Genomic DNA, 108,753 nt, shown 5'->3' with positions numbered 1-108,753 from the left:
CCCATTTTATAGTAGTCCCATCTAGATTGCATTTTCCTAATTTATTAATGAGGTTATGCGAGACTGTATCAAAAGCTTTACTAAAGTCTAGGAACACCACATCCACCATTGCCCTTTACCCAAAAGGCTTGGTTAGCCTATCAAAACAGCTATCAGGTCGGTGTGACATGATTTGTTCTTTATAAGTCCATGCTGTTACTCATCTTATTATCTTCCAGCTGTTTGCAAATTAATTAATTGCTCCATTATCTTTCCTGGTACAGAAGTTCTACACTTTTGAAACAAATTTTTGACTGCATACAAAATCTATTTCAGCTCACGTCTGATCACAAACTAATCCTTTGACAAAAGGGAATATTTTTGAGAAGGGGAGTCTAATGAGAAAAACATTGTGAAACTAAAGGACATACAATGAATGTGCTGTGACTGATACAAATTCTGGACTGTTTTTTTAATTAGCTTAACTGTATTTTATTCAAACTAACACATCCTACATCCTTCCTTGAGCCTATTTACTCAGCTGGATATCCACAGGGTCCAATTTTCCCTCCAATTGCCCTTGTATGCTAATATAATTGCTGCTTATATGGGTAATTGGTCAGCTTAGAACAGTTTTTGCATACATTTGTTCATGTGTATTATCTGGTAACCACAGAAACAATTTACAGCTTCAAAGTATTATTGACTACTTTGTTTCATTCCATTCATAAAAGGACTAGATATATCTAGAAATCTTTCAAAAAGCGTTATGCATTCCAAATATTGCAGCATATAAATTTTTTAAATAGGAAAGTGGCAAGGTCTCAGTTTCCACACATCAGAAATGAAAGAAACATAATTCATTTGTTTCTATTTTTATAAAATACTAAAATGAATAAAGTAGTAGAGATCAACCAGATTTGAAATAATTATATGAGGATACAGTTCCGTAAACTCCAGAAATGAAAAACTGACATTGCTGGCAATAAGTAGCATTTTTTTCCTGGATAATTCAAACAATATACAATTTTACCAGGTGGTTTTATGCTTTTGTGGAAGGATCATTATAAAACTGATTATTTATTTATTAGTAGTAGTATTATTAATAATAAAACAATAGTTTTTTTTAAAACAGAACAAGCTAGTCTTGTGCTATGAAACATCAAGTAATAAGCTAGTGCTCAGAAAATACCACAACTCAGCTATTTTAAAAGCATGACAGTCTTGAAAGTATGATAGTTACCCTTTTTTCTTTTGCTCATGATTTTGGTTGTAGAACCATCCCAGGAGTTGGAACGAGCAATTTCTCCACTGCCATTTCCATTATGCATGCATCTTCTGCTAAATCTTGTTTGTCTCAAGACTGAATTTTCTCCCACCCATATTTTACTTAACTTTTTCCCTCCCCCTCCTTTCCCCTAATGACCTTGTGTAGCCACCACCTTATCTCACCTCTAACCTGAAAAATGGATCAGTTGCTGTTCCCATCAAATAGAAAACACACTAATCAAAATGGTGTCATTTTGTATACCAGAGTGAGTTGTCTTCATGAATTATGCTGGATTGTACAGGCCCACAGTTCCTTACCTATGGTAAGTCTCATATTTATGGACTTTTAGCCCTTACAATACTTCCATTTTCCAATAGAACAAAATTTGCAACTGCTTTATAGCCAGTACTCTATGACAACAGTGCAAATTATGCATAGAGTGTGCCTGCAAAAATCAGGTCCATTTAAGCAGTAGAAAACAAAATTCTAGGAGTGGTACTCCTTTTCAAGACCTTGCTATTGCAAGAAAGAGGGTTGTGAGAGTGGGAACAAGGTTACATATACTCAAGACTAAATAAAGCAAATTTAGTCATAGTGGAAACAATAAGATACTAGAATACCTCAAACTTTTGCTACTCTTGTTCATTTTTGATCATACCAACATAAAAACATGTTTTAGATGCAGAATTATTAAAGCACGCAAATATGATACAAATCTGAAAAAGACTGAGAAAATATTAGCAAGGTATTTACAGAAAATTAACTAATGCAGTAATTTCAACTCTAATCTGATTTTTAAATGATGGCCAGAGGAGGAAGGTGATGGATTTTTTTTTTATTTTTATTTAAAAAATAAAATGTCTAAAAATACAGTACATAATACACATCAATAGAAGTAAAAATATCCACAATTTAACTTAAATCATTCTGGAAAGAAAAATAGAAATGAAACAGTCAACAAAAGAAATACAAATAATTGTTTATAATGTGGATACACATTTCATATCTGGATTTTAATAAAAAGAATACAACATCAAGTGACCCTGTTTTGGTACCATTCTCCCATTCACCACAGTCATCATGCACTGATTATTTATGTACCTCTTTTGCTAAATTTCAGCACTAGTCATTCTGAACAATACTAATGTAAACAGTATTAAAGTATCATTTGGAAACAATCAAGAGAGAAATAATACAAACCAACAACACTTAGAAAGTGAACTGCAAAATTCAGAAAACCTAATTTACAAAATTTGATAGTTTGCTACAGAATATATTTTATTGTGGCACTTAGGTTGAAAACTGTTAAGACGACAGAGTATGCATATAATCTTTAGTATTCCAGAACTGTGAAAGTCAATTTTATGTAGTCACAAAAATATTAATTTTTCCCACAAATGTACACATATCATGAAACCTGCATCAAATTTCCTGTATTACTTGAGAAGAGTATATTCTAGCGTAGGTCCAAATAATGCTCAGAGGAACTCAGGTGGAAATCTACGGAAGCAACAGAGCAGATCTGGAACGTTAGGTTCTAGTTTAACATGTTTCAAGACAGCCACAAGTTTAAATATCTGGCAAATCAGGCTTTCATTGTCTGAAATGCTCAGCTACGCTGTACAAGTTTTTAGGAGTATTTTGGAAGATGATGATTTTTTAAAATATGCAGTATGGGATAAAGGCGTAACAGAACAAAATGACTTATCTGGGATTTAAAGGTGCCTCCTAACTCTGTGAACCAGCACTCTCCACAACAAAAGACCTTAAAAATATATAAACAGCAGCATCCTATGACCCCCAAAAGGTTTTTAGATGCCATTTTGACCAGCCCAGATTATAATTAGCTAATTCATGAGAAATGACTATTTTCCCTCTTTATAAAAGCAATTAACAACTGCCAGTTATGTATTCTGCATGCTTAACTATCTTCAACCTGCACAACTATAATAAAATAAAACATAAGGTATACTAGCATGACAATACTATTTTGATATAAACAATATACAGATCAAGCATCTATTACATTTCATTTTCAAATATCTTTGAACAGTACTGAAATTATCTCTAGTAAATAATGTATTTTCAGACAGATTAGTTTGCCAATTTGATTATTTCAATCTCTGAAGTTAAATGTAGTTTCAATGTTGTATTTTTTCAGTTAAAAATGTTTTTATTATAATTTCAAAGCCTAATATTTTATCTATATTCAGCAGTGAAATGCATACATTTAAGTGGTTTGATTTTGAACAAGTTTAAACAAGTTTTGCTTTGATAGCCTTCCAGATGTCTTTCTGAACATGCATTTGTTACTGCCTACTAATATTCCTTACTAGTTCAGAACTGCCCGTTTTAACACTATGTATGGCTTTTCCTCATTTTTCGATTAATTTCTAAAAAGAGATAAGACCTCTGTTTTATTGGTGAAGAGGGAGGAAATAGTGGACAGTGTAAGAAACATAGATTAAAGTTACACAGATGGCAATTTAATCTACCTATCTGTAATTTTTTTTTGGGGGGGGGGGGGGGTTAAACTTTCAAAAAGTTTGCAGAAGCCAATATAAGCAGTCTGTGTGTTTTACAAAATTATAGTCCTTTAGCAATCAGTTCCTCTTCTGCTTCTATCCCAATCCACTCCAAAACCCTTGCTGAGATGAGGTGGAATGCTAGAATAACGTGTGCCGGTGTGACATGGATGAGAGAAATCTATTACATTGTGCATTAGGAAGATCTTAAGTGACTGAGCTCAGTGCCACCTAACTTGATCTCAAAACTCTGGTTTGTTGAATGACCCTGAGAATTAACTGAATTGTTTTAGAATAATTCAGTTAAATGGCAAAAAATACTTCAGTATCTGGCATTATTACAAAACCATCCTTAATGAACAATTTAAAACAACTATGCCAATAAAGTCTGGATACTCAGTTCTGTTAAACAGACCCGTTCTGCCTGAGGTTAAATCTAATTCTATAAAACGTGTATGTGAGAACAGAAGTCTGCCAAGTGGACCAAACCATAAACATTATTCTTCAGTGCAACAGTCAAGATCTCCCGTTACTCAATGCTACTTTAGTAGCAGTGGGACAGTAAATATAGTACTTTTTGTCAGGAAATGCAGACTTCAAGCACCCACAGGTTAAAAATGATGTGAATATTATATGCATGTCAAAAACAGTGCTGATGATGTACACTGAGTTCCTGCTGTGTTTTACTACATCATGAAAAAGGAACATTAGCTCAGAATCTACAAAAGAGTATGACAGCTTTTCTGCATGTTTGCTTACACAGAATCAACAGGGGATTATATCTCTCAGGATTTTAAGTAATTAAACCGCTTGCTCCCAATCCTAGAAGACACATTAATATGTGTTTACAGCTGCACTATAACAGAATAAAAGAAATGTAACTAGAGACATTGACATCCAAAAATAAAAATATACACTGCCCCTTCAGTGACTTTTCCTGTTAGCAAAGAGAACCTGACATGCCTACAGCTAGTCAGTGATGATGTTTACGTGACTGGGGGACTGCAACCAAGGTGCTCTCCTCCCCAGAGTGCTTGAGAGCAGAAGGACTGAGGTGAACCAGTCTATACCAGCAAAATTACTACCCTATAGAATAACGTTATAAAAGAGTATGGTTTTATCTGCGCAGACAGGACCAAACTATGGTACAATCAGGTGAGCCCCCAAAGCTCAGATCCTCCATTGTCTGATTTTAAGTTAATTCCTCTAATAGAACTTCAAACCTAGTGAACTTAAGCATTCTGTGCAAGAGTTTTCATTTTTGTACCACACTCATCCTTCATTATGCACACTTAACACTGAGCTGCAATATGCTGTTTAAATGTAAAAGTGGCTGGACAGGACAACAGATGTACAGCAGAACTGCAACACAATGAAGCTGATTTGTTGATTTTCATCTGCAGCTTCCACTGACCTCAACTGGAGATGTGGGCACTCATAACTTCTGAAAACTCATGTGTTGTATGCGAGTTGTGTTTAGAAACAGCTGCTCGTTCCCAAATAAAAAATTTACATGATTTGTCATTAATGCTATCAAACATTTCAACTAAGCTAATTTATTCAGCTATACAAAGTTGCCCAAAATCAGGGGTGGACTTGCATCAAAATCTGGGCCCCACGGTCTCAGGAGGCTTCCATATTATCTTTTGATGAGCACTGGCCACCAGGAAGCTTTGTTGCTGTCAGGCTGGCACATGTGGAATCTGAAGGTAGCAAAGGGACAGATGCAGGAGCAGTGGGTCAATGTGGTGAAGCAAGTTTACTGTGCTCTTCTAAAATCATCCTGGCTCCTGACTACTAACCTGATGCACATGGGGATAGTGACCTGAGGCCTAGCAGAATACAGCAGTGTGTACAAGAGAATCACTGCAGAAGCTAAGATGGGAGTCACAATAGCAGCCTCGTGTTACTAACAGCTATTTGGACATAGAAGGAGAAGAAAAATCCAGATGACTGGCTGAGTTGAAGAGCCAACCCCCCCGAGAAGTTTGCAGGTCTGGCGAATGTCTGTCTCAACTTACCCTGCAGTACATCTGTCACCAAGAGCTTGTGAATAGAAGGAGAGCTTAGTCAAGATGCTTATTAGAAGCAAATTCTTAGCTACAGAATGTAGCTAGCTACAGGTATGATGGCCTGCTGATTTAAAAAGACCACTACTGACTGGTTTGAAAGACATATGCAGAACAGTAATTTTGGTTATCAGAAAACGAAATCCACATTTCTGTTCTGTCAATGGCAGAATTATGGGTGAAACTGGAACTTGTTATAAGCCTTGGTAAAGCAAGGTGTGAGGTGGGATCAATTAACATCCATATTGCTTCAAGCTTCTCTTGTCTCTTTCAGTATTGAATGTCACTGAGATGCACTTGTGTGTTAATTTTACAATACAGGCAGTCCCCGGGTTACGTACAAGATAGGGACTGTAGGTTTGTTCTTAAGTCGGAACTGGCATCCAGATTCAGCCACTGCTGAAACTGACCAGCGGCTGACTTCAGGAAGCCCGAGGCAGAGTTGCTCTGCTCCGGGCTTCCTGGAATCAGCTGCTGATCAGTTTCAACAGGCTGAATCTGGACGCCAGTTCTTACATACAGATTCAACTTAAGAACCTCAGGCGTCCCCAAGTCAGCTGCTGCTGAAACTGATCAGCGGCTATTCCAGGAAGCCCGGGGCAGAGCAACAGCGGCTGACTTGGGGACGCCTGGGGCAGAGCAGCTGGGGTGCTGCTGGGTTGCTCCAGTAGCGCTGCTCCTCGGCAGTGACTGAATCAGGACGCCTGGAGCAGAGCAGCTGGGGTGCTGCCGGGTTGGTCCAGTAGTGCCCCAGCTGCTCTACCACAGGCGTCCGGAGAAAAGCAGACCAGACCAGCAGACCAGCGAGACACGGAGCAAAGCCGCGGAGCACGCGGGCAGTGGGACAGCCGCGGCGCGTCTGGGCTGTCCCGCTGCCCACGTGCTCCGTGGCTTTGCTCCGCGTCTCCCTGGTCTGCTGGGGGGGACTCCCCCCCCAGCAGACCAGGGAGACGCGGAGCAGCTTTTCTCGCCCCGGAGGACGTGGGCATCTGGGTGTCCCGCCGCTCCCATCCTCGGGGGCGAGAAAAACCCCGTTCGTAACTGCGGATCCGACATAAGTCGGATCCGCGTAACTCGGGGACTGCCTGTAGTTAAAATTGTAGCTATTTTACTGAAGATTAAGTAATATTATTTATCCACAGTGGGGTACGAGACATAGCCCTTAAGCCTCATATGTGCAGAAGTGACTCAGATCAAGACTCCACCAGATTTGGAATAAAACATTTAGTTTTTTTCAATAGAGGGATGTAACATCCACTTAAAATACTGGATATAGGACTAATTATAAGTACTGTTATCTTAGTCTTGTAATACAGTTGATTAGTTCAACAAAGCTACAGTCTCATTATTTGTGGTTAGCAGTAAAATCAAGTTTTGGGGAAAAAGGAATGGTATACAAAACATAGCTATGTTAAATGATTTGATGCATCATCTACATGACAAAAAAGTCAGCTAGGAGTAATGTATTGAAGCTAGCAGATATACATGCAGTTTATAAAAAACCATAATATTTTGTTGTGAACTAATGCTTAAATGGGATCACTAATTTAAAAGCAACGAGTGTTTCGCTGACTTATTACACAAAATTCTCTCTAGCAATGATGGGCAGATACCATCTTCATGATCAAGGCTACATACATTGATAAATAGAGGTTTGCTACAATACAAACGTCAACATCTATTTGTTCATTACTGAAGAAAAATATTATTTGAATATTCTTATTCATATATATTAGCTACCTTTTTTTTTAGTGAAATTCAAACCTAATTATAAGTGATACCCCAAATTGAAAAGAGAATCTCTCTGCTAGCCAGAATTGTTCTTAGTAAAACTTACTCATTTAACTGTCCAGTATCATAGATACCAAATTTTAACTAGAAATCTTTCTTCCATTTAGTTTCAAAATGCCCATACTAGTAGTTTTATGTGTAATCAGAAATCACTAGTTCACAGCAAAAGATATTAATGTTTGAAATGCTTAACTGTCCAGACTCTGACCAACTATTCTGACTCAATATGTCTAGTACATCACAACATCCCCTTGCTGAAAAGAAAACAAAATGTTTCCAGAACATTCTCAGAGGATTTTCCATTTGTGTACTACAGTAAATATATTAGCTATGAGATAATAATAGCCATCTGTACAACAGCTCATATTGTACTTATTAATAGGCAATTCTTTAGTATTGTTCATATTCACAAGAGGTTTATGAACTTTAAGACTTGTTTATATGAGGAATTATTCTGGAATAGCTATTCCTGAGTAACCTCCTGTGTGGACACATTAAAGAATTCACACAGGGAGCGAATCAAATTACTCCATGTAATATTAATAAAACCCTACTTTAATATGAATTAAGTTCCCTATGCCTAACTTCAGACACATTAATGAGGCCTGATTTTCCAAAGATGGATACACAACACTTTTTGAAAATCAAGCCCCATAAAAAGATCTCAAATTAGGCCCTCAAAATTTGAAAGAAAAAAAAGAAATGCAAAATTGGGTAGAAATTGAAGCAGATCACTCATTATTGTCTTAGTATTATCATTCTGTATAGTTTAATATTACAGTTGCTATGGGCAAAATGTGGAAATGGGATTCAGAGGCTGAAAGGGGAGCGGTCTAAAAGAAAGTCCATCACTATGAAAAAGTTTGAGAATCCACACACTTTGGCATTATCGCTCTCACACAACAGTCAAACAGACAAATTGTATCATGTAATAGGAGAATGAGTATGATATTTCAGCTACATTAATGCTGATGATTTATTTTTAAACTTTAACAAACAAAAGTAAAGTCAGAATTTTGCTTTACTTGATAAAAAGAGCATAGTGATATAAATCACAGACCTATTCTGAGGATTGAAATAGGTCTGACATGTTTCATTTTTAACTGAGACAGTAAAAGTGCTTTTATATTTAGGACATATGATAGAATCACAAGAATATAGATTCCTGTAAATCACATTCTCTGGATGTATTTTTTTTCTCCATTCTCCACAACACTTACTGCTCCAAATCTCACCAAGCAATAAAATCATAACAGGACATCATCTCTTCTCTGGTGTAAGAGCTAATGTCATTGCATAACTTGGCCAAAAGAGGGCACTTTGGGAACAAGAGATGAAAAGCTCTCTCTAATAACACTTGAGTATTCGTAAAGTCAGCTTCATCACTGGCCAAGAGGCCAGAGTCCTAAATCAGTATATACTAGGTAAACAGACCTACTTATCAACCAAACTGGACTCCTTTTATTCTGCATGTATGTATTTTCTTCTCCGGTCATCTGAAGAAGTGGGCTGTGCCCACGAAAGCTCATGATACCATCTACATGTTTTCTTAGTCTTTAAAGTGCTACTAAGTGTTATTATTTATTTATTACTTTATTTATTACAGTGTTATTTCCTTTTATTTTAAGATACTGGAATGTATTTACAGAATATTAGATTTAGACTAATTGCTACTTTTTATCTCCGTAAAGATTTCATGCGCCCTAATTTCAGATATAGGTACAGTTTACCACTGTTTATAATTTGTGGTCCGATACTGCAAGAATTTATGCACTGCAAATGTGCTTTTCCCAAAGTTAAGTAGCCGAAAGGAAGATGTAGGAAACACAGAAGGAATAAATATACATCCCACAATGAGTGAATCAAGGACATTACATTCATTTATCTTTCTTTAATGTTTTGGTGCTTTAAATCAGTGTTTCTCAAGCTTTTGATACCAAGGACCAACTTGCTGCCTTCCTAAAATGCATCATGCTGATCTCAGGGACTGGGATCATTTCACAGACTGGTAGTTGAGAAACACTGATTTAAATGATACAACCTGAAAACTATGATTAATCAGTAGCAGGACAAGTAAGTAACAAATACACCCAAAGCTATATCTACATACACATGTGCTTTGAAAAACATGTTTGATGTATATACAGTACAATGAAAACAAAAATTTCCCAGACAGAGCTATATCAGAGGATATAGCAGACTATAAGCCTTTTCTTAAAGGAGAGGCAGCAGTTACTTTATGCAGCGGCCATTTGTAAATTTCAAAGGCCACATCAACATTTTAATTATCTCTAGGACATTTTGAACTTTGGTTTAAATATCAGCCATAAGACTGTTCTATAGAGAAATTAACAGTGAAAGAGACAGTGAAAGGAAGTTTCTCTAAGAATACTAGAAATCCCAAATAGCTTGAATAAATAATTTTCAGTTTATGTCTCATTTGCTTTGATCATTCTCTATTTGTTATTCATGTGGTATTGTAGTCACCTAAAATGCATACTATTGTTTCTGCTCTTAGACATGATTATACTTTTTATGCAGAATAGTGAGATAACACAAACTACGAAGTTTCCCTTTGTGGGAATTCATTCAACTTTCAAGAGTCACAAATACCTGACAACTGCTGAGACATACATGAATGACAACACAATGCTCCAAATCACAGCAAAAGAAAGGCAATACTTCTATTTATGAATCAGTTTACTATTTGACCAGCTCTAATCTTCTAACCATTTCTTGTTAACTACTTCTAAGTAGAGGTGACCCTCAAATACCACAAGAGCAAAAAGGTTCTCTGCCTACAATATACACAGAACAGGAAGGTAGTGCAGTTCTCAATGACCCTGTTGTACACAGAAATTAGTGCTTATCTATACCATCAATATTTACATATAAAGTACTTAAAATATTTTCATACACATTGCCCATTATACATAAACACCTGAAAAGTAATCCAAATTCTAGTTCTAGTAGTGACTAACCAAAACAAAATGTAAAGCATAACTTTAGTGACAATGCCCTACTTTGTATACTTCATGTTAACTTATTAAACCTGCATTTTTAAATCTATCCACTCTAATATTTGTGCCATATTGATTATACGTGGAATTATTGCAAGTTACAAGGAAATCCTTTTAGAGAAAAGGGAAAAACATGCTTTATAGCTGCATAGTTTGCCCTATGGTGTTTGCTCTCATAGCTTTTATTTATACAAGAACAATGATATCTCTTTTAACAAGATTACATTTTTACAAAACTGGCAGTCCCCGGGTTACGTACAAGATAGGGACTGTAGGTTTGTTCTTAAGTCGGAACTGGCATCCAGATTCAGCCACTGCTGAAACTGACCAGCGGCTGACTTCAGGAAGCCCGAGGCAGAGTTGCAAGATCTCCCTTTATATAAAAAAACACTTCTGGAAAAAGTGTAGGAAAAAATCTGCTTCTGTTAAAATATCACCTTTTTCTAGTGCTGTACTGCATGATTATCATAATAAATCATAAATAAAAGAAGGCATTAGGGAATTTTTAAACACAATAAGAAGAAAAAGACCTGTATATAATCTAAATAAATCTACTCATAAAAACACTAACAAAATTAAATGCAGAATGAGACATTGTTTGAAATCTATTAATCTATGTAAACTTCAGTGTTTCCTTTAAAAAGATCAACATATCTAGTATCAAAACAAAAATGGATTAACATTGTATTCCAATTATCTATGTTTTTTGTTACTTCTCAAACACTCAAGAAATCCCTTTGGAAAATTAACTTGAAAGTAAATATGGCTTAAACCTAAACCTAGAACTTGTACTAATCCCAGAACAGAATCAAGATAACTATTAAAATAAAGCCCGGGGCACATTATGATGTCTACGATTGGTGGGTGGATTTTAATTGACTTGATGACTGTCATAGTTCTATTATCATAAAACCTGTAACACATTTCCAGCATGGAGGACCCATCTGTGCCCAACATCCATCTGTTTAGACGTGATTGGCAAAGTGGTAGGGAATTCGCAGTGGTTGCCTTTGCCTGAAAGGGATAAACCACAGGATCTTCCAGCGAGTGCCAAAAACTTCTGAGAAGGTCTGCTGCCATGGCTTTCGGGGCCTCGATCTACAGAAGACAGCCTTATTAGTGAAAGACAGCACTCCCATGGTGCACTTCAGTCAGCTAGAACAATACAGGTTGGCTGGGGATCCATTACTGGACTCTGATGAATTGTGTCCCAGCATCACAAATACAGCTTTTCTTTCATTATGACATTCAGCTGAGATTTAACTTTGGATAGCAGAAACGGAATCTGTTTTGTCAATCAACTAAAGGCAACTTCTGAAGGGGAGGAAATTCTCGGGAGCAATTAAATGCATGTCAACAACACAATAGCAAATGTCTTTTGATCTATGCTTTAGACACAAAAATATAATTTTGCTTCCTTTAGGTAGGCAGAAAAGAAGAATACTCTGTAGCTATTTTATAAAAACAAGTATAAAAATAGTGAACCACTGCTACAGAAGAGAAACAAAGCATGCAAAAACTATTAAGGCTGCCTTTAGTTTCCTTTCACACACAGTTTTAAGCTTTACTAGTTTTTTATATTACTGTATACTTACATTTCTTCACAACAGTTTGACATTTTTTCTATAGTTGTCATATCCTGTTGTAGGAAAGAAAATACTATTAGAAAATATTTTCTCACATTCCTAAATTACAAAAATGTTATATTTAACATATGTAAACAGAGAAGGAACTGGACAGATTCTTTGGGAGAATATCTAGTAGGATTACATAGACCTATACTCCATACTAATATCAACCATTGTAAAATTTTATGCAGAGCAGGTTTACTCAGTCTGACAAACTACAGGCAGTCCCCGAGTTACGCGGATCCGACTTATGTTGGATCCGCAGTTACGAACGGGGCTTTTCTCGCCCCGGAGGACAGGAGAGGCGGGACACCCAGATGCGCCGCAGTCCGCCGCCCCTGTCCTCTGGGGCGAGAAAAGCTGCTCCCTGTCTCCCTGGTCTGCAGAGAGACGGGGAGCAAAGCCTTGGAGCACGCCCGCAGCGGGACAGCCCGGGCGCGCTTGGGCTGTCCCGCTGCGGGCGTGCTCCGCGGCTTTGCTCCCCGTCTCCCTGGTCTGACCAGCAGACCAGGGAGATGGGGAGCAAAGCCTCGGAGCACGCCAGCAGTGGGACAGCCACGGCGCGCCCGGACTGTCCCACTGCCCGCGTGCTCTGCGGCTTTGCTCCGTGTCTCCCAGGTCAGCAGACCAGGGAGACGGAGCAAAGCCGTGGAGGACTTGGGCGGTCCCGCCACCCCCGTCTTCCTGGTCTGCTGGGAGGCCCCCCCAGCAGACCAGGCTTTTCTTGCCTATGCCTGGGGTAGAGCAGCTGGGGGCTGCTGGGTTGGTCCCGCAGCGCCGCTCTGGACCAACCCGGCAGCACCCCAGCTGCTCTGCCCCAGGCGTCCTGATTCAGCTGCTGCTGGTTAGTTTCAGCAGCGGCTGAATCAGGACGCCTGGGGCAGAGCAGCTAGGGGTGCTGCTGGGTTGCTCTAGTAGTGCCGAGGAGCAGCGCTACTGGAGCAACCCAGCAGCACCCCAGCTGCTCTGCCCCAGGCGTCCCCAATCAGCCGCTGCTGAAACTCACCAGCGGCTGACTACAGGAAGCCCGAGGCAGAGTTGCTCTGCCCCAGACTTCCTGGAATCAGCCGCTGATCAGTTTCAGCAGCAGCTGACTTGAGGACACCTGGGTTTCTTAAGTTGAATCTGTATGTAAGTCAGAACTGGCGTCCAGATTCAGCCGCGGTTGAAATTGATCAGTTTCAGCAACTTCTGATGCCAGTTCCGACTTACATACAGATTCAACTTAAGAACAAACCTACAGTCCCTATCTTGTACGTAACCCGGGGACTGCCTGTATCAGGCTTAGAAAACATATTCTGTGTAGATTTTTAAGATGCAGCGCACTATGGAATGCTAATAAAAAGATTAAGATTTTTCTAAAATTTATCAAAATATTATTTATGCATAGGACGTTTTAAAATACTACACACAAAGAACAAAAGCACACTTTTCTCATACTTTTCATAGGCATGTAAAGGACAAATGTGGCATCATATAACAGATTACGACAGGGACAAAATGAATTTCCATCACAATTTATTGAAATGTGACTACCAACAGAAGTTCTTCAAAAAGCAGATGCTATTAAGAAGTTTTATAATATTTACTTTCACAAATATTGCAATGTGAACAGTGCCACCAAGAGTACAAGAGAGTGATCTCTAGGTAACTGCTGCAGATAAAAGGTGATTTTGTTAACATTAAAGGGAATAAAATTAAAGAACATCTTAATTGTTTTGAAAGGGAAGATGAACTATAACAGAACCATAATTAACTTTCAAAATCAATAGGGTTTGATTCATTTGACATGAAGTGCTTTAATGGGATAAGCCATTTCCTTTAGCTGACAGCATTTCCAAATACATCTTTAAATGATTGCAAAGATTTTACTTTATGGGTATAATAAATGGAAGCCATTATTTTGCAAGTGAGTGGTACTTTAGTTTTGAACTCAAGCATCGTAGTACTTTTGAAGAGATAAACATGGTTTATGTCATCCTAGAATAATTCAGACCTTTAAGTCCAAAATGTAAAAACTAAAAAAATAATTAATTTTCAAGGTAGTTTGATAAATATCACTCTGTTAATGATTAATTTAGGCAGGTATAGAATGTATCTATCAGATCATATACCAGTTTTTGGATGAATCAAAGGGCTTGTCTATTGCATAGCCACGGAAGAGCCCATTATGTTGAACAGTGGTTTTGTCCATCTCTATCTTTAGTTAGAATTCCATCTTCTATTATAGTTTAGTAAGGAGTCTGAGAACTTTCAAATAAGAGGGCATCAAATTCACATTGCTACCATATGATGTTCCAGTAAGTTCATATGAATATGTCCATTTTAAATTATAGCTCTCTCTGTAGTTACAAGGATTGCTTCAGTTCCAGAACTCATCCTACTGAGTTTTTAAAACTAGCGACTAATTAGGCAATTTCAGAATAGATGTTGCTGCTGTGGGACAGACTGGTAGTGCAAATCTCTCCCACCCTTTCACCTCATATAATCAATTCTTATTTATTCAAGCTTTGAAGCTTTATCTAAAAATATAAACTTGCTAGCACTTTTGTTAGCAAAAATAACATTCCAAATGTATATTAGTATAATGTAGCTTTGTAGTATGTTCTTTCACATTGTCTACCCATTAACATTTTTGTACTCATCTGAAAGTCACAGTATTTGTAACTCTGGATACTACTGACGGTCAAAACCAAAATTTGTACTGAGCTGTTGTGGTTTTTAACTGAATCTATAGTCTGCCAGGGCTTTTTCCACTGAAATTACAGCAGCAGTACCTATGGAAGGATAATCTAAACAGTCTCTCTCATAACCCATTACACACTTCATGTAAGTGGAAGAACAGCTTCCACTCATTTAAAGAGTCAAGATTTTATCTGGAAAGGCAGTTAAAGCAGGTGGCCATCTCTCTCCCCATAATGAAAAATTCTGAAATCCACCTGCTAATGTTTTTAATTTACATCAGCTGAATTGGGAGCTCGGAATGCTTTGTTTGTGGGGTACCTTTTCAGAATTTAAAGCAGCTCAACCACTTCTGAAGAGCTGTGAGCTAGGCAGAAGGTACTGGGAGTAAAGGAGCATTCCCCTTTGAAGTTCAGCTCCTTGAGAAGGATTGGTTGCTGAACTTAAGAAACCACCTCTCCTCTGCTGATTCACTGCCCCAGCATGGCTGCCAAGCAGCTGGACCAATTTGAAAATTAGTTTCACTTGGAAGTGAACCAATTTAAAACTTCACAGCAATCTATGAAACTCAGCAGCTAGGCTTTGGAGGTACGGGGGACAAAATGGGAATTGTTTCAGTTAGCATTTTTCAGTCAGCTAAACATAAATATCCTCCTTCCTCCTCACAACTGATCGTTCAGATTCAAACCAATGATTCATGGGTGAAAGTATGCAAATCCTGTTAATAATATCCTGGAACATCAGGAAGAAATACCATACTTCAGGAAGGAATGCTATTTTACAAAGTATAAATTCAGTCCTGCTGGAAGGAAAGGCAAAGCTCCCACAATATAAAACCTTTAATGCCAGACCTGCACATTGGAATAAAACAAAATTAGAGTCTTTTTGCCAACATTTTCTGTAATCTGTTTGAAATTAATTCTAATGTGTGATGGAATAATCTGGTTCTTATTCACATCCCAGTTTTCTATTTTGTTTCAACCTTCAATTAAGTAAAAAAATGTTCTGGACTCCATCTTTTGCTACAGAAATGAATGGGCTAGCAAAAACTTCACTACTATGATTTCAGTACAGAACCAATCAAGGAAGAAGGAAGACCTTATATAGACACCAATATGAATGATATCATATTCACATAACATCTTTCATCTAGGTAGAAACCAAAGCACTTGACAAGGTTTACCAATTGTACAACTGCTTCAAAGTAACCATTTTACCTATCTCTTGGGGTGAAATATGGCAACAGTTTAAAAGTAACAGCAATAATGCATACAAGTTTATTTAGGGCAGAAAGAAGAGAGTAATATTTTAAATGAAAATGCAGGAGAGAAGCATAGGAAGGCAGAATGTAATTTCCCCGAGTTACAATATGACCAGGTGTCAGGCCAAGTCTATATTAGACCTGGAAGGCTGAGTTAAGGTACGCAACTCAGCTATTTAAAATATGTAGCTGGAATCTGCTTACCTTAAGCCAAGCTGGGTGTTGTCTTAACAGAAGGAAACCGACGGGAGCAAAAGCTCTCATTGGCTTCCCTTACTCCTCACAACTGCGAAGAGTACCAGTGCTGACTGGAGCCACTCTCAGGCTGTGTCTAGACTACATGCCTCTGTCGGCAGAGGCATGTAGATTAGACACATAGGCAAAGGCAAATGAAGCCGCGATATAAATGATCACGGCTTCATTTACATTTACATGGCTGCCGCGCTGAGCCAACAAACAGCTGATCAGCTGTTTCTCGGCTCGCGCGCTAGTCTGGACGCTCCCCTGCCGACATCAAAGCCCTTTGTCGGCAGCCCCGTTATTCCTCGTGGAATGAGGTTTACCGGGGCTGCCGACAAAAGGCTTTGATGTCGACAGGGGGAACGTCCAGACTAGCGCGCGAGCCGACAAACAGCTGATCAGCTGTTTGTCGGCTCAGCACGGCAGCCATGTAAATGTAAATGAAGCCGCGATCATTTAAATTGCGGCTTCATTTGCCTTTGCCAAAACAACAAATCTACATGGCTCCGTCGACGGAGCCATGTAGTTTATACGTACCCTCAGTGTTCAATTTAGCGGGTCTTCACTAGACCTATTAAATGGAACCCCAGAATATTAATCTCCAGCTCAGCAAGTAGAGACATGTGCTTACTGCACCAAAAAGAGTCGGGGGAACTGTAATTACCACATTTGGCAGGACTTGCTATGTCTAAGTCTCATCTTAAATAAGACACCTCCAGCAACATAAAGGCCTTTAATATCACATTAATTTATTGCGTTGCTCAGAAGAAAGAGTGCCATCTACTGAATAACCAGTGCTACTTCCCGCTGTTTCTAAGTTCGCAGTAGTCTCCTGTGCAACTGCTGACTCTGGCATTTTGTGTTTAGCTCTTTGTATTTGAGATCACAGCTTGGGGTGGTACGGCTCTTCAATAAACAAAAAATATAGTTGACAAAGTGATGAACCATGAAAGATAATGAGTGTCTGACTAATTTAAACTGGACTTTTTTTTTTTGCTGAAGTGGGGTGGAAGTGGGACAGAAGACACTTGTTTTAAAATTTTTACCAGGATAAATTTTGATGTTAGAAAAATAATTCCCAAGTCTTATTGAACTAGTGATTTTTTATTTCTCTATAAACCATGGATATAGCTATCAGGTTCCATGAAATCAAATCAAGAAACCATAAGTTGGACAATACACTTAGTAAGATAATTGGACCTATTCATCGGGCACTTACCATTTCTTCCCAGATACCAAGCAGAAGCACTATTTCTAATGCTCTTTTCATCTGATTTCCCCACCTCCATCCCTCAAACAACAAATCAAACAAAAAAGTAAAAGTGAATTAAAATGTATTTTCAAAGTTAGGCCTCCAAGGCCATGTCTACATTAGGAAACTATTTCAAAATTAGTAAATTCAACTTAGCTCCCGATTTAACAAATTCAAACTAGGGTGTCCACACAACAGGGAAACTTCAAAATTAGTCCAAGGCAGGCTCTGTTAATGTGGATGTGCTACCTTGGATTTAGAGCCCCAGGAAGCACTGAGGAATAATTACTTCTAATTACTTTGGGGAGTAATTATTTCAAAATAGTGGCAACAAAGCATTCACACTACCGTTATTTTAAAATAGCTATTTTAGAAAAAGTATTACTCCTGATGAAAAGCAGGCACACTGATTTCTAATTTAGCATGATTTAGCTAGCCAGATGTCCACTTATGGGGTGTGGCTAAGTTTCACGGGGTCCCATAACATTTGTTTATAGCCTCCAGTCTTGCTTCTCTGTGTTCTCTGCTGTTATTTAGCTCTAATTTACCCCTAAATGTCTTCTAAGAGCCCAGTAAATAGTGGAAGTGTTGGTAATGCTGCTAGATTAGTACTGATCTCCCATGATCTGGCAAATTCTCTGGTTCGGCATTGGTCACGTCCCCATGGTGCCAGACTAGAGAGTTTCAACCTGTATACTTAAGAGGTACATTTCATACTGATTTTCAGCTAAATATGATGTTTAAAGACTTTGAGAGTATTTAATTGCAGTGTAAACGTATAGGCTTTGGCTGGAGACTGTGCTCTAGGATTCTGCAAGGTGAGAAGTTCTTACAACTTGGGCTCCAGCCTGAGCTCTAATGTCTATACCACAAATGAACTATCCCACACCCTGAGCCTTACAAACCAAATCAGTTGGCATAGGCTTGCCATGGCTGTCTCATTGCAGTGTACACATACCCCATGTTTTTACTCAGTAGACTAAATAAGTGAATTCATTTTCAAGGGCTGACCTCTCAATAGCTCCCACTAATGTCAATGCCCTCATCAAAGAACAGTAGGTCAGAATACGGTCATTCTATTTATTATGCTTCTAATGCAAAACTTTGGTTTGTTCAATATTAATATCCTGTTCAACCTAAGAAGCTTCGGTTATCTGTATGGATGATCAGCTTTGAGTACAGGAAATATTTTAAGAGGTACTTTTGATACTGATTTCTAGCTAATTCTAATATTTAAAGCCTTTGAGAGTTTTTAATGTGCAAATATCTTTAAAAGTAGCACAAGTGTGGCATAATTAATAGTCTTGTTAACTTCAAGAAACACACTAAAGTTACAACTGCACACAGGAAAACATGACTGATCAGCAACTGACCAGCTCAGCAATCTAGTCTTCCACATTCCAAAACCACCTATCCTCATTGGAATTAAACGTATTCTTCCATTAGTATGCATGTGGTTATTCAGAAACAGAAGAATTATAAGGATCGCTAAACCAAGCAAAATAATTCAAGATTAGATTAGCGAGAAATGCCAAAATATCTTGAGAAATAATTACAATTATAAAATAACTGTTGCTTTTCTAAGAGCTGCAGCAAGGGATGCAGCACAGGTGTAGCATTCAGTCTCTGGTGGTGGGTGCTGAGTGTCTTCTTATTTTGGCAACAAGTCTGCAAGAACAGCTTGCCTGCTCTCTCCAAGGAAAATAAGGTGCTCCAGTTACTAGGGTGATTACGATAGGGAAGAAGAGATATAACTGAGACCTGACTGAATCCTGCAAACCAACTTAAAGAAGCAATAGAAAAATGAACTCACCGCGGTGAAGACCTACTAAGTGGAATACATCTTTCATAAAGCGACTTATTTATTAATGTAACGGACTACTTGAAGAAAATAATTAAATATAAAATGCAACAGGCAACTGTGCAATAAGATGGAATCATCATGAATTGATTTATGATGGAACAAACATACTGAAGGAACATTTTTCCTTTGCCTAGATTATAGATTTGAGCCTTCCAATGGACAAGCACCAATTTGTAATTCACTGTACTAACTCTGAAGCATGGAGCAGAAATCTCTCACTCATTTACTCTCATGTGGGTTAAGAGAAGTGAAGTCTAATCACTACAGCACTACTTAATACCTGAATTATAATGAACACAAGCATATTGTCCTATCTGCACAGTACATCGTTTCCAACTCTTGAATGCATTGCAATGTAGAAAGAGAGAGCAATTAAGAAGAAAGAGGAAAAAATCCATAGTGCCTCTTCTGAACCTGCAGCCATAGCTGATATCTCAGAATATAAGGGAGCATACTGAATACCTTAGTACTTGAACAAAACATCAGTCTTTTATTTCTTTCATCTGTCTACCATCCTTTCACTGTGCAAACGGAAGTGACAGGTGAGCCCTTGTGAAGTATCAAATACCAATATGTCATAAGGAATGCTAACTTTTTAAAAATTAATGTTTCTTTTTACTGTTTACATAGACCACAAGGCTGGGCAGTTGTATATAGGCTATTAGTCTGATTCTCTTTTTACTTTTGGCCAACTTTTTTTAAAGCTCTTTTTAGTCTAGAATTTTGATATGATTATATGTATGTGATTAAGGTTTTTTGTCTATTTGTTTGTAAACCTAGCCAGACAATTATTTGAATAATCTACGTTCAGTTTAGTTGTTCTTTTCTCTACTCCACCCCCATTTTCTTTGATTAAATATTTTTGTGTGTGAGATGATAAAGAAAGTTTCATTATGCTGCTCTGGGGAAATAAATCCATTCTCCTCAGTGCCTTAATGAATTTGGCTACGCAGACTTTTTGACAGATTTTGTATTTCCTGCCCAATTTGTCAGATACCTAAAAAATGATGTGATGAAAAGAAAGCATCTGACGACAAATTTGGGAACTCCTGATAAATGGAGACAGAATGATGTGAAAAGTTCAAGAGCAATTATCCAATCTATTTCCAAGTTTGTGGAATTTAGAAGAAGGCATATGCATATTTACATGACACTATACAATTTACCATTTCCCTTAATCCTCATCACTACTACTTCAAGGAACATCTAGAGAAATAGTTTAGAAAAGAAAATCAGACTACTCTCCTTTCTCCCAAAAAGCTGCCATCTAAATGATCTGATGTATAGATTTGATGGAAAAACAAAAATTCCAAGCTTTGTAAGAGGCCACACTTTGTTTTATTATTATGGTTGCTTATTTTAATGTCTCAGTTTTACTTATTCTTCTGTTCAGAAAAGCATTTAAGTATCTGAGATACAAAAATGATTTCTTACTGCAAATTGTCGAACAGAAGATTTTAATTTTATTTCCATTAAGAGGATAAGAAGTTTTCTACAACATTCTATTCAGCAGAATTTGTTACAACTGCAAATTATACTCTCAAAAATAATGCCATAAATTTCATTTAGTAATGCGGTATGTTACTCAAATAAAAAATATTTATGACTCATTCTGAAGTTTAGGTTGGGCCAAACAAAAATTATACCCTGGTGAGATAGATGGGGTTCTGATTATTTTTCATAATTAAATTTATGAAGATACAGGATATAAACCAAATTTACTTCTTATGTGCTAGATTACATCATAAAAGAGACTGGATGATTTAAACAATTTTTAAATGAATTTGTATTTTTTTAATATTACTTGGAAGACAAAATAGTTCAGATATAATAGGATGCTAAATATCTGAAATATATATAGACCACATTTGTAGAAAAAAATACAACAACGGGGTTAGCAGATAACAGAATAATAATTTAGAAATGAAAAAGGCCTCTTACATTATATGGTTTATTAACTTCCATTCATGAACTGTGTATGATTGCTTTCTACAGTTTAATTTCCAGGGTTTTATGCAGCTTTCTAAAGGTAGATTTACCTATATTTGGAGGGGGATAGAGAAGGCAGAAAAGGGGACAGGAAAGGATAAAAGTAACAGAGATACAGATGGACAGAATGTTGCCCGAATACATTTTCTAATAAAGGTTGCACCTCCCTTAACCAGGACTCTGGCCCAGCAACATCTGTAGTCATAAAGGACCATGGATGTTCTTGGATGAGAAAGCCCCGGGGCAGGAGGGCCAGCAGCTGGGAGCCTGGCAGGGCTGGGAGCCCCGACAACTGGTGGTAGTGGGACCGGAGCCACTGCAGCCCAACCGAGGCCACAGAAGTGGGACCAGTGCAACCTAGCAGAGGAAGGTTGGCCGTGGCCAAGGCTACTACAGCCCTCCAGGGGCTCAGACTGTGGGTCGCTTGAGTGGTATGGGCCTGGGGCTGCAGCAACCCGGCATTAGAACTGTGAGCCCATGGCAGCTCAGGAAGCAGTGGGGCCCAAGCTGCCTGCCGCCCAGGAGCTGGGCTAGCACCATGGCAGCCCAGCCAGCAGCGGGGACAGAGTGCGGCAGCCCTGCTGGGGCTGGAGACTGTCAGCAGGCAGCCCGTTTGGGAAGGAATGAGCCTGTGGCAGGGGCTGCAGGCTGAGGGGCCATGGCAGGGGACCTCTCCTGGTCAGGCAAATTCCTTCCTTCGGGACCTATCAAATCCAAAAGGTGCTGGACCCGGGAGGTCCAACCTATAATTTCATTTTTTATTTTATTCTATCCAGGTATAGGAGAAGTTTTAAAATAGCAATTTCTAACTCTGGTCCCGATTGTTCCTTTGCTAAACTTAATTACAAGGATTTAAAGTCCTTTGATTACATTTCTCTTGTGTTTGAAAAACAGGTAAATCCTCATTATTTGACTAATCAAAACAGTACTTAATAGATTATCTGATTAAGCATAGGATTGCAAATATTTTCAGTTGTAAGATGATTAATAGTTGAGACAAAAAGCATTTTGGGCCAGAGTTGTATAATTTGTATATTGATGACTTTATAAAAAAAAATGTGCGGTGTATATTAAAATGTAATGGATTAAAATTGTAAAGTGGGGAAAGAATAGTAAAACTGCAAATATTCTGAGTTTATGTATTCCTTATTTACATAATAGTTTTAATTAAGTAAATACAGTATACTTTATATGCTTCATTATAGGGAACAATTATCTGAGTTGCTGTTTATAAAACAAAAAAAGGGCTAGGATTTTATCTGCTGATGTAAATTTTTTCTTGTTTTTTATCTGTTGTTTATTTTTCAGTTTCCATTTTTCAATTAGCATGGAAAGTTAAATAAAATATTACCCTCCAAACTAAAAGTATAATCCCCAAAGAGTAAAAGAACATTACACAAAATTTATTTGGCTAAATTAAACTTTTTTTTTCATTTCTCTAAGGAAGGAGAATTAAAACAATCAAACAAAAACAGTGACAAGTGTTGGTTAAAAGTGGTTGAATACTTATATTTAAGAATTTACAAGTTATTTTCAGCAGGTGCTGAAAGCCATTTTCCACTTCGCAATGAAAAGGACATGTACTGTAACAATACACAATTCATGATCACATTAAAATGCTTATAAAGGACAAGAGGTTAGATGGACGGTCAAGGCATCACAAGGTATAACAGAACAAGCTGCTCAATACCAGCTGCTAAACTATTTTCTCTTCCAGCCTTTCCCAGAGTAAATAAAGAGAAAACATCGCTACGAGATCCACACAGTATTCATATACAATGATACTGGCATATCACTGTACACTGTACAAAGAATTAATTAACAAGAAAGCCTGGCAGCATTAATCAAATTACTAAATTCACTGTCCACTCAACTTATATAAGCATCAACATTTAGCAGAAATGATAGAGTATTTATCAGAACTATGGTAACCTATCTAGTATATAGCTCAATGACTACAGAAACATAAATGAAATCATAAATAGCTAGCATTGAAAACACAACATATCATCTGTGTAATATAGATATATTATGTAATACAGAAAGACATGACAATGCTGGGCTGCACCGAAAAATTGAACAAAAATCCTTTAATTCTATATTAATCATCTGTAAGAACATACGGAAAAATGAAAACACATCCCATTTAGCATTTTAAATAAAAACAATCAAAGGTAATCCTTTAAAATTAGGGTTCAGATTAGTCTCCGCAAAGGATGCAGTTCAATTGAAACATCTGGTAGTGTTATGTTGCGAGACAAACCTTTTTTTTAAACTCTGGAAATGAGATTAGTAGATCTGTTATGTGTAAGTGTCCAAGTAATTTCTAATTATTTTATCTGGGTCAGAGATAATCCGCTTTTACTGGTCTCCTACTATGACATCAGAGGATCACTGCTGAAGCGATTATCCTGTTACCTTCCACCAACCATGGGAATATGGGATTTTGTGCGTGTGTGTGTGTGTGTGTGTGTGTGGTTTTTATATCTACATCTCAAAATAAAAGAAAGAGAAGAGGCCGATCATTAAACCCCACATATCTAAAAAATAACAGCCTTAAAAAAAAAGTTAGGAGACTGAATCCCTTAGAGTTCCAAGCAATTTAAAAACAATGAAAAAGAGAATAAAAATTAAAAACAAACTAAAATATGATTTTAAATAGCATCCCATATTATTCGGTATTTGTATTTTTTTATTTTATTTTCACATAAAAGTGCAAAGTCACAAGTAAAGGTGGACATGAAATTAGTAGTAGTGCAAAAAAGTTCAAAATAAGTGCAGTTTAAAAAATGCCCAGATTACATGAAAAAAACCTGCATTACACTTAATTTTTTACTTTATACAGTATAGGGATGAGAAAGGTTAACATGTTAACAGCACCCTTAATGGGTAATATTTACCGGTTCTGGTTAAGCGCTCCAGCCCCCTGGAGCTCACTGCAGACAGGGGCTGCTCTGGCCAGCCGGCCGGACCAGCCCCTGTCCATGGCAGGCCTGGCTTGGCCCTTCCACTGCAGGTTACATGCTGGCTGCTCAGGAGCAGGCCAGCAGGAAATTCTGGCCCTGCTCCTGGGGAGGCAGCTTTGCTGTGGCAGAGAAGCCTCCTCTCCTGGAGCAGGACCAGCATGCCCTGCTGGACCCACTCCTAGGAAGTGACTTTGCTGCAGCAGTGAAGCCTCCTCCACAGAAGCAGGGCCAGCAGCTCTTGCTGGCTCCCTGTAGCCAGACACAAAACCCCATCTTGTTTTTCCACGAGCCCCATCTTGTTTCCCCCCCCCCCCCCCCAGAGAGCAAGAGAAAGGCAGTCAGCCTTTGATGCCCTGGGAACACAGGTTTGCTGCCTGTCCCTGACTCTACCATAAACAGAAACCAGACAGTAAATGGGCTAGCTGACGACCCGGGGCCTCCCGTTGCCCTGATGGCTAGTACCAGTAATTGACACGCCTGCACTGTCCCAGAGAGGAATCTTCGCCCATCACATACCAGAGGTGCCCATTGTCTGCATTTTCCCAGGTGTGAATTATGCTTTGCACCCTTCGTGGGAAACTTGGCATTCAAAGCCATTTTTCCTAATTGGCCACTTGAGCCCAGGAAGAAGCCTACATGACCCAAGGGGTATAAAAGAGGTTCAGCAGCCCACCCCATTTGAGCTCCAATCATCTATACCTGCTGGCAGGTATTGATTGTCTCCCGAGGTCTGTGGGACGCCCAACCTCGCCCTACTTCTTCCCGAGGGATTGAGAGAAAGACGCTGGCCACGCCAAGTCTGGAACGCAGGGGTGAGAATATATACCTGCTATGTGTCTATTTTGCATGCATTTAATAAGAGCTCAGAGAACCAAAGGGTTTCATGGTACCTGTAAGTAACTTATTAGTGTAATTTCTGTCCTGTCCTTTGTAGTGTCTGTGTTATCTGTAACACAGAAGTAGCATTTAACAACTAAGTTTACCCTGTAACAATAAATAGTAACTGTTTAAGCTTTAACCTGACTCCTTCAGTTGCTGTAACAGAACCAAGCACAATTTAAAAGAACTTCAGCCGGTCATAAGGGACTCACTGCCCTGACCGTCGGCTGACAGAATTGGCGTAGTCGGCAGGATTGTGCTACTGGTTCACATACAGCAACAAGAAGCCTGTCATGATAGACATGGATTTTAGTGGTATAGAGAAAGGGTTTGCCCAGGAAGGTTGGGGCAACCCAAAATTGGATAGAGAAATGTTAGAAGAGGATTGGGGAAATCCTGAGGATTTGTGGGTGCAGTTCTGTAAGTATAGAACTGCCTGTAAGCTAAAGAATGGGACAAAGCCTGAGTCTGTGGAAAGGAGCCACTTTCCATTTAGCAAGAAAAACAGGATCAGGCCCAGGCAAGCAGGCAGGTAACAGATAAGATTGAAAGCCTTGTGGAGAACTGAGAAAAAGGCTGTAAGTACTGGAAATCTAAATCCTTAAGCATACTTACAAGAGTAATATCTGAAACAAGGCCAGTTTTTATTTTAGAGATAAGAAAGTGTTTTAAGAAAAGAGAAACAGAGAATTTAAACTCTGAAGAGAATGGAGAGAATTGAGCAGTTGTGCAAATGCTAAAATGGTGTAGATAGAAAATTGTGGTTTCTTTGCAGCCATTCTGAAGGAAAAATGGGCCCTTTTTCCAAAGGAATGTCTGTAAATAATCCAGGCAAATTTGACTCAAATTCGTACATTTGATTAGAGAGACTGCTAAAAGAACTCTAAAGGGAGGGGGTTCTATTGGAACTGAACTACCCCAATGAATAAAAAGGGAATGTAATTGTTGTACAGCTATGTAGAAATAGTGTAAGAAAGGTTCAGAGAGAATGTATGTGTATCTGTGTGTAGATATATATATATATAGTGTAAATAATATGAAGTTTTCAAGGTCCAGTAATCTTGTTTGTAGGTTTAAAACAAATTGGTTTGGTAAGACCATTTTAGTCCAAGTTGTTTAATGAAGGTACAGGAAAACTGTAAGCATAAAGAAAGAGTTACACTATATGCAAAGTTTAATGTGGCTAAGTAGTGTTGTAAACAAAGATTGCACATTTTCCTGTAAACTATAGAATGAATAAAAACTGCAAACAGACTAAAACGCTGTGAAAGCTCCAGGAGCCACACCAGGTTGTGATTTCCTTTGTGGTGCAAATGCCCTAGCTGGCAGCACAAAGAAGCTTTGCAGGTAATAGCTAAGTTTGATTAGCAAACTACCTGCGACCAGAAAGTTCAAATTGTAGCCCTCCAGAAAGAAAGAAAGAAATAGGAGGTTGGGTATACTAGGAAAAGTTTAAATGTAAGCAGTCTTTTGAGAAGGCAGAGAGAAGACTGAGAAATTGGCATTTGTAAAGATGTTACCCGTTTTGAACAAAATCTTGCAAAGGTTCGAGCATAGCCCTTGGTCTGATCAAGTGTTAATTGCTATCCATACAATTTCAGACCTAGAAGACAAATTGACTAACTTTGTGGATATGTAAACCCTCAACTTCAAAGGAGAGGGAAACAGCTGCAGCTTTTGTCTTCTATGGAAAACCTGTAATGAGGTGTTCTTCAAAACTGACTGAATAAGAATGCAAACATGAAACTGGAAAAATGTAAAAGCCTCTGCTGCAGAAGTGGAGAGGTAGAAATGCATGTCCCTCAGTACCCAGACAGAGCAAGATTCCCTTAAGGATGGGTGCTGAGAGTTAAAGCAACTCTCAGATGTATTTATTTTTCTTCCCTCAGGAATATGCTTAAGAAAAGGACCAGGAGGTATGAGGCTTAGGGAACAAGCTCACCCTCCCTTACCAAATTAATAGTAGACAAACATGTGTCATTGTAAAAAGTCATTTAGCAGGAATTAGGATGGACCATAAGAAGGGGAAGGCAAAAAGTTTGGAGCCCTATAGGCATAGTTGAAGGAATAAGGAAAGTAGAGCAAACATTGGAAAGTTACTAGGAATGAGAAACGTTTTTCTTTGAAAGGACAAAGCAAGTGATTTGAGGGAATGTAAAGATAAAAGGTGGACTCCATGGGAGTGTGGAAGGAATTAAGTGATGGTTGTAATATGTGAAGGGAAATCTTGTTTTAAAAATGACACCTTGTTTCTTTGCAGCCTCTTCCTTAAGCACTGTGCAAACGATCTATGCAAAGAAACAATCAAATGTAAACATTTTGTCTATGGACACCTTTGTTAAATCTGCAAAGGAAAATTAAGGATTCTACTAAAACTTAATTGGTTAACTGCATAAAGGAATGAGCTCTATATATTGTAACTCTATTTTGTGGATTTCAAATTAACTAGTTTTATTTTGTTTTGGATAATGTCCTCTTGCTTAAAATTGCAAACAAACAAGGCACAAATTGGTTAGTGCTTCTGTTGGGCATTCAACTCTTAAGGACATTTAACTTTCTAGAAACCAAATTATTAGTTTAGAAATTCAAGCTTTGAAACTTAACTGTCTTTTTCAAGGCTGAGTTGATAACACTTTTGGCTTGCTTTTAAATTCAACATTATATGTAAATACAGGCTGCCTGGTTATTTCAAAGGAAAGTGGACAGGGAAGGCTGTTGCTGTTTCAGCAGACACATCCACTGCACCCCTGTCCACAAACATAGAAGGAACAGCTCAGCTTGCAGAGCTGGCAGCAATCGATTAGCTTGTGAGGCAGGGACCAGTACCATCTACACTAACTCCTATGCTGTATGGGCTGGAGCCACCCAGTGGATAAATAACTGGGAAATAGGAAAGCCTGTTTGGAGATTGGAATATTGGAAATTGATATACCAGCATGCAACCTCACATGCCTTAAGCATAAGTCATGTGTCCAAAAGAAATAATACTCTAGCTGCACAGCTAAATAACCTAGCAGATGCAGCAGTACAAATTTTTGCTGCCCAGGTGGATTGGGAACGCCTGTACATTTGGCTACATGAAACCTTGGGACACACAGAAAGCGATGAGCTAGTGCGGCAGGCACATGCCAGGGGGTGGCCTATCACCCACAAACAAGCCAGAGATCTGGTACAAGCTTGCACCCTATGTGCTGAACTCAGGAAACATAACAGAAAGGCAATGATTTGCCAGGCTAAGAGATGGAAAAAAAAATACTATGGGCAACCTGGCAAGTAAATTATATTGGTACACTACCCACCAGTAAGCAAGGGTGGAAGTATGTTTTAACTGGAGTGGAAATTGTTTCAGGAATTGGTTTTGCTTACTCAACCCCAGTGGCAACAGGGTTGTTTACAGTCATGGGACTAAACCACTTAATAGCCCTGGTCCCAACACCCCAGTTTGGGAACACAAACCCATTTACTGCACTCCTACAATGGAAAGGGAGTCTGGGCTAACACCAATAACCATTACTGAGGCTTGGATTGTATCCAAGACCGGCAAACCTTATGTTTTCTTACAGGAAACTGAGGCAATAGCCCTAAACAGTGCTCCAGTGGGACGGATCCCTCCCAATGCTGGTGTGGATCCGGGAAACCACCATGAACTTTTTGTATATATACATCGCTTGCTGTTGTAGCGCTTGCAACCACTGTTGTTAGTTACAGACTATTGAAATGAGACATGGTACTCCAACTCGCCATGGTCTTCTTCCTCATCCCAACTGCTACTGCTGTACCAGAACACCTTACTTGACTCCTCTACTGGACTGGGAATCGAGTTTGTCCCTCTCAGCCCAAATGACTGGTGAAACAAAGTGACATCTTCCGATGGGGACTGGTATGGTTCGATGACAGCGACTACCGCAATCCTCTAAATAACTCTGGGGGGAGGTCAAGGGGGGAGGCAAGGGAAGTGGCAACAAACGGTATGGGCTAAGACATGCTGTAACTAAAAATGTAAAGCCTCATGGCTAGATTGTCTAGCCCAACACCTAGGACTTTCGTTAACTCCCTTCCTTCACTCTATTGTAAATACTATATTAACCATTTTACTTGTTGTAATTGCTTGCTGCATGCTTCTATGTATTGTTAGGCGTTTTGTGTACACTGCTACCTCCTCTGCACAAATCTGGTATATGGCATTGGGAAGCGATCCTAATCAATCCCTTGATCCAAATTATCTGATCAGACCCTGCTGATAGGGCGATTTTAGCTTCCTCCAAGGAGGGCAAAGGGTGCTGGCATCACCGCCATCTTGCGTTCTGGGACATAGTGAGGCGTGTCAAGGGGGTGGAATGTAGCCAGACACAAAACCCCATCTTGTTTTTCCACGAGCCCCATCTTGTTTCCCCCCCCCCCCCCCAGAGAGCAAGAGAAAGGCAGTCAGCCTTTGATGCCCTGGGAACACAGGTTTGCTGCCTGTCCCTGACTCTACCATAAACAGAAACCAGACAGTAAATGGGCTAGCTGACGACCCGGGGCCTCCCGTTGCCCTGATGGCTAGTACCAGTAATTGACACGCCTGCACTGTCCCAGAGAGGAATCTTCGCCCATCACATACCAGAGGTGCCCATTGTCTGCATTTTCCCAGGTGTGAATTATGCTTTGCACCCTTCGTGGGAAACTTGGCATTCAAAGCCATTTTTCCTAATTGGCCACTTGAGCCCAGGAAGAAGCCTACATGACCCAAGGGGTATAAAAGAGGTTCAGCAGCCCACCCCATTTGAGCTCCAATCATCTATACCTGCTGGCAGGTATTGATTGTCTCCCGAGGTCTGTGGGACGCCCAACCTCGCCCTACTTCTTCCCGAGGGATTGAGAGAAAGACGCTGGCCACGCCAAGTCTGGAACGCAGGGGTGAGAATATATACCTGCTATGTGTCTATTTTGCATGCATTTAATAAGAGCTCAGAGAACCAAAGGGTTTCATGGTACCTGTAAGTAACTTATTAGTGTAATTTCTGTCCTGTCCTTTGTAGTGTCTGTGTTATCTGTAACACAGAAGTAGCATTTAACAACTAAGTTTACCCTGTAACAATAAATAGTAACTGTTTAAGCTTTAACCTGACTCCTTCAGTTGCTGTAACAGAACCAAGCACAATTTAAAAGAACTTCAGCCGGTCATAAGGGACTCACTGCCCTGACCGTCGGCTGACACTCCCGCTCCCAGTGAAGAAGCTTCACTGTGGGCCCGCAGCGTGTGTCACTATATAACCGCTAAGATTTTTAGTGGTTACGCAATTACCTTTTTACATGAATTTTTACATTTCTAGTACTGTACTGTATTTGCTTCCTTACTTCAGGTTCAATAATAATGACTGCGGGGATGCCAGGTATCCAGTATTGACTTGGACAGTCCGGTATTTTCGCCTCCTGTCCGGTAAAAAAATTTAGATAATACCGGATACCTAAAATGTCCAATATTTTCTGATTTTTTTCCTGGCCAGGAGACGAAAATATCGGACACCTGGCAACCCTACGACACAGTCGGCAACTGGGCCGACCCCTGGCCTCTTGACCCCCCCAGGCTCCCGACCCCCTGCTTACCTGGTTCTGCAGGGAAGCTGCATTCTGGCTTGATCAAGAAAACAAAAAGCGTAAAGACCAAGGGGAAGCAATGCCTTCCCTGGGTCTTAGTGCTCAACCTCTCCCTATTCCTATACCTAATCTGACTCTGCATGCACTCTGAAAGGGGCCATGCTGTTTTAATGCTGTTTTTTTATTATTACTATTATTATTTTGCTTAATAACTCTAAGAGTCTTTTTTGCTCAACAACTTTGGTCTCCCCCCCTCCTTTTTTCCCCCCTCAACAGAACTGTTTCCCCAGTGTTTAGGGGGGGGGAGGGGAGAAGGGGTATTCAGTATTTTTGGTTAAACCATCTGGCAACCCTAACAATGAGAGATACAGTACAGGCAGTCCCTGAGTTATGCGGATACAAACGGGGCTTTTCTCGCCCCGGAGGACTGGAGCGGCGGGACGCTCAGATGCACTGCAGCAGACCAGGGAGACGGAGCAAAGCCATGGAGGACGCGGGCGGTCACGCCACCTGCGTCTCCCTGGTCTGCTGGGGGGGGGGTGTGTGTGCAGCTAGTGCCCCCCGTCTCTCCCCCCAGGAGACCAGGCTTTTCTTGCCTACGCCTGGGGTAGAGCAGCTGGGGCGCTGCCGGGTTGGTCCCGCAGGGCCGCTCCTCGGCGCTACTGTACCAATCCGGCAGCACCCCAGCTGCTCTGCCCCAGGCGTCTTGATTCAGCCGCTGCTGGTCAGTTTCAGCAGCGGCTGAATCAGGACGCCTGGGGCAGAGCAGCTGGGGTGCTTCTGGGTTGCTCCAGTAGCGCCGAGGAGCCGCGCTACTGGAGCAACCCAGCAGCACCCCAGCTGCTCTGCCCCAGGCGTCCCCAAGTCAGCTGCTGCTGAAACTGACCAGGGGCTGACTACAGGAAGCCCGAGGCAGAGTTGCTCTGCCCCAGGCTTCCTGGAATCAGCCGCTGATCAGTTTCAGCAGCAGCTGACTTGGGGACACCTGGGTTCTTAAGTTGAATCCGTATGTAAGTCAGAACTGGCGTCCAGATTCAGCCGCTGTTGAAACTGATCAGTTTCAGCAGCGGCTGACGCCAGTTCCGACTTACATACAGATTCAACTTAGGGACTGTAGGTTTGTTCTTATCTTGTACGTAACCCGGGGACTGCCTGTAATATACAAGTAGTAAATAAAAAACTCGGATATCTATTTACTTCTTGTTAATCCTTGTACCTCTAAATCTAGGTCTTTTCTAAGTTCTGAGACCCTCTACTTTTGATATATTGGCATTGGAAAAGGTTCGGAAAAGGGCAACAAAATGATTAGGGGATTGGAATGGGTCCCATATGAAGAGAGATTAACAAGACTTGTACTTTTCAGCTTAGAAAAGGGGAAACTAAGGGGGGGATATGATAGAGGTGTATAAAATCATGACTGGTATGGAAAAAGTGAATACGAAAAATTCCTACAATATAAGAGTTAGGGGTCACCAAATGAAAGTTATAGGCAGCAGGTTTAAAACAAACAAAGAGAAGTTTTTCTTCACTCAGCACACAATCAACTTGTGGAACTCCTTGCCAGAGGATTTGTGGTGAAGGCTAGGACTTTAACAGGGTTCAAAAAAGAGCTAGATAGATTCATGGAGATTAGGTCCATCAATGGCTATTAGCCAGGATGGGTAGGAATGGTGTCCCAATCCTCTGTTTCTCTGGAAGTGGGTGACAGGAGAGGTATCATAGGAGGATTACCTGTTGTGATCCCTCCCTCTGGAGCGATCCCTCCCTCTGGAGCATCTGGTATTGGCCACGGATAGCAGACAGAATACTGGGCTAGATAGACCGTTGGTCTGACCCAGCATGGCCATTGTTATGTTGTAGCCCAAGACCAAATATCTATACAGAATATTTTAGACCAGCAGCCCCAGCCCTGCAATCTTAAATCAGCTGAGCATGACGATGACATGGGCTATTATCCCATGCAGATGTACCTAACGTTCCCTCCAGAATACTATGACATTTTTAGCATCCAGGTCTTAAACTCCTCTGACCTTCCAGTAGGGTGTAAAGTTATGAAACTAAAAGAATGCACAGCATGGTCTAAAATGGAAAATTTTTTTTACAAAAATTGGCTCATACTACAGAAAATTAAATCAAAGAGAGATTTAGAAGCTTAGAAACCATATTATTAAAGCAGTTTTTAGAAATGAAGTGTACAGGCATACAGCTGTTTCTTTAAATATGGTCTAAAAGATTATAGTAATATGAGCAGATGGACTGAGGGCTTGTCTACACACAGAAATTGTGCCACCTTAATTATATACCACTATATTTAAAACAGTATAATCCCCTAATGTAGGTGCAGTTAAAGTGGTATAAAAGTGCTTATACCAATGCAGCTTATTCCCCTAAGCAATAATTCACATTACAAAAAGAGGCTCTTTATAATGATATTTACAGGCACACAAGAAGTTGTACCAATTTCAGTATTCTGATTTAAAATCAACCAAAATAGTTCAGTCTCAGAGAGAAGAACAAAAATGAGAATGTACATTTTGAGACTGCAGGCAATTGGAAAGATAAGCTAAGTGATATGCTTTTTGTTTAGTTTAAAAAACCATTAAATATCAGAGGTCTGAGAGAGTTGAATGAAAAATTTAATTCACTATAAAAACCTCAGGCATTTCAACTATGTATTGAAGACAGAGCATGGTCAGAATAGAGTTCTGGCAATCTTGGACTACTACTATTCTAACTTGCATTAAGAGCTGAACAACCAGCCCCTAGCTAACTCCAGGATTTTGAGGGCGGATACCAAGGAGGAGGCAGAAAGCCACTTCTGTCCCCATCCACTTCCCTTCTTCAGGTATTCAGAAGTGATACCCAATAGCATGTGAAGATGAAATACAATAGGCAGTAATGTCTTGTAATTGTCTCTTAGGACAGAAGCTGTTAATTTTTAAAATTTTTGTAAAATCCACCTAATTTTACAATATCAATTTTCTTAATTGTGAATTGTTTAGTGCATTTTCAACAAGCTCTAGTTCAGATATTCATTTAACTCAATCCACAATGAAGGGCGGTATAAAGAGGTGCCATTTCATTCATCTACCCATTGTTAAGGACTAGTCGACTAATCGACTATCTGATAAGCAAATGCTTCCCCCCTTGCTGCCTCTATCAGAGAGGCACTGGGGCTCTTTTACATTTCAAAGGAGGAATGTGGAAGTGCCTATTGACTAGTTGAGTAGTTGATGGAAATTCCATTAACTGCTCGACTAGTAAATTAATCGATATTTAACATCCCATTGTATTCCAAGTTTTTTTTCCTGTGTGGACTAACAAAAATAATCTTTTAGCTGCTTTTAGTTGCCCTTTAAGGATGTTAAAATGTGGTTATCGGGCTAATCATATAGTCAATATAAATTGTTAGTCGATAGGACTCCTCTGCAGAGCCACATCAGGGGTACATTCAGGACCTGGCTCAAGTTGAGACTGAGCAGTCCTGGCTTGTGCTAGCTTTGGAAGCCACTGGTGCTGCGGCTCTGCATTTTAAATGTCAGCTCCTCCTAGCACTGGCTCCTGCTGTATGACAGAGGCAGCAAGAAGGGGAGGGGAAGCAACTAGTTGCTTACATCCCTTCTCCTGGTAGCTTTAAAGAACTAGCATAGCTAGGAGGGCTACAGATTATATTTCATTTGTGACTCTGTTTATTAAATTTCAATCACTTACACTGGTGAAAAAAGAATGCAATTAAAGAGAGTGTAATTGCACTGAACCACTGAACTGCACTGAATATGGGAGTTAACTATAAAGACAATGAAGTTGCAGGGATTTAGTTTGAGGCCCCGATTCTTTCATTTTTGGTGTTCATAAACAAGTAAGAAAAAATACTGCTGCACTTCAGATCCCATATTGAGTTTGGAGGGTTGGCAGAAAAAATTAATGAGCATATTTAATATGGAAATCAATGAAAGCAACTGAGAACCTTCTAAAGCTTTTAAAAAAATTCTGTATACTGAATCTAAGGGTACGTCTAGACTACATGCCTCTGTCGGCAGAGGCATGTAGATTAGGCTACCAGACATAGTAAAATGAAGCGGCGATTTAAATATTCGCCGCTTCATTTAAATTTACATGGCTGCCGCGCTGAGCCGACAAACAGCTGATCATCTGTTTGTCGGCTCAGCGCGATAGTCTGGACGCACGGGTTTCGACATCAAAGGTATTTGTCGACCACCCAGGTAAGCCTCGCCGCTTCATTTTACTATGTCTGGTAGCCTAACCTACATGCCTCTGGTGACAGAGGCATGTAGTCTAGACGTACCCTTACTTAGATTAAGTTAACATTATTTCAGCATACTTACATTATCCCTTCTCCATAACCAACATGAACTATTGGCTTTGGTTTCTATAAAGTTAAATAATAAGCCTTTTTTTTTTTTAACAGATTGTATTATTCAGAGGTGGTAGTCAGTTTGGATTATAGAGCAGGTCAGCACTACTGAAGTTTGTAGTTTGGGGTTCTTTAATTTTAAGCCAGATTGCAGCATCACTTCTAACATAAGGAAAATAAGTGTAAAATGTTAATTTGCTGAATTCATTTAGTCACAATTTGAACAGAGGGTCTAATTTTAGGTTATATGAATTTCAGACTAAAAGTTGGTGTTTTAAATAATACAGCCACAATTATCTGAGAGCTACACAGCCAATTGCGGTTTGATGACAGCATCAAAGAAATACTGTGAGCTAGATGGGAGCCAGGGAGAAGAAGCTACTCACCCTTCACATTTCTGGCACAGAGCATTGGAAAAAGAGCAGGAATGCTGCCTGTTCTGCTGAACTACTCTCCAAAGGCTTCTGACTTGCCAATCCCACTTGCATCCACTCCTCAGCATCTTTGTAAATCACGAGAGCTCTGCTGGAGCAGATGCTAATTTAGTATAAATACCTTAAACTGTGACTTCCCATACTTTCAGAAGTTTGGGTTTCTTTTAAAATTAGCATTACCTCTGAATTCCCTGGCTTAATGATTGCCTCTTGCTAACTACAATACTCTTATGAAGTCTTTTACCTTTAGTTTATTACAACAGAATTTAAAAGATAAGTTTGTGTTTTATTGATTCCATATCAAATTTGCTCATCTTACAAATATTTATTATTCTACAACAGGGCTACTCAACACATGGCCCTTGGCCCGTTTGTTTGCAGCCCACGGTGCGGTTTGGGTTTATATGGGGCTCAACACATAGCCCGTGGGTGGAATCCTTTGAACATGGCCTCCATTGGGAACACGCTCCACAATGGGAAGTCAATATAATGGTCTTCTGTTAATATGCATTTTAGTAGTTAAATTCCTAGACTGTCATTGCTCATTAAAAGTGCTGTCATATGGGTGGAAATTGGGTAAATATTACATTTAATTAATATAATCAGAACTAACTTAAATGGGGACTGTGTGTTGTGTAGTCTTGCCTTAATCTTTGTATTCATGCCCATCAGTGTGAAAGAAGCTATTTGGATATATTTTTGCATGTATATGCAACCACATTTAAGTTGCGCCCTTGGCATGTGCTGTATCATTGTGGCCCCTGGGGCATGTTAGGTGCGTCACAATACACACCAACTTTTTACTCAAAAGAACTTACAATCTGATTTCAGTCAGTGGTGGAAGAAATGGGGCAAACTAAACAAAAAAGTAGACTTGGATGAGAAAAAACAAGATACAGAAAAAGATTATCTGGTTACTTAGTAAAGTCACATGTAGCATGGCGAAGTATGTTTTTTTAATGTATAATATTAGTTGACATCTTGGTTTCCCAACAGAAATAAGAGGTATTTGAATGAGAAATAAAACGATGGTTTTTCCAAGTACAACTTCTGCAAACTTATTCTGGGATCTAAATGTCTGGCTAAGCTTTTTCCATCTTGTACATCAGTGGTGGGCAACCTGTGGCTCACTGGAGTTCTATGGGTGGCCCACAAGACATTTTGTTTACTGTTGCCCAAACGATGGGTTGCTAGATTCCACTGGTTTCCATCCACATAGTTTATTTTCCTACCATTATTACTAAAATGACACGCATGTACGGGGCTCGACAAATTATGGAAAACCCTACTCACCAGACAAAAAAGGGACTCGCCACACCCCCCCAAGTGTTTTTTTTAATGGCATAAATTCCTAATAAGAATAAGAACAGTAATTACTAATAAGTTAAATATCACCCAAGTTATTAATAAATATCTTATAAACCTCTACCTTTTCCCTCTGCTGCCATGTCTCCTCCCTTTGCTCCATCAGCTCCCCTGGTGCCTGCTGCTCCCAAACCCCTCACCCTCCTCTGCTGTCCTGACTCCTGCCCTTCTCACTGCCCTCAGCCTTCCTGAAACCAGCCCCCTCCACCAGCCCTTCTCTCCCCCCTGTGCCCACTCCTCCAGTAGCCCCACTCTGATCATGTGAGCTACTTCTCCTCATCCCCTCTCCTAACACCTCCCTCTACACACCTGCCCTGCCTCTCTCCTCTGGTGCTGGTCCCTCCCCTGCAGGTGTCTGCCCTTCTGCTTCACCCCCAGAATCCCCTAGCACCTGCACCCTCCTGGTGCCTCCTCCTTCCCTCACTGCCCCTGCCCCCTTTGCCCTCTTTTTCCCTGATACCTACCCCCTCACCACCCTCATGGCCCTGTGCCCTCGCACATGCCTGGCCCCATCCCCGCCTTCCTCATGCCCACCCCTTCTTTCAAGCCTTCTCCCAGCACCTCCCCCCTCTAGCCCCCAATGCCCTTACCCTCTCCTCTCCCAGCATCACCCTGTCCCCCTCCCACTGACAGCTCCGCTCCTACCCTTTTCCTTATTGTCTGCACTTGGTCCCCTGGCATTTGTCTCTCCTTCACCCCCTGTCCCTTGGCGCCTTCCCCTTTCTTCTTCTTCTCCTCTTGACTTACTGCCCTCCCCTTCCCTCTCCTCAGCCCCTTCCCCATATTTTTCCCCTTCCTTTTTCTTCCCTTCCCTCCGCACAGCACAAGCCCCTTCCCTCTCCTCTCCTCTCCTCTCCTCTCCTCTCCTCTCCTCTCCTCTCCTCTCCTCTCCTCCCCTCCACTTTGCGGGGTTGCTGGAGCCTTTTTTAATCTGGCGGTCGCCGGCCGTGACGTCAGGACGCCATGTCATGCCAGCGTCCTGGCGTCTGCCGGGGTCCCGCCCTCTGGCTCACGCCCCGCCTCCTCATGCCCACAGGCAGCCCAGTGCTGAAAATCGCTGCACTTCCCCCTTCCCAGCGGCGTTCTGCTCCTCCACCGGCCAGCGGATCAGATGGGGCCGCGCTGCCCATAGTGCGGACTTCAGTCAGTCCGTCACAACAGCCCACTGGGCCAGTCCACCCCTGCACTCGCCAGCTGGTAAAATCTACTCGCCACAGGCGAGCGGGCGAGTGTATTTGTCGAGCCCTGCACATGTAAACCAAGTGCACATGAAGTGAAGTGCAAGCTGATTGCACACAATATTGACTGTGACAGCCCTGCGCTTCATTGCATCCAAAGCGCTGCTATGGTTCAATTGGCACACCTTGCAATTCTAGATATGTAAGCAGAGTTAGCAAAACTACCCTATCCCAGAAGATTGTCTCAGTTATGACTATCTAGAGGCCCACTGAGATGAAAGAGGGACACTCATTGTGGCCCTCTCACTAGCCTTGGATGCCCATTGCTGCTGAACATCATTACCAGTAATAAATTTTGCAAGACAAATGATACATTTCGGTACATAAGCACAAACTTTCTAATATTTTCTTTTTATCTGAGCACTGGAACTTCAGAAACTTATAGTTTAGTCTTTATAAAGACTAAAAGGTTTCCTCTGCAACTATTAAGTTCTAACAGAAGGAGAACCATGTTATAGCAACCAAAGTTTTATTTCTTATTATAAAGTAGATATTACGTGTTCATGGTCATTCCAGTTGGAAAGCTTCCTTCCAGAGGTTGGCTATTTACTGATTTTCCAGATATTTAAATATTAAACTAATTTATCTTGAAACTCTTGCAATTCTGCAAACTTAACAGAAAACTTAAAACTGTATGCTTTAATTGAATATTTATTAAAAGGTTCTTCTACCCAGCATGTATAATTAACTCAAGGCTTCATTGCCGCAAGTTATATATATACACATTTATATATATTTTATTGCATTGTAGAGTCACAGTTACACTATATAAGAAAAAATAATTATAAAACCCTTATCATCAGGACAAAAGCCATTCGCTTACTGATGGAATTTAGGAATATATTTCCCCTATTGGTAAGTTATTCCATAACTGTTCCTCTCTGGGAAAAACTACATTTTTTTGCCCTTTCCTCCCCTACAGTGCACTGAAAGACTACTTATACAGCAATTTGTCTGTTTATTTATATATATATATATAAATATATAATATATATATATAATATATAAATATATATAAATACATTCAATACTGCCTGATAGTATATACATATATAATTGAGTTGTGATACTCTGATAAACTATCTAAAAAAAAATAATCAAACACCGCAATACTTACAGTGAAAATACCCATTAGCTGAGTGTAAAAGAGCCCACTTATTCCACCTAACATTATTATGCCCATGAAGGTCGATATTCTTAGCAGGGCAAGTTCATGTCTAAATACAAAGAGATCCTATGAACAAAGAAAAAGAGAAAAGATTGTTTAGTTTTTAAAAATTACATGAAGAAAATGATTCCTGAACAAAGCAATAACATTAGATAACTAATTCATGACATTTATGGCTAAAAGCAATGCACTTATATGAGCTAGGTAGTATTTTTTCACTGCATAAAGCCTAAAAGCTCAGTACCTGTAAAAATATATATTTTATTTACACATTCAGACATATAAAAAGTTATTTGCTAGACTGACAAATAACTCAATCCACTATTTAAGGTTTGGGAGAAAGCACTGCTATTTATTGCTGACTTTTCCTCAGCAAAGCATGCCACATGCTATTTTCTATACACTTGTCTTCCCAAGAAAATATCCAACTAAACTTTCTCTGCTATCTTGGCTCTAGCCATAGTCAATTTCATTTTTGATAACACCTTTTAAAAAAAATAACACTTAGAACTTGACTCAAAGATGGTACTCTAGTAAAATGAAAATATACAGTACTTGGTTTATGTTAAAGAAATACCAACTACCATCCTAATTTTAGGCTACTTAAATCCTCATATGAACTTGCATATTAATCCAACAGGATTTGTTGCTCACATATGAATATATTAAATAGAATCTATGATCTCAAAAATATGCCTCCAATGCACACATGTGGTTTAAGACTTTCTACTCAGAAAAGATGGATCGCGACATGAAACTATGACCAACATAAAAGTAACACAAACAAAAAATGAATGCTGTTGTTAATGTCTAGCATTTACTTCAAAATTTTTATGTTGTGGCTTGCCCAGAAGTTTAACTTTTAATAAGGACTGGAATGTGATAAATAGGATGAATAAGTAATTTTTAAAGAGCCATTAAAATAGGATTTTGATTTTATAGTTGTTTTTTAAAAAGTATCTTTAAAAATAATGTGACAAATAAATATTAAAGAAGTTATGTTTTCTGCTAAAATGTTAAAGTGCAACCACTAAACTGTCTATGTTCTTGGAAAAGACAGTTACAGAGCATCTTCGCTATAAGTCGCCCCAGTATACACCCGTTCTGCACTACAGTCGTTAATGCTTCTATGAACTGATGCGTTATAAGTCCTCCCATTCCCCAATCTTAAGTTGCACAACCCCCCCTCCCACCCCGCCAACCCCCACCTCAATTTGCGCAAATGGAAGTCAGCCATGGGGAAAAAATTCCGCACTTTAAGTTGTTTCACTATAAGTACAAGTTTTTTGGACGGGCCTGTACCTGTTCTGTAACTGGTGTTCTTTGAGATGTATTGCTCATGTCTATTCAACATAGGTATATGTGCCTACCACATGTACTGGTGCTGGAAGTTTTTCCTTAAGCAGTACCCATAGGGGCTGGAGTCCTCAGTGCTCCCTGGAGTGGCGCACACATATTGCACTATATAGGGTGCCCCTGGCCCCTCCCTTCTCAGTTCCTTCTTGCTGGAACTCTGACAGAGGGGAGAAGGGTGGGAGGTTGAATGGACATGAGCAACACATCTCGAAGAACACTAGTTACAGAACAGGTAACTGTCTTTTCTTCAAGTGCTTGCTCATGCCCATTCAACACAGGTGTCTGTAAGCAGTGTCTGCAGAGGTGGGTAAGAGTTATGAGAACGCAGACTGCAGTACAACTCTTCCAAACACAGCATCTTCCCTGGCCTGCATTGTGATGGCATAATGAGATGTGAACATATGTACCAACAACCACGTCGCTGGATTGGGACATGTGCAAAGTAAGCGTGCGAGGAAGCCTGAGCCCTGGTGGAGTGGGCCCTAATCAACTCTAGTGGCTAGGCCTCTGCCAACTCATAGTAAATGTGCAGATGCACATGTGCTCCATTTGGACAGCTGCTGGGAGGAAATCGGGGAACCCCTCCCATGCTCTGCATATGCCATGAACAGCTGTGTGGAGCTGCGAAATGCACGTATCCTTTCCAGGTAAAAGGCCAGTGCCCAATGCATATCCAGTTTGTGAAGGCACCTACACCCACACATAAGGCTTGGGGTAGAAATCGGGCAGAAAAATGTCCTGGTCCAACATGGAAGGTGTAAACCACCTTGGGGGGAAAGGCTGGATGAGACCGCAGCTGGACCTTATCCTTGAAGAACCGGGTATATGGTGGTTCTGATATCAGTGCTTGGAGCTCCAATACCCGTCTAGCCAAAGCAATGGTGATCAGGAAGGCTACCTTGAATCAGAGCAGCAACAAGTGACATGTGGCCAAGGGCTTGAACAGAGGGCCCCCCCATGAGCTATGCCAAGACCAGGTTCAGGTCCCACTGCAGGAGAGAATCTCTGACCTGAGGATATAGGCATTCTAGGCCTCTCAGGAACTGAGAATACTGAATGACCTTGCATGGGCGGATGAAACACAGAAATGGCCTCCAGGTGGATTCTAATGGTGGGCAGAACAAGGCCTTGTCGTTTCAGGTGCAGCAAGTAGTCCAAGATTTCCTGGAAGGAAGCTTTGGCTGGGATGACCTGCCACTGCTGCGCCCATACAGACAAATTAATCCATTTGGCAGCATAGGCGGACTGCGTTGAGGGCTTTTGACTCTTGAGAAGAACCCACTGATCATCACCCGCACCCGCTAGCTTCTGGGAGTTTAACCACAGATAAACCCTGACATCAGGTGGAGTACCCTTGGTCCTGGGAGAGCAAGTCCAGTCTCAGGGCAGCTGTCTGGGCATACGAGACACCAGATTCATCAATGCCCTGAGGTCAGGTTGGTGCAATGAAGATCACTGTCACCTTGTCCCTGTGACATGCACTTGATGAAAACCAAAGGGCAGGACAGTGAATTGGTAGTGGTTCCTCCCCACCATGCACTTCAGGAAGCGCTTGTGACCTTTGAAGATGGTGATATCGAAGTAAACATCCTCGAGGTCAAGGGTGGCATGATAGTCCCTGGGATCTAGGTTGGGAATGACAATGCTCAGGGAGACCATATGGAACTTGAGGCTGACCAAATATTTGTTGAGGCCCTGCAAGTCCAATATAGGCATAGGCCCCCTTTTGCCATAGGGTTCAAAAAGTAGTTGAAATAGAAACCTTTGTTCTCAAACTTTGGCGGCACCCTCTCCACTGCTCTCACCTGGAGCAACAGGGATAGCTCCTGTCTGAGAAGCTGCTTGTGAGAAAGGTCCCTGAAGAAGGATGGGGGAAGAGGGTAGGAAGATGGTATGGAGGAGAGCTGGAGGGTGTAGCCACGCTGGATAGTGGCTAAGACCCAAAGGTCTGATGTAATATCCCTTCATGTTGAGAAGAAGGGATGGAGCCTGAAGGAGAACAGGTGGGCAGGTTCCTGGGATCCGGTATGTCGTCCCTAGGTGCACCCTCAAAAGGAATGCTTGCTCTGGATTTTCGCCTGGCTAATCTATTGTTGGCCACACAGAGGATGGCGGCCCTGTTTCTGCTTGGAGGGCTTCGGGCATGAAGGGGCTCTCTCCTGCTGGGGATACTGGCCCTTTTGTTGAGAGAACTGGGGCTTTAACCTTCTTCCTCTCAGATCCCGGGATGTAGAGGCCTAGGATTTTCAAGGTTCTTGAGCCCGAGCAACTTGGTGTCTATCTGTTCTGTGAACAGTGCCCCTGTGTCAAAAGGCAGGTCCTGAATGGAGTTCTGTGCACCTAGAGACAGGCCTGAGAGAAGAAACCAGGCCACATGCCTAATGGAGATGGCAAACGTAAAAGACTGTGCCCCCGAGTCTGTGGCATCAGACGAACCTGCAAGGTTGCTGGCACCACGGAGGACCCTTCTTCAATCAGCGCCTTTTAGTCCTTGCAGGAGGCCCTGCTTGACTAAGGACCCCGAACAACAAGTACGAGGTCTCTTGCACTTCCTCAGCCTAGAGGCCGAAGGCATTAGCCACCCCTCTCAGGAGGTCCTGGTGGGCTTGAGTCCTCCTGGGGCACCGCTGGAGGAGAAGCCACAATCGCCTCTTCCAGAGATGAAGAGGAGGCATCTAGGGACAGCTGGCCTTCTTCACGAAGCAGGCAGCTGGCCACTCGCTCTAGCCATCTGTTGGGGGGGAAGGGGGAAATCTGGTGTCCCTGCACCCTCTTGAGGCCTCCCTGATGCCCACGAGAGCCTGGCAGTACCAAAGGAGCCTGGGACGCTTTGGCGACCGAGTGGCTGGGGCTGTACCAGGAAGCCTCAGTGAGCCCATGGGCACCCTTGCACCTGCCACTGAGACAGTGGCCACGGTGTGCTCTGGGATGGCAATGGCGATGTTGATGGCACCAAGGTTTTTGCTGACTGCAGTGCAGGTGGGATGGAGGCCACCCCCGAACCCATGCTGTTGGAGCAGATGCCTGCTGACACTCATGACAAGGAGCAGGAAGAGCAGCCTTTCTGGTGCTGAGGCTCCGCTACTGACAGACCTTGGAGACCCAGAATGCCAGACTGTCTGCAGGAGCTATGACAGCCTGAAGAGCCGCTCAAGTCTGTAGAACAGTTCCGGAGAAAAGTTCTACGGTACCAGAACGGAGACCAGGAAAAATGGCATGCACCTCTGCGGCCAGAAAGACTCAGTGCCAGCGAGTACCTATGGCATGGCGAATGGTACCGGTGCTGTGTAGAGGAATCCCAGCATTGGTGTGGTGAAGAGGGAGAATCACTATCCTTTTGACTCCTCTGATGTTGGAGGGTTCATGCCTGAACAGGTCTATGTAACAACTCCAGCGATGCGGGAGATTGCGCATCATGCCCCAGTCTCTCATGTGCAGACCTATGAGAACTTCAGAGAGCTCTCCTCTTGGACACTGCTGGAGAGCGTGATTGGACTGTGCTAGGAGATCGGGGACCGAATGGTGGTTTATCCCTGTGCTGGGGCCACATCAACATCAGGGACAGTACTGGCATGGCACTTATGTGCTGTGCAGCCTGGAAGACCTTCAGTGTGGAGGGAAAACAGACTTCCAGCACTGATGAAGGTAACCTGGATGCTGTGCTTGGTGCCTTCTGGGGCTGTTCTGGCCTATCCATAGACTGGTCACTCTTCTTCCCCTTATCCTTACATGGGGACTTGTCTCTGCCCAGCTTCCTAGCAGGCCTAACTGGGGCCATGGGTGAGGACCAGCACCAAGCTGTTGAGGCTCTAAGATAAATGCTTAACTCTTTAATTGCTCTGGGATGGAAAGACCTGCAAATGCGACACTTGTCCAAGACATGTCTTTCCCCCAGGCAACGCAGGCAGTCAGTATGCAGGTCGCTGACAGACATGGGCCTGTGGCATGCTGTGCAGACTTTGAAGCCAGGGGAGTGCAGATAGAGTCTCTTCAAAGGAAATTCGAAATCCAACAATTTACAGGTACTTAGCAAAAACTTAAAAAACAATAAATAGTCTTGCAGCACCTTAAAGACTAACAAAACATGTAGATGGTATCATGAGCTTTCGTGGGCACAACCCACTTCTTTCTTTAAGGTGATGCAAGACTATTTGTTGTTTTTAAAGTTTTGACAGTTACAGACTAACTTGGCTACCCCTCTGAAGCTTTTGAATATGCAAGGTATTTACAAGTTCATTGAGAACTACCAACAACGCAAAGGGAGTGCTTCCTACAGCCAAGGCTGGAGCCTGCTGTTTCAAGCATGATCCAGGTGGTGAGAAGGAACTGAGGAACGAGGGGCTGTGGGGGCACCCTATATTGTGCAGCATGTGTGTGTCACTCCAGGGGGTCCTGGGGACCCTGGCCCTTACGGGTACTGCTTAGGGAAAAACTTGCAGCACCAGTGCATGTGGCAGGCACACACACCTATGTTGAATGGACATGAGCAAGCACAATAAGAACCAAAGTTTGTTAAAGTGTTAAACCAACTTTTGACAGAGAGAACATATTTGTTCAGTTTACTCAACTAGTTCAGTTCAATGATGAAGGCCTGGTGTTTACTAAAAAGTTAGGCTGACCCAGCTGCATCGCTCAGGAGTGTGGAATACACACACATCCACCCACAATGAATAGCATAGTTAAAGCAAAATGCAAGACAATGTAGCACTTTAAAGACTAACAAGATGGTTTATTAGATGATGAGCTTTCGTGGGCCAGACCCACTTCCTCAGATCAAATAGTGGAAGAAAATAGTCACAACCATATATACCAAAGGTATGACCTGAGGAAGTGGGTCTGGCCCACGAAAGCTCATCATCTAATAAACCATCTTGTTAGTCTTTAAAGTGCTACATTGTCCTGCATTTTGCTTCAGCTACCCCAGACTAACACGGCTACATTTCTATCACTATTAGCATAGTTAAGTCTACCTAACCCCAGTGTAGATAACATTACACTGAGGGCACATCTACATAGCAGGGCTAAAGCCAAAATAAGCTATGAAACTTGAGCTATGTCAATTGTATAGCTTAAGTCAAAACAGCTTATTTTTGCTTTCTTCGATTTCAAAGTTAACTAGTTTTTGCTTTGGTGCTGTCTACACAGCAGGAAGTCTGAGAAAGAGCACTCTTACTCCAACTTCCCTTGCTCCTCATAAAATCTGGGTTACAGGAGTCAGAGTAAGCAGTCCTCCAGCTTGACTTTATGTCAAAATAACTGCTTGTAGTGTAGATGCGGATGATGTTATTTCGGAATAATGTCAGTTATTCCAAACTAACGCTGCTGCATAGACATAGTCTGATGGAAGAATTCTTCCATCAACCTAAGAAGGTGGATTATCTATGCCATACAGCCCATTGGGGTTGTGTGTGTCCCACGAGATACTATGCCCACATAGTAAAATAGAAAACTTAAAAATATACACTTTTATTAAACATTTAATAAAAACTTATTCCACCCAGCATTTATAATTAATTCATGGCCTCACCGCCTCAAACTATAAAAGCTTTTTCTCCCCAGCACGTATAATGGGTTGCCAGATTCTGCTAGTTTTCCTTTGCATAGTTTTTTCCCTACCAGTATTACAGAAGAGACACTCACTTAAAGCAAGGGGAGGTAAAATAAGGTATGTGCCGACTGCACACAACAGTGTGAGAGCTGTGCATTCCCTCAACATCCAATCAAAGCACTGCTATGGTTCAATCAGCACACCCCGCAAATTCTAGGTATGCAATTAGCAAAACTACCCTTTTCTGGGTGACCGTCTGGTTATGACTCATACGGCCCACTCACTAGCCTAGATTGCCCCTCACCGATCTATGCTGAGGAGAGAACTCCATATCAGCATAGGCAGCGTCTCCAGAGGTGCTACCGCAGGGCAACTATGCCTCTAATATTCCAACTGTAGACAAGCACTAATTCAAAGCTGCCTGGGAGCTCAAAAAGCTGCAAGGGTTGCAAGTCTAAGTTCTATTAGTTTTATAATATTGAAGGACATGGTGATCAGAAACAACAAACACACACTTTTTCTCTTATGTATCTAGCATATTTGAGCTAGTTTTATTTAACAATTTTAAACTGATTTTTTTTTCATTTTTCACTGAATTCCAATTTCCATTCAAATACACTTTGATACATATAAAAAATAAAAAATTAATCTACCAAGCTATAAATGTGTCATTTACTATTTTCTATCATAAAAATGTAAATATGAGCAAGCTGAATAAATGTATGATAAGCTACATAACTGCTTAAATACATATAGATATAGTGTATCCTTGTGTTTAGAAAAAACTGGCACCAAATTTAGTGGAAAGTTAATCTTTAGTCGCAAACTACATGTTTTAATTGAAATACCGGTACTGAAAATCAATCTTTGTGACAATAATTAAAAAGTACAGATAAAAAAGCAGGATTATTTAAATCAATATTTCCTGATTGCTAATTTAAATCACAATTAAAATTGGTGATTTAAATCAAGCTAAACATAATTTCAAGTTTATTTCCTAATTCTGAAACTTAAAGAGAGCCATGTTCTTCCAGGATTTGTAATTAAAGAATTCCACTGATAATTGTGAGATTAAGAGCTAGAAAGAGCTTTTCATTATTTGTATTGCACTAATATCAAACAATGGTGACAAGATCACAAACTAAATGGTGGGACTGAGACTGGACATTACATACTCCTGGAAAATATTTCTGATCCCACACATACAAAATAATTTCTCAGCCCAAATAAAATGCATCAATTAAATAAACTGGGAATTCCCTCTCTGCCGTATATTCTCCCACTGCCAACAGCACCTCTTCACTGTAACTCCTCCCATTGCTCCACTACAGCTGAAAATAAGTAGGCAACTGCCTTCACTCTGTTCCGTACAGACCAACCTTCCTTATCTAGTGACAAGCTCCCGATTTCACACACTGCTCATATGACCTCCCCCCCCCCCCCCCCATCTCCCTTACCAGGTCACTAGCTTCTTACTCCTCCTTTTCTCATTGTTCACAGACTCCTACCCTCTCCCTCTCAATCACAACCTGTTCTTCACTCTTTCTTCATCAGAGCATATCTACACAGCAAAGTGTGCAGCTGGCTCAGGTTCCATGCACCAGCTGTTTCAGTGCTATGCAGACTTCCAGACTTGGGTTGGACCACGGGCTCTGGGACTCTTCCATCCCTCAGGCCTCATAATCAGTAGGAAAAAGGCATGCTTTTAAGATGTGCTTAGTGAATGTGGTTAAAATCCTAGTGAAGACAAGGCAGTCTGCATTTGTGTGTTAGTTCCTCCAATGGCTAAGAGTGCTAAAACTTCAAAATGTCTGGTTTAAACTTATGTTAATTACTCTGTATTAGCTAAAATGTGGTTAACCCCCCCCCCCCCGACTTTTTTTCTTTACTGAAGACAAGACCTATGATATACCATAGAAAAGGGTAGAATCTTCCCAACTTTCCTCCCCTTGCTACTACTGTTGCTGCTAAAGAGAAAGGAAGGTATCTGCTACAAAGCAGAGTGGATTAACCCTACTGGCTTCTTTTTGCCAACAACCACTGTTTTCAAGAGATGCAATCAAGACACGTCATTCTAGGTGCAGTGTAATTGATAGAAATCAATTTGGGGCCTTAAATTTACAAAAGGATCCACATGGGCACAAGGGACCCATGTCCCTTCACAAACCCTACTTGTGTCTGCCAACATGGATCCTTTTGCAAATCTTACTTTAACAGTAAAAATGACAATTTATTTTCTCTGCCCTTCCTGGAAAAAGAAAATTAACGACAAAGGGGAAAAAGGAAATCTGCACTTGAAATTTCAGTTTAAATACCTTAAGGCAGTGGTTTTCAAACTGATGGAACAACAGGCATTGGTTCTCACTGCCACAGGGTAATCAGAATCAGGTGACCAGTGGGGGCACTAAGGCAGGCTACCTGCCTGTTCTGGCACAACAGACTGTGCTGCACCCCGGAGGTGGCCAGCAACAGACCTGCTGCTAGGCGGGGAGGGGAAGAGTGCACAGAACTCCATGCACTGCCCCTGCCCTGAGCTCTCCAGGCAAATGCCCTATCCCCTAAGCCACTCCAGAACCCACTCCACCTCCCTTCCTCCAGGTTCCTTATCCTGCCTTCCTAATGCGGAAGCCAGCACCACCCTGGGGCAGCCTGTGTCCGCACTCCCATTGGCTGGGAGCCTGCTGCTTCATTTCACGAGGAGTAACGGTAGTTCGAACTAGGAAGCCTAGTTCGAACTACCTAGTTCGTGCCCCGTGTAGCCGCGCTGCACGGGGTTCGAACCAGCGGGGTTTTAAAAATGGCGGCTCCCCGCTTATGCAAATGAAGCCCGGGAAATTCAAATCCCGGGCTTCATTTGCAAGTGCGGTATGCCTACATTACCCCGCTAGTTCGAACTAGCGGGGTAGTGTAGACATACCCTAAGGTATTAATAATATAGTTAAGATTTGAGATACATAGGTCCCCCAATTGGTATTATTACGTTCAAGTATGAAGAAGCAATTTTTCCAAACAAAACTAACCAAGATTACAAGATCACCAATTTAAATCTATTCAGAAATAAAACTAGGCAATCCCGCTTACAATAAAGTGTCATCCATTTTGGCCACATCTTCACCTCATGCAAGTAATGGTCAGGACTCTCCCTACTTCTTATGCAATATGAGTGCCACTCAACCACAACTGGTCCTAAAGGCTCGCTTACCCCATCATGTTCCATAACACGACTCAAGGACAATGCTTCACAAATACTGTAGATCATGGAGTTTGCATAGCTTGTATGTCATGATCATAAACACAATGATTCCCCAAAAGTCTGTTCCTCCCCATTGCACTGCATTCCTTGTGCAAAAGTGTAGACAAACAAGGGCAGGAATGGCAAGAAATTTGGGCTGAAATAGTCAAACAGAACAAATTTCTACAGGCCTATGCTAAAACAAATTACGGGCCAAGAGATCGTTGCTCTCCATCTTAACAGCCATTGCCAAAGACATTCTGAAAAGAACGGTTCAAGGTGGTGAACAGCTTCAAACAATAATGTTTGAAATCCATAGCAGAATCAAGTACCATTCACTGCAAAACAATTTTAATCTTTTTTCCCCAAAGATCATTCACATCTGGAAGATGCAGGTGTTTGGAAATTGTAAGATTTCAACTGGCAACAATATTCACTGAATACAATTCTGTCATTCACAACCTACTATACCTTCATCGTCTTCCAATTATCCCAGCATCTAGGCAAGTTCAGTACACTAATGAGGAAAAACTGGATGAATAAACAGTTTATTAGACAGATTATGCTGATCTACACACACGAGGACATTCTGCAGTTTGGGGTTACTTTTAGACTCCATGGCTTAAAATTGGAGTCTCAACTAGCTGCATCTGTAGCAAATGAATTCTATCATCTTTTTTGATTGTCTAAGAGTCAGCGTCCCATCCTTGTAGATGATAACTCTGAAAAAAAACTACCAAGTCCAGAATGCCAGAACATGCCTCCTCAGGGCAGGTTAAGTTGACCCAAGTTACTGAAATCCATCTGTGTAAATAATATAGCTGGAGTCAAAATAGCTTAGGTCCACTTACTACGGTGTCTACCCTGCGCTGGGTCGATGGCAGAAACTCTCCTCTCAACTTCTCTTAAGCTTCTTGTTCTGGTGGAGTGCCAGAATCAACAAAATGATCTGAAGTGAATTTAGCATGTCTTTACTAGACCTGCGAAATCAACCCCCAGTGGATCATTTGCTGCAGCATCAATCCTCAGTTGTAGAGACATGCTTTAAGATTACAAGCAGGATGGTCCCTTAATGGCCAGACAAGCTTACAGGGTCAAGACATTAAGGCAGCGGGTTAAATGGCAAGTAGCCAAAGGTCTCTCATGAAAGGACAGCATGGATGAGAAGCAGGCCTCTTTTTACTTTACCTTTTGTACAACCCTACCTTCCATTTCCATGAGAATGACTGTTTCATGGGGCATCTATTTTTTTTATTATCCTGTCTGTATGGAGCTGCTTATGGTTAACTGTGATAAGGCAAAGTGCTACAGTCATAGCTCATGAAAATGCAGCACCTCAAAACTTGAAAGCAATTGCATAAGAACTTGTTATTGGCGAACACTTGCCATTGCACAGCACACTTAAATTTGCTGATGATTTTTATGATTACAATTTGAAGTTGACCCTAGCACCATGGATCAGATTCCCCTTCATAGAGAGAAAAAATGAATGGTAAATAGTGCTCTCAACCCTACAAAGATCAGGTATTAGAATAATGCCTTTTCTGTGCAAATTACAAATTCAAAGTGGATGCTGAATGAGGGCCTGATGGTTGCTACATGCAATTGGTTAATTGCATAGCACTGATCAGGTATTAGAAAAATGCAGACTTCATAAAACTAGATATGGCAATGATGATCATGAGTTGGGCACAGGTGGGAAAACTGGAAACAGTTCAAAGCAGCTGTTTCAAGGCAAGCTGCCTCTGGGAGATATCTTTTCAAAATTAAAGGTTCAATAAAGTTGCAGCCATGTATCCAAAAGATTTTTAATTTTTGTTTTGTCTGAACCATTTTGTCACTGTCATTCACAGTTTAGGTCCTGGTTTTCAAGGTTTTATATGCTCTGGGTTGCGGATTCCTAAAAAAAATAAACCTTGTCCTGTGGGGATCATAACTACCCTTAACTACTCTAATCATACTTTCAGTATCATGTGCGGGAGATAGAGCTTTTAGAGGGACTGGACCAACCCTAAGAGATTCACTCACCTAGGTATTTAAAATGAGAACCAGCCTGACAAATTTGCAATCAAAATGGAATCTTACTTCTTCAATATCACTTTCCTGATTAACGCAATATATATATATAAAAGTGAATATGCCAACAAAAAGGTAAAACACATACACATGACTTTTCCCTCTGGGGAGGGATGGAGGAAACCTCACATGACACTGTTAGTCTGCTTGTTTATTTTCAATTCTGGAGTCTCTCAGATAGCATGGTGATGAGCTCAATATAATAACCTGGATAGAAGAAGATAGGATAGGATAGAGAACAAAACCATAGACACAGTCAGATAAATAAACCAGATATCTCTAACAGAAAAAAAAAGTTTACCAACGAGTAATATAATATGTCACTCTTAGCATAAAAATGAAAACACAAATGACTATAAATATATCTGTTTTACTTTTTACCAGACAGCATCCTTTCAATGTGTACTTCCCCCAAAATACTGTTATTATCGCATATTTGGTCTTCTTTCATAGGTTATTCAGGATTCCTGTATAGTGCTTACAGTTATATTGAGGAGAGGGTTCAGAACACTTACATCCTATAAATTCTAATTATGACCTTAGAAAAACCACTTTCCTAGAATACTCAGGGTAAAATCTATCATCTCATTTTTCAAAATAGTGTGACAGTCTTAGAAATGAATAATTAACAGAAGTAAAATGTTATTTATCCTATTAAAGGGGTTTTATTGAAACACTTCTTTGATATCCTAATGGTGTTGGGTAATTTCATGTCCTTTTCATTGATGGGAAAAACTGAGGCCTAGGTAGGTCAGATGATAATTAGCTTGCTCTTATGTAGTGTTTTTCCCATCAGCTGATATTAAGGCACTTCATAAATGATGTTAGTAGCATTATCCATGTTTTACAGATGGAGAAACTGAGGCACAAAGAAGTGAAGTGACTTGCCCAAGCCACCCAAGCTGGTCAGTGCAGTCAGGAACAGAAATGAGTCCCAGTCCACTACTGTATTCACTAAATCAAACAGAGCTTTTCTGATAGAGAGTTAGTGCACAACAAGCTGGGATGTAAATCTACAGCTCATTAATGTACCACACATTACACCCTGCTTACCATGTGCTAAAAATTCTATAGCGCACACTGACCTTATTCTCGTTTCAAAGTGGAGTAGATCAAAGTGCACTAGGGAACTTTTAGTTTATGGCAGGGGTCTCCAACATTTTTAAACACAAGATCACTTTTTTAATTTAAGTGCAATCCAGGATCTACCTCAATCCAAATACCCTTGCCCTGCTTCCTTCGTGCCCCTCTCCGAGGACCTGCCCCTGCTCACTCCATCCTCCCATTCTCCCTCCCTTTCACCAGGCAGGGGCAGAGGGTTGGGGCACAGGCTCTGGTCTTTGGCTAAGGGATCTGGAGTGTGAGGGGGCTCTGAGATGAGCATGGGGCAGGGAGTTGAGGTGTAGGAGGGAGTTCAGGCTCTGTAAGGGAGTTTGGGTGTGGGGGGCTCAGGGCTAGGGCAGGGGTTTAGGGTGTAGAGAGGGGGTACATGACTGGGGCAGGGATTCAGAGCTGGCTCCAGCTGGACACTGCTTACTACAGGTGGCTCTTGGGTGGTGGTGCAGTGGGGCTAAGGCAGGCTCACCCTGTCCTGGCCCTGCACCATTCTCAAAAGCAGCCAGCAAACTCCTTCCATCCCAGGCCCTGTTGTCCCCCTCTCCCCATTCTGTGGAGACCGAATACAGGATGGAAGAAGGGACACCCTGATATCAGCACCCCTCCTCTCCCTTCTCTGCTCTGTACCACAAGCAGGAGCCTCCCCGGGGTGGGGGGAAACTCTTAAGCAAAGGGCAGGAGGCGCGCAGCAGTTGGTGGGAGGGACAGCTGAAGTACAGGCACTTGATAGCCTCTTGGCCAAACCAGTCACTATCACCTGTCAGAGGCTCAAAGATCTACCAGAAGATCCCGATCTACTGGTTGGTGACCACTGGTTTATGGTAACAGGCTCCACAAGGTCTGTTAATTGCATAGCATCTTAGCATGCTGTAAATTCACAGTGCTGTTTTCCACATATTAATTCTCCATATAGACTAACCTAGAACTGCTTAAGAGCACACAAAAAAATCAATACCTGGGAATAGAATCCAGGTTTCTAAATCCCCACTACTGCCTTTTACCACAAAACTATGCTCTCTTTCTTGCATGTGGGTTCTGAATCTTGTCTTTTACATCTAAAAAGATTTGTATTTTATGTAAATGATGTTGTTTATTTTTCCTCTTTGGAAGCTACAGCTTAGATAGCTGAAATGTCAGGCAGATCCTACTACACCACTATCAAACTCTTCTCTAAACCCTGCAGGAGGCAGAATGGAGGAGAGACAAGAAGAGGTAACAACAGGAGAGGTTTTTAAGATAAAAACATTTTTCTCCAGTACAAGTTCAACTGGAAAGCATTTACTGAGAAGTATGGTTTACATTCCTCTCTTCATTTGAGGCTTAAATCTTATTTAAAGAAGATACTAATCTAGAAAGATCAGAGCCTTCTATCTTATGCAAATCATCAGAACTAACTGAGGAATTTGATAGCTGTCTTATTTGAATTACATGATGCTTCTTGCTAGGGTCCTGCACACAAGTCAATATTCATTTATTTCCTACATGCAGTTCTTCAGTTGCAGCAGTAATAGTACTCCTCCTACTGGACAAACAGAAGCAATAATTGCAATCAATCATTTAAACACCATCCCGGCTATGAAGAGCTAAACATGCTACATAATAAACTAACCATGTACTTAAAGGAGACTTTGGTGGTATCACACTGCAATTTCATGTATTCAAGTAGGTGACTTTAACTATTTTCCAACTATTGCCCAGCTTAATAAAATGAAATGAAATCTGGTTTTGGTTTGGTTTCTAAAATCATAAAAATAAAAATGGAAGTCATGCATTGGACACAAAGTTTAAAAATATAGTGCGGTTGATATGTATACAAAGTGCTGAAATATACATTGAACATATTTTCATATTATCCAAACAAAATACTACATGATATTGTGTTCTATACTACTAAAATGGCTTTATTTTCATCCCAATCTTATGGGTTTTGTACTAAGTATACCAAAGAAAAAAATAAAACAAAGTGAAGACATGCAGCCAAAAATTTCACAAGTATTCTTAATGAGACAGGAGAAAACCCTAACTCCAGATGGCCAACTTTTCAAAATGTATTCAGTTTTTGGATTTCATGGTGAATACATGCTCTTATAGATTAATGAAATGAAACCTCTTAATTAAAGCCAGAATTTCCACAAAGAATGCCACTCATGAGAAAGGTAGAAATGCATGCACATCTCTGGGTTGCTGCCATATTAATTTGTATGGAAAGCTTAAAATAATTTTGCAAGTGGTTTGCTTAAAATCTTAATTATGACCAAGTCCTCTTGTGGTTCTTCTGTTACCCAAATGGACGGACATATGATTATGTGACACGTGTGATATGAAATGCTCAGCAATACTATCAGTAGAACCCTACCAAAGTCATGGCCATAAAAACATGTAATGGATCTTGAAATCTGGTCTTCTGTGTACTTTTAGCCTATACAGTACTATACAAACTTCATTCAGAGGCCAGCATGTCTCAAAATGGGGCTCTCTATTCAAAAGAGGTTTGGATAGGATCACAAGTTTATTGTATGGGGGTCATGGTATTACCACCCTTTCTTCTGAGCTTCTGCCTTCTGAGATGAGTCAGGACCCTTAAAGTTACGACACTCTGAAATTTCAGATTTAAATATCTGAAACCATGAAATGTATGACTTTTAAAATCCTATGACGATGAGATTGACCAAATGGATCATGAATTGGTAGGTCCCTAATTATGAGAAATCCACTCCAGTGTCATCTCTCAAGCTGAAATATTGTCTGGACTCTCAAACAAATTATATTTATTTTTTCTTTCATTAATTTCAGCCACCAATCCTGCAGGTGAAAACCAAAAAAGAGCCAAATTCTATCAGCTCGGTATTAGCTTTGTGAAAGCAAATCTGAAACAATAGTAACAGGCTATACATGCGGTCTCTACTAAACAATTGTACACAAAATGTTAACTTGTTTATTTTGTTCGGTTGACATATGGGGTATCAAGGATTAAATTTTAAAAAGTATATGCCTCAATACACATCTGGGCAGTTTATTCGATGCACAAGTGAGTAAAAACATGCTTTTCTGAGACCCTGTGATGACTTAAAACCCCAAACTTGGGATCTGAATGTGCTATTTAGGCAATTAAACTAGACTATGATTATTGTATAATCTGTCTATATGTGTATGCCTCCTAATCTGCCACATTTATTGTATGTACATGCCTAAATATTAAGGATAAACAGTTTTCTAGTCGTGCAGAAAAAACAAAATTTATAAATACATTTAATATACTGAACTATACACACACACACACTTGATATTATTTTTAGAAAACTAAAAGAAAGAGATATGTAAACATTTCAAGATAGTTAATTCTTAAAAAATATTGTGTCAATTTTGGAAGGCCTGAACATGACAAAAATTACATGATTTCCCTCTATTCTGCCTCTTCTCCAAAAATCAAATAGTTTTCCTTTAAAAAAGGAAAGCTGAAAACCTAAGACTTGAGTAAATCAACTAAATGGAATGCAAATACTTAAATGAAAATAACTAAATTATAAATATTCTGTTGATAGTATTTAAAAGGCTCCTATACAAAAGGAGGAAATACTCAAAAGCCATTAAAATACATTGCCAGACACATTTCAACTGTAAATTGTTGGCACCAGTCAAAGATTTTTACCTTAGAAAAATAAATTTGCTTTACTACATTGTAAAGTGTCAATTCTGAAGTTCATATGCATATCCTCTGCAGCCAATGGGAATTCTATTTGTAGGAGGCCTTAAGTGAGTATGCATTTAATGGGCATTATAGATTGCTGTACAAATTATAACTGCATTTGCAATATAAAATAAGTGGAATCTATGTTATAACACCCTTCAGTAATTTAAAACTCAAATTCTTAAAACCAGTGTACTATTCCTAGTTTTTTTTTCTTAACGGTTTGCATCATAGCAAACTGTTCATATGTTTGCTGATGATACTAAACTGTTGTAGATTATACTAACTATCTGCTCAAGATAGTTAAGACCAAAGCAAATTGTGAAGAGCTTCAAAAGAATCTCATAACACTAGATGACTGGGCAACAAAATGGCAGACGAATTTTCATGTTGATAAATTCAAAGTAATGCATATTGGAAAACATAATCCCAGTTATATGTATAAAATTATGGGGACGGAATTATCTATTACCACTCAAGAGAAAGATCTTGAGATCATTGTGGATAGTTCTCTGAAAACATCCACTCAATGTGCAGGAGCAGTTAAAAAAGCAAACAGAAAATTAGGAATCATTAAAAAAAGGGATAGAGAATAAGAAAGAGAATATCTTATTGCCTCTATATAAATCTACGATACGCCCACATTTTGAATACTGCATGAAGATGTGGTTACCTCATCTCAAAAAAGGATATCTTGGCACTGGAAAAAGTTCAGAAAAGGACAACAAAAATGATTGGGGATTTGGAATGACTGCCATATGAGGAAATATTAAAAAGACTGGGACTTTTCATCTTAGAAAAGAGGAGACTAAGAGAGGATATGAGAGAGGTTGTTAAAATCATGACTAGTGTTGAGAAAGTAAAGTTATTTACTTTTTCCCATAACACAAGTAGTAGGGGTCATCAAATGAAAATAACAGGTAGCAGGTTTAAAAACAAACAAAATGAAGTATTTCTTCACACAATGCATAGTCAACCTGTGGAACTCCTTGCAAGAGGACATTGTGAAGTCCAGAACTTTAAGAGGGTTAAAAAAAGAACTAATTAAATTCATGGAGGATAGCTCCATCAATAGCTATTAGCCAAGAAGTTTAGGAATGAGGTTCCTAGTCTCTGTTTGTCAGAAGCTGGGAATGAGCAACAGGGGATGGAGCACTTGGTGATGACCTGTTCCCTCTGGGGCACCTGTCATTGGCACTGTCGGAGGACAGGATACTGGGATAGATGGACCTTTGGTCTGACCCAGTATGGCCATTCTTATGTGAGCAGTATAAAATACTTTACATAAAATAGGGGCACATCTACAGTTTATGTTAAGTTATCCATGCTCTTTCGACTTCAATAGAATTACAGCAATTTACTCCAACTGAGGCCAAGACAACATCTGTTTCAGACAGCTAAGCATTAAACCTATTTTACAGGTAATGAAGTGACCCAGTAAAACTAAAACTGCTTATTCTCTAAGCAGTCTATATTTTAGGGAATTTGTTCTCTTCGTTTTATTGACTTTAAAAAGCATATACTATCAAAAAAACAAGGCTATATAAGCAAAGGAGACAAATAACTAGCTGCATATAAGCACTGAGACCTTAAGAATTTTAAAGCATATGAACTTAGATATATTCACATTTGTGATAGAAAACCCAATTTTTGATTAATTTAGTTTAAGATTGAAAATCTATTTTGAGAGAACATCCATCATTATATTATAAATAAGGCAAAATATTTTCAAAGTGATCTACAAAACCCCCCAAATTTCACTAGGAAGTACTCACCAGCAGTAAGATGGGTATTTCAACATGTTAATACATGTTGTCTTACGCTTAGCACATTTTACCCCTTCTTGCATGCCCAAAGAGTATAGGTTCCCTAATCTGCCAGTTCATATCTGATGCTTCACCTCTGCCAGTACTTCACTAAGGACATCACATTATCACAGATCAACATGGAAGAATAGAGGATGCTTATAAAGGTAAGCTCTAGTCTTTTCCAATACTGTGCCTCTTGAAGAAAATTTAATATTCTTACATTTTATCATTTAGGATACAAAATAAGATAACTTTTAAGTTTCCATTAGGGATGTTAATCTGCAGGGTTTTTTGGTAAACATGTAACAGCTGAAATTTTCAGTGGTTACATGTTTACACATGTGGACAGTGCTTTTTTTGTGACAGTACTGCCCAGTACTCAGTACTGGCATCTCCAGATTCAGTACCAACACCTCCAATCAGAGCTCAACAACTTTTCCCCCGGAGTACTGGCACCATTTTTAATTTTTTTTTAAAAAAAGCACTGCATGAGGAAGGGGAAGGTGGTTCTGGGGAAGCTAGCTCCACAGGAACTGGTATGCATGTGTAGCCAGCTTAAAAGCTGACTCCCAACGAGAACCAGCTCCTGCCTATTTCCCCTCCTCCCGCTAAGTGCTGCCACCTCTGTTACTGCTGCGGGGGGAGGGGGGAGGAAGAGGCGGGCAGAACCTTGTGAAGGTTAATCGATGAGCCCAGACTCATTGGTTAACCGTTTAAACATATGCACTAACACATCCTTAGTTTCCATACCTCATTATATGTACCTTTTTCATCCAAAGTAAGTAAATTATTTTATGCCTGGGCTCCCCCATATAGTAAATGTAGGAGAAGCTTTTCAAGAAACTCAGAAGTTATTTGGAGGGAAAAAATCTAACATTTGTAGATCACTTTTAAAGAAGATTAATTGTTTTTGTCCCTATTTTACAAGGTTTGTCACAAAAGGGAGTTTCTGACCTCGTGCAGTAATGAGCGTTCTTCGAGATGTGTGTCCCCGTGGGTGCTCCACTCTAGGTGAAGGGTCGCCCTGAGCCGCAGATCGGAGCTTTGTACAGCAGTTTCTCCTGTTGAGCCACGCATGCCCAGGAGGCGTCTCGAGCCCGTCCCGCCTTCTGAGGAACGCGGCTCAACCCCCTCCCTTTCAGTTCCTCGTCTCCGCCCGAGTAATTTCGACTCCGAGGAGAGGAGAGGTAGGGAGGGTCGTGGACCACCCACGGGGACACACACCTCGAAGAACACTCGTTACTGCACGAGGTGAGTAACTCCCTTTTCTTCTTCAAGTAGTGTCCCCGGGGGTGCTCCACTCTAGGTGACTACAAAGCAGTATTCAATGTATGGCTGGAGGGAGCCAGAGTCATTGTTTGGCAGTGGTAGAGAGCACTGCTGTGGCAACTGCTGAATCACTCTTGAGTTGTGGAAGAATAGCGTAGTGTTTCGCAAAAGTATGGTCTGAAGACCATGTTGCTGCCTGGTAAATTTCTCTTAAGGGGACATTGCCCAGAAAGGCTGTAGAGGCAGCCGTGGCCCGGGTGGAATGCGCTTGTGGTGCATGCTGTAACGGTCTATTGCCCAGAGAGTGGCATTTGATTATACATGCTGATATCCACTTTGAGATTCGTTGCAATGATATTGGTGTCCCTTTGGATCGTTCAGTGATGGAAATAAAATGTCTTTCAGATTTACGAAATGGTTTTGTTCTTTCTAGGAAGAAGGCCAGAGCCCTCCGGATGTCCAGAGTATGTAGGGTGGCATCTCTCTGTGAAGAATGCGGTTTCGGGAAAAAGGTAGGTAATACGATCGGTTTGTTGATGTGGAATTCCGTACAGACCTTAGGCAGGAACGTCGGGGGGGAGAGGGGGGAGTCTAAGTATGACCCTATCCTTTGTGAAAACTGTGTAAGGAAGTTCCGACATTAGTGCTGCAAGCTCACTCACCCTTCTGATGGAGGTGATGGCTAAGAGGAAGCAGACTTTCATAAAAAGGAAGGGCAGTGGTATTGTTGCCAATGGTTCAAAAGGAGGTCTGGTGAGGTAGTCCAAAATGAGATTTAGGTCTCACAAGGGAGGTGGGGGACTTATATGGTGGGTTCACATTTTGAAGTCCCTTGAGGAACCTCTTCGTGATAGGATGGTTAAAAATGGAGAAGCCATCCACCGAGGTATGAAATGCTGCTATCGCAGAGAGATGTACTCATGGAACGAAGTGTACCGGTAGTTCGGAATAGGAAGCCTAATCTGAACTACCTAGTTCATGCCGCGTGTAGCCGTGGGCACGGAGTCTGAACTAGCGGACATTTAAAAATGGCGGCGCCCGGCAATATGCAAATGAAACCTGGGAAATTCAAATCCCGGGCTTCATTTGCAACTCCGGTTGCCTACATTAACCACCCTAGTTCAAACTAGGGTGGTAGTGTAGACATACCCTTAGAGAAGAAATTGACAGTCCTGATGCTTTAAGGTCCATAATGTAGTCTAGGATGGTATTCAGGGGAGAGACACGGGGTTCCACTTTGGCTCATTGACACCAGTGAGAGAATCGTACCCATTTCTGCTGGTAGGTTTTTCAAGTGGATTGCCTCCTGCTATGGAGGAGGATGTCTTTTACTTGCTGCGAGCAGCGGTCTTCTATCTCTGAGAACCAGAAAGAAGCCACGCCTGAAGATGCAGGGTATGGAGTTGTGGATGTAGTATCATGCCATTGTCCTGAGATAGTAGGTCTATCTGGTATGGTAGTGGATGGGGAGGCTGGACCGCTAGCTTGTGAAGGTATGGGTACCAGGTTTGGCAAGACCATGATGGGGTAATCAGGATGACTAGGGCTTTGTCTCTCAGGATTTTGCGTAGGACTCTTGGGATCAGAGGTATGGGGGGGGGAGGGAGGTGTAATGTAGGGGGGCTGCCCATTTGATTAGGAAGGCATCCCCCAGAGAGTGCTTGCCAAGTCCCGCACGTGAGCAGAATTGGGGACATTTGATATTCTGGGCCGAAGCGAAGAGGTCTATAGATGGCCATCCCCACTGGTGGAAAACTGAGTTTGTGACCTCCGTATGTAATTCCCATTCATGGTCTAAGGTGAAGTTTCGACTGAGGGAGTCCACTCTGGTATTGTTCACCTCTGGCAGGTAGGATGCTATTAGAGTGACCTGGTTGTGGATGCACGAATTCCAGAGGCAAATAGCCTCCGTGCATAGGGAGCGGGAGCGGGAGCGGGCTCCGCCCTGTCTGTTTATGTAGGACATCATGCAAATATTGTCTATTAGGATGCGAACTGTGTGATTGGCGATGTCAGAAGCAAAGTGTGCGCAAGTATTCCTTACTGCTCATAATTTGAGAAGATTGATGTGCAGGAGTGTCTCGTTTGGGGACCACGTGCCCTGAACTTCACGGCTGTCCATATGTGCACCCCAGCCGAGGAGGGAAGCATCCGTGGTGATTTGGATAGTGGGTTCGGTTTGTTGGAATGGGACCCCCGCCAGAAGATTGTTTGGCGCAGTCCACCATCGTAGGAATGCAAGCACGTTTGGTGGGATAGTAACCCTTTTGCTTCGAGGATATCGTGGTGGGATGTAAACGATCGCCTTGCAGGCCCTCGACCAAATGTTCAAATTTGCTGCTTAGACGGTTGAGTAGCTGATGGGCAGGCTTGGTTGGGTCGCCTTCTGGGACCTCACTATCTTGGTCTGGTGTCTTCATAAGGCCTCTGTGGTCGATTGTATTGCCCATATTGGTATCGATTATATGAATTATATGGGGTGTATCACCTGCGTTTATAGGGTGGTGTGTATACGCCTAACGTGCGAAGTGTGGACTTAGAATTTTTGCTGTTGTGGAGCATTTCATCTGTAGTGGCTGCAAATAACTTTTGCTTGTCAAATGGCAAGTCTTCCACTTTGGGCTGGAGTTCGCGGGGAACTCCAGACGACTGGAGCCAAGAAGCTCTATGCATCACCACCGCTGTAGCTGTAACTTGGGCTGTAGTGTCAGCTACATCCATTGCCGTATGGAGAGCAGTGCGGGCGATCATATGGCCCTCATGAACTATTGATTTCAAGATGGGTCTTTTGGAGTGGGGGAGGTGTGGCATTAGTTCTCCCAGTTTTGAGTAGTTGTCAAAGTCGTGATTTGCTAAGAGAGCAGAGTAATTTTGATATTCTGAGTTGTAGAGTGGAAAAGGAGTATATTTTCTTGCTAAAGGAGTCCAACTTTTTGTGGTCCTTGTCTGCATTGCCCGTCCTACATTGTAGAAGCTTCGCTCGTTGTTGTGCTGAGTCCACGACTAGTGAGTTAGGTTGTGGGTGAGTGAAGAGAAAGTCGTTGTCTTTTGAGGGGACAAAGTACTTTCTGTCAATTTTCTTATTAGTTGGTTGAATGGATGCAGGTGTCTTCCACAGGTCTTCTGAGGTCTCCATTATTGCCTCGTCTATGGGCAGGGCAATCTTGCCATGTAGGGTGATGTAGCGGGCTTCCCGCTCCACCACAGCGCCCCTGCCGTCTGTTCGGGGAATTAGATCTGCCGGCAGGTGGCGTGGTCTTTTCAGGACACTGCCCTTTGGCAATGTCCACACTAGCCTGAGCTTTTCCCCCCTTCCGGGGGACGGTTGGTTGTAGGTCGGCAGGCCTTTGGAAGGCGGTTCCTCCGCCCCTGATACAATGGGTGGCTAGTCCGCCCTATGGCCCTACCGTGCCTTAAAATAGTCTGTGTCTATGAGTCTATTTCCGGCCTTATTTCAGGTCGGGGTGAGAGACAATAGTTCAGGTGCCCGGCCTTGCTTCAGGCCCGGGCCACTGGGGAAGAAATTCTCTGTATATTCAAGTCTCTTAACTCAGTTATGAGGACAGCAGTCCTAGTCCTGGCCCTTTTAAAGGTCCGGTCCGGATCCTGGCCGGGTACCAAAACACCATACGGAAGCCCAGGCCCTCAAGCAGGGCAGGGCAGCGGAGCACCGTGTGCAAGACCGGGCCCTCAAGCAGGGCGGGGTGGCAAAACACAGTAAGCTGAGCCCAGGCCCTTGGTACAGGGCGGGGCAGCTAATTAACAATGGCGGCCAGGACCTAGTGCAAGGCGTGGCCGCAAACAAACACACAGGTTTGTAGAAGCTCCTAGTTCAGGAGCCGGGCAGGTAGTGCACCTGCAGCGGTGGCGAGGGGAGGAGACTGCCACCCGATTAGTGGGTGGTGGGGATGGGGGCGGCGCAGGCCCACCCACTCCACTGCACCCCGGCCCAGGGCCCTGATTGCAGCAGTGCAGCTGCTACTGGCTCAGCAGGGGCTCCAGCCCGCAACTTGCTGGACTAGGGCTGCTCTCAGCCCGTGCTACCCCCTGGGCCACTTCTTGTCTCCCCCTTCGCTGGTACCTGTACCTCCAGCAGGTCTGTCAGGGAGGCGAAGCGCTGTCGTCCCAGCAGTATCCGATCGGCCCAATCCAGGGGGTCAAGGGGTTGGAACTCTGCAGCGTCCCGCGGGTTTGCTTGGCCCCGGCGTTCCAGTACCCATCGGGATTCCAGCTGGTCCAGCGGCTCGGGCCAGTCCTCGGGGTCCACAGGAGGTTCGGCTGGCTGGCTTGGCCAGGCCTCCGTAGCCCTGGCAGGGAAGCCTTGGCTGGCCTCCGGGGAGGCCGCTAAGGGCGGTCTAGGCCCGGTCTTAGCCTCCCCCGGCAGGAGCTCTGGACAGGCCTCCGTCTCCTTCAGAGGCTGGCCTATGACTGAGCTCCCCGGCGGCCTTCTTATACTCCTAGCCCCGCCCTTTGACTTCCGGTCAGGTGAGGGGGCGGGGCTAGGCTGGGCCCAAAATGGCTCCCCGAGGGGTTTCTCCGCCTCTGGCTCAGTGGGTGGCCACTCTACCCCACTACACTTGGGATGTAGATTCTTTAGCAATTGGTACTGTTTCTTCTGCACCTCTTGCAGGGAGACATTCTGGCTTGTCGCTACTCTCTTGAATAGTTCTTGGAACTGTTTTAGATTGTCAATTGTTCCAGTGTCTGATGGTACTACGGCATCATCTGGTTGTGCATCAAGGGCATCAGAGTGTGTGACGTTTACTGACTGAGCATCTAAGTCATTGTCTGAGATTCGTTCCGCCTCGTCCTCCGAAAGACTTGCTGGAGGTAGGCGCTGTGGCCGAGGTAAGCTTCCCCGGGATGCGGTGGAGCGAAGTGGGGAGCGGTGTCCATATGGCTCCCAGTGTTCCCACGGTCCCCATTGCGGTGGATAAGGTGGAGGTGGGTAAGGCCAGTATGGGTGCCATGGGCTATGTTGTGGTGGAGCCCTATAATGGTGGGAGTGAGACTTCCCAGGTGATGGATGTCGTGAGGAATAGACAGTGTGGAGGTCATCATCAGGAAGGGGAGCGTCCTGAAGAGATAACGGTGATATCGACCTGGGAGGGGATTGCCTTGATGGAGACCTCCCAGGAGAGTAAGAAGTAGAGAGCAGGCAGGGATATTGATGCCTGCTGTGTGGATCAGTCTCTCGCTGGGGCTGATCCCCAGCAGTCTCATTTGGCTGCTTGTCTGGCTGTGGCAGGACCAGCGGAGCATCAGCTGGTGCCAGCGGCTTTGGAGGCTGCCCATCCTTTTGCTGCGGTGCCGTGACTTTAATCGGCGCCGCAGCTTTAAGCCGTGCTATAGCTTTTGGCGCTGCAGAGGCTTGAAGCGGCGCCAGGACTGGAAGCAGTGACGCGGTTTGAAGCGGCACCGCCGTTTGAAGTGGTGCCGGCTTTTCCTGCCGTGCCGGCTGCTTAGAGCGCTCCCGGGGCCACTCAGCTGTTGCACACCCCGATGCCGGCACGGAGTGGGAGGATCGCCCTGAAGCCATAGTGGCAGGGGTCTTCCCAGCCTGGTGTGCCTCTCCTCTACGTTTGGGAGAGGAAGAGGCTGGAAGGGAGCAGGATGGTGAGGCTCTCGCTCTCACTTCATTCCTGGAAGTCAGGGGAGGCTCTTGTCGCGCTGTAGGTTGTAAAGCTTTTCAAATAGAATCATTCCGAGGCGGAGCTCTCAATCTTTTCTGGCTCTTGCCGTCAGGGAATTACAATGGGTACAGTTGTGGGGAGAGTGAGTCTCCCCCAGACAGCGTATGCAGTTTGAGTGACCATCTGAAGCCAGCATCGGGTCCCGGCACTGACCGCATTTTTTAAAGCCTGAGGAGCCACACACGACGAACTCTCTCCTCCTTCAGCTTATTGTATTTATCTTTTATACTGTTATTTTAGTATGTCTTTGTGTGTGGGTTTTTTTTTCCGGTTTCCTTTTTTAATGTCTTTATGTGTCTCTTGCTTTGACAGCCAGGAGAACGCTGGTTCACCGGAGTCCCGGTTTGAGGTGAATTCAAGCCCCCCCGAGGGGGGATTTAATGAAGTCTATTTTTCCTATTTCTAGTTTTTTTGGGTTTTTTTTGAAAGAAACAAGGAGAGACTAACATGGATTAGAACAGGAGAAAATAACTATGCTAAATAAATAAAGGTAAAGTAGTCAGATAGTCTGACAGGAAGCTCCTGTTTGCTCCATCCGCTGAGGAGGGCGGTTAAAGAGGACCTGAAAGGGAGGGGGTTGAGCCGCGCTCCTCAGGAGGTGGGAAGGGCTCGAGACGCCTCCAGGGCATGCGTGGCTCAACAGGGGAAACTGTTGTACAAAGCTCCGATCTGCGGCTCAGGGCGACCCTTCACCTAGAGTGGAGCACTACTTGAAGAAGAACCAATGTTCCCTGTGAACTGTGAGCTTAGGCGGCCATACATGAGAGATTCAAATGACACTGAGCTGATCAGCAGAGCATCTATCGCCAGCAGCATTTGTTTATGTGTTTCTACTGATGGTGCAAATCTGAACATGCCTGAGCACATGTAACAAAATTTATTATGCACATGAATGTAACAAATTAGAGGGAACATACGTTACAACTAAAATCTTGTTTATATGAAGCAGAAAATCTGCTCCTCTGTACAATGGTTACTCCTTTACCTACCAGGAGAGTATTTGTCAATTTGTCGATCTCAGCCTTGATTTTGCCTACTCTAGCATTTATCGGTAGAATTTTTGGATTTGGATATCAGAATAAATTACATGACAATTGCAATATTATCCATTTACCGTATTTTATGTAAGGATAAGATTCTTACCCAGTTAACTTTTTTCAGAGGGAGAAAATAGTAGTAGTGGCAAAAATCAAGTATCAACGTATAGGAACTAAGAAGTTGAGTGTAGAAGCATAGCTGCAGAAACAACCAATGATTGTCTTCACCAACACAATTGTTAATCCTGCAGCAAAAATAAAGCAAATATACGTATCTTTTAAAATGTTATAGTTAGGCATGATGAATTCCAAAGACAAAACAACTTCACTTATTTATAAATGCACTGCTAGGTAGGGTAATGTACAGGCCATGTGCAACTACTACTCAATACCCACAGCATCTATTATACAAAAAGATGTGGCTTCTCCATTAAAGCAATTGCAATGTCCCTGTAGTTAGAAATTTGCTTGCATTTTCATTTGGCATAGAGGGTGTAAGACAGGAATTTCTATTTGATAAAATAAACATTTAAAGGTAAGCTTTTAAGACCAGGAAACATGTTTCCCTTTCTACTTGCACAAGGAGGCCCTGATTTTCATCAGGATTTAAAAGCATTACAAACATATTAAAAAAACAAAAAAACACACACGGTTTTGGTTGTTTTTCAAAAGTACAGAACTATATTAGTTGATTATATCCATATTTGAAGATGCTCCATATACTAATAATGTAGAATGGTATATGCTTCTACTGAAGATACTAAAAATGAAAAAAAATCACTTTTTGCCTTCAACACCAAAGGTAATGATGCAATTTTTTAAATATTTCAAAATTATAAAAACAGCCTGCAAAATGCCACAGCAATTCATACTTTTCTACAGCTTAGTAACTAGATTACAATCTAAAGTGATACAAAATTGACTTTTGTTCTATATAAATTTACATATATTCAATTTAGAGAGAGAAAAATTGGTAATGCAAATATTATACACAATGATAAATGCTGAGACTGGTTTAAGTGCCTCGTGGTCAAGAAGCAGTCTGCTGACAGAAACCCTCCCCCCAAATCTCAAATATGCAGGAGAAATTGGAAAACTGAGAAGGTGAGGCACCCAACAAAACAAGATCACCCTCTCTCCAACTTTCTTATCAAAACAATGTAAAAAATTCCTGACAGTTCAACTTTCCTAATTAACACTTTTGGAAATCTAGGTCTAGCCTATGTTACAAAAGTTTTACTGATAGAACTACATTACTTAGGATGTGATTTGTTTTTTTAATTACACTGGGATATGGCCAACTATAGATATATAAGGTACCATATGGCTTACTTTACTTCCCAGACCAGGAAAAATTAAAGTACTTTTCTACCGGTCTAATTGCATCCTCAGTAGAGTAAGTAAGGGAGGAGGTGTTGCTGCTTTAACTATACTGATACACTTAGAGAGAGAAACTTTCTAGTGCTCAGCTTCTAAGGAAAGATTTACACCAAAAAGTTAGGCTGGCACATCTAGGTTGCAAAGGAGTGTGAAAAAGCCACACATTTAAGCAATATAGTCAAACACACCTAACACCCAGGATAGACAGCATCAGATTGACAAAAGAATACTGCCTTTTGGGAAGGTGAATTAAGTAGACTGACAGGAAACTCATAGTAATATATGGATAAGGGGTGTCCACACTGAAGTGCTGCAACATTTCTAGTGAAGGCATAGCCTAATCCATATACTCACCCTAATGAAATTTGGAGCAAGCCAATAGTTAGCTAGAAAAATTAACTACTGCCACCAAAAAGGCAAACTGTTTTGGTTATTTTTTAAGCCCATTACTTTAAACTTTTTGGCTACGTCTAGACTATATCCCTTTTTCGTAAAAGGGATTAAATTAGACGTATCGCAATTGCTAATGAAGCGAGGATTTAAATCTCCCCCGCTTCATTAGCATAAAAACGGCTGCCGCTTTTTTCGGCATGGAGCTTTGCCGGAGAAAAGCGCCAGTCTAGAAGCTGATCTTGCGGAAAATAAAGCCTTTCCGAAAGATACCTTATCTCTTATTTCAAGAGGGATAAGGGATCTTTCAGAAAAGGCTTTATTTTCCGCAAGATCAGCATCTAGACTGGAGCTTTTCTCCGGCAAAACTCCATGCCGAAAAAAAGCAGCAGCCATTTTATGCTAATGAAGCAGGGGAGATTTAAATCCTCGCTTCATTAGCAATTGCGAGACATCTAATTTACATCCCTTTTACGAAAAAGGGATGTAGTCTAGACGTAGCCACTATGATGAAGTATTACTGTTAGAAGGAGAATCCTGCAATAAGAATTATACTGAAAGAAAAGTATCCTGGAACAATAAAAAAAAACCTGCAATGTAAACAAACAGTAAAAACAAGAAAAATTTGTATGCAGCAAGAACTTGCTGAATCAATGGATCTTGGCCTTACCATGGACAATGGTGATCCATTCTCCTAACGCAGTGTCCACAGCGACTACAGTGATGGGATCGCTTTGGTCTCATCATATTACATTTATTACAGAGCTCCCAAAATTCTTGTTCTAGAGAGAAAATTGGAACAAGGTTATATAAAAATGAATGCTTGCTGAAGTGCCACTAGTTTTTAGATCTCAACAGATACACATATTTGAGCTCCTGGAAAACATTCTTCCTATGGAAATCAGCATGCAAGAACCTATCTCTTCTCTTGTCAACTGCTCTAGGAGGATGACTGGTACACCTCTACCACTCTGGGCTGCTTTTTACTCCTAATCCCCATCTCTCCTTCCTATTTTTTTAAGAGTCACTAATACAATATGAAACTCTTGGCTAGAAACAAGGCAAAAACTGGGAAATAAAGAATTTTTCTCTTTTTAAAACTATTCTCAATTCCACTTGGATTGTTTTTTTCTAGCACACATCATCAACTCTAAAGCTCAGAGTATCAAATCCTATGGCCATCCTCAGATCAATCCAAAAAAGTTGACCAGTACAATAATAAAAATACAGTATAGACTTCTAAAATGTCTTCTTCCTCAAGATCTCAAGACTTTTAATATTAAACAAACATCATAACACTCAAGAAGTAGGAATTTTAAAGATGAGGGACCAGTAGGCTGGTACTCTGACCACCAAGTCTGGAAACTGAACTTGAGATAATTAGGAACTGTCATTCAGATGTACCCAGCACTCACAACTCCAGCTGAATGTACAGGAGCTAACATTGCTGGGGAGTATATGAAAATAAAAGTCTTATTTGCCTCAAATTGGGTATCTAAAATCAGTGGACACATTTGAAAATACAGGCGTTCATAAAGGAGCAGAAAGACCACTGCCTGGCACAGCAGGTTTTAAAGAAAAATTGGGGGTTCAGCTAGCCCACCCCATTATAGCTGCATCGAATGCCAGGCCTGAGGGAAGAGTTAAGAAAGAAACCTGGCTCAATCAGGATTCGACTGGCAAGAGCTCTCTGTTAGCCTGCCTGAAGGCACAGATGGACAATTTGCCAGCTAAGCTGCCACTGGAGACGAATAAGTCTTCCCTGGCAAAGGGGAACTTGCAGATAAGCACCAACTGCATGGAAACTGGAGTAGTGTGGCCACACCTTAAACTAAATAGGACCTGAATAGGAAGCAGCCCAGGAAAACTGGTCTTGAACCTCCCCTCACGGCTGGGAGCACATGCCAAATCCTGGTGGCAGCAGGAAGCAAAGTGACATGGCTGTGTGTGGGGGGGAAGGGGGGAGTGCGAAGTGAGCTACAGTCCCTACTCTTCCCTCAAGCCTCCTCCCCTGAGTGATGAGACCCAGGGGATTAGTGAGGTTCCTGGCACCAGGAGCAGGGGTCAGGCCTCCTGGCTCATAGCCACTTCACTCCTCTTCCAGCCACCGTGCAGGGGAAAGTCCCACCCCTTCCCCAAAGACTCTGCCCTGAGTAATGCAGCTGTGGGGAGCAGTGCAGGCTGGGGCCAGGTGTTATGTCATGGGGAGTTTCAGAGTATAGGAAGAAATCAGTGGAAAGGCAGAGAGCTGGAGTAGGTGCAAGTGTCCATTTTATTGCATAGCACAGAACTCACCAGAACAAGCCCAGACTAGCTGGGCTGACCCCAGTGACCTACTCAGTTACCATAACAACAAGATCTATATCTACAACCCAATATACAACGTATTCCTCCCCCCTTAATAAAAACGTCCCTTTAAGAAAACAAAAACTAACTATGAAATGAGGGTAGAACGCCTCAAGTTCCCAGCTAACCCTGGAGATTATTTTGCACCATCTGTGAGTTAATCTCAACTAAAGGTCCAGCCGTTGAGGAGGCCTCCTTTCTCTAGGTGGATTACGGCGGACATCCGGCGTTCTCGCACCTGAAGATGTTATGGGTGCAGGCCTGACACTGGGCTGGGAACTTGAAGTGTGAACAGGTGAGGCTGTTGGATCAGCCTGCTCAGGGAGGAGGTTATTGTTCGCCGCTGGTGGTGATGGAGGAGGAGAGTCAGGAGCAGGTGATTCTTGACACGGTAGCTCACCAGCAGTGGGAAGGTCAGGCAACTCAACTGGAGATGTGCCTCGGGGGCAGGAATAACCTGTCAATAACTGATCTACATGCCGCCGCCAGATGAGATCTTTCACAGTCCGGACAGTATAGGAAACAGGTCCTGTTTGAGCAATAATAGTGGCAGAGACCCATTTAGCTCCAGGAACATAGTTCCGAGCCAAAACTGTCTGTCCAGGACTAAAGGTTCGGTCTTTTGCTCTGGATGCACGCCTGATGACTTGACCTTCCTGCTGATGTTGCAAAATTTCTCATGGTTCTGAAGGTTTCAGCAAATCAAAGCACGTGCGTAGCTGACGTCCCATCATTAGAAAAGCCGGGGACACTTTGGTTGTAGCGTGAGGAGTGGTTCTGTAGGATAGTAAGAAGGTGTCCAGACTCTTTTGTACGAGTGAATGTTCTCTAACTGATTTCAAAGCTTGTTTCATTGTCTGGACAAACATTTCAGCCAATCCATTTGTGGCCGGGTGATATGGTGCTGAAGTGATGTGATGGATCCCGTTTGCTTTCATAAAATTTCCAAACTCCTGAGACACAAACTGTGGACCGTTGTCACTCACAAGTTGTTCAGGAATACCCAAATGACAGAAGATTCCCCGTAATTTTTGGATAGTACTTTCAGCAGTAGTGGAAGGCATTATACAGACTTCTGGCCATTTGGAATGAGCATCTACCACCACCAAAAACATGTTACCTTCAAATGGGCCAGCAAAATCAACATGAATACGTTGCCATGGTTTTTCAGGCCAGTCCCATGGGTGCAGAGGTGCCAATTGAGATGCATTCCTCACACCCTGGCAAGAAATACAAGCTCTTGCCTTCTTTTCAATGTCACTGTCCAAACCAGGCCACCAAAAATAGCTTCGTGCAATTTCTTTCATGCGCACCATTCCACAGTGACCTGAATGCAGTTGCTCTAACATCTGTTGTCTCAGTATTTTTGGAATAATGACACGCATTCCCCACAACAAGCACCCCGAATGGGTTGATAACTCCCTTCTCCTGGACATGTAAGGGACAAGGTCAGATGAGACCTGAGAGTTCCGTAAAGATGTTCCACGCATCACTAGTTCTATTACTTGGGAGAGTACTGGGTCAACACGAGTTGCTCTCTTAACTTGTGCAGCAGTGATGGGCCTGTTCTCTACCTGCTCAAATTAAAAGATTTCCTTCTGGCCACTATCTTGATGTTTGACTGGCAAAGGCAGCCTAGAGAGACCATCTGCATTTCCATGTAGAGTGGCTTTCCGATATCTGATCTCATACGTGTGTCCTGAAAGCCACAATGCCCATCGCTGCATACGACTAGCAGCCATTGGTGGAATACCTGAGTGTGGACCAAAAATTGCCGTCAGAGGTCGATGGTCAGTGAGAAGTGTAAACTTCCGTCCAAACAGGTACTGGTGAAATTTCCGAATTCCAAAAACGATTCCCAATGCTTCACGTTCAATTTGTGCATAGTTAGTTTCAGCTGTGCTTAAGGTGCGTGAAGCAAAAGCAATTGGTTTCTCCTCTCCTGGGGGCATAACATGTGACAAGACCGCTCCCACTCCATATGGGGAGGCATCATAAGCCAACTGTAAAGGTAAGGATGGATCAAAATGCGTCAGAACCTCTGCATTTAGCAATGCACATTTAGCCTTGTTAAATGCAACATCACAGGCGTCAGTCCACTTCCAGACCTTGTTCTGGCCAAGGAGCTCGTGAAGTGGTTTTAATAGTGTGGCTAGCTGTGAAATAAACCTTCCATAATAGTTCAATAGTCCTAGAAATGAGCGAAGTTGACTAACATTTTGAGGGGGTGGAGCTTCCACAATAGCCTTAACTTTTGAAGGGGACTTATGAAGACCAGTAGCATCAATGATGTGTCCCAAATATTCAACAGAGGGCTGAAAGAATGCACACTTATCTTTACGGACTCGTAGGCCATACTCTTCCAGTCTTTGTAGGGTAGCCTCTAAGTTCTTAAGTTGATCCTCCTCATTCCCACCCATGACCAGGATGTCGTCAAGATAGCACTTAACTCCTGGCAAGCCACACAAGATCTGGTCCATAGCTCTCTGGAACAAGGCTGGAGCAGAAGTTATTCCAAAGGGTAAGCGACAGTAACGATAAAGCCCTTTATGAGTCACAATAGTCAACAGCTCTTGGGATTCCTCCTCAACTTGCATCTGTAAATATGCTTGACTCAGATCAATCTTGCTGAACCTTTGTCCCCCAGCCAGGCCCGCAAAGATGTCATCGATGCGAGGAAGGGGGTATTGCTCTGCACATAAAACAGGGTTAACAGTGACCTTAAAATCCCCACAAATCCGAATAGAACCATCTTTCTTCAATATTGGAACTATTGGAGTTGCCCATGGACTATGGGTAACTGGTATTAGGACTCCATTTTTGACTAGGCGCTCCAGGTCTGCTTCAACTTTTGGTCTGATAGCACAGTTCTGGCCTTCAGATATTTTGGTTGGCTACCAGGTTTAATGTTCAGTTTCACGGTGATTCCCCTCATACTTCCCAGATCCTCTCCAAAAACAGCAGCATGTCTCTTTAATATATCAGTCAGACCTGTTTCTTCTTTAGTCATCTGGTGCACTTCTGCCCAGTCCAGTGGGATCTTCCTAAGCCATGATCTCCCCATTAAGGCTGGGTAATGGCCTTTCACCACAAACAGTGGTAATTCTGCACTCCGTCCATTTAGTTCCACCTTAACATCAGTAGTGCCCAATAGGGGTACTGCTTCTCCTGTATATGTCTTCAGAATGATCTTTGTTGCCTTAAGTGGAAGATGCTTCAACTTTTCCTTATACTCAGTCTGAGACCAATGAAACTGCTGCACCAGTGTCCACTTCCATGCGTACTGGTTTGCCATCCAACAGTGGGGTTACCCAGTATTCATGGGAGCCCCCCTTCAAAGACAAAACATAGCAGGGCACTTCTTCTTCAGACAAGGTGTCGCTTTGATCATCAGGCATCTGCTCGATGGTATGCAGATTTTCCCTTTTGTTCTGCCAGGCCACAGGCCTCTTTTTCTTTTGTTTACAGGCACGCTCAATGTGTCCTTTTTTTCCACACTGTTGACACACTAGGTTCTTACACCAGCATTCTGCGGCATGGTGACCTGTCTTACCACAGCGGTAACATTCCTGGCTCCCCACTGTTTTGTGAGTAGGTTCTTGGGACATTTTATGCACCACAGGGGGTGCACTAAGGTATTGTGCCTCCTGTGTGGCCAGTTCCAGGGAGACCGCAATATCAATGGCCTTCTGTAAGGTGAGCTGAGCTTCTGTTAACAGACGCCTCCGTATAGCTTCACCGTGCAGGCCACACACTAACCTGTCACATATGGCATCATTTAACATCTCCTTAAATTCACAGTGTTCAGCAAGCTTTTTCAAATTGGCTACAAATTGTACAATGGTTTCACTTTCTTTTTGGTCTCTGCTATGGAACCTGTACCTTTCTGCAATTACCAGTGGTTTTGGAGCATAATGTGACCCCAGGATTTCCACAATGTCACTAAGATTTGGTCTCTGGCTTAACAGGGAGCAGCAAACTGCGTAGCAGAGAATAGGTATTAGCCCCTACAACACTTAAAAATATTGGCACCTTCTTCTCTTCTTTAACGTCATTTGCAATAACAAAAAGTTCAAAACGCTCAGTATATATGTGCCATTGCTCTACAGTCTCCTCAAAAGGTCCCAGTGGCCCTGTAAGTGTAGCCATGGCTGCTGCACTCCCCCCCCCTTTTTTTTTCTTTTCCAGTCTCTGGGCTCCTTGATCTTAGTTTCAGTTTGCACAGGGTAGCAGTCAGTTCTTACCCCCACCTTCCAGAACAGCCAGAAAGAGTTTGTTTTCTTACACTGACTTCTACTTCTTTTGTTGCTGGAGGCAGCACAGGTATCCCACCCTCGTCGCCACTTTGTTATGTCGTGGGGAGTTTCAGAATATAGGAAGAAATCAGTGGAAAGGCAGAGAGCTGGAGTAGGTGCAAGTGTCCATTTTATTGCATAGCACAGAACTCACCAGAACAAGCCCAGACTAGCTGGGCTGACCCCAGTGACCTACTCAGTTACCATAACAACAAGATCTATATCTACAACCCAATATACAACACCAGGCTGTTCCACTTCCTGTCACCAGTGAGTGTAAGGTGGAGTCGACCCCTACTGCCTGGTGCCAAATCTCTTGCTAATCTCCCAGACCATGGCACTTGAAGAAGGGGACTTGGAGGAAAAGTATGGAACCACTCCCCCCCACTCAGGAAGTGAAGTGATGGACTTGGAAGCCAGCTGAACAGAATGAGTGGGGGGTGGGTTGCTCCACTTCCTGCCATTGCCGTAGTATGTGGAGGTGGGCCAGGTGCCCTGCTGCCAGTACCAGTTTACTTCTCCCACTAATACCCTGGACTGTGTTGCTCAAGAGAGGGTACTTGGGGAAAGCAGTAGAATGGAGGAAAGAAGGCAGCAGAACAGGGGTATGAAGAGATGGGAAGGGGGTTGGCTTTAGGGCAGAATGAAGGATGGCTTTTTTGGACCCTGCATCCCATTAGGGACAGCCCAGGCTGCAAGAAAAATCCATCTTCACTGCTTAGGAGTTTCAATGACACAAGACCCTGGGCCAGGACCGGAGGAAGGAGGAGCGGTCAGGTCCCCCTACAATTTCCCCTAACCAATGATCTAGCCACTAGGTTGTCCAGCTCCTTAAGGTACTATAAAAAATGGTGGCAAACGCAGGCATCAGGCTAAAGTGTGTGCACAGAGATATGCGGGCCCACTCCCATACAAAAATAACTTTACAGTGGGGAGATAAGAAGAGTCCCTGATAGGAAGGTGTCTCTCAGACCAACTCTGCCATTACTTTAGGCAGCAACTAATTTGCAGAATTGTTAGCTGAGCTGATGCAACCTCCTTGCAATGGCTGAGGGCCTCTACCTCAGCCACAGAGCTGACCTGAAGCTACATAGGTGTGGGGGAAGGTTGCAGGCCCTGGTAAAGGGACATTCCAGTCTTTAGTATCAACTCTGCCAGACTACACCCCCTCCCAGCTGCAAGTCCTACCTGCTGCCCAAACTGGAGATTCTGACAGTGTTGTTACTGCTCACCTTGGAGTTGAAGCTCCTAGCCCACTGACAAGAGCCTTATGAGGTGTTCCAATGTGTAGAACTAGTTAACTTTGAAATCAAACAACCCAACAAATGTAATATACAACAAGTCTACCATGTGAACCTTTTAATACTATGGAATACTCAGGATGGTTTATTAATAGTTTTACCCACCAGAGTCTTAACTAGGCATGCAGGTTGCAGAGACTTCAACACCAGGAGGGTTCAAGATGGGGAACAATCTTATCCCAGAGGAGAAAAGTTAGGCACTGCAATTAATCACTGTCTTCTCCTCCTCTCCCTGCTCCTCCTTCCCCCTGCTATTTTAACCTGATCTGGACAGATTCAGCTGATAACGCATCATATTCAGATGGAACCAGGAGTTAACATCAGGGAAAATACTTAGCCCCTTTTCCAGGAATTAACAGAGACCATGAAACAGCAGATGATAGCATTAAGGATGATTCAATGACTGGAAATGCCGTACGGTACTAATCCCTAAACTATGGAAGTACCCAATTTTGCATCATCTTCCTGAAGGTCACCACAGTACCAAAGTTCAATTCACATCCGATACTGCATTTTGATGACCTGCTATACTGACTAGGAGTGGTGGAGTACATCACCACTCTGGACTTAACAAAGAGATATAGGCAGATCCCACTCATACCTGAATCCAAAGAAAAGACAGCTTTCTCCACCCATTCAGGCTTTTCAAGTTCCAGACCACACCTTTTGGTTTGCATAGAGCCACTGACACATTTCAGTGACTAATGGATAATATTCCTCACCCCCATAGCCACTATGCAGCTGCCTACCCAGATGATGTGGTAATTAATAGTCGCGACTGGCGGAACCTCTTAAATCACGTAACCAGAGTTCTACAATCCTTCAAGGAACCTGGCCTATGGCAACCCCACTAAACATCAGACCATCTAGCTTAGGTACACATTGGGAAAAGGCACAGTTCAAACCTTAGCTTTCCAAGTTTAGGTCCTCCAGCTATACCCCATTCCTTCCTCAAAAAAGCAAGTACACCCGTTTCTAGGACTGGCAGGTTACTACACCACTATCCTAGTGTTCCTCATCCAAACTCCTCAAGAACAAAAGTCCTAAAAGAATCCAGTAGATCAGAGCCTGTGAGGAGACTTTTCAAACTCTAAATGTCCCTTGAACGTCAGCCTAGGAACTGTTCTATTTCAGGTAGTGGAAATGATGAATGTCCCATCCTATACATTAGGAAGAAAGCTGTTCCAGAGGGAGAAGGCCTACTCCTTAATCGAGAAAGTAGCACCGGCAGTAAAATGAGCTGTGGACTCACTCGGTTATCTTGTGGGTACTCTAGTCACAACCATGGCCCTCTCTGTTGGCTGCATGCCATGAAAGACATATACCCCAGAATCAAATCCTCTTCCTTTTGCATCCAGCACTAGGCCGTGAGAACACACCTGAATGTAGCCTTCTTTTCACAGGTTGTGGAGAGCTATGTGGGGCAGGGGCAGACACCAGATGGAGTCATAGGGTGTGTCTAGACTACATGCCTCCTTCGACGGAGGCATGTAGATTAGCCAGATCGGAAGAGGGAAATGAAGCCGCGATTAAAATAATCGCGGCTTCATTTAAATTTAAATGGCTGCCCCGATCTGCCGATCAGCTGTTTGTCGGCAGATCGGGGGAGTCTGGACGCGATGCCCCGACAAAGAAGCCTTTCTTCATCGACACAGGTAAGCCTCGTGAAACCAGGCTTACCTGTGTCGATGAAGAAAGGCTTCTTTGTCGGGGCATCGCGTCCAGACTCCCCCGATCTGCCGACAAACAGCTGATCGGCAGATCGGGGCAGCCATTTAAATTTAAATGAAGCCGCGATTATTTTAATCGCGGCTTCATTTCCCTCTTCCGATCTGGCTAATCTACATGCCTCCGTCGAAGGAGGCATGTAGTCTAGACACACCCATAGGGTGGGGGAAATGTAACAGACTGGCAATCTCCTAGCCACTGGAGACAAGTGAGTCTTCCACCTTCTAAGGGGAGCCTGCAGATAGGCCCCAACTGGGGGGAAACTGAACTAATAGTGCCTCAGCTCAAACTAAAAGGACTTATATAAGGAACAAACTAAGAACACAGGTCCTGAACCCCTCCAGAAATAAAAAAAGAGAAGAAACAAAACGGGGAAGGAAATGGACACACTGGCGGAGGTGAGATCTCAAGGTCTCACATCCTATGTGGTATTCCAGATTTAGCTGCAGGTGGTGATATCGCCTGACTACCTGTCTCTGGCCTGGCCAGGTCAGGACATATTTTAGGATTAGTTAGAAATTTCTGGGGTCTTGGAGACGATGAGGGTGGCAGGCAATGATACTGAAGCTCACTTTTTCCATTTCTCTGCCCGAGGGTTCTATTGTTGATGGTCCTGGCTTTGCTGTCCCTGGCTAGTAGGAGCTGCCCCTTCTTCTCCAGGTGTAGGTTCTCCTTGTTGTCAGAGGACTTGTCATTGTCTTGTTAGTGGGATCGTTGCTAAATAAATTCTCATGGAATGAATAAGTAGTCTACCTGGCACTGGACTCTTTGTTTTTTTTAGTATGTTTGCTTTAAGCCTTAGCCTTTCTGCTGCCATTGAGCTTTATACCTCTAAAGGCCAATGCCAGGCTAGTTTCCCAGTTGAGCCTGTACCACTAACAGAAATTGTTTGCTCAGGGACAGGAAGGTGTAGTTGTTTTTAGCCTGGGCAGCATGCTGAGTCATGTAGACATTTCCATTGACTAAGAGGGTGGTTCATTCTCCATGCCTTATTCATTTAGTGAGCTCTGCAGATACTGCTGACAACTAGGCAATTAGGGATAAATGTGACAATGTTCTTGCATCTAGTTCTATTAGTGACAGTACTGAGACAAAAAAATATCGTAGTTATGTATTGAGTAAGCTCTGTAGAGCTGAGCAGATTGATACAGTGAGACATTTTTTGTGTGGTATAACTAATATTTGAAAACTAGCTTTGGGTATTTCTGAACCTCCTGTTAACAACAGTTGTCTTATTAAAGAGTGAAATCTTTATGACACTGGCTTTATGGGAACAGATTGTAAATCAGTTTCCATCTGGCATTATTACTAGTTTAGTGAGCTTGGGTACTGGGCTTCTGTATTACCAGTGTGCAACTGTCATTTTTCAGCAAAATGGAAAAGATGGAAGCTGCCAGCAGGCGGCTCAAAAAGTGCCAAACTGAATTTTAAAATTTGTTCCATACATCATTTCTATACAGTATGAAGTGTTTCCCTATGTAAACTTTCAGAATGAATTTCAATGAAAACTGGTGTAGTTTTTCTATGTTTTTTTTCAGATTTAAAATAAAAAAGATGAAGGCACTTGTTAAAAATAGAAATCATAGACTAATGATTTTGGATTTATTCCATACCATCTTTACTATGCTAATATGACAGCCTTATTCAATACTTTAGCAGTTTGTCCTTTTTCTGTATCTTTAATAAAAGGTTAAAAAGGATTTTTGAGTTTGCCATGGTACTAAACAGACAGAGGTCTCTGCATACCAAAACCCAAACTATGTTTAAAACTACTTAATGTTAGATAATTTCTGGGTCAAGTTAACACCTTAACTCTTTGGGGCCATATATTCCACCCACATCAATAGTGCAACAGCCTGTCATATTACTAGAGAGAAGAGTAATGCTTTGGCTTCTGGGGAAAACAGTTAAGTTTTAAATAAATCTTCACATATACTTTTCCAAACCAACTCATGTTGATGTCCAAAAATCTCCCATGGTGATTCACTAAGGCCTACATCACAGGACATAGTATCCCTTCCTACTAATGGGCTATGCGGATTGGTAGAGTAGTACAGAGAGGTACTTGGATTATTCCGGTACTGTTTAGGAACCTTAACTTCTCAAAGCAGCCAATGATATCCAGCACAGAGGCCATCTCGATCACACAACCTCACTCATCTCTATCATAACAGCATCAACACTAGATTTATCAAATCCTGTCTGGCTTTCAAAGAAGTGGTTGCAAACAAGAGTATTCAACAGCTATTAAAACTAATATTACAGATTATTTAAAGCAACCAATAATGTATTATTTAGAAACATTTTGCAATATAGTACCTGTAAGGGGTATCTTTGGCCTTTCAGGTAGTTTTCCTGGATCAGCAATGGAGGCTCTCAATAACGAAACTATACAAAACAATGAGACTAAATAATAGCCTGAAAAACAAATACATAAATATGCAGAATATTACATCAAGTATATCTTTGGCAAAAGACTGCATGGCTTAATGTTTCACATTTACATCAGTTCCAGCTAGGGATGTTAAAGGGTTAATTGGTTATCTGGTAAGCATCACTTTCATGGGTGATACTTACCAGGTAACGGTAAACTGGTATGTGGGGAACAGCCCCTCCTCCCAAACTCTGCACAGGGTTGCCAGCTCCCAGCCCACGCCCACTGAGAGCCAACAGACCCACAAGGGGTTGGGTACCAGCAGCCCCATGCAGGACTGGAAGCAGCTGGACTGGAGCAGAACCTCTCCACAGGCGTTGGGGGGAGCACTCCAACCCAGCTGAGCTAGAGTGGCCCCCCACCATTCCCATTTAATCAGTTAATGTTTAACTGGTTAACTAATTAAACGGGATTTTACATCTTTAGTTCCAGCACACCAAAAGAGTACTTTATAGGAATGAGGCAAGACAACAGAATAGTGCAAAAAAATAAAAAGAAGCTGCAATAATTGGTAGATTTGAAAAGTAAATCTGATTTAAACAAACGCAACTTAATTAACATGTAAAGCATAATTGTATTTATGCATATAAATACTGCATATATACATCACTCACCACACAAAACCTTTAAAGGAACATTTAAGATTTAAAGCTTCAGAGGGGTACCCAAGTTAGTCTGTAACAGGAAAAACTAAAAAAAAAACCAAATAGTCTGGTAGCACTTTAAAGACTAGCAAAATACGTAGATTGTATCATGAGCTTTCATGGGCACAGCCCACTTCTTCAGATGACCGGAGTCATACACATATATTAAGACTGCAAAGTCAAAGACACAAAAGTTATAAAAATAACAAAATTAAAGTTGCCTACGCAAATTTAACTGGGCTCTTTGTACAACTGCATTACGGTAGTCTTTAATTTCATGATTGCTTTATATTTTTTCCACAGAACTGCTGCCTCATCCAGCACACAAAATGGACAGTGCTCACTGAATGAGCAGGTGATTAATATTTGTTTTCTTCTCATTGTTCATTTACTACACACCATTCAAACACTGCTATGAAGACCAAATTAATTAGTTTTGTCATGAGTTTTTCTAACCAAGGGGTTTCGTTCGAACTAACACGTCCTGGTGCGCACTTTCACTTTGGAAACAGCTGGCCTCTGGAGTAACGTGCCGGTGAGATCATGCTAATGAAGCGCGGGATATTTAAATCTCCGCTTCACTGACTATTTCGAATGCCTGCATTTGCATCCCTAGTTCGAACTAGGGTGCAAGTGTAGACATACCCTAACAGCGTTTAAAAAAGAGCTAGATAAATTCATGGAGGTTAGGTCCATAAAAGGTTATTAGCCAGGGGGTAAGGAATGGTGCCCCTGACCTCTGTTAGTCAAAGGCTGGAGAAGGATGGCAGGAGACAAATCGCTTCATCATTGTCTTCAGTCCACCTCCTCTGGGGCACCTGGCACTGGCCACTGTCGGCAGACAGGATACTGGGCTAGATGGACTTTTGATCTGACCCAGTATGGCCGTTCTTATGTTATTTTATTTAAAAAATGAGGAGGAACTTGGATTTTTAAGAGTTGTCATGAAGATGGATTTTTGTTGGATTGCTCCCTTCCTTTGGAATTCTGGAACTTGACATTGCGTAGATCAGAGTAGGTGCTATTGCCCACAGATACCATTTTTTAAAAACTCAATACAAGAGAGAGACTGGACTCAATGCAACTTACACAATATTGGAGCAGCTGAAGTATGTCCTTCTTCATAGTGAGGAAAGAGGATAATTTGGGGAATGAAGAGTGTGTTGTACAGCCAGACAAAGATAATCATGCCCATGCAGCACCACCCTTGTGGATCAAACACAAAATGAATTTGTAGCCCCATTGTACATGATCTGAAGACAGCTTGCCACGTTCAGGGAGGAAACGATGATCCTAAAAAACAAACAAAAGCAAAACCACCCAGTAAGTCAAAATAGTAACATGAAAGCTTCATTCCTGGCTATCATAAAGTTAATAAATACTCATAAAATGTTCCCTGTACATCCAGAAGCATAACTGTCTTTGGTTCATGCACAGGTTTGGTGTGCATCGGATGCAAGCTTCTAAATGTTTCAAAGCTTCGTGCCCAGAGTTCATGCACTACCACGGATTATACAATCTCGGTTTCTTTTTTATTGTAAACATTTCATTGTCTATTACTTAACTTGTACCATGAAGGTAAGTGAAGGCACAAAGGATATAAAACCTGAAGAGGACTGCCAATCGAAAATAGGTGCATTTTCAAAGATAATCATCTAGCCCAGGGGTGAGCAAGATACGGCCCGCAGACAAGATCCAGCTTGCCAAGTGGTTTGATCCAACCCATAGCCTGCCCCGCCGTGCCCCCGCTTCCAGGCCAATTGAGACCAGAGGGGGAGGAGGGAGCCCACAAAGTCTCCTCCCCCGACCAGGGGTGCACAGCACCACAGGGAACTGCTAGCTGTTCAAAATGGCTGTCTCGTCCATCTTGGAGTCATGTGCCCCACTAGGGCGGGGGAGGGAGACTTTGCATACTCCCCCGACCCCCGAGGGAATCGGGGTAAAGGAGTGTGCGAAGTTTCCTCCCCCCACCAGGGGTGTGCGGCACCAGAGAGAACCACCAGCTGTGCAAAATGGCCACTAGTTCCCTCTGGGTGCAGCACACCCTGCATGAGATGGGAGAGGGGAAAGAAACCTACGGGGGAGCGTGCAAAGTTTCCTCCCCCATGCACGTAATGCTTAGAGGGGACCGCTCCTTGTGCCTGAGGCCCCGCCCTTCTGCTTAGGCCCCACCCCATCACCTAAATCCCCGCCACCACTACCAACATCGGTGAAGTGGTCCCTCTTCAAAAATTATTGCCCACCCCAATCTAGCCAATGATTTTAGGAAAACTCAGTAGTTCTGAGTGTAAATCTGTCAGTAGGATAGCATATAGGTTGGTTATCATAAAAAAGAATCTCTTTCTCTCTTTTTAAACTAAGCCAAACAGATGGATGTGGGACTACCATATGTCTCATTCCATCCTGCTGTGCCACCCAAATTGTGAAAGATTATTTATATTTAATCTCTTTAAAAATTAAATCCTCACATACTTCTGTAAGAATTTGCTGTTAAATCTCTTCATTGATCATATCCTCTTTCATTCCTTTTTAAATGCTGAAAGCAGAAGGAATTGCACTTTCATAAACATTTTTCCCCTAAAAGGCAATATGGCAAAAAGTATTTATAAGGTAAATAGGTCAGTCACAATTTGATCTCTTAGCCCTTTTGCTCACCCTTAATTTCCATCATATCGATGATTTACAATATAACCACATAACCTTTATGAAATCATGCCACAGGCCCTCTTCTGCCTGCCCCCTGCTAAATCGATCCTCCTCTACACCAAGTGACTGCAGATATTCCATTTCTTTATTTATGGTGGAAAAGCAGCTAATGTGGAAAGAAGCACAAAAGTTCCTTCCCTTCCTCCCTATCTTTACTGCAAAGCTTTTAAAATCTAAGGCTATGTCTACACTGCAGGCTTCTTGCGCAAGAACTGTTTTGCGGAAGAGTTCTTGTGCAAAAGGTCTTCCACAAGAGCGCGTCCACACTGCCATGTGCTTTTGCACAAGAGATGTGCTTCTGGGGAAGAGCGTCCATGGCAGTGTGGATGCTCTCTTGCGCAAGGAAGCTCTGATGACCATTTTAGCCATAGAGGTTTCGTGTGCAAGAAATTCATGTTGCCTGTCTACACTGCCTTCTTGTGGAAGAGCTCTTGCGCAAGAGGGCTTATTCCTCATGGGGAGAAGAATAACTATTCCGGAAGAAGCCATTTTCCGACGTTGTACTGTAAATTTACTTGCACAAGAATGCACATGCAGTATAGACGCTCTGCAAGTTTTTCCGTAAGAACAGTTGTTCTTGCACAAAAAGCCTGCAGTGTAGACGTAGCCTAAAAGAGACTCCCTCCTTCTAGATTTTACTCCTGTGTCAGTTGGGCAAAATCGTCTGATTTATGAAATGCCCTGAGAGCTGTCCTTTTATTCCAACTTCTTTTTCATGGAGATAGTGGGATGAAGAAATGAGATTATATTGTACCTTATAGGGAGATGAGAGACAAAAGAATTTGTAAATCATTTATTTTATACATAGCAGAACACAGCTGTAATCTAAAGTGGATTGGATGGTCTCTTTTTCTATCTAGTTATTAATACAAGATTGTTACCTATCATCCATTTCTGAGTGGCTTTTTGTAGTCTAATTTTAAAATCCCAAGTGAATGGACTTTAAGCACTCAAGAGCCCAATACATTTCCCTATCACAACATTTTTGCTGATATTCACAGATTTCTTCAATTTCTATTCCTCCTGCAAGATATTTAAGTATTTTTATTTTGTTAAGTCTCTCAGACAAACTATACATATTTGAAATTTTAATTTTTCATAAGCTCACGTTCATTTTTTTTTCTTTTTCTTGAAAGAAATTCAGTAATGAAAACAAAATTTTAGATGTGGTTGCATGAAAGCTATGTAGAGAAGAATTATTACCTCTATGTTCTCTGAGGAGATGCCACTGAACAAGCCGCTTAATATTGCAACAGACTTCATTGCCATCACATCGCTCTACAATCATGTCCAATTTGTTGTCCATAATCATTAGTACATCAGCATTAGTGTTTACTAGGTTTACCAGCTCTGCACAAGCGTGTTTCAGATTTCCCTCAACATCTATCAATTTCCATTTTTTCCAACACCTGTTGCATTTTGTTGTTTTCTACCATGTCTCCAACATCTTTACATCTAGGCTCTTTTCTATTGTTTGACTTGTCCTTGCTTGTAGTTACAACTCCTCAATTTCATTAGCATTTTTTTCTTCTTTTTCCCAGATAATTAATCAAGGCTAGACCTAAACAAGCTGCTTGACACATTCCTATCCCTAGTCTGTGTGCTGCCATTTATCATAGCCATTTGTTTATTGTTTTATAGCACTTTCCAATTCTCAATAGCATTCACATCCAAGGTACTTGGAGTTACATTTTTAGGTAAGATGGAAATTATTGGATTCATTTTATTTTATTTTATTTTATTTTAAATAAAGCAATTAGGTGTGTCTGGCAATATTTATGTTTTAGAAAGCTATGTTTCCAATGGTCTATAAATGTTTACTAATTTGATGGTAAGCTTGTTTTTGAAAAAAAAATCTGTTTTACTTTTTCCCCCGATCTTCTGGATCTTCTCAATTAGCCTAAGGTTTTAAAAATAATCTGCATATTTGATAGCTAATACATAAAACAGGATTTCATATCTATTATCAGGACCATTTAGTTATTGAACATTCAGTTTTTCCATTCTCTTTTCTGCTCTTTGACATGGAGGTTTTTGTTTGTTTTAAATGTAATGTTCTTTCTTCAATGATGGTTCAAATTCTTCTACAATACTTTTCTTTATAGTGTGCACATTTTATCAAGGAGCTCAGTATTTCATTGATGTACATCATAGAACATAGGGTCAGAAGAGACCTCTGGAGCATAGTTCCTGCTAAGGTGCATGCCTGTGCAGCCACACACAAAAAATTCTTCCCCCGCCCATCTCCTCTGGAGAACCGCACAGCAGTAGTCACAGGCTCCGGTGAGTAGGGCCTGCTAAGACGGGGTGGTGAGGGAGCCACTAGGGAAGGGGCCCGGACCTGCCACAGCCACATGGTGGGGGTGAGCGGATGCCTGCTCCGGTGACCAGGGCTGCCATGTGGGGGGGGGGGGGGGGAGAGGGAGGGCAGGGCCTGTTCCGGTGGTTGGGGCCGGGAACTGGACTTGCCGCATGGCGGGTTGGGGGGGAGTGGGAAATGTGCTCCAGCAGCTGGGAACAAGGCATGCTGCATGGCAGGGGAGGGAGGAGTTTCTGCTCTGGTGGCCGTCTGTGTTAATAAATTGGGTGCCATCGTGGCACACATCCAAAACAGTACACGTGACCTCAATATTGGTGCACAAGTCAAAACTCACACTGCTCTGGAGGTCACCAAGTCCAAAACACTGCCCAAAGCAGGACCAACCCTAATTAAATCATTCCAGGCAGGGCTTTATCATGCTGGCACTTAAAAACCTCTAGGGATGGAGATTCCACCACCTACCTAGGTAACCCATTCCAGTGCTTCACTACCCTCCCCGTAAAATAGTTTTTCTTAATATCCAACCTAGTCCTCCCCCACTGCAACTTAAGACCATTGTTCCTCTTTCTGTCATCTGTCACTACTGAGAACAGCCTCTCTCCATCCTCTTTGGAACCTCCCTTCAGGTAGCTGAAGGCTGTTATCAAATCCCCCCTCCATTCTTCTCTTCTGTATAACAGGCCCAAATCCCTCAGCCTCTTCTCAGAAGTCATGTTTTCCAGCCTCCTAATAGTTTTTATTGCCCTTTGCTGGACTTTCTCCAATGCATCCACCATCCTTTCTGTAATGGGCCCAGAACTGGACGCGATACTCCAGATGTGGCCTCACCAGTGCTGAATAAAGGGGAATAATCACTTCTCTAGATCTGCTGGCAATGCTGCTCCTAAGGCACGCTAATATGCCATTTGCCTTCTCGGCTACAGGGACACAGTGTTGACAATTACACCATTATCATTCTCTTACTTGTTTGCCAATGAATATTTGTTCTCCTTCCAATAAAAAAAATCATTTGTCAGTTGCAAGAATTTTTTCTAGAGGAGTAACCACTATGTAAGCCATCAGATGCCCCAAAAATAGGCCCTCATTTAAAAAAAAATAAGTTAGCAGTCCTTATACTTGTGAATCTTCTAAACAAACTGATGGGCTATGTCTACACTCGCGGCTTCTTGCGCGATAAATATGCAAATGAGGCTAAGCGTGGAATATTGCCAACCCTCATTTGCATATCTAATGAGCTGCCATTTTTGCAGAAGAGGCTCTTGCGCCAGAAGGAGCTATCTACACTGCCTCTTCTTGCGCAAGAAATACCCTCTTGCGCAATGCCGTTACACCAATTATTTTCAGGAATAACCGCATTGCGCAAGAGGGGGCAGTGTAGACAGCTCCTTCTGGCGCAAGAGCCGCTTCTGCAAAAAAATGGAGGCTCATTAGGTATGCAAATGAGGCTCGGCAATATTCCATGCTTAGCCTCATTTGCATATTTCTCGTGCAAGAAGCCGCGAATGTAGACATAGCCATGTAGTGCTTTGTTCCTAAATCTATAAACAGCTTCAGAGTTACTGTTACAACTCAGCTCTCAAAAGTAGCAGTACAGGAATGAAAATGTAATTTCTGCTCAGTTTAATTGCTGTTATTCCTAACTTTGTGAGCAAGTGTGAAACTGACAAGAAGCAAGCTAGTTTTAGTAGGCTGCTGTTTGGGAAGAGCAAAAGAAGAACTAAAACTACCCAAAGGAGGAAAAGGATCCTGATGTCCAATAAAATAGAGTTTGGAAGGAAGTGAGAAGGATTCAGCATCAGAAACCTCTATGCCATAAGACAAGTACTGGACAGTGTTACCCCAAAAATATTCTCACTGGAGACCACCCAGGATTACACTAGTATGGGTTAATTTGCACTAGGTAATACTAAAGAGGAGCGAGCAGCCACCAAAGGTTTAAATTAAAGAAGATACAGATCTCTCTCTCACACACACACTCACACTCACTCCTGTGCTCAGGCACTCACACAGGCATATGGGTTGCAGAAGAAGCCAAGGCATGTAGATTCTGGAGGGTCTGTCTGGGAAAGCTAGTAAGGAGGAGAGACACTGGAGAGGAGTTTCTTAGGAGCAAGGGAAGAAAGAGAGAGTCTCACATATGCTCCCTCTCCTTATATTGTGTCTGAATTGCCCCTGTGACTCATTCACCTCCTTCTCAAGGGAGCATGTCCAGATTGTGATGACTCACTTCCATGTGGTCCATTGTTCCCAGTCTTCTTCAAACACATCCCCATTCACTCAGGGGAGAATGCAGCTTAGAGAAAGTTACAAGAGAGTTACAAAGATTACAAAGTTTGAGAAAGATCACAATGAGTTGCAGTTTAAAACCTTAGACCTTACAGTTTAGTGTAGTTTCAGAAAATCCATGTATATAATCATAGAATACTAGGACTGGAAGGGACCTTGAGACGTCATCAAGTCCAGTCCCCTGCCCTCATGGCAGGACCAAATACTGTCTAGACCATCCCCGATAGACATTTATCTAACATACTCTTAAATATCTCCAGAGATGGAGATTCCATAACCTCCCTGGGCAATTTATTCCAGTGTTTGACTACCCTGACAGTTAGGAACTTTTCCCTAATGTCCAACCTAAACCTCCCTTGCTGCAGTTTAAGCCCATTGCTTCTTGTTCTATCCTCAGAGGCCAAGATGAACAAGTTTTCTCCCTCCTCCTTATGACACCCTTTTAGATACCTGAAAACAGCTATCCTGTCCCCCCTCAATCTTCTCTTTTCTAAACTAAACAAACCTAATTCTTTCAGCCTTCCTTCACAGGTCATGTTCTCCAGAACTTTAATCATTCTTGTTGCTCTTCTCTGGACCTTCTCCAGTTTCTCCACATCTTTCTTGAAATGTGGTGCTCAGAACTGGACACAATACTCCAAGGTTATGTCTACACTGGCATGATTTTCCGGAAATGCTTTTAAAGGAAAAGTTTTCCCTTAAAAGCATTTTCGGAAAAGCGCGTCTAGATTGGCAGGACGCTTTTCCGCAAAAGCACTTTTTGTGGAAGAGCGTCCGTGGCCAATCTAGACGCGCTTTTCCGCAAAAAAGCCCCGATCGCCACTTTCACAATCGGGGCTTTTTTGCGGAAAACAAATCTCTGCTGTCTACACTGGCCCTTTTGCGCAAAAGTTTTTCGGAAACAGACTTTTGCTCGAATGGGAGCAGCATAGTATTTCCGCAAAAGCACTGACAAACTTACATGAGATCGTCAGTGCTTTTGCGGAAATTCAAGCGGCCAAGTGTAGACAGCTGGCGAATCAAGTGGTGCCTTGGCCAGTGCCAGTCCAAAGAAGGGGAGTGCCTCATCACAGCAGGCTTCCCTCACAAGGACAACTGCCTGGTCAATGCTGGAGGCTTAAAGACAACTGCCCAAGGTGGTGGTACAGTTAATTCAATTAAGTCTCTGATAGCCCCAAAAGTATTAGGCATTGCAGGCTCGATCAACTCCACCTCTACGTGATCAGTGAGGGAGCTTATGTTTGGGGCTGCCACATGCGTGGGGCTGTGCAGGCTTCTGCTGCAGTCTCCATCACCCCACTCCCTACTCCTCCCCTTCCTCCCATGCAGGATCCTGCTTAATTGGTAGGTTAACTGATTAACCAAAATTTTATATTTCCAGCAGTGTATATAACAAAATAGTATTTTTCATTTCACCTAATACAAAAACACTAGCGCAGTCATGAAAGTTGATCTTACAAATGTAGCATTATGTAGGAAAAAAAAGCACATAAAAAAAAACCATGTAAAGCTTTAGAGCCTATAAGTCCACGCAGTCCTACTTCTTGCTCAGCCAATTGCTGAGACAAACACGTTTTACATTTGCAGGAGATAATGCTGCCCATTTTTTGTTTACGATGTCACCTAAAAGTGAGAACAGGTATTCACATGGTACTGTTGTAACCAGTTTCACAAAATATGTATGTGCCAGATGTGGTACGGCTACATATGTCTTTTCGTGCTTCAACCACCATTACTGGGGACATGCAACCACGCTGATGACAAGTTCTGCTCAATGATGTCCAAAGCAGGCCAACATATGCTCCTTTTATTATCTGAGTCACATGCCACCAGCAGAAGGTTGATTTTCTTTTTTGGTGTTTCAGGGTCTGTAGTTTACGCTTTCGAGTGTTACTCTTTCAAGACTTCTGAAATAATGCTCCACCATTCCTCTGAAGATTTTGAAAGGCATGTCAGATACTTAAACCTTGGGTCAAGTGCTCTAGCTATCTTTAGAAATCTCACATTTGTACCTTCTTTGTGTTTTGGGTGCCACGGTAAGGTGGTGCTCAAGAGACTGGGTGGTAATCAGTGATCCACGGGCCAGAATCGGTTTGCCAGGGTTAGCCTCTGGTGGGCCACCAAACACTTTATTTACCTGAGCATCTACAGGTACGGCCACTCGCAACTCCCACTGGCCACGGTTCGCTTTTCCCAGTGAATGGGAGCTATGGGAAGCTGTGCAGGCTGGGCCACCAGGTAGTGGCCACCTCAACCAACTTACATGTAGGACTCGCGGGGCCCAGGACAGCCTCTGGGAGTATATGGGGGGGTGGAGGGGCCTGGTGCAAGATGGTGGCAGGCGTCAGGCCCCTTCACATTCACTGAGGCTGGAATCGGAGCAAGCCTACTTTGCTCCTTTGCCCATCTCCCAGTGCACTGTGCTTCGCTTCATTGTGGCAGAGGGAAGAGGAGCATCCTAACCCTGGCCCACTCTGCTCCCATGAGCAATGCAGGGCTCAGGGGAGCAAATAGGAACAGGCTAGGGCCAGACGCTCTGCTTCCCGCCACCGTGGTAAAGCAAACCACAGCAGGCTAGAAAATGGGTAGGGGAGTGGAGCAGGCTGCTAAAGGGGTCCAGCTCCTACTGCCGCAGTGAGTGAAGGGGGCTTAAACCCTGCTGCCATCCTACCAGGTCCCCAATGTAATCCCCTGGCTGTTCTAGTTACCCCTTTCACTAAATCCTGTACTCCACTTAAAATGTAATCAAGAATTTTCTCTGCTCTCGTGGGTTCCAGAACTAGCTGCTCTAAGAAGCAGTCATTAATGCATCTAGTCTCTGCATCCAATCCTGAGGTGACATGTAGCAACTCAATATGGGTCCATATGTACAGTGAAACCTTTGGCTGTGTCCAGACTCAGGGGTTTTTTCGAAAAAAGTAGCCTTTTTTCGAAAAAAACTTCACCTGCGTCTAGACTGCAGCCACGTTCTTTCGAAATTAAATTGAAAGAATGCGGCTTTTCTTTCGACGGTGGTAAACCTAATTCCACGAGGAAGAACGCCTTCTTTCGAAAGTGCTCTTTCGAAAGTGCTCTTTCGAAAGAAGGCGTTCTTGACAGCAAACAGGCTTTTTAGAAAGAGAGCATCCAGACTCACTGGGTGCTTTCTTTTGAAAAAGCGGCTTGCTTTTTCGAAATTCCGCGTGCAGTCTAGACGCGCTCTTTCGAAAGAGGCTCTTTCGAAAGTATCTTTCGAAAGAGCCTCTTTCGAAAGAGGCTTGCAGTCTAGACATAGCCTTTGTTATCCGGCATTCTGTTAACCAGAAAACTTTGTTAACTGGCATTGCTCCCAGCCACAATACTGTCACATCTTCAGGCGCACAGACCTGGCTTGGTTTACCATGAGTGGCTTAACAATTTTTTATTTAAAAAGTACTTTAACTCAAAATAGAAATGGGAGACCAACTGCCTCACACTACAAAACTACCAATATTAAAAACTTGAGTTTTACTATTATTGTCCATTGGTTTTTCCTAGGTTGCTGGGACCCTCAGATAATCGGAATGCTCCAATCCCCCAGCATACCAGATAACACAGGTTTTACTGTACTATGCATACTTATTATCCCTTATCAGAAGAGTAATCATGAAAGAAATTTTGTACTTGAATGTAACAATTTAATAGCCCTTTAATTATATTATTTTCAAAAGCTACTTGATTGAAGAGTAATAAAAACATAAGGCTAGCTAAGCTGTTCATTTTTTCAGTTTAGCGAAACTGTTATTTCTATCAATAATATTTCCCTTGCCATGGTAATCAAATGACATAAGTACCTGCATTTTTTGCCATGAGTAAAAACTCATGGAATGGATTTTGCAAATATTTAGACAAGTGACTGTATTCAAGAGAGACATCCCACTGAACTGAGCTGAAACAGATATTGATTTCAACACTTAATGTGTCTGCAATATTGCCCTAGTTATCAACAAATACAAGTCATGGTCTTTCCACTTCCAAAACACTGACCAAAGACCTGATCTTGGGCTGATCCATGTGAGTCAAGTTATTTAAATACAGAAGAATTTGCAGGATCGGGATGTTCAATCCCAGTGAAGTGAAGAAATCTTATTTCACATTTCCAGTCATTAAGGTTGCAATGGAAACATGACTAGGTCTGCCATTAACATTTCTTCCACTGGCAGAACAACAATGATGACAACAAATGCCAGTCATTTAACAAGTCATTGATTTAGGACAAGAGCATGGGAAACGACTAATCACACTGAAAAAGAACAGAGAGCTTCTTCATAGCTATTCAGAGTTACACAACCATTGCTGAGGTGTTCGAAGGCCTTGTAAATACTAACAAAATCTGATTCCTATTTATTAGCTACAGAAATACTCGAAAGCTAATAAAAAGTTTATTTCCATCTACGAACGAACATACTGCGCAGTTTAAAAAACAACATGTAACTGAGGTGAAATGTGCAAGACCGAAAGCCCCCAAGTCACACACTCTCTCCACACTTGCACACCACTCCCCTGGCCAGGCCCCCAACTCACACATCCCCCCCATACACACACTCCTGTAGACACACACACACACACTCTCTTCTATACAGACACACACACATAATCCTCTATACAGGCACACACACTCTTCTATACACACACACACACACACACACTCCTCTATACAGACACATATACTCCCCTACACGTGCGCGCACACACACACTCCTCTACACACACACGCTCACACATTCCTCTAAACACACAGACACACAGACACTTCTATACACACACACTCCCCTACACGCGCGCACACACATTTCTATACACACACTCCTCTATATACACACACACACACTCCTACATGCGCGCACACACACACACACTCCTCTACACACACACACAGACACACACGCTCTTCTATACACACACACACTCCCCTACACGCGCACACACACATTTCTATACACACACTCCTCTATATACACACACACACACACCCCTACACGCGCACACACACACCACACTCCTCTATACACACACAGAGACACACACACAGACACACACGCTCTTCTATACACACACACACGTTCCCCTACACGCCCGGGCGCGCACACACACACTTCTATGCAGACACACACACTCCCACATCCCGACACGCTCCCGCCCGCCAGCCAGGTCCCCTTTCCCTCAGCCCTTGCCCCTCTTCCTGGCGCCCCCGCCCACCGCCTCGTCCCCGCGGGGATCCCCACAGCGCCCCCTCCCCGCCCAAGGCAGAACTGACCGGTACGAGGGGGCTGCCCCGCCCCAGAAGGAGCCACTCGGACCGCTCGCGCGCGCCGAACCAACCGCAACCTCTGCCTCCTCCACCGGCGTCCACCAGCTTCCGCTTCCGCGGTGCTGCCCGCATGCGCGCGCGCGGAGGGTGGCGGGGCCCGGCCCAGGCTCGGCGAGAGAGGGGGGCGGGGCGGGCGCTGAGCCGGGACGGTCTTTGCGCGGCTGCGGCGGGGCGCGTTCCAGGCCCGCCCGCCCTTTCCTGTGGCTCAGCCGGCCGCGCCCGGCGGGAGTGGCAGCGGGGGCCGGGCCGGAGCCATGGTCGGGGCGAACCCCGGTGATAAACCTCGGAGTCAGACTTTCGACGCCCAGTAGGTTGCCACCCCCGAGTGCCCCAAACGCGCGTGGCCTCGGGCATCCCTAAGGTAATGGATCAGGCTTTAAAAAAATCACAGGATCAAGAAAAAACAGGAGGATGCAGCACTGTAAAGACTAACAACCTGGTTTATTAGGTGATGAGCTTTGCCAGTTTTGTGCACCTATTCACTCTGCTGATACCATCATTGGACCTAACCAATGATCAACCATATGAAGAAACTCGCACAGATACAGACAGACTAACACGGCTACATTTCTATCACTGGACCTAACCAAGTGAGTTATAAGATCAAGAACCCATATTCCTGCTCCTCCAGCAATATAATTTATGCCATCGTGTGCTGAAAGTGTCCATCTGCTATGTACATTGGACAAAGGTCTCAGACACTTCGCCAAAGGATCAATGCCCACAAAACAGATATTAGACAGGCTCACAAAGAAAAAACAGTTTCTTGCCATTTCAACCAGAAAGGACACTGTCTCAACGACTTAATTACCTGCATCCTGCTTCAAAGACCTTTTAACACCCGACTTGAAAGAGAATCCTCTGAACTGTCATTCATGCTTAAATTTCACACTTTATGCCTAGATCTTAACAAAGACACTAATTACCTTACCCATTACAAAAAAGAACTTCCCCAATTATCACTTCTAATATCATTATCTCACCGACATTTACCTCCCCCCCCCCAATCCTCCTTCTGTTCTGAAATTTGATTTGTCCTTTTCATTTTTTTGATTGTATCCTTTGGTATATATGGTCATGCCAATTTTCTTCCACTATTTGATCTGAGGAAGTGGGTCTGGCCCACAAACGCTCATCACCTAATAAACCATCTTGTTAGTCTTTAAATTGCTACATAGTCCTGGTTTTGGTTTCAGCTAGACCAGACTAACACTGCTAGATTTCTATCAGGATTAAGAAAAGTTTGAGTTTCTTTCGTATGTGCTCAGTCCTTTCTCTGCCATGGTGAGCGTGCCACCCTAGCCAGTTTGAACTAAAAGCTGGACTGTTCATGTAATCACTTGGCTCCTGGAGCTGGGGCTTCCAGAAGGACACCAAACAATGTGAGTCTGTGCCAATCATGAGGAGCAGGACCAAGTCCCATGGTCCACTTGCAATACTGTACATACAAAGTCACAAAAGCTATGGCTCCAGAAACCATAGCTTATACTCATCATGTTCCTCTTGTGGGAGGAGAGGAGAAATTTGATTATTCATGGACAACAAGAAATATTTTTTAATTGTCATGGTGGACACTGATAGACCCATTACAAATGTGATTGATAAAGAAGAGCTGCAGGAGGAAAAAAAGTATCAACCAACAGCTGAATTAATACTTAACTTTGGCACCAATTCACGCTAATGATTCTATATTTCTCTTCTCCCTGGCTTCCATATTAAGTTTGCTCAGGTCAAAAGATTAATAGTCCAACTACAAGCACTGCATTCTTAATATGGAAAACAAGTTTATTGTTGTTGTTTATGTAATGCAATAAACATGCATTCATGTAACAAACAAGAAGTGAGACATAGTTCCTGATTGGAAAAGCATATAGTTTAAGGTTGATTTCAGTGCAGACCCCAGTTGAAGACATCAGGGCTCTGGGCTGGCAGAAGGATCAACAGAGCAATCAGAGAAGGAACTGAACCTAATTCATTTAACTGCACAGTACAAGATATGTTCCATGTGTTGTACTGGCCTCTTATATCAGCAGCAGTAATAATGATTCTGATTTAAAAAGCTGATGGTCTTTATGGTGCATAAGAAAGAACATGCTGTAACTTACTCTTCAATAGTTATGTTGCTTCTGCTGTGCAAACAGGCACAAAACATTTTTTATTAGTAAGAAAAGCAAATATGGCTGAAAACACACACACAACTGAGGCTATGTCTCGACTGCATTGCTTTTTTGGGATACTTCTGGTATCCCGAAAAAGTGATGCCATGTCCAAGGAACATGTCTGCTTCTTTGAAAAAAATTTCTAAATGGACGCGCTCTTTTGCCATCCCTGTAAACCTCATTCTACAAGACATAAGGGATGGTTCAAAAGAGCACTTTTTTCCGAATTTTGGAGCCATGTAGATGTACTTAATTTTGAAATAGCCTCTTTCTAAAGTAAATCAGAAAAAGATATGCAATTTGCAGTATCTTTTTCCAATTTAACTGTGCAGTCTAGATGTAGCCATAGTAAGACATTTTTATATTGCCACTTTTTTGATTGCTTTAGAATGGACTTTACTCACAGAATTGGAGCAAAGAGGGAATTAGGAAAAACCTGAAGAGACCTCTTTAGTCCAGAGTTTGCTGAAATGTGATTTCTCCAGTACTGATTTAAATCTTAAATTGATCCTTCTCCCAACACATTAAAATTCAGTGCTACTCTGCAATGTGTAAAATACAAGCTAAGTCTGCATCTCTCCTTTTGCCTCCACAAATTCACCCTCTGTGATTTTACAGTAAGATGATGACCCCATGGATAAACTCAGTGTCTCCCTCAATCTGTATCCCTGGGCAGCATATTGGGCTTGATGAATTGAACAAAGGATTCCCTTATGAGACTGTAGGAGGAAATTTTTATTTTTAAAAGTTAATTCTGCCCAAAGATGGATTAGTGATGGCTAATTGCCATAGGCAGCTCATAATGGACAGCAGTATCTGCGTTCCCATCTGGGAATCATGCCTTGAACACCCATGGCTGATGCACATGCATGATCTTTTGGCTATCTAGAGTCATCCCCATCTGTTTGAGTGGCATGATTCCCACTCTAAATTGGTCTTACATTTGCCCTAGAGCATAGATCCCACACAATAATAGATGCATGGGCAGCCTGAAGAATAACATAATGATCACCTCTTTTACAGGAAGCTCTTCTTTAACAACACTAAACATTTAAACTTAATTGTAGTTATTGACATATATATGCCAAGAAGAGAATAGCTGAGAAGTAAAGACGATGGAATTTAGAAGGATTTTGAGCTTTCATCAAAACTCTGTTGTAGGACAAAGTGACTACTCGTCCTCATTTGCTCAATACTGTTGGTCATATTATTCAGGATATGTTCTAATGTACCTATTCAGTGTTGCTGTGATGTAAGCATGTGCTCTTAGCTAGGTTTAGGGATTGCATGGTAAGTGAATGTACCCTACTTTAATAACAACAGAAGAGAGAGCCGTATCATAAACATTAAAAAGCAGCCTGCATATTTCCCTAAAACAAGGAAATACTGAAAATGGATCTGATTTATGGGTGAATAGAAAAGGGTCACACTACAGAGTGCAAAGATGGCTATGAAAAATATCCCCATGGCAAAGGGCCAGTATGTAGTCACTTCCATGTACAACAGACATGGTGAGGGGTTCATAACAGCTGCATATTGAAATGAAAAGAGACAAGTGGGAAAGAGTTGAGCCACAAAACAACCCAAGGAGAGAAAAGGAAAAAGAGGATTTGGGGACTAAAAATGCAAGACAAATAAAAGGGAGGGACAGTCAGATAAATGGAAACATTTTCTCTACTGGGAAAAAAAGCTGTTTTTAAGTTAGAAAATATATATGATATCATGGCAAAAAGATTTTTCCTTTTCTTCAGCAAACACTGGAATATTCTTCTAGTCTGAAAATGATTTTGTAAAATTCCCCCTTCTTACTCAATAGTTCTATTTTCTTTTCCATTAGATCTGCTAACTGTATTTACTAAAGTTAGTTTCTGTTGCATAATTTGCTCATGTTAGCCCTGCAGAACATACACAGCTCTTTGGGAGAGTGAGATGGAGTGTATTCTGGCTTGCTCATTAGCAGATCTGTAAATTCCAGTTGCAGAATCATTGGCTCTTGATGGATGCGTGAACCAGAAAAAAAATCCCAGACTAGTTGGCTATTTCCACATTGAATTTGCAGAGATCAGAGTTAGGAACACACCCTCTGTTTCACTCCTGATATTGTTACCTGAGAACTAAGTAGGTTTGTTTTGTGAGTCATTGAGAAACAAAAAACAGATATGTAGCCCCTTTTTACCTAGTCTCTAAAGTACAGCTGTACCTTAAAGTAATACTGGCTTTTTTTGTAGACATCTCCTCCAGCTTGTTTGGAACTGTTCAGCAGACCAGCGTGGATTAGTCCGTTATGGAAAAACCTGCAAAGCAGAAACAGCCAATTTCTGTGGTTTCAAAATATTGCACAATAGTGCAGAACCCTTCTTGGAGTTTCCTGATGTCTATGTTGTGGTGTTGCTGTTGTTATTTATAAATTACCACAGGAGCCACCAGCTGTCATCATAAAAATTTTATTGGCACTCTGTAAATACTAAACCAGCATGCTAAAATCATGCCATGTGCAGTGGCAGCTGATGCTCTCTTATGGAGGTCATATGCAAGAGAGAGGATTGTTTTATGATTCCCATGATTCTTACTGCCTATAAATCCTCTGCTTCATGAGGATATATTCCAATATTAAATCTAGGCCCAGTCATACCCGACTGATCCTTGTGTAGAATGGATTCTGTGCAAAGAAATCGCTCCCCTCACATGAACAGGGAAATCTACTGCATATACAGCACCATCCTCCTCTTCCTGGATCCTGCTAAATTCTGAGTGAATTCTGTGTTACCACTTCTCCTTTTTGCAATAACAGCACTAACCTGTTTCCTGGTTTTGTTGTAAATCTTGTTAACCTATATAATAGACACTCTAATATTAGACCGGTAGCCAAATTCCTCATGACTCAGAATGCTATTTTCTTGATCCACTTTCTTGAGACACCACGGAGGCTTTCATCATCTGCAATATCAGAAGCTAGAAATGAGGCATGACATTTTCAGGGGCATGAAGATTTGTTAGTTGCCAATGGCATGTGATGTTATGATATCATCCATTGACATGTGGATGATGATTTTATTTAAAAAATGGAGATGCTGAATAGGAAGAAAAGAAAGTAACCTTTAGAATCCCTTCTCTCTCTTTCTGATCCAGGAACTAGGGCTGTGTCTAGACTGCATCCCCTTTCAGTAAAAGGGATGCAAATTAGACACTTCGCAATTGCAAATGAAGTGAGGATTTAAATCCCCCCCGCTTCATTTGCATAAAAATGGCTGCCGCTTTTTTCCGGCTCAGAGCTTTGCCGGAAAAAAGCGCCAGTCTAGTCGCGGATCTTTTGGAAAATAAAGCCTTTTCCGAAAGGTCCCTTATTCCTCTTAGGCTTTATTTTCCAAAAGAGCCTCATCTAGACTGGTGCTTTTTTCCGGCAAAGCTCCGAGCCGGAAAAAAGCGGCAGCCATTTTTATGCAAATGAAGCGGGGGGGATTTAAATCCTCACTTCATTTGCAATGGAAAAGGGATGCAGTCTAGACACAGCCTAGGTGTTTAGGGGGAAAATGAAAGGAAATACCCCTGTGATAGAATGTGCAGCTGCTTTCAGGAGTGGTGCAGGACTAAGCCTGCTTTAACTCTGCTGCTCCATCCCTGGAGCAGCTTCTCTGGCTCTCAGGGTGGGTGGGGCGCACAGGAGAGAATATGAAAACTTGATATGCTGTGGGATCTGGAGAGAGAAGACTATGCTAGGCCTGTGGACTGCTTGGAGTTTGGGGGATTAATTTTCAGCACAGTTCAAAAGCAGCTCAGGGAGGTATTGCTAGCTGGGTTCTAATTAAGTACAGTCTAGTGGGAACCAGACTAGCATGCTAGTTCATATTTTGTCTTTACCTGTTAAATGTTGTCATTAGCCTGGATTGTAATATCTTTGCAGCAGGGTTTCTCTCTTTCCATGTACACCTATCTTAATGGCACTTCAGTCTCCAGCGGTGACCTTTGTTAAGCTCAAGTCAAATTTGGTCAAACTAGCACACATACAGTAACCACCACTCTGAAGAAAATGATCTTGTGTTCAAATGTGATGGTTTGCTATCCTGCAGCAACTAGTGTCCTCTCTTCCACCAAGAAACCTGGTTAAAAGGGATTGTTGGTAGCCCATCTTATTGTAGTTCTGCATCAGTAGATAGTTTGTATCACGAAAATGCATATTTAAAAAAAATCTAAATAAGATCAAATACAAAGCCAGCACAAAATACTGCATGTAACACCAGATTTCATTAGTGTTGTCATAGGCTAGGTGGAAATTAGATATCACTCAATATAATTTAGTGAGAAAAGAAGATTATGTGCTAGTGTTTGACATAAGACCATTTGAAAGCAATTTGATTACTAAATTCTCAATTACAAAAATAGTCTCTACATAAGAAAGTATAAGAGGGGTAGTAGCCGTGTTGCATCTGACGAAGTGGGTCTTTGCCCACGAAAGCTTATGCTCCTACACTTCAGTTAGTCTATAAGGTGCCACAGGACTCCTCGCCGCTTTTACATAAGAAAGTGATTCCTAAAGGCAATTAAAATAACTAGAGCCTCCACTTGTTTATTTTTAGGTCTGTTGCTGAAACTATCCACAGTTCAAACTATCACAAATTAAAAGAGAATAAAAAACTCCTGAAATTGTATTTACACATTTAATCTAAGACTGAAGATGCTAAGGGCTCTTTATGTCCAATGTATACTTGTCCTTTTTCATAGAGCGAAGTCCTATTAGCATCTGAGCATAACTGAGAATTTTTAAAGACTCTGAAATCTGATCCAATTAACACATTCTTGATATTGAAGAATATAGTGCTAATTACATGCAACTGACCTCTGCTGGGTTAATTAAACATTCACCCCAAAAATCTATGGAACTAATCTAATTAACAATTAATACAGCTGTCGTTATCTATTGTACTTACTTTTAAGTGATGCTAATTCTCACCAAGGACCCAATCCTGGAAACTCTCCACAGGCTAAATTCCCATTTACTTCAATAGTACTTCTGCACACAGAGGATTTACAAGATTGGGATTTAGGCACTTCACTCAGTGGCCCAACTACTACAGTACATATCCTCAGTATTGCCAACCCAAAGGTTTCATTAAAATATTATGAGTCATCTCCCTCCAAATCATGAGTTGGATAAAAAATTGACCTTTAAAAAAATGAGATTTGAAAGTCTCATGTGTTCACATGACTCCAGGAGCTGGGGCTTTAAAAGAAAACACCAGTTACTCTTAAATTCACAATAACATTGTAAGAGTTAGTGACACTATGACAATGGCTTGATGACACTGTGATTTTCTTAGCATTTTGCTGAAAGGGAATAGTGATGCTTTGTTTAATTTGAGGAAATAACTTTTCTTCTCTGAACTTGATTCAAAATGAACACTCAAGAAAATTTGCACAGCTACAATGTTGCATGGTAAGCTAAAAGGGGTGCAGAGGTGTGCCCTGGTCACCAAAAACCTGGGAATTCACTCTTTGCTAAGGTTTCCCACGACTAAACAGCATGGCTATGTCTAGACTGCAAGCAGTACTTTCGAAAAAGCAAGCCGCTTTTTCAAAAGAAAGCAGCGAGTGAGTCTGGATGCTCTCTTTCTAACAAGCCCTGTTGGCATTCAAGAACGCCTTTTTTCGAAAGAGCACTTTTGAAAAAAGGCGTTCTTCCTCGTGAAATGAGGTTTACCGCCGTCGAAAGAAAAGCCGCGTTCTTTCGATTTAATTTCGAAAGAACGTGGCTGCAGTCTAGATGCAGGTGATGTTTTTTCGAAAAAAGGCTACTTTTTTCGAAAAAACCCCTGAGTCTGGACACAGCCCATGTGGAATAATAAAGAAACAGGGCTGGGGACAGAAGGCATAGTCAGATGCTCAGAGGGAATGTGGGAATTCATACAATACAGCTAGCTGGGAAACAATGGTGAGTCCTGTGAAAAGTCAAAGCCTATATACCCAGCACTATTTCTTGTTATGGAAAAGCATTTCTTCCTTTTATTGGATCCTGTGCCTACTAAAGCTCACAAATGAATCCCTGGAGAAAACACTTGTGGTGATGAGACTTAATGGCAGACTGCTGGCTTGCTTTCCCTGCATACACCTTAACAAAGTTGGTAACCATTATAAAACTCAGATGTAAAGTGTAAAATAAAAATGTTATTAGGAACAATGCATTTTAAACAGAGATCATGAACTTTTATCCCTTTATATATTGCTAGTAAGAGCTATACCATCCAATAGGTCCATTCATATATATAAATGGCCTGACACCATTAATACATTGAAGTCCCTGGTGCAAAAGGAGAGAGAGGAAAGTTTTCCATCTGGTAGACACTTTTTTATTATGATTTGAGTAAACTGACTCTTTAAAAGCTGTTTCATACACACTGAAGGATAATTACACACTAATTATGGGGCTGACTATAATATGCACAAACCACTGCTACAAATCTGATCCAGGATCAGCAGTTGAGAGGTCATTCAAACACAATTTTTATAAATATGCATTCACAAGAGCTGTCGTTCAAGGACATGGTATTAATTTTTGCAAAGATAAGATTTGCGAAAGCAGTGCAGTATGTGTATAAATGAACTAACTAGTACAGGATGGAGATTGGCTGAATTACTTCTGATTTCCACGATCCAGCAGTGAGCTGTTGGCAAGGCAGCAGCAAAAGGTCAAATCAGAAGATCTAAGAATAACACCTGAACAGCCTGCCTGGCAGTCCCAAGAAAATCAGGGAGTGTTGGAAATTGGATGAAATCTAGTGTTTGGGAAAGCAGCTACAGGAAGGCTGGCTGGCAAGCAAGGCAGGGCTGCAAGAAGCAGCAGGAAGAAGAGAAGCCAAAAGTTGGACTTAGAGCTATGAGTGCTGAGTGAGCCAGGATTAGTATCTGGTCTGACCTACATGGGAAAGTTTTACTAGTTATACAGCCACTGGGGATGCATCTAGACTGGCAAGATTTTGCGCAAAAGAAGCTGCTTTTGCACAAAAACTTGCCAGCTGTCTACACTGCCGCTTGAATTTGCGCAAGAGCACTGACTTTGTAATGTACAAAATCAGTGCTTCTTGCGCAAATACTTTCACGCTCCCGCTCGGGAAAAAGTCCTCTTGCGCAAGAATACTTGCTAAAGAGGGCCAGTGTAGACAAGGAAGAATTGTTTTGCGCAAAAAAGCCCCGATGGCTAAAATGGCGATCGGGGCTTTCTTGCGCAAAATCGCGTCTAGAATGGCTATGGATGCTTTTGCGCAAAAGCACTTTTTCTAGAAAAGCATCCGTGCCAATCTAGACGCACTTTTGTGGAAATACTTTTAACAGAAACACTTTTCTGTTAAAAGTATTTCCGCAAAATCATGCCAGTCTACACGCAGCCACATAGTATATTGTGATAATCCCTGGGACAGTCATGCCTGTAAGAATGGTTTTTTGGTTTTGCTTGAACCCCTTAACAAGCAACATAAATGAAAATGAAAAAAGTTGCTCATATCAAGTCATCCATAGTGGATCATACCTGTGTAAATTGTTTAAATCAGTTTAAAGTGATGCCTTAGGTTAGACCAGAAAAAACCTCTTCCTTATAGATAAGGCTCCAATCTCATGGTTCATACATAAATTTGTGTCTATCCCAAGACAGCTACGGTCTCGTTATTTGTTTGTTTGTTTGTTTAATGATTAACCATTTCATTGATTTTCAGCACAGTAAGAATACACATCTAGAGCATGAAATCTTTCAGAGTAGGGAAAAGTTACTAAACACAATCCGTATCACAAGTAAAGATTATTGGGTCTGATGGCAAAGTCCTTTTATTAAACATAGATATAGAAGTATAGTAAAAATATTTTCAGATAGAAATATTAGAAATAAACTAGAGTTCATTATGTCTGTTGCAGATAATTTTCCTCAGAACTATCAAAGCACAATACCAGTTCTCCAGTTCTGGGGGAATAACAGCTTTCTATCAACACAGGATAATTGACTACTATCTGCAACGTCCAAAGTAGCCTTTTGGTCAGTTAGCTCTAGAAATGTAAGGAATATTCACAGCAGCAACAGCAAGAATAGAAGGCACAGAGAAATATAGGGAATCAAAGTGATTCAGGCATGTGCTTCCTACTTCCAAGGTTTTTATTAAGGACCTGATCTTGGCTCATCATAGTTTTACATTGGTATTGTTCCGCTGACTTCAGTTTTCTGATTTATATTAGTGTGAGATCCAAATCAGACCCTAAATCATTCACAGAATGAGTCATAGTTAAAGCACTTTATTTAAAATAAATGTTAGTTATACAATTCAAACTTATTTATTTTACAAAAATAGCAAAACAATTAGTCCCAACCATTATACATATAGTATATTGCTTATGCAAATTCCTAACATTTTGTAAGTCACCTTTCATTGAATGGGTTCATGTAGCGAGTGAACATATTGAAATGATCACATTGCAGGGAAAATCCTATAAATTGCCTCTATAGAAATGACAATGAAGTACACACAACAACATACCATTCCACCTTGTCATATTAGCTTATATTTTCACAGTAGTCTAACTCAATTTTAAGAAACATCTTGGGTCATTTAAAGTTATTCTGATGGCCTTATTCATTTGATTAATATCTTACTCTGTTGATTGTCCCATTGTTAGATACTACTAACATGAATAAGGACAGCAAAAGCAGTCCCTAAATTAATATTTACTCTATGTCACTCCCATCTGGTTATTGAGCTCACTTCAGTATCACCAGAAAGTTTTTCAGTATAAACATTTCAACAGGTAGGAAATTGCTTCATGCTTTCTAACATTTTAAAATATTCTGTTGTTAGAAGTATTCATTAGACAAAGATTCTTTCTTTTTGTGTAATAGTAATAATAAAGAGAATCTGATTCTCCTCTTATACCAGTGTAAATCAGGACTGACTCCTTAGAAGTCAGTGGAATTACATGATTAGATCAAAATCTGGCTCTTCGTGCCCATTTTCAAAGCATTTTATAAATATCATTTAATCATAATCTTCATGGTTCAGGAAGTATAGTCACAATCAATTTAATTATTAGTTTTAGATTCTTCAGCATTTTAGTGTTATGTCTTAACTTTATCTCACTTTCAACCCTGTTTATGCTATGGATATTTCTCAAAGATTTCCCACCACTGCTAATGTTGCAACACATAAGGTCACCAATTGCTGGCAACATTTTAAATAGATTCTCAGAAAATGCCAGTTGCTTTTAAGGGAAAGTTTTGTTAATCAAAAAAACAGACAATTTTGACCAAAATGGAAATCTGCAGAAAAAAAAATGTTATGTTGAAAAGTCCCTTTTCAATTAAAAAAAAAGTGCATCAATGAAAATATTTAGACTAGATCTAACAAATTACATGGTTGCTTAGACTTAGGCTTTGTATTCAGTGCAAAAAAAGTGTGTTTTTACATTGTTAGCTAACTGAAGCTCACCATCCCCGTGTAAAATCCTAGTGGAGACACGGCACTGTAATTTTACCTCTATACAGCTAGTTAAGGTTAATCCCACAAGGGGTTAACCTTGACTAGCTACATCACAGTAATAAATACCTGTGTTGTTATTCCCCTTTTACATCGAGTTAGCTATTTCAATGTAAAAAACACACCTTTTTGGCAGAGAAAAGTCAGGCTCTGAGCAGATCTAATCAACATGGTATTTAAAACAGTGTTGGAAGATTTGGGCTTGGATAGGCTCAGGATCTCAACATTGCTCACACCAGTGGAACTGACGCAGGATAGCAAGAGTAGCAGGCCTGGCCAAAGGGTTTGCAGGACCCAAGGCAAGACGCTGGGAGCGGGGCCCCAGGCCTGGTAGGTGGATGGTGAATACTAAGCAGTGCAGGGCTCTGACAGTATAGGGCCCAAGGCATTTGCCTGGCTCACCTTGCCCTAGGGCTGGGCCTGAAGAATAGAACATTTTGAAGAGATTAAACTTCCACACCCTGATCCCCCTCTCCCTCTCTTTCACACAGAGAAACATATTATATATTTCAGGTAACATAATACATGATAACATAATACCCTGACTAAAATCATAGTTATATTTCCTTGCAGGTGGTAATTATTACGGAGTTTAAAGGAGCTTTTGAGTAGATTAATTGTGCTCAGGTACATTTGAATTCAAGTCTGAATGTAGAGGTCCTATTTCAGAATTTTTATGCTTCTGAATCTCACACTTGCATTCCTCTATAATCATGACCACCTTAACAACAGCAACAGACATGGTGCAGTTCAGCTCCAAGGATTTCATGGTAAACTTGATAGGCAAGCAGTGGGAACAAAAAGTGTAAAGACGATCTTCTGGGCCAGGGACATGAAAGGAACTACACTTCCCAAAGCACAAGTTGTTTTCCACCACCACTTTTTCACAGTTCTCATGCACAATACTCTGAAACAACAAACAATTTTCAGTTACAACATAGCATTGGCATTTTAAACACTCGTTGGCCCTTATCCTCCATCCTTTGTACGTTCAAAACTCCCAGCGACTTTGCTGGAAGATGTAAACACAAAAATAATGCAAAATTGGGCTCATACAATTAATACATGAGTTTTTTCTTTTACTGTGAATTACTGTAGCATTCTCACCATTTACAAATTATTTCAAGTAACAAAATTAAAACAAAACAGTTTCTGATACAGTTATCTACTGATATTTCCCACTGACTCAGTCAGTGTTTCTATAATATATAACTTTACATTTATTTGGTTTAATGGGCCTTTATGTTTGAAAAACACCACCAAGTTTTAATCATATCTGTAATATTACACACTGGTCTATACTAGACATTATAACTTCTTAGTATATAGATTGTTTTTAACCAAAATAGTTAAAAGCCCTAGAGTGGATACAATTATACCTATATAAAGGTGCCTTATATCAGGATAGCTTATTCCACACCCCAGATAGGGTTGCCAACACTTCCGATCTGGATGCCATTGCCACAAATGTAGTTCAGTCAGGGAGAGCTGTCAAACCTAACCCAAGACTAGAATCAACTGACCTGGTATAAACACTTTTATACTGGTGTAACTTTGTCCATAGTAAGGAGAGGTTTATGCTTTAACAATTCCAGTATAGTTAAAGTGAGTTAAAGCTACACAATATTCTAGTACAGACAAGGTTTTATTTCTCATTTTTAGCAGACCAGGATGAGAATTTGAGCTTAGCTATCAAACCACAAACAAACCCCTGTATAACTTCACTGAACCCGTCTGAAGTTTTTGCACTGAAACTGATTGTCTGAAAAACTTACTGTTCTCCCTGCTGTTAAGGCTAAATCAGGATATATGATTTGTGTTTGATTACAGATTTTAAAAAAACGCCCTTCTGCTTATTGTATACTAATTAAAACAATTCCCTGACCTGTGCTTAAACAATGTGACTCGTTGAACTTTACTGAACCTAAAGTGTTCTTTCGGGGGTTTTTTTTAGTATCATGTCTCTGAAATGGCCTAGCAAGTGGAATTGATCTGTATTTCCGTAGTCAGAGATTACAGATGACACAAGAGTGAAGTCTGTGAAGGCAGAATGATAACAGCAAATACTGCTATTTGGGTCTCTTGCCTGGGACCTGGTCTTACCTGGGAAAAAGGCAGAGTCCTGCAAGTCTCCTGGTACATCTCGTTGGTCTTGATTGGCAGAACAACCTCCTCAGAAGCTGAATTTTTTTTAAACATGAAATAGTCCCAGAATTTTCTAGCATCTTTCCTATAAGGAGACTCAGCTTCCGTCCTGTTGGATGAGTGGGAAGGCAGGAAGTGTTTCATGCTTTCAGAATGAGAGGTCTCTTTTGGTACAGTCCCGCTTCTCAGATCTCGGAGCATCTCAGGCTCTACAAAAGGAAGGATAAATCTGGATGATTTTTTTTCTCCTTGCTTCTTACTCTCTGCCATCATCTCTGGAGCTACTACAAATAAGCTTGGTTCTTCTGGAATTTCTTCATAGTTCACAGGATTTTCCACCCGCATTTTACGGAGGCCCTCTCTTTCAAGGAAATTTTTATCTTGATAGGAAAAATGCTGAATTCTCCTCATCTTGTTCCTTTGCAGCTCTCTGCCTTGTACAGTTGTCCCAAGACTTGCGATCACAAGCAGCTGAAGCAGCAGAAGAAACATAATAATCTTACTTGTGTGGATTTTAACAATAAATTTCCTGCTGTTTCAGGTGAGCATAGAAAGTGGATTGTACTCTGCTAGCTTTGTAAAGGAGACTGAAGTCATTCTTTCGATGCTGTGTGTGGTGAAGAAGGGGAGTTTAAAGGGGGGGGGCCTCAGGATAACCAGTTAAACTCATTTTTTGTAGATTATAATTATGATAAGGGAATTTGTGTTAATTCAGACCATCTTTTACTCCTGTTTGTGTATTAGAGAGTCCTGTCTCAAACCTGGTTCCCTGTGGGGTGATTAATTGGAAAAATGTTTGGATAAGTTGTTTAGCTGTAGTCTGGAAATGAGGAAAAGTTCTTGAATGTTTATTAGTTCACTCAACATGTACTTTATATTTTTTTCACATAGCCTTTCATACCATCACAGCAGAATCAAAAAAGGACGTCCTTTTGTGATGGAATATCAGAGATGAAAAGAAAAATAACACTAATTCAAAACATGAAGCTAGAACTATAGACTTACAGAGAGATACCTACACACATTTTCAAATGAGATGCCTAATTTAGATGCTTCACATGTTCAGATCTATCAACTAATTTAAAATGCCTTAGACATTAAGGACACGTCTACACAGAAATAAGCTACGCAACTTGAGCTACTTCAATTGCATAGCTTAAGTTAAAATAGCTTATTTTGGCTTTTGGCACTGTCTACACAGCAGGAAGTCCAAGTCTTCTTTTGACTTCCCTTACTCCTCATAAAATGAGGGTTACAGGAGTTGGAGTAAAACGTCCTCTAGCTTGCCATTATTTTGATATTATGTCAAAATAACTGCTTGTAGTGTAGACACGGACTAAGTTATATCGGAATAACTGAAGTTATAAGCTATTTAGACTTAAGCTATGC

General features: G+C 41.8%; 2 protein-coding genes across 5 annotated transcripts; both read right to left on the bottom strand.

Annotated features, from left to right (window-relative positions):
* Positions 1-2,044: 2,044 nt before the first annotated feature.
* On the bottom strand, positions 2,045-93,660 carry ZDHHC21 (zDHHC palmitoyltransferase 21). Of its 4 annotated transcripts, none has more exons than XM_075931557.1 (9): positions 93,504-93,640; positions 83,389-83,493; positions 82,006-82,209; positions 80,158-80,256; positions 68,839-68,950; positions 66,505-66,643; positions 39,525-39,641; positions 12,250-12,293; positions 2,045-11,752 (listed from the first exon to the last, which is right to left on the bottom strand). In XM_075931557.1, exons 3-9 carry the CDS (start codon positions 82,157-82,159, stop codon positions 11,620-11,622), a joined length of 798 nt encoding a protein of 265 aa, XP_075787672.1. In that variant the 5' UTR covers positions 82,160-82,209; positions 83,389-83,493; positions 93,504-93,640; the 3' UTR covers positions 2,045-11,619. The 4 variants fall into 4 exon arrangements, 3 of the variants coding, with proteins under 3 accessions (XP_075787672.1, XP_075787673.1, XP_075787670.1); XR_012904628.1 differs by lacking the exon at positions 83,389-83,493 and adding an exon at positions 35,757-35,892 and having other exon boundaries at positions 11,662-11,752; positions 93,504-93,660; XM_075931558.1 differs by lacking the exon at positions 83,389-83,493 and having other exon boundaries at positions 80,158-80,226; positions 93,504-93,660.
* A 10,315-nt stretch (positions 93,661-103,975) lies between these two features.
* On the bottom strand, positions 103,976-108,260 carry CER1 (cerberus 1, DAN family BMP antagonist). Its single transcript, XM_006117828.4, has 2 exons — positions 107,323-108,260; positions 103,976-106,126 (listed from the first exon to the last, which is right to left on the bottom strand). The coding sequence occupies exons 1-2, from the start codon at positions 107,854-107,856 to the stop codon at positions 105,833-105,835; spliced, it is 828 nt and encodes a 275-aa protein (XP_006117890.2). The 5' UTR covers positions 107,857-108,260; the 3' UTR covers positions 103,976-105,832.
* Positions 108,261-108,753: the final 493 nt, after the last annotated feature.

This window comes from Pelodiscus sinensis, chromosome 6 (genome assembly GCF_049634645.1).
Source record: "Pelodiscus sinensis isolate JC-2024 chromosome 6, ASM4963464v1, whole genome shotgun sequence".
Taxonomy (NCBI): domain Eukaryota; kingdom Metazoa; phylum Chordata; order Testudines; family Trionychidae; genus Pelodiscus; species Pelodiscus sinensis.
This window is presented reverse-complemented; position numbering and strand designations above follow the sequence as displayed.

Excerpts from the sequence above, each read along its gene's own strand:
- ZDHHC21 (XM_075931555.1), bottom strand. The coding sequence starts at position 82,159 with ATGGGGCTACAAATTCATTTTGTGTTTGATCCACAAGGGTGGTGCTGC. Across the intron at positions 68,951-80,157 it reads GCCAAAGATACCCCTTACAG|AACAAGAATTTTGGGAGCTC; the intron begins GTACTATATTGC and ends TTTTCTCTCTAG. Across the intron at positions 11,753-12,249 it reads TCAAACTGTTGTGAAGAAAT|ATCGAGGCCCCGAAAGCCAT; the intron begins GTAAGTATACAG and ends TGTCTTCTGTAG.
- CER1 (XM_006117828.4), bottom strand. The coding sequence starts at position 107,856 with ATGTTTCTTCTGCTGCTTCAGCTGCTTGTGATCGCAAGTCTTGGGACA. Across the intron at positions 106,127-107,322 it reads GGACTCTGCCTTTTTCCCAG|AGTATTGTGCATGAGAACTG; the intron begins GTAAGACCAGGT and ends TTGTTGTTTCAG.